Source organism: Epinephelus moara, chromosome 14, assembly GCF_006386435.1.
Source record: "Epinephelus moara isolate mb chromosome 14, YSFRI_EMoa_1.0, whole genome shotgun sequence".
NCBI classification, from domain to species: Eukaryota; Metazoa; Chordata; class Actinopteri; order Perciformes; family Serranidae; genus Epinephelus; species Epinephelus moara.
Genome location: NC_065519.1, coordinates 9,748,342 through 9,891,746, shown reverse-complemented (window position 1 = coordinate 9,891,746; position 143,405 = coordinate 9,748,342). Strand labels below are relative to the sequence as shown.

At 40.4% G+C, this 143,405-nt stretch overlaps 8 protein-coding genes and 1 non-coding gene across 18 annotated transcripts in view; 6 read left to right on the top strand and 3 right to left on the bottom strand.

Annotated features, from left to right (window-relative positions):
- The first annotated feature begins 4,130 nt into the window (after positions 1-4,130).
- LOC126401012 (syntaxin-11-like) lies at positions 4,131-6,611 on the top strand. The gene has a single exon (XM_050062047.1). The coding sequence runs from the start codon at positions 4,687-4,689 to the stop codon at positions 5,545-5,547; it is 861 nt and encodes a 286-aa protein (XP_049918004.1). The 5' UTR covers positions 4,131-4,686; the 3' UTR covers positions 5,548-6,611.
- A 237-nt stretch (positions 6,612-6,848) lies between these two features.
- stx11a (syntaxin 11a) lies at positions 6,849-11,386 on the top strand. Its single transcript, XM_050062676.1, has 2 exons — positions 6,849-7,036; positions 9,630-11,386. The coding sequence occupies exon 2, from the start codon at positions 9,635-9,637 to the stop codon at positions 10,511-10,513; it is 879 nt and encodes a 292-aa protein (XP_049918633.1). The 5' UTR covers positions 6,849-7,036; positions 9,630-9,634; the 3' UTR covers positions 10,514-11,386.
- Positions 11,387-11,936: 550 nt separating this feature from the next.
- trnal-uaa (transfer RNA leucine (anticodon UAA)) lies at positions 11,937-12,018 on the top strand. Its single transcript has one exon. It is a non-coding gene; the product is annotated as a tRNA-Leu (tRNA).
- A 3,320-nt stretch (positions 12,019-15,338) lies between these two features.
- Positions 15,339-23,031, bottom strand: fbxo30a (F-box protein 30a). The gene is made up of 3 exons (XM_050062004.1): positions 22,823-23,031; positions 18,858-20,924; positions 15,339-18,721 (listed from the first exon to the last, which is right to left on the bottom strand). Exons 2-3 carry the CDS (start codon positions 20,868-20,870, stop codon positions 18,518-18,520), a joined length of 2,217 nt encoding a protein of 738 aa, XP_049917961.1. The 5' UTR covers positions 20,871-20,924; positions 22,823-23,031; the 3' UTR covers positions 15,339-18,517.
- A 2,487-nt stretch (positions 23,032-25,518) lies between these two features.
- On the bottom strand, positions 25,519-36,895 carry si:dkeyp-110a12.4 (pancreatic secretory granule membrane major glycoprotein GP2). The gene is made up of 9 exons (XM_050061604.1): positions 36,471-36,895; positions 34,562-34,650; positions 34,340-34,444; positions 30,455-30,615; positions 30,218-30,353; positions 28,563-28,657; positions 26,321-26,489; positions 25,966-26,086; positions 25,519-25,853 (listed from the first exon to the last, which is right to left on the bottom strand). Exons 1-9 carry the CDS (start codon positions 36,559-36,561, stop codon positions 25,678-25,680), a joined length of 1,143 nt encoding a protein of 380 aa, XP_049917561.1. The 5' UTR covers positions 36,562-36,895; the 3' UTR covers positions 25,519-25,677.
- Positions 36,896-37,583: 688 nt separating this feature from the next.
- shprh (SNF2 histone linker PHD RING helicase) lies at positions 37,584-54,914 on the bottom strand. Of its 3 annotated transcripts, none has more exons than XM_050061600.1 (30): positions 54,765-54,914; positions 53,300-53,891; positions 52,685-52,814; positions 52,378-52,596; positions 51,748-51,826; positions 51,119-51,269; positions 50,789-50,891; positions 50,433-50,692; positions 49,701-50,339; positions 49,165-49,416; positions 48,807-48,885; positions 47,823-47,986; positions 47,412-47,668; positions 47,051-47,172; positions 46,716-46,804; positions 45,414-45,506; positions 45,206-45,313; positions 44,743-44,885; positions 44,480-44,653; positions 44,297-44,359; positions 43,989-44,214; positions 43,675-43,812; positions 42,547-42,648; positions 42,373-42,444; positions 41,612-41,800; positions 41,288-41,380; positions 41,101-41,187; positions 40,727-40,905; positions 38,210-38,290; positions 37,584-38,091 (listed from the first exon to the last, which is right to left on the bottom strand). In XM_050061600.1, the coding sequence occupies exons 2-30, from the start codon at positions 53,882-53,884 to the stop codon at positions 37,995-37,997; spliced, it is 4,974 nt and encodes a 1,657-aa protein (XP_049917557.1). In that variant the 5' UTR covers positions 53,885-53,891; positions 54,765-54,914; the 3' UTR covers positions 37,584-37,994. The 3 variants fall into 3 exon arrangements, with proteins under 3 accessions (XP_049917557.1, XP_049917558.1, XP_049917559.1); XM_050061601.1 differs by having other exon boundaries at positions 54,789-54,907; XM_050061602.1 differs by lacking the exons at positions 52,685-52,814; positions 54,765-54,914 and having other exon boundaries at positions 53,300-53,429.
- Positions 54,915-56,818: 1,904 nt separating this feature from the next.
- grm1b (glutamate receptor, metabotropic 1b) lies at positions 56,819-89,647 on the top strand. Its single transcript, XM_050061603.1, has 9 exons — positions 56,819-56,849; positions 57,796-58,626; positions 64,134-64,383; positions 73,443-73,678; positions 78,010-78,256; positions 80,535-80,703; positions 81,132-81,258; positions 84,616-85,543; positions 88,807-89,647. The coding sequence occupies exons 2-9, from the start codon at positions 57,912-57,914 to the stop codon at positions 89,645-89,647; spliced, it is 3,513 nt and encodes a 1,170-aa protein (XP_049917560.1). The 5' UTR covers positions 56,819-56,849; positions 57,796-57,911.
- A 2,636-nt stretch (positions 89,648-92,283) lies between these two features.
- Positions 92,284-97,507, top strand: rab32b (RAB32b, member RAS oncogene family). Its single transcript, XM_050062003.1, has 3 exons — positions 92,284-92,608; positions 94,974-95,251; positions 97,189-97,507. The coding sequence occupies exons 1-3, from the start codon at positions 92,395-92,397 to the stop codon at positions 97,351-97,353; spliced, it is 657 nt and encodes a 218-aa protein (XP_049917960.1). The 5' UTR covers positions 92,284-92,394; the 3' UTR covers positions 97,354-97,507.
- A 7,291-nt stretch (positions 97,508-104,798) lies between these two features.
- stxbp5b (syntaxin binding protein 5b (tomosyn)) overlaps positions 104,799-143,405 on the top strand; it is a 50,584-nt gene continuing 11,977 nt past the window's right edge. For 2 of the 8 annotated variants that reach the window (XR_007570988.1, XM_050061401.1), the window contains exons 1-21: positions 104,799-105,651; positions 107,743-107,840; positions 115,160-115,241; positions 116,012-116,112; positions 118,675-118,809; positions 123,065-123,128; positions 125,478-125,561; positions 128,658-128,781; positions 129,025-129,103; positions 129,757-129,911; positions 130,006-130,078; positions 131,892-132,039; positions 132,190-132,257; positions 132,358-132,398; positions 134,039-134,259; positions 134,529-134,713; positions 135,083-135,208; positions 136,714-136,865; positions 141,340-141,402; positions 141,499-141,555; positions 141,650-141,697. Coding sequence is in view for 7 of the 8 variants with exons in the window: in XM_050061401.1 (XP_049917358.1) it covers positions 105,508-105,651; positions 107,743-107,840; positions 115,160-115,241; positions 116,012-116,112; positions 118,675-118,809; positions 123,065-123,128; positions 125,478-125,561; positions 128,658-128,781; positions 129,025-129,103; positions 129,757-129,911; positions 130,006-130,078; positions 131,892-132,039; positions 132,190-132,257; positions 132,358-132,398; positions 134,039-134,259; positions 134,529-134,713; positions 135,083-135,208; positions 136,714-136,865; positions 141,340-141,402; positions 141,499-141,555; positions 141,650-141,697 (2,248 nt within the window). In the remaining variant the exon portion in view is untranslated. The remainder of the gene's footprint in view (positions 105,652-107,742; positions 107,841-115,159; positions 115,242-116,011; positions 116,113-118,674; positions 118,810-123,064; positions 123,129-125,477; positions 125,562-128,657; positions 128,782-129,024; positions 129,104-129,756; positions 129,912-130,005; positions 130,079-131,891; positions 132,040-132,189; positions 132,258-132,357; positions 132,399-134,038; positions 134,260-134,528; positions 134,714-135,082; positions 135,209-136,713; positions 136,866-141,339; positions 141,403-141,498; positions 141,556-141,649; positions 141,698-143,405) is intronic. The other 6 variants (XM_050061407.1, XM_050061406.1, XM_050061404.1 and 3 more) reach the window with 5 other exon arrangements.

The window sequence follows — 143,405 nt, the reverse complement described above, 5'->3', positions numbered from 1 at the left end:
ATTTTAAATTTATATCATGAATAACACACTAAATTTTAAAAAATAACAAACAATTTAATACATTTAATAATAATAATACATGTATTTATATAACACTTTTCAAAACATGTGACAAACACACAAGACAATAAAAACAGTTAAATTAAGCAGGAATACAAACAATGAATATCTGCAAATAGTAAAGTGATAAAAACAGATAAATGTAAATAACTGTGTATAAATATGTACATGCACAAATAGGCACATATATAAATATACCCATATACACACATGCTCTGTGCACAAGATTCAGCAGACATATGCACAAAACACATATATTTATATACAAACACTTAACATATTCGACCTTCCTAAAAAGACGTGTTTTTGAATGTTTTTTAAAAGTGGATACAGATGTAGATCGTATTTAGTTTAGTTTTCTTAGGAGAAATGATTGAAAGGCCGAGAGTAACTCTACTATATATATGTATATATATATATATACACACACACACACATTTTAGTTTTTTTTTTTAAACCCTTAAAATCAAGACGTTCTGGGGTCAGAACCCTCATGTTGGGAACCAGTGTATCAGTGCATATTGATTTATCTGAACTGAACTGAAGATATGTAGCCTTATGACTTTAATTCCTTTGTTTCATCACACTAACACCTGTGAATATCATGCAAACACAACCAAAGAGTTATTTCTCAATTACCAGGTGTTAAGACTTTTCCTCCTGAAAAACCTTCTTACCCGAGCTTAACTAGTGTGAACTAATACACAGACTAAAGTTGTTGGGATGATCATCCATTTGAGGATAGTTCCTGAACTCCATGGTATAGAGAGTACTATTGTGTTGCTGACATCTGCTGGACAAAATAAATACTGCGTTTTAAAGTTCACACTTGAAACTTTCAGACTAAACCATAGACGCATCCTCTGATTTACTGACGTACGAAAGAACTTTAACGTGGTTTAATATTGTGGACTGAGAGGTAAATCATGAATAAATATCTGTAGCGGAAAGTAGTAACCAGGTAAACTGCATGAGCAGGCCAAGTCTTAACCAGGTAACCCCCACAAGAGGGGGGATAAAAGAAACAGAAAGCCTACATTGTGTTATGTTGTGGTTTTGGGGGGATTTTACAGACTCATTCACTCTGTTCTCTGCTTTCTTCACCATCTAGTTTCATTTTCACACTGGAGGAGTGTGCATCTACAGCTTAGTGACACATCAACCAAAAAAAAAAACCTTTTGAGAAATAGAGCCAGTGTGACTCAAACTCATGGAGGCCAGTGGAAATTACTAATCACATACAAGCCACTGCTGGGAATGACTATCGCACAGCTTCCTACGCATCAACTGAAAAGTCCATTTTCCATATATATACTTCTATTTCTGGCTGCATGACTTATAATCATCTGACAGTTGGTTTCACAAGACTTTAGTGAGATTACATTTCATGACACCAAAAAGACAGGATATAAAATATTTGGCTGCACTGGCAGACCGACCTCTGCAAGACTTCATCATTTTGTTATCACATATGAAAGCTTCAGTCCCACCCCTTTTGGGAGATAACATATCTGAAGTACTTCCTCTTTATTTTTCTATCCACTGTCAGCGTGTGGTGACATCTGTCTATGATGATATCTCACATATTTGCTTTTATGTGCTATTTTTTTTTCTTGTCTTACCTTAACATTAGTCTCTTTTCACAACCCTTTCATGAAGAAAATCTATCAAAAACAAAAGTGCACGCAGGTGACAGATGCCCCGAGAATGTAGTGAAATGTTAACAAAATATATCAGTCGTCCTCTTCATGATGAATGCTGGAGAGGCCTCATGTCACTGTATGTGACGCCGTGCCTCCATGTCACACCACAGGAATGCAGAAAGTTTTGTTTCTAAAAAACCTTTCCTCTTCAAACCGGTGTATGAGCAGTGATGTTAACATTGTGAAAAAAATCGTTCACTGTGTCTTCAGTCATCTTGCTGCCTGTTGGACTGAACAACCATTTCTATGATCAGCTTAAAGAGACTGCAAATTGCATCTACAGATAAATAACTGCTCATACAAGTAAGATATATACATATTCTACATTTGTTAGGCTTGTCTGAGAGGGTATGTTAAGTTAAATCTTAGAAAATCTGACCTTAAAACACAAGAGCAGGCAAGAAAGCCTAAAATTTAGGCCTCTTTTCATTGACTATGTGGAGGAAGTGTGTAGAAGATAATAAGAAATGTTTATTAATCTTTGTGCAAATAAACAAACCAGACTTCCTTGTGCCACTGGTTTATGGCTGCGTTTTCTCAGGCTGTTCAGGATTACTGATTCTGTGTCCTTTGCTGTTTGTGTTGAGTTTCGCATTTACGTATCTCCACTTACTTAAAACCAGATTACATACAAGCTTAAATGCTTTTATACTATACTTTTCTGCTTAAAAACTTGTTTGGTGAGTCCTGAGGGTAGATTAAATGTCCTGGCAGATGAAGTGCATTCATTTGAGATCACATGATACTGAGGAGGTACAAAATGCTCACGGCCACTTTATATATCGATTACAAAAGTGTGTGATTGTTGTGTACTTGGCTGAGTCCAGGCCTGTTTGACGTCATCAGTCAGGAAGTATTTCTGACAAGTACAGGCTTGATGGTTGTAATGAGTCTTTTCCTCTTACCTGTGGTGCTCTTTATGAATCTAGATTGTTTTGGTGTGAGATGCAGAGTGTTGGAGATATCAGCTGTAGAGATGTCTGCCTTCTCGCCAATATAATGGAACTAGATGGCACTCAGCTTGTGGTGCTCAAAACTCAACAGCAATGTCTCTTTCCAGAAATCATGACCTGGTTACTCAAGATAATCCACAGACCTTGTTGTGAGCAGATATGTAGGAACTATTTTCTTGCTACCAAACTACACCCACCAACCGTATCACAGAAGGAAGTGTGCGTCTACTGCTCGCTCACCTAGCACCACTGAGCTAGCTAATGTTACAGCTCAGTCGAGGGGGAGGCCATTAATGTTTACATCTCATCCTGTCATGAGCACGAGCCTCTCGTCCATGAGTAGATGCACACTTCCTTCTGTGCAGTGATACAGCTTGGGGGTGTAGTTTAGTAGAAAGATAATATGCCTTACATGCCAATTTTTAATTCAGCTATAAATACAATCATAGTTATCAAAGTATGGACACAACATTGGCATCAGTGGAGTTTTCAAGACTGAACAAAAGAAAATAGAAATAGAAAATATTGCTAATAAATGTATCTAGGAAGTCGTTAAAGTGCTGATACAAGGAGCCCGGTCTCACGCCTAAGTCAGTGAAATCTGGCACTTGGGCGGTCACTTGTGGCGTCAGAAACCAAGAGAAAAAGGCATCGTTTGACGTCAGTGTGACAAGGACAAAAGCTAAGATGGCAAAAGTCCAACTGGGGTGGGTGGGAAGGGTGGTGGATGGGTCAAACAAACACTAACTTTCACTCAAGAGAGCAGTGATTGCACCCCATAAGATTGTAAAGCCAAACCCTGTTCTTTTTTCCTAAACCTAACCACGTGCATTTGTTGCCGAAGGACAAAAAATGTCAATATGCAGTGTTGTACTGATATAGTGTGTTTATTTTGAAAGAGACTGTATATAAACGGTAAATTTCCTGTGAAAATGGAAGCGTATTTTGAAAGAACACAATATATGTAACAGGCTTAACTTGACACGGTGTCCCAGAGTGTCAACAACTAACGCACCCAGGGTACCTTGCATGTCATATCTGAATGTGGAAACTCCATGACCAAACGTCAATATGTGACGAGGTCGAAGTGAGAATGTGTTGATACAAGACATATCAGCTGAATGTTTAGTGACGATGTATTTCAGTTGTTTTCCATCACAATAAGCAGTTTTGCTATCCACTATCCACTTGTAGTGACGGCAGCATTTTTTTCTTATCACCTTTTGTAACATTTAACTGAAATCAGGACCTTTCCCTAACCTTAACTAAAAGTATGTGCTGCTGACACAAGACAGGAGTCTAGACAAGAACCAGGGGTGGTGGTGTCAAGGTCCGGCACTTTGTACACCCATCATCCTGCCCAGCTGCTTCATTTTAAAGCCGATGTGGTACATGGATGAAACATTGTCTCTTAACATAATCCAGGCAGTAATTACACTGCCACAACAACGTAATTTAGAAAGCAATTAAGTGACATAAAAACATAATTTCTCCGAGACGGAGGGGTTGTGTCATGAGTCTCTCGTCCATGAGTAGATGCACGCTTCCTTCTGCAGAGTGATACGGTTGGTGGGTGTAGTTTGGTAGAGAGAAGATAGTTCCCATGTGAACCTGCTCACAACAAGGTCTGTGGATTAATTTAAGCAACCTGATCATGATTTCTGGAAAGAGACACTGCTGTTGAGTGCAAGCTGAGTGCCATCTAGTTGCATTTTATTGGAGAGAATTCAGACTTCTCTACGGCCGATATCTCCAACACTTGGAAACACACACCTAAACAATCTAAACTGATAAATAGCACTACAGGTAAAAGGAAAAATATGTATTTGGACTGTCCCTTTAGGACCTCCTGTAACAGTCCTAACTCCCAGCCTGGGAATCACTGCTTTATTTTACAAACATAAAGGAGAGATCTTTGCAGTCACTGTGTATCAAAAATCTCTTTGTCTTTTCTATCATTTTCTTCAGACATGAGAGACCGGCTGAAGCACCTCCATCAGGCGCAGATTGACTCTGATGGTTTCACCACAGTGGATCTGGACGATATCTCAGCACATGAGGGAGCAACAGCATCATCTACTGACCAGGACCTGGATGGTGTCCTGCAGAAGGCCCAGGAGATCCGACTGGAGATCCAGCAGATCCAGAACGACATCAGTGAGCTGAAAAATGTGAACTACCAGGCACTGAACAAGAGCTCATACCCTCTTGCTTCAAAGTGGGATTCAAATGCAATCGGGGCGGATATCAAACGCAGGGGAGAGGCTGTGCTGCAGCGGCTGCACATGATGAACGCTCTCACAAGGGAACTGGAAGACCAGCGTGGCAGCTCTGACCCCACAGCACGCATTGCTCGAACACAGTACCAGTGTCTCATCAGTGCCTTGCGGGAGGTGATGTTCAGCTACAATGACGCAGAGATGGCCCACAGGGATGCTTGTAAACGGCAAATCCAGAGGCAGATGGAGGTGGTGGGCAGGGAAGTCAGCGAGAAGGAGCTGGAGGATATGATGGAGAGCGGGGAGCTGAACGTGTTCACTGCCCAGGTGGAGGGCAAAACGGCACGCTCGGCTTTCCTGGAGATCAAGAGCCGACACAAGGAGCTGCTGGAGCTGGAGAAGAGGATCGAGGGGATCCAGCAGCTGTTCCTGGATGTGGCTGTGCTCACGGAGGAGCAGGGTTTAGCCTTGGAAAACATCCAGAAAAACGTCCAGAATACTGGAGTGATGGTTCAGCACGCTGTGTTTCAGCTGGACAGAGCCACTGCATCTGATAAAAACAACCCCTTTAAGAAGCTGTTTTGTGGCTGCTTTCCTTGTTATAACAGTTAAAACTTATTAGGACCCAGACCCAGTTAACTAGTCCATGTTGTAAAAACTAAAAGAACAATGCATTAAAATATCCTTGGAGGGTGGCACAGACCTCCATGTCCTCGTCAACAGTACCCTGCCTCCTGTTAGGTACCAGGATGAAATCCTCAGAGCGACTGTCAGACCTTACACTGGTGTAGCGGGCCCTGGGTTCCTCCTGGTGATGTGGGCCCTGGGTTCCTCCTGGTGATGTGGGCCCTGGGTTCGTTCCTCCTGGTGATGTGGGCCCTGGGTTCCTCCTGGTGATGTGGGCCCTGGGTTCCCGGCCTCATGTGGCCAGAGTGTGTCTGCAGTTCCTGGATGACAAAGGTATGATGCCATCCAACTGAGCAGCTATGGGACGTTATGTATCGTGCATCTGATGCTGCCAAGTACCTCCACAGACTGTCCAGGAGCTCACTGATGCCCTGATCCAGATCTGGGAGGAGATCCCCCAGGACACTATCCGTTGACTGATCAGGAGCATGCCCAGATGTTGTTGGGAGTGCATACAGGCACGTGGGGGCCGTACACACTACTGAGTCACATTATCAGCCTGTGATTTCAACTTTTTACTTTGATTTTCAGTGTGATTTTGAATCCAGCCCTCAGTGGGTTGATGATTTTGGTTTCCACTGACCATTGTTACGTCATTTTGTCCCCAAACAATTAGATATTGTACATTTTTCAACTTTAATAATTCATTCATTTCGATCTGATGTGTGATTTAAGTGTTCCTTTAATTTTTTGAGCAGTGTATTATGATATGTAGTAAAGCACTCATATGGTCATTTTGTAGTATTATGAGTACTTTTATTTTTGATACTTTGAGTACATTTTGCTGAAGATACACACTTGCACTTAAGTAATATTTTTAATACAGGACTTTTACGTGTAATGGAGTATTTTCACTGTCTGCTACTTTTCCTAACAGCCACCAACTGGACTTGATGGCGAGAATATTTTGTCCAAGTGCTGTTTTCTGCTGTTATTTTTATGTCATATTGTTTTTATGTTAGTGTTTCCCCCATGTTTTCATCCTGACAATAAACTGTTGGACCCCTCAGAAGTCTGAAAAGTATTTAAACGCCTTTTGCGCACATGCCAAACGTTCAAATCCACCTACGCGCTTTTGATATTCATAAACCACCATGCTCTCATGGTGGTTTATTATAGATCTTGTGAGTGTGATGGATGGATCGCCCTTATCCTGGACTCAACCCGGTGATGTGTGTGAACTGTGGGGAGGAGAAGGCGTGATCTTCCGCGTTAGTACCTGCTGCAGGCTGTATCAGTGTGTCAGTGTGACTGCGAGACGAGCTTAAAAACACTGACAGAGAGATGACTCCTGCACGTGTTGAAATGTAGGGCTATAACGGAGAGAAAAAAGAGGAAATGAGTCTTTCCGTGGTCACCTCTTCTGCTTTAGCGACTTTAATGGTGTAGGACCGCCGGAGGAGAACGCAGTAAGGTATGTGTGCTCTGTGTTTTATTATGTGCTTTGAGGTATATGGACTAAAATAATCGATTCATAGAGTCATAACTCGATTATTACTACGCCATTGTGGTTGTTTCAGCCAGTGGTGCTTTAAGGTTTGTTAACATGATTAATTTCCTCTTATAAAACTTGTTTTTAACATACATACATCGCACTAAAGTAACAGTAAGTCTTGATGGAAAATAACAGTATTGAGTCGAGGCTTTGTCATTAATTGACCATCTGAGATAAAAACGTCTCAGCTGAGGAAGTAACAGTTTCCTCCTCAAGAGTTTAACCAGATACTCATCTGTGTGTCTTCAGAAAGTACATCTAAACTACTAATGGATCTACAGGCTAAAATAAAATGTTTGCTGAAGCCTTAACCTTGGGTTTTAAAATAAAGAATAAAAAGGATCTTGATTTTCTCCAAGTTATATATATATATATAGAGAGAGAGAAAAAAGGGCCTCAGTATAGTGAGCAGAATATTTCTACCCTCTAAAAAAGAGCACAAGACACACAACACTATATTTAAAATGTAAAATAATAAACCATAGGAACTACAGCTGTCGATACAGCTCATTCACAAGATCTACTGTACATTCCCTGTGCAGAAGAGACCCCAAGGGGAAAATTTGACATAAAAAGTGTCCATATTTTCTCTTGTGGTAAACTAGATGTTCTCTAAATTAAACATGACATCTTTCAACCCTCTAGCATGATGGAGGGATATAATAGATATAATAAAACATGAAGTATTTACATCTTTTATTTAAAGAAAAGTACCAGTGGCTACAACACTGTAAAAAAATATGTGCTGCATTTAAAATGCACGTAGACGTAGAGAGGTATTATTAGTAAAATAAATGGAGCCTGTGACTGTCTATGTAATATAATGTTGTTGTCTTTTAGAGTAGTAGGTTGTTAATGCAGATGCATCATTGTAAAAGCAGCATTTGACTTGTAGCTGGCTCAAGATGGAGCAAGTTTTAACTACCTTGTAAACAGTTTAGTCCAGTGGTTCCCAGCCTAAGGGTGGGGCCCCTCCAACTAGTCATAAATAAATCTGAGGGGTTGTGAAACAGTGTATAGAATGAAAAACAAAGTTCTGCTAAATGTGTACTTATGTTTGGACATTTTGACAGTTTGCTGTTTGATAGAGGGGTACGTGGGAAAACCTGTTTAAAATAAGGGATAGACTCCGTTCCCACTGACAGTAGACCAGAGCTGTGTGTAGACGTGCCTTTCTGTTTTGTTTGTTTATTTCTCATGTGTCACATTTGACGTAAAAGGCGCGCCTGAACACAGGGTTAGTAAACAGTACAAAGCAGCATGGAGGGCAATTTAAATGTTACGGTGGTTACTTCTTTTTTTTTTATATATGTCTGTTACTTATTCCAACACATTCTCACTCCGACCTCGTCACATATTGGTCATGGTCATGGTCATTGGTCATGGACGTCCCACGTCCAGATATGACGTGCAAGGTACACTGGGTGCGTTGGTTGTTGATGTTCTGGGACGCCATGTCAAGTTCTGCCTGTTACATGCATACACTTCTTTCAAAATACACTTCTGTTTTCACAGGAAATTTACTGTTTACTTACAGTCTCTTTCAAAATAAATGCACTACGTCAGTACAACAATACAAATTGACATCCTCCAACAACTAACACACGTGGTTAGGTTTAGTTTAGTGAAAAACATCTGGGTTTGGCCGTGTAATCTTACAGGATGCAAATGCTGCTCTCCCTTGTGAAAGCTGATCTCTGTTGAACCTATCCACCACAACTCTCAGACTTTCGCCACCTTCACTTTTGTTCTTGTGCCGTTCTTTTTTCATCAGTGTCTGATGCCAAAAGTCACTGCCCAAGCACTGGACTGGGCTCAGTCTTTTCTTTCAAACAGTGCTGCCTAATTTTGAATGATGTACCAATGCACTGCTTGGTTGAAGATGGGCAGTATGTTGTGACACCACATCATAGTGTAATGCTGAAAAAGGGGCTAAATTAGTGCATCCACCGGGGTGTTGTATATCCCCCACTGCCGATCAGAGCTGGAGCCGATAAATACCTGTAACTACTGCAGCTTCATTTGACCTGGAAGTGAATGCCGAGTTAACCTTTCCATTTAAACACAAACCAAGATGCTGGTAGGTGTTAGTTCGTTTTTGTGCAGTGGGAAAGGGGCTTTAGTTGGACACAGTAACTTCCTGGAGTCACCACTGGTTCCCTTGCAACTGCTCAGAGCCATGAAATATTGTGGCTCGTATAACACTCTGTAAAATGGTGACTTGCTATTTTACACTCTGTTTTTTTGAGTGAATTGAACAAAAATGATGTAACATGTTATCTAATGAGCTTTAAAGGTGCTTGTAGGTAGATTTTGTTATGTTTGGACCCTGTTTCTAGCCTTTGTGCTAAGCTAAGCTAACCTGCTGCTGGCTAAAAGATATTAGAGTGATATCAGTTTTCTTATTCAACTCTCCATCAGAAAGCAAATAAACAGATTTCCTCAAATGTCTATTTCTCTCAAAACTATCTAGAGTTCAGAGGTCAATAAAAGCTCCTGACTCTTGTTGCAGGTGAGATGAGGGACCGACTGACTGAGCTGCAGGGCTTCACCTTCACGCCTGCAGTGGAGGAGAGCAGGCCTGAGGAGAACCACACTGCTGAGGATGTGGAACTGGTGCAACAAGCCATCGTGTTTGAGGGAGAGGACGTGATGGACGGCATCTACAAAGAGGCCCAGGCGCTAAGGAAGGAGATGATGCTGCTCAAGCTGGACGTGAAGCGTCTTGGGAAGCAGAACACCAGGTTCCTCACGTCTGTCCGGAGGATCAGCAGCATCAAACGGGACTCTAACGCGCTCGGACGGGACATCAAGGCCAGAGCGGAGGCCATTTACGCTCGGCTGGAGAAGCTGGGGAAGCTGAGCAAAGAGCTGGAGGAGGAACACGGGCCTACATCAGCTGTGGCTCGCATGGCACGCTCACAGTGTATTTCTCTAAACAACGCCTTCCACGAAGCCATGTCTGAGTACAACGAGGCTGAGATGGTCCAGAGGGAGAACTGCAAGACCCGCATCCAGAGGCAAGCAGAGATCATGGGCAAGGAGGTCACCAGGGAGCAGATTGACGAGATGATCGAGACGGGCAAGTGGAACGTCTTCTCGGACAATCTCCTCCTAGAGGGGAGGACTGCCAGATCCGCTCTCAACGAGATCGAGAACCGGCACAAAGAGCTGCTGGAGCTGGAGGGCCGCATCAGGGACATCCACGAGCTTTTCTTCCAGATGGCCCAGCTGGTGGAGGAGCAGGGCTGCATGCTGGATAACATCGAAGCAAACGTGGGTGCGACTCAGGACTATGTCGCCAAGGCCACGATTCAGATCAAGAAGGCTGTGAAATACAAGAAAAACAATCCATGCAAGAAACTCTTTTGTTGTTGCTTCCCTTGCTGCAACTGACGCAGCATCAGTGTTATTTTTATCTCAGTGTCACAAGTTTCTCAAGATTAGATTCAAATCCGCTTCCTATGCAAAGATTCCTGCAATATACTGCTTTAATTTGTGTATTTATTCAACTCAGATGAAGCACCGACTTCATTTTGATGCAACAGTAGTGTCCAAATTTCACACTCTAGTATCGTTTCAGCCGAGGAAAGGCCAACATTTCAAACCACACGCCCATATGCAAATGTATACAGTGAGATAGGGGTGTTATTTCCTGATTGTTACTGAGAGCAGCATGCATGATTGCTGCAAAGACACCGTAACATGTGAAACTGAAAATACAGACATTTACGCGACAAAATGATGCAGAAAAGGCACAAACTGGTGCATGTAAATCACCAGAATGCAGGAAATCAAGTGTTTGATGCTCTGAATTATCTGGCAGAGGACCAGCCAAACCTACAGTTTCATGTGTCCCCACCCCCAGTGTTGACACAAAACCAACACCCTTGCTTTGTAATGCTATATGAGATATTTAAGTAATGTAAATACATGCCTTATTATGGCTTTTTAATATATGGAGACTAGGTTTCACAGCTCCTCTGTAAACTGGAACTTTAAGTAGGTGTATTTCTTTGTACAGCTATTGCTTAACAAGTCTTTAGAAACACATTGCACACAGCAAAGCCTCCGACTGTGGTTAGCCGGGGAGGCTAGATAGATTTGTGTGGATTGTGCAACATGTCGGCCACCCCATGAAAAGTTATCAGCAGCATATAGGCCAGGGCTTGTCTTTCTCAAGTTTTTTTATGCTTTACATGACAGAAACTTGTGTAATGCCTCCACTTTTCACAGATTAAACAGTGTTGTCTTCAATCCCGTGTCCTCCTGTCGCTTCACTGACTGTGCCTATCACTGGCACGCAGTCAAAGGCAATCACATTTACACGATAGGGGAGGTTTTCTCAGATTGTCCCAAACAAAAGGGCTCCAGAATCAATGTGTACATGAGTGTTTGCTCAAGTCGTCAATACAGAATAGGAAACTAATCAGGTCGGAGTGCTCTGTGTTTGCACAGCAGGCCTGTGTCATTATCCTCTGAGTGCAATGATAGTAAAATGACAAAGACCTTTATTCTCCTGTGTGAGGCAGTGCATCACCCACTGGGGGATTCCCAGTTATCACCAGTGAGGCTCTGTGACTGAGACCATCATGACTCTTCTTACTGGTCATGAGAGACACCCGTGGGTGTTTTCAGAGTCCTCTTCTCTGTGTTGAAATGAGTTGCAGGGCTGCACTTCCTCAGCAGCATTGTGTGGTTTGCGGTGGGCACTTACCGGCAGCGTGACTTGGCACTGTGACGTCATATGCGTACTTAGGTAGACTCACCTGAGTGACTTCTTGGCGTCATACAGGTGATTATAATGGGAGCATATTGTACCAGGATGGCCGAGTGGTTAAGGCGTTGGACTTAAGATCCAATGGACGTAGTCCTCGTGGGTTCGAACCCCACTCCTGGTAGTAACTGGAAGTTTTAACCTGATCACGTGTGTGATTCATGGAGGATGGATTTAACTGCAAACATTATGTTATTGCACCAATATCTTCAGTAATCAAGCAGTAAATAAATACAGGAGTACACAAGTGAATTACGTGCAGGAATAGAGGAAGGAAAATACTCGCATAGATACACAAATATGCATATAATGATAAATAATAAATAAATACACCTGTTTAATTATATTTTTTTATTTATTTAGGCCTATGCATTTATTACCGTATTTATTGTAGCACTTTGGCTATTTCTGCTTTTATTTATTGATTTCTATACGTATGCATTTGTTATTTACGCACGTATTCCTGTATTTATTTACATACACATTTATTCATTTATTGATACATGCCTCATCTGTCCTTCTCCATATCACCCTGTCTATGAAGAGAGCTACCCACTGCCATCACGCAAAGTTTGTGTCAACACGCAGAACTTTCCATTGGCTGTATTTACGCTCTTATTTATATTATAATTACAGTTCACATCCCTGTGTTTTATTTACCTATGGCTGGGCCCTCACATGAACCACAGTAGTCACAGTACCCAGTTACTCTAACAGCAGCCAATTATAGGCTACCTGTGTTTGTCCTCTGAGGTCATTAAAGTAACACACCTGCAGACAATTAACGAACCACGGAGGCTGAGACACCGAGAGGGGAAACACCCTGACTCAGCTGAGAAACTGTGAGTAGGATATGAAAGTGTGTTTTCTTTTGTCAAGGGGATTTTAGGGGTAAATATGCAGCACACTTTAATGTGTACCTTGGCGTTTAATCAGTGTTTGAATGCGTTATCTGGTCCAAATGTGCGTAAAACGATAGCGTAACCTCAGATATTTAAAAAACCATTCCTCCTGTGTTGTCTGACATGGTGCCCTAACACAAGAAAATAGCAAAAAAAAATCTGACGCGGTAAAAATGTTTGTTTACAGCTGTGGTGTAAACAAACAAGAAGAATAGTGACACATAATTCCAATTTATATGGTTAGACACACTTTAAATTGTCTTTTTTTGTGCGTCACTCAGTTGCACGTGCTTTATCTTTTAGGTTCTGCTTAAAAACTGGACTAGCCTTTATCATAGTGATCGTGCACCGTGTATTTACATTAAAATAAGACAAACCTAAAGTCATGCTGATTCATCACAGTGAAGGGTGTGCACTAACGTTTCTGTATCAGAATCCTTTCCATCTGATGAGGTTAAAATGTGTGGATCTGGCGCCATCTAGCGTCATGTAGGTAGAACCCATAATTTTAAATTCCGGAAACAGTATGTATGCACACTGGATTGAAGTTCCAAAAACTTAAGACTTTTTTTAAAAATATTTTTTGCAACTATTTTTTTCTTTTTTCTTTACATTCAATAAGTATAGAAACAAAGGTATTTTGTACTGGCCTTTTTACTTGCTGTCAGCAGGATCTTTAGTAGATAGGTATCATCTTTACTTAGTCTATCAGGGATATGTCCAAGACAAAAGGATGTGAATGTTGTACTGATATTAAAACACAAAGTTTTTGATATGGTTGTTGCCACTTCCCTCCAGAAAATCTGAATAGAAGGACAAGACCATTAAATATGAGAATGGTCGACCATGATTTCTCCACATTCCCTCCTGCAGCAGAGCTGGTTGCCAGTTTGTTTAGACTTCTGTTTGGGCGTGATGAAAAAGCGAATCAGGTTTCTCCAGCAGAAGTCTCTCCAGGTCCAGTAGTTAATGGAGGGCGACTGTGTTTCCCAGGCATTCAACCATGTCGTCAGTTATTTCAATGCCCTGCTTTTTCACCATCGTTGTGTCACATAGTCTGTAGTGTCCTTATTCAGAGATGTGATGCCAGGGTATGCTTGCTGATTAAACCTTTCACAACTATTTTTGATTTTTGATAATTTATCCTGTTGGTCTTAATGTTATACATTGTTAAATATTTTGTATTGACAGAATCTGATGCATTTTGTTGCCATGCATACCTCGCATTTTGTCATATTGACCATTAGTAGGGTTGGATCGCTGCTTTTTTCTTGTCTCATAAGGTTTTAGGAACTTAAATCCAGTGCGCTAATACTTTCCACTTTTTTTCTTCAATCAATGTCTTATCCTGTACCAACTTAAAGGAATACTTCACCCACAAAATGACCTTTTGAGTATGTATTAGTCATGCCCTGTTACCTTGAAACTTTGAATTCATAAAGAAAACTTTATCTCACATGCCTTCACAGAAAAATACAACATATTGATTGATTGGGGGCTATGCCAAACAACAGCAAAGCTTTATCAAAACATCCGTTTAAAAACTCTCACACAACTCGTGCAGTTTAAACCAAGTCTCATTTATCTAGTTGTACACTCAGTACTTCCCACACACATGCATTTTCACTAAAATATATAAACTATTTAAAACTGGAATTCAAGTTAAACCTATTTATGCTCTCTCCAAACCAGACCCCAATACTTTTTTAGTGAAAATTTATGTGTTTGGGAAGTACTGAGCATACCGCTGGATTAATGATACTTGGATTATACTGCACGAGTTGTGAGAGAGTAAGTCAACAAATGTGTGATGTAGGTGGCGCAGCGATGCAGTGGTTAGCACTGTCGCCTCACAGCAAGAGGGTTCCTGGTTCAAAGCAAGGGTAGGGGAGCCCTTCTGTGCAGAGTCTGCATGTTCTCCCTGTGTCAGCGTGGGTTTCCTCCGGGTACTCCAGCTTCCTCCCACAGTCCAAAGACATGCCGGTTAACTGGTGACTCTAAATTGTCCGTAGGTGTGAATGTGAGTGTGAATGGTTGTCTGTCTCTATGTGTCAGCCCTGTGATAGTCTGGTGACCTGTCCAGGGTGTACCCTGCCTCTCACCCAGTGTCAGCTGGGATAGGCTCCAGCACCCCAACTACCTGTAACAGGATAATCGGTTACAGATAAAGAGTGAATGAGTGTTTTGATATAGTTTTGCTGTTGTAAAACATGATCCTCAATCAATCAATATGTTGTCGCATGGAGGCATATGAGGAAAACAGGTATTTCTTCACAAATTCAAGGTAACACGACATTAAACAAATGGTCATTTAATGGGTAAAGGATTCCTTTACACACAGGCCTAGATGTGCACACAATTACCTTCTTGCAATTTCTACTCTGTTAACACTTTGTCAGACGTAGACTAAACCTATTAGTGAATTACGCTGAAACAAAGCACCGTAAAGCAGGTGATCTGTCGTTGCGCAGCAGCGGAACATTTGGGCCTTGAATTCACGTGGTTGAGAGCTTCTTGCAATAAAAGGTAAAAGAAATCCACATTTAAAAACCAAGAGCCTCTTTATTAAAATGCTTCAAAGGTCAAACAAATGAAGCTGGCATATCGTGGTGAAAAACACACGTCAGCAGGAGTGAGAACAAAACTTAAAATGTCAAAAGTGTTGATACACTCCAGGTGCCTGTGAAGACTATATCACTGAAAACACAGAGGAAATACATTTATCTTAATGTTTATGAACCTCAATAGAGCAAAAGACTGATTTAATTAATTCAACTCCACCCACTAAACCTGAAGAATCAGGACATGTGATAAGTTCATTATGACACAAGCTTTAAATATGTAACAGGTTATAGAAAATCGATGTACTGTGCCTGAGAAATAATCTGTATGAATGAGTTTGCAACTGGACTGACCGAACATTTCCAAAAGACATCAAACTCACATGCAGAACGTGAGGGAATAAAAATTCCTGCTACTTGAGCAAAGACAGCCCCTCGGCATTATAATTCAGCTTTTACAGTACATGCCTTCATGTGCAAATCAATAATTCAAATACAAATCTAGACATTACAGAGGCAGATCCTTTTTTTTCTTCAAAATAAAAGTACCAGTACAAAAAAATAAGAAAAGAACCAAACATGGATTGGGACTTGTCAGAGTAAAAAGACAGCTTAGTTACGTTATCACTTGGGCTTTATATCAGAAAATATAAAAACAAAATCACACAAATTCCTCAAAGGAATTAGTTACTTTTCTGTGACATTTTCAACCAAAATCCACATTACACAACATTGTGACTTTCTCATATAAGTGAGTAAAATCTCATGTGCATGTGTTGCTAGACCTTATTTCTTAATCCAACCTAGAAATCTAATTCAAAAGGTGTCTGATCACTCCAAAGAACAATCAAGCAGCATTTGTGCCGACAGCCTATTTCAGTTACTCGGTTATAAACATGACACCATTGGGTGACAAACATGTAATTTATTAGTCCAGCACTGCAACACACACTGTTATGTTATTATAATACTGAGCGGTACACCAGTCAGTTTGTCTAAGACCCCACAATAATCAAGTTGCCGACAAGTCGTCATGTCGTTCTCAGCAATTTCGTCAACTACACACAACCTACTGTGACACAAAGCTTAATGCTACAACCCTGAGACGCCAACAACATCTGAACACAGTGGACATGTAGTGACAAAAACATGTGATAAATAATGCGTACGAATATAATTAGTGATGCTCATTACTGGAGGGAAGCGTGTGCCCGTTATATATCTGAACACCTGGCCTGCAGGGTTTTATGAGGTCTGACACTGAGGGAGGCAAACCGAGCTGACCACAGTCACTGATGGATTCTTATATTCGCTGAGTACATTCATCATTTTAGATGCTACATTTAGATCTTTTTATGAAACCTTTAAACAATTGCTGGTTAAAAGTAGCTGGTAGAACGGGCAAACCACAAGCCAACTGCAGCTGAGAACGTACTGCCATGTGGCCAGTGAACACTGTTACATCATCTCCCACCTGACTAACATGCCAGCGCATTAGTCAGAGGTGAGATAAAAGCAAGATGGACCACCTTTGTTACTGCTTTAACATGCCAACCCACACTACATTTAAACACTTAACATGATGATGGTGACATACTTATGCTGGTTAACAGAAACCCCACAGTGAATACAGTATGACCATCCTGTAAAGTGGCATACATTACCACCGATGTTTGGTCAGTCTTAAAATGTATAATTAAAGCCATGAAATCTATGAGCCTATTTACACCTGGGATTATCGTGCGTCTCTGTTGATCCTATCACATGTGTGAACAGCTCTGTCTGTCTATTCACACCTGGTATTACAATGTATCTCCACATGCACCCCGAGTGGCCGCTTGTGATTGGAGCTCTCTTCCCTGCTCTATATGCAAATAAACATGTGAATCATTTCCGCTTGCAAAGACTGAAAAGTGCTGTTCTTTTAAACCCATGGGAGGTTAGTCGTGCTAAACACACACTTACAGTCTCTACTATTTCAAATTAGTAAAATCTTATTTAATAGTGTTGACAGCCCTTGCTTTCTTCCCTTTCTCTGTTTCTCATGAGGCATGCGTAGCTAGCAGATTACTGCTGCAGTAGTTTGAGCTCCATGCTAGGGAAAGCTGAAAGGGTTCTGCATGACCACACATACAGTGACGTTACCCATCGGTTACTAACCAACTTGGTGACAGAGTTGAGCCTTTTTACTGTCAGTTTGAATTTGTTGGGACTGTTGAACAGCTGCTGCTGTTTGATTGCGCTAATAAGGAAGTGGAGTGGCTCCAGGGACGGTCCTTGAGTTCTGCGTCCGTGCAACTGCACCAACTAAAGCTTTCTTATCAGGTGCAGCGTGAGATAAGCAAGGATGTCAGCTGAGTAGGCAGTCGTTCAGTGTAACTGCGGACACGTTAGCATTTGCACTGCTGAGAGAATGTGGCCATATGCAGCCCAAACCACCTCTAGAGTGATCAAGATCAAGATGCAGTAAGGACGCATTTGGTGCATTCACACCTGTACTTGAAGCTGTCTACTTGTGATCCAGTCACCTAGGACGCATGTTAATACCAGGTGTAAAGCGGGTCTATGAGCTTTAAGCAGCACAAGTGGTCACTCTAGGTATCAGGATAAGATATAAAACCGTGCAAGATACCAGTAAACTGTTCCAGCTGGAAGCAGCAAAGAAATCTCACTGAGATGTTCTGAACAACCTCATGACTATAAAATCAAGTTCATCATAAGTTAAGGCTGTACTCTTACTTCCATTGTAGCACAGTACTGACTTTTTGATATAAAAATAAAAAAAAATCTACATCAAAACATCTGGTTATTTACACAATGTCAGAGTAGATACGGCTACAATGTCAGCACACTGGTATTCATAAATCCATCAGAGTGGAAGATACAAAGCAAACAATTTAATCTGCCGATCTGTAATTGCAGCACATCAGCATCCGCTGAAGGATAAATCGGCCCGCTACTGGCTTTGTCTTATTTAGGGGAGTGAAGATTATTTCCATTGTGAAGAAAACAACCAACAGTTTATAATGTTCAACCAGGAGTTATCATTTTGAGGCTGGAGGAGACTAATGTCTGTAAACACTGGAGGAAATACATGTGTATTTGAGTTCTAATGGTCTCAAAAAAAGTCCAAAAGATGACTTCATCTTTCAAAGTCACTTTATGCTACTGGTTTGAGAACTGAGCGTAAACACCTTCCCTCTTTTGTGAGCTCCCTGGTGAAACACATGCATGGCAGGGGGATTGCCTCTTCCCGACGAGAGATTGTATTGAACTTGCACTTCTTGAGGTGGTCGGCCATGCTGGCGATGTTGGCAAACTTCCACTCGTTCACTGTACCGAAAGCTGTGCTGAATCGCCACACCTGAATGGCAAACAACAGAAAAATCAATCAGTTACTTCTCATGTTGTGACGCTGTACAGCTGCACCATAGTTCCACAAAGAAAACGAGTTACATTGGTTAACAGATGTGTTTTTTAAAATGTGAAAAATGACTCACCTTGTCTGTGATCTGCCATGATGGAGACCCATCAGCACGCCGTTTCTTCTCCCACAGCAGGACGACCATGCCACGCATCTGGAGCAAACTAGCACACACATCCCTCATGGTGCGGGACACTCTGGACAGTTGGCACAAGCTAAAGCTGTCCAGGAAGCTTGCTACATGTTGCAACACCTCAAAAGGTAGGCTGCTGAACTGATCAGTCCTTGGGCCATAGCGGAAGTTTCTTCTTGGGTAGTTCTCCCCATTTCTTAAGGGCAAACCGGGCTGAACTCCAAACGAGCCAAGGTGTCTGTCATGGATGATTCTGAAGCCCTGTACAGACGGGCAGAATCGTCTTTGGGAGTAGGTGCAGCCATAGTAGGCCAGGGGGCAGCGCTGCTCCATCCAGCCGTTGAGTCCGGCATGAATATCTCCGTGAACGTTCTTGAAATGAGACGAGAACTCATCCCGCCGGAACAGCTGCCCGCACACAAATGTGAACATGGAGCGCTGCTTTGTTTGGTATCTAGCTACACATTCGAGCACCAGGTCCAGCCTGAGAGTGTGGAAGGGGCTTGGATTGGAGAGCTGTGGGCTGGCATGATCGCAGGCTGAGGCCGAAGCGATGTCTCCCACCATGGTGTTGGTTGCAAGAATGGCTGAAGGAAAGGAGAATGTCTGAGTACCAAAGTCGATGTGGTAGCCATCAACAAACCTGCTGTCTGAGATTCCTCTGCCTCCTGGAGAGTCGCCGAGGCAAAAGAGCAGAGCTGCAGTGATGAGATCAATGCCATGGAGGCCCATGGGGTCATCTGCTACTTCCAGGTCAGATGTGTCTACTGCCTTGTCCTCCATCTTTGCTCGAAACAAGTAAGGGTCTGACAGCAGAGCCCGACGTCCGTTAAATGTAAACATACTTATTCCTCTGAGCACTTCTACATTCTGTAGTTTACGCTCCAAACACCGATACCTGAGTTCAGTAGGTAAGTGTTGTAAGAAGTTATTTCTCACATGATCAGACAGCAGGAATGGCATTGGATGTGGAACTGGTGCTTGCTGAGGCACAGGAGGTTCCAGTGCTACAACAGGCATGTAATTCTGAGGCATCTCTGGCCAGACAAGGTTGGAATCATTTATTGGCTCCTCGATAATGTCTTCCTTCTCTTCAAAGAGCAGCTCTACAAAATCATTTTCTTCTGCCCAGCTAATACCATCTTCTTCTCCATCTGTCCCGACTGCACAGTCCACTCCACCGACCGCTCCAAGCTCACACTCTGAATCAGAGTCACTCTCCTGCATGTCCACATTCTTCCCACCTTCAGCAGCATAAACATTCTGACTATCACCATTTTCCCCATTGTGTAGTGCTCCATTCTTATCAGTCTTTTCCCCGTTTAAATTTCCAACAATTACATCGATATCCTTTGAATTAGTGAGGATGTCCAAAGCCGCTGCTAAACTTCTGCTCGTCTCAACTGAGGCTCTGTACAACCCATTATAGGGCTCCTCTTCCATTTCCACTGTTACATTACCCAACACTGTCTCTGGTAGACTTGAAGCTGTAGCCATTTTGTCACTTTCATCCGCTTCTTTATCTCCATTCTTTGACACTGTGGTCGTGACCTTCAGTGACTCTAACAACATCCTCTGATCCTGCAGGGCCAAAGCCATGTCTAGCTGCTCCACCTCATCAAAGTCTTTGCTCAAGTTTTCATAGGACTTGCGATCAGCGTAGCTCACAGGCCAGCGGTTCCACTCCATAGTGCAACATACGATACTTGCTGGGCAGATCTCAAGGTGTTGTGCCATCTTAATCCTTGCAATAGTGAATGGGCAGCCAAATCCACTGTTAAGGCATGGCAGCCGTTCATATGGACACAGTAAACGGTGTTCCTCTAGTTTGCATGAGTGAAAAACTGCCCCACAGACTAGAGGACAGCCGATGAGGTCACAGCAAACACCGGCCTCTGGTCTCACCATGCACCTTCTGTTGATGCATTTAAGGCAGTGGGAGTGCAGGCTCTCCATATTTGCTCCTTGCCCAACTGGTTCTGGCAGGGAAAAGGGGTGACGTGTTCAACCCTGAAACAAAATCAACAAAAGTAAATGTATCTTACAATTCTTATGAAACCAAATACACGTCACGGTAACAACATTTTTTTTAATAAGCACAAAAAGCAGTCAGCTCAAACCCCCATTCCTGAAAAAGCCCAGTGTGCTGTGATTGGTCAGTGTTTTTGGGTCTTCCACATCTGTGCTCTTGGCGTCTCTGCGCCATCATTGTAGCCAAAGGAATGACTGTAGCAGCACTAAAATGGCAGTTTTAAGCTTTATAGATTGTTTCACCGGAATTGCATCGCTAGGCAACAGTGTGGGTTCATATTTACTTCCTGTCAGCTGGTGTCATTTGCATACACTGCAATATATCTCAACAGGAAATACAAAGGGACCCATTTATAATTTTGATGTCACAATGCTTATTTAAAATCACTCTGCATCACGTACATAAAATCAAATTACACTTAGCAAGCTCTGCCTCAAATGTTTAGATAAGTGTGAGCTATATTTATAATATTTTCACCTTTTTACCTCGCCATCTGGGAAATTGAAACTGTTATATCAAAGCCACCAGACTCCATTGATAAAAACAGTAGTTGCAGAACACTGGAGTTGCTGGTTTATGTGAAAGGAAAAGTGCTGAAAATGTTGATATATAGTCTACACTTAGGCTGCTATTGATTTTCTTTTTTTTTTAAAAATGTGGCTAAAGGTGTTTTGCAGCAGCCACCTCCACAGCAGCACACTGCTTTGCTTCTGTGCCAGTAGATTTAGTTCATCAAACATGATAGCAAAGTCACACATTACATGAAATAAGCATGGCAGAAATGTCAGGTCGGACCATCGTGTTTTATGACATAGCTTTAAATATTACAGTTTCAGCTGAAAATAACGACAGAAATCAACAATGTTGCTGATTTAACATCTCTCCACGAGTGAAACCAATTGCCAATTGTCTACCTGGTGATTCAGTGATTCTGTCTGGAGCTAGAGCTGTGACATCACAATAACAAGGAAGCCCTGATGGCTTGTTTGAAGGCACAGTTTCTGAGTACAGCCTATTTGCCTTTATCTGTGAATTGAGCATTTGACACTATAACAATATTTTTACAGCACCTGCCTGATAATTAACAAAAAGACCTGGAAATCTAGGTCTTTATGATATGGGACCTTGAATGCAACCCTCCAACATGACACATGAGATCCCATGTCTTCACACTTTGTTGTCCCTTTGCATGTTTACTATATCTTAAGGCTGTTCCGTAACCTTTCACAACACCCCTCTTAGGTTTCATGGCGACACCGGTATTTCCATGACTTGTGGGCAAATCTGACCCCTCACCTTCAGTCTCTAAGAACTGCCCTTCACTTGGAGTTTGATGCATTTCAACATCATATGCAACGTTTTGTCTACCTGCCACAACAATCCCAGGAGGTAAACACCTGTGAATCATCAGTCTGGGGCTTATTTGGTAGTGTTACATGTGTGCACGATAATGGACGCAGGTTACAAACACACCAAACTACGACTTACAGAGCCACAATAGTGTTGCAAGTCCAAACCACAAAGCCACACAGGAGAGCTATTGTTCGAGTCTTTGCAGCCATCGACAGCAACAGCTAGTTAAATTACGCAAGCGTAGCTGGCAAGTTAGCAAACAGCTAAAAACACAAACAAACACAGCAACAACCGGCTTTAACAATTCTTAGCACTTATAATCCTGGCAGCAATAATATCGTAACAGTCAGTAAAACTATGAGATGTAGTTTTAATGATAACTGCGCATGGAAACCTGTTAGTCGATAAATCAAAAAACTTTAAACAAAAGAACATCAACAACATGGCCAGCCAGTTAGCATTAGCAGCTAAAGTTCGTTAGCATACTCAGCTAGCTAGCTAGTAGCTTCTGGAAACTGCTTACCCGAGTTACGGGGTTTTCCAGGTGAATGTTACCAGGACTTCTTTACTTAAATCAGCGCCGGCGACATGAGCAACTTGGAAACTACAGCTACATAATCATCTCACAGTATTTAATGTGTCTAAATCTTCTTATGATATGAACTGGCTGCAGCTGGTTCTCCGGCTCTGAGTCCTTCGCTGTTCTGAGTCAAGCGGCGTTTGTGTTGATCCTGGTGCTCTGTGGGACGTCCTGGCGCTACGTCATCACGCAAATGGACATGGTCATATTTAGGTTTATGGACGCAGACCTGTGAGAGGGCACTGAAATAGACAGACTGGGGAATACCCTGAGGACTGTTTTACACGGAATCACTCACGAAGCGTCTGTGCTGTTATTTCTGGATATTAATGGATGCAGATTCTCACCAGGCAACTGTCACTTTACCTTTACGCACTTTACTTACTGCTTTACAAACGGTTAACACCTCTGTGCACATGTGTTTATGCAGGTCTACATTCAGTTTACTCATTTGCAATTCTGTCTACACGAATCAATTCAGGTTTTGATTTTACTTAATTTGTTTTTCATAAATACTTAAATGAGCATTGTTGCGATGTTGATGATGATGATAATAAAGAAATTCAATTCATATTACTTAATATTAATTGAAAGAGTATATGAAAAAAAATGGGGCGTGATTATAGATAATAAACTATGATGGAAGCAACACATAGAACAAACTAATCTAAATCTATTGCTGTTCTTTATAAGACAAGGCAGCTGTTAAATAAGAAATGTTTGTATATGTTGTATTGTTCACTTGTCATATATGGCCTATTGTGCTGAAATTTGGGGAAATGCTCGCAAAACAAATATGGATCCTATAATTTAACTTCAGAAAAGAGCCCTTAGAACAGGGGTGTCAAACACATTTTAGTTCACGGGCCACATACAGTTCGATTTGATCGCAATTGGGCTGGACCTGTAAAACCATTGCATAATTTCCTATAAATGACAAACACTTTTTTTTTGTCTAAAGAAGTACATTTTAAAAACACTAATCCATTTACAAATCAGATGACAAACAGCATGTAATGTGATGTCTTCAGAAAAATAAATTTTATTTTAACAATATTTCTCAAGTTTCTCCAATATTCAGTCAGTCAACTACTCACTGTCATTACATGCACATTTTTCTGTACATTTGTGTAGTAATCCTGACATCTCCATGCCAAACTAAAGAGAAATAAAAGAACTGTATTCTGGTCAGAGTGGAAAAGCCTCTGAAGCAGCATTTTACGTGAAGAAAGCTACTCAACATTTAACTTGCTCCTGAAACCTGGCATTTCTTAGCCTTCACAAGTGCATCACTATTAGGTGTGCAAGGTCATCCAGTGGGCCGGATTGGACCCTTTGGGGGGGTCGGTCCTGGCCCCCGGGCCGTATGTTTGACACCCCTGCCTTAGAATAATACATAAAACACGTTATCGAGAATCTACTAATCAACTGTTTATAGCATCCTGCACCTTAAGATTTCCAGACATTGTGTATTTAACAACACTGGAAGTACATTTTCCAGTTGTCAGCAAAAACCTTCCTGTCTGTATTCAAAAAGTTTTTAAATTATGAGCCGGAAATTAAAATTTTTATTTATGAAACATGTAAAATGAGAACCAGCGTAAAATACAGACGTGTTTCAGTATTGGGAGTCAAGTTGTGGAATGGAGTCAGTGCTGATCTGAAACTGTGTTGCTCTCTAAGTTTTGAAATGTAAAATGATTGTGGATTATTTGTCATATGTGAAAGAATTTAGGATTATAATTTAGAGTTTAATGTATTTGAGTATTGTGAGAAAATTGTGTGGTGTAATCTTTCTTTCTCAAGATGTATGTAACCGAAATTAAAATGATTCATATATTCGTATATATACTTGCTCATATATAAAGAATGAAATAGTCAAGGTGCTAGGCACTTGATATAATTTGTTTCATGATGTCATAAAGATTAAAAGTCCAAAACCAACAATAATTGATTTGACTAAATTACCCACGTGCCCAAAGTCTGATAAATCATATTCCTCTGTGCCACAGGACTCTGATATTGTCCTAAAACGAATTGAAACACACAAATGAGCCAAACTGTTGCACTGGGTGACATGTACCTTCATCACCATCAGTTTTGTGTCAGTTCTACATACGCTATCCTGATGCTTTAAATATTAAGTAATGTATATTGTATATCCATGGCTAAAACAGTCCCCAACAAATTCATTATTTACTTCAGTTTGAGTAACATTTGCTAAAATATACAGTGCCCCTTTCTTTAAGGGAATTATTTAGCCTTTATTAAAAGCTTAAACTGTGTTTGTGACTACAGTTAGGATGAAAGAGCTTCAGACAGATTGTCACAGACAGGTTAGGGAAGTTTTAATGCCACGGAGTTGGTTTTGGTCTTTCAATGTGATTTCTTTGACAGTGATACCTTGTAAAGGGGATTTTGAATCTTAGTGGGAATCTTCCTGGTAAAATTAAGGTTAAGTAAAATAACTCAGGCCATCTGATAATTGTAGTGGAGTAAAAATAACATCTTCTCTGAAGTTCAGTCATAAGATGTTACATGGAAATGCTCAAGATAAGCACAAGTACGTCACTGTGTTAGGTCCAGTACTTGAGTAGGTGCGCTTTTTCACCACTGGGATAAGAAATCAGAGACAACACTTGAAGGCGACCTTTATTCAAGCTGCTATCATACAATTCAAGAAACTCATTCTACAAAGAGAAACACATGCAAGTCTTTCATTATTATCATAAATCACACCTGTACATTTGTAATGTACATGTTTATGTGTTTATGTGTCCATGTCTTTGCTCCCTGATTCATGAGGCCACCTCTGAGATGTGGTGAATGTTGGACAGGGTGAGCTGCGCCTCTCGTGCTGGGTAGAAACGTCTGGAGCGGAGCCACAGCCTCCCAAACACTCCTGTGATCAGCAGCAAGACGACCAGCAGCCCTCCGAGGACAAAGGTCTCCACGGGAGGGACTCCGCCTGCATCTGCATAGAAAAGGACTCAGGTAGAACCACGTTTTGCACATGAATTGTACACAGTTGTAAAGATTTAAAAGCTCTAAGATCCACATGAGTTAAAGAGCTGACATAAACATACTCAGACTGGGCTTTTCACTATTGGCTAGCAGTCGTCTGATTGGTCCGTAAGACACTGTATGGGACAGCGGGATGTCTCTCCGTATCCTGATTAACTCATCTTCACCTTCACTGGAACAGTTCTGTTTGGCAAATACATGAGTAAAACATGAAAGAAACAATTACACTACAAGTCTCAGTGTCAAGCAGTGCACATTCACATTAGGAAAGCTTAACTACAAGCTCATACGGCTGAACCACATTTCTAGACAGATGGGTCTATATTAAGGACGTAAGCTGCACATGTAGTAGGCTGCTTGTCTGAACTGGCCTCTGACTACCAGTTTGAGGAATGGGTGTTGCATGTGCTCACTCACAGGCTGGCACAGCCCCGCCGTGTTGTGGCAGATCTGGACGTTGCAGTGGAGGAAGACGTTGGTGTAAGAGCTGCCGACAAACTTGAACATTTGTATCCTGAACATGGCCTCAGGGCCCTGGCCGTTCTTCAGCACGCTCAGGGTCTGTTCATTCGATAACACTGGGCAGCTACGGGGAGGGAGACAAAGAAGTCAGGGAGGCCTGGTGGTAGTGAGATTTAAATCTGGAATGAATACTGTGCTTTAAAAATAGAGACAAGGAACAGATTTCAACTCGTGATGAACTGTAAAGATTAGAAAAGCACTATCAACATGATTCAACACAGGGAGAGATTTGTATTTTCTTCTCCCTCTGGCATTCTGAAATCAGTGTGCATTTCTTTGCCCTGCTGTTGCTAACAGTACCAAATACTGCCCGGTTGTCAAGGGCATGCACAGCTGTTGAACTCAAATGCACGAGGCCTCTCAGACAGGAGTCACATGACCCGGCTCTCAGAGTAGTTGTGGCCGGCTCTCTAAGCAACAAATTCTCTTATTTCAGATTTCAACAGCGCTCCTGTAAGAGGGCTTAGAGCTGTGTGGAAAGAGTGTTTGTGTGTGTGGAAATAGCACACGTGCCATAATCAGGTTTCAACACAACATCTATAAAGTATCTTTAACTATTTATTTGTGCTCTGTCAGCTGCAGGACAAGGCTTTGCCAGTGTATAGGTCCAGTGTCAGAGGTTTATTTTTTGTTTTGTTTTTTTGAAAAAAGAAACTTCATTTGTGTAAATGAGATTTTAAAAGACTGCTTTTGTTTAAAGGTCTTGTGTAGGATTTAGTGGCATCTAGCGGTGAGGCTGCAGAACTGAAACGAAGGCCAATGCAAAACCACTATAGGAACAACATGGCAGACTCTGTAAGGAAGTACCTGCTCTGTATTTAGATATAAATGGCTTAATCTAAGGGCCCTGACACACCAAGCCGACTGTCGGTCCAAGTCGGGCCATTGATGAGCGTTTCTGGCTTTAGTTTTTGCAGTGTGTCCTGCATCATTGGCACTAGTCAGCCATTGTTGCCTGTTTTTCTGCTGATTCTGCATGTTAAACTGGCATCAGAGACGGCTGAGCCCGTTGGTGAATGAAATCCCCCTATTTGGCAGTCATGTTCAGTGCATGAGAAGAGAGACGGAAGTAAATGGACTGCACTTTTCTAGTCTTCCAAACACTCAAAGCGCTTTTACACTACATTCACCCATTCACACGCACACATTCACATACTGGTAAACAAGGCTACCATGCATGGTGCCACCTGCTACTCAGTAACCATTCACACACACTCACACACTGCTGGAACAGCTATCAGGAGTAATTTGGGGTTGGATCAATGGCAGGAAAGCAAACAACTTAAGTCAAGAGGGTGTGAGATAAAAACAAGCTTGTTATATTAGGTACAATTATGATTCAGCAATTGAACTCTTCAGCAGAAACAATTTCGTAATTGTTTGTGTTTTTGTTTGGTACCACATGGTAAATATCCTTTGTTCTTTAAACATCGGATTGTGTTGTTCGTGTGCTGTGTGGCTAACTACCATCTACCAACAACATACAGACTACTGCCACCTGCTGGTATAGAGAGTTATTTCCTCTCACACAGGCGCAGTATGTACGTGCTAGATGGCCGTTGATTGTAGCCGAAACCATTGATAAAACAAGACAGCCCACTAAGGATTAATTTCCTGTGTCTGTGTCACATGGGTTTCGCCACTGCTTGCCCCTTTAATAGAATCACGGCAGTCCTGAGCTTATTCATACTGAGAAAGACAAATCAGGGAGAATTGTTCAAGACCAGTCTCTGTATCAGCAACACAGTCTAACAAGATCTGGCAACACAGAATCTCTGTGACGCTGAACCATCACTCTGGTCACTTTCAAACAAGATGGGGGGGATGAAGAGGAGAAGAGTGTAATACGTCATATTTGTTACAGAACATCTTTGGTTGTGGTCTTTGTGATGTGTTCAGTGACACTTTTTGGCCGACACAGGCATCGTAATGCAACGCAACAGCCAGCCTTCATCACCACTAGTTCTTTAATGTCGGTTTGATGTGTCTGAACCTTAAGGTAGTAATGAAAAACAATTCTTAATTTTTAGGTGATTATAAACTAATGAAAACAAAGTTATGGATATCATATGCCATCCCTGCTAATAGATGCCCCTAACTCCTTCACACTGGACCTTTAAACTGCTCTATGGTATACCTGTCTCGGATGAAGGTGTACTGAATATTACTATATGGATCACTGGTCGGTGTAGCCCAGCATCTCTCCATACGCAGCATCAGGTGAGCCGGTATCTGTGAGACGGACAGAGTTGGGTTACAGTCAGGTCTTCACACAGGGTTATTTCTTCTCCATATTGGCCCACAAATTGATGATTCATAGTGCGTAAACAACAGCTGTACCAAGAGGTTATAACAACATAGAAGAGAAGAAGAGGAGCAGTACTCAGGTTACTATCTGGTCATGGGTCGAGTGTTTGCTTTGCAGCTTTGCTTGGAACATCCTGTCGCACAACATATTGCTTAACATAACGTGCTAAACCGACTTCAAAAATAGCTGTCAATAGTAAGAATACTCCAAATGCTTTAATGTGTTTTCCAAAGCTCAGCATACACAGACTCTGTCTCTGTCTCTGTCATCAACACATATTTTACCGGTTTTATTACGTTAATGCCAAATTTCCACATTCATAGATGGCATATCATAAAATACTGCTTTAAATAGTGTTTTAATGTGCTTATAATGTCATCTTCAGGGCAATGTGAGATGTAGGTGTTAAAGGGATAATAATTTTGTGAAGTGGGGTTGTATGAGGTACTCCACTATAGTCAGTATTACCTACAGTAGATGGCAGTCTGCTTGCTCCCAGTTTGGAGACACAGGCAGAGTAACGGCCACAGAAGATAAGTAATGTACTGCTGTGGACAGAGGCTGCAGCAAAACATAAACAGCGAAAAGCCCACCTAAAGACATCAGTTCAAGGCCCTATTTGCAGGGGACTATTAAACCTGGGGACCTCTGGTAATGTGTAATAATAGCAGAGGTCATCTGTGTTAATCCTGTGCAAATCTGCCACGTAGGTTATTTGCAAAGTAAAAATTCCACTGCAAATTAGCTACCATAATACACCAGAAACAAAGGTCATGTGGTAATATTAGTCTTGTGTGAATAGGCATCCCGATGATTTGAGGTTGTATTTAGGTTGGATGTTACCGCATCTCATTACTGCCTCTTTCCTGGTTGGGAATAATGCAATCTGTGTTGGCATGTAAACCCTTTTGCAGGATGAGCAAGCTCAAATCCATGGAATGAAATCTCAGAAGATGATGAGATGGATGATATGTGAGGCTGTGCAGAAAAATTTCTAAATCACAAGGTCCCCTGATAATACTAGTCCCGTGCGAATAGCGCTTAAATGAATGCTATATTTAGAATATTTTCACTGCTTTACCTTGCTGTCAGACAGCTCGTTCCTTTGGCACTGCATTTTCGTAACTGTAGAACTTCCATATTTCTATGCATAAGCACAACTGTGCCACACACTGCATTATGTAGATCAGCTGTTTAGGTGGAAATATTCTCAATATAGAGTACACTTAAATGGATATTGATTTTATTTTAAGTGGCTAAAATATATTTTGCTGCAGCCCCTGTCCAAAGCAGTACATTACTTAGCTTCTGTAGGACTCCTGCCTGCTTCTCTAAACAGGGGCCATGCTGACTGTCATCTACTGTAGGTAATACACTCACTATGGATAAGTGCCTCATATAACCCACTTCAAACAACTAAACTATCCCTTTAATAAGTCAGTTTAAAAGTCTAGTAATGGACTTTGTCACTCAGGGTGATTTACCATGAAAACCTTGACAAAGATGTCATCATCCAGCGTCAGTGACGGCACAGTGGTCCATCTGTCCTCAAAGGCTTCATCTTTGTACAGTAACATCGACACCGAAAAGTTCCCATCCTCTGTGTTCAGAGTGATGGTTCTGCAGAGAAAAGAAGATCAAAAGAGTCTCACATGTTGAAACCAGCTCATGTTGGGATCAGTTCAGGAGTAATTTAGATTAAATGATGAATAAACACTTACTTGACATCAACTCTAATCATGTTTTCACCATTGGGTTGTTGGACCAGGTAGTTGATGGGGTAGCGGCACACAAATGTTATGTTGATATAGTTTCTGGTTATAACATCTGTGTCGTTGTTGTGTATGGTGTTTATGAACATGATGTGTGTGTCATCTGAGGCCTGAGGAGAGAGGGACAAATATAAAAGTCAATGGAAAAATTAAAGCTGCACACAACAATGAATGGACCCTCGCACCTTCCCGCATGTCGGGGGCACTGGTGGGACACCGAACTACAAACTATTTTTGTCACATAAGAGTGACTTCCTGTTGTCAGTTGGTGGCACTATGACTGAGTCAGTGTGGGCATGTAGATTCTTCAGGGCTCTTATCAACCATGTGAAATTTGGGGCAGACTTGACAACATAAAGTCAAGTTACAGCTTCCTGCGCCATGTCGAAACATTGAGATTAGCTGTATTGTAATGGCAACGCTGTTTGACAAGAACTCCGAAACCTTCACAGTAAACCATCATCAAGGTCTAGAGACTTTTCTGAGCAAACGTGAGGTGGATCTGGTCAACTCACTCTGAGTACATCAAAATATAACATTTCTTTAAGCTGGGACTCTTAAAAATAAAGAGTGGTGCAGAATTGACCATGTACATTGGAGTTACAAACCACCTGCTGTTTAGTTGTGAAAATTGGATATTTGCCTTGCCACAGCCACACCACCCAACAAAATCCCAAGCTGTTAACAACTTCTCATCTTGAGGGTCTCTAAATGGCACAGACTAAATTTGAAGTTTATCAGGTTCAGGAGGAGTTGTAAGAGCGACTGCAGAAATCTGGCGTGGATGTTAAGTAAAAGTCATGTTGAAGAGAGCAGGTATCTCGTATCAGGAGGGCGTCTCTTCTTACATGTTTCATTTAATTTGGTCGATGATCAGGCAGCTGAAACATCCTGGTGACCCACTGACCCTGATCTGCACTCGTCCACTGTGTGGCAGTTACACAGCAGTGACTTTGCAAAAAGGATTGCAACAAATTATAGTTGATTTTTAACTAATCTGTAGATTTTTGTTTTATTTATTATACATTGGATTTATGATATATATATTATACTTTAGAGCTGCAATGATTTATCAGTTAATTAATTAGTTGTCAACTATTAAATTACTTACCAACTAATTTGATAATGGTAATTTTTAAAGAAAAAATAGTCACAACTCTTTGATTGCAGCTTCTTAAATGTGGATATTTTCTGGTTTCTATCCTCCTCTAGGACAGTAAACTAAATATCTTTGGGTTTTGGACAAAACAAGACATTTGAGGACGTCATCTTAGGCTTTGGGAAACACTGATCAGACATTTCTTCACCATTTTCTGACATTTGATAAACCAAAAAATTAATCAATTAATTGAAAAAATAATCAACGGATAAATAAACATTGAAAATAATTGTTAGTTGTAGCCGTATATCACATAAGACCAAAAAAAGCAGTGAATTCTCACATTTGAAAACCCAGAACTGTCATTTTTTTTGACTTTATACACTTGGAAAAAATAGTTAAATTAATAATTGATAATTGAATTAAAAGTCAAATTTATATTTTGGGGGAGACAGTAGCTCAGTTAGTGAGGGAACTTGGCTTGGGAACTGGAGGGTCTTTGGCTCAAGTCCCCGTACGACCCAAGTATAGTGTGTTCACCTCCTGGGCCCTGCTGAGGTGCCCTTGACAAGGCAACAAACCTCCAAACTGCTCAAGAGGTGCTATTATATGGCCGACCCTGCTCTAACCCCCATAATTGCATATGCGTGGTGTTTCAAAAGAGGCATATGCAGAGGCTATATTTCAGCTGCCAGTTTGCCTGTGGAAAGTGTTGACTGACAAATAATGATTAAATTATATAGATATATATCTATATTATAAATTAAAATGGTGCCAATTAATTCTGTATTTTCCCACCAAATGTTTTAACTGCAAACAAGATAGTGAAATGATTTTTTTGCATTCTGATGTGTTTTTCAGTGAAAGTCTTCTAATTTTTTCTTCATGTCACACTCTGTTTCAGTGTCTTTGTTTTTTTCCCCAGGTTACCTCTCTGTCACTGTTTCGACGTAGCGGGGAAGAGTTTGAGAGAAGGTTCAAAGACAGTGTGATTTAAATTTAGCCTGCATTTCCACTGACACTCAAAAGGATGACATAACGAAAAAAACAGATTGTCACTGAAATACACATCAGAATGCAAAAAATCTATAAAATTACATAAAACACAGGTGTTTAAAAATAGTTTATGTTTCAGTGGATCCTTTTCTGTGCCAGTGTTTCCTTTTCCGATGCCAGGTTTTATTTTTGACGCTAGAACTTACTGTCCCTGTTTGAGCTCCACATTGACATAGCTGCACTTTTTGCTTTAAGAAACACATTAAACTTTAACAGGGGTCATTGAGGTTTCGTTATGTAACCTGTTTCTCAAGCTGTAACTCCTACAGTCATCATCCTTTCACACACTGTAAATGTGAGTGACACTGTTCAATATTCAACTGTAGGCAGCTGACGTAGGTGAAGCCATAAATGTGGACGGGTGAAAAGGTTGAGTTTTAGGTTTGTCTGGGCTCCTGCTGAGCGCAGACGGAGGGTGGCTTCTGTGGTCTCTGGGCAGGATGAATTGCCCTGAGCTCTAACATTGAGACATCTTTTACTACCTCTTGGTAAACACACAACCCCCCACAATGAGCACCAGTGACAGGTCTCTGCAGTGAGAAACAGGTCTTCACTACGCCACAACAGGCACCTGCACTGATCACTGGATAACATAAGGCTCTGTGACGATCACTGAAACATGAGCGAGGACGCTGTCATGATTCAATAAAAAATGTCTGACCTTTGAACCCAACTAATCAGTCATTTCTTCTCTGACGGCCGGTTTTAAAGGTTCTAAGTTCAAGGTGAAAGCAAGATTGACAGCTATGGCATTCCTCTCCTTTAGCAACAGCCATCTAATCTAGAGCGGGCTTACTCTCCTCAGCCGCTATGCGAAAACCTTGTAAAACTGCTGAGGTGGAGCACTGGGAGATTTCCTCCCCGTTGGAAGCTGTGTTAACCTTTTGCTTGCTTTACAAGAATGCATTCCAGCCAAGAGATTCAAGGACACTCGTGTGCTGAAGTAGGGATTTAAACCTCGCCAGAGTCTGAATCTATGAGAGTGGCTGGATTAAAATAATCAGGAGGCTAGTTGGACAATGATTTATGGCCTTCCTATTCAGTGAGCATCAACAAATAATCATCATTTCCATGTAAATCCTGATAATTTAGAACTACGAGGCCATTCAGGGTCCCCTCGCTGCTTTGAATAAGGCCCTGAGCTGTTGTAGAGAAAAGGAACAACGTCGCCCTTCTTTCTTGACATACACGCCACTCCCCCCCTTCTTCTTTTCTCCTCAGTCCTTTCTGTCTGGCCTCAGAGTTTGTGCCTTTCTCTGTCCATCCTATTATACTTGCTATGAGCTAATTCCATAGTGTCCATCTGAACACAGAGCCTCACAGTCCACATTTACGTCACAGCAGGAAAAAAAAGTGTCTTGTCCTATTCAAGTTATTTTTACTGTTATGTAAAGTGCAATAAATCGACTAAAGAAGCGCCTTTTTTTGGCAGCAAATAGATCCAGTTCCCACAACAACCGCAGACGTCGTAAAACAGATAATTTATTATGATGGGGATCTTATGGTGTCAATAATGGAGATGCTAAGTGTAGTTTGTCTTCATCTTTTGTTGAGGGTTGTTCTAAACGTCCGAGTTCACGTGCAACATTTGATTAGTTAGACTCCTGCAGACGCAGCCTGACTGAGGAGCTGTCACCCACTTTAGAGCTTAAATGTTGAGCAAAAGATTGACGTGATACCATTATTGTTCCACAGTCAGAGAGGTTCGTCTTTATGCTGAAAACGTAGTCATCTCCGATCTCCACACCGCGGCACTCTGGGTCGTTTAAATGCAAATCCCAAACCTAAGCAGAAAAACACACAATACAAAAAAATCTTTTCTTTAGCAAACAATTTAAGCTATCAGTACTGGGGGATGCCTATGGTGAGAGAAAGCTTGAGTTTTGTGGGTGCTCACTTACGTAAACTGGAGGCACTTTGTTGAGGAAGAAAGCACTGGGAATAACAACGTCCATATGGTCGTTGGTGCAAATGACAGTTTCATTGAGCTCTAATAGAAGGAAGATAGAAACAGATTATATTGCACATACAGAATATTCCTTTCAGATAATGTGACAAGATGTTTTTTAAAAGTTTAACCCCCTTTTGGGTTTACTAATGAGTGGAAGACAACACAAACACACACCACTTGCTTTATCCTCTATCTCAAATTTTGAAGAAAGAAGTGAATTCCTGCACACCCCTTCACATGTGTAATGAAATACTGTCAACATAATCACAAAAATGTGTTTTGGTGTGTGTTTCTGTGTACTTATATGGATGAATGTAGCATCATAAGACAGGTATTTGCGTATTGTAAATTTGGGCTATGTTTTCTGTGTATTTGCCATTAACTTGAGAAGTGCATCACCAGTGTTGTATGCTTGAATAGTGGAGGGATTCTTGAGTGGTTGTTTCTGTGTGATTATGGACACACCTCCAACACAGCTGTGACCTATCATGCATTGTAGGCCGTATTTAAGTACTGCTCCCCTTTATTATGTATTTAATATGTCTCAAAAAAAGTTTCTTATGACCGAAACATCCACAGTTTTTTAATACATCAATGCAGAGGTGTTAAGTATGTGCAGGAATTCACTTCTTTCTTTGTACTTTGGGTTTTCTACCATTCTGACGCTAAATATAGATATTTATTTTTACATGTGTATCATCACGTGTTAAATCTCATAGACAATCTGAATATTTTACACCCAAAGTCAAACCACTGATACCTAAAGGTCAGTGGTGCAATGTAACTCAGTACTGTAGTATTTCCATTTTCTGCTACTTTATACTTTTCACTCCACTACATTTATCTAACAGCTTAGAATCAGAAGAATACGACGGTTTATTGCAACATATAAAGATTTTCTTTGCTGTATTGGTGCATAAATTAAACCTAGTGAGAGACAATGAAATAAAAACAAGAACTGCAGAAATCAAGAATCATAAATACACAAGAATCTTTATAGATTAAACCACCCAATAGTATACAAAGTAATTCAAGTTAGCTCCACCTCGACAAGCTACATTAAATGCTGCTTACACGTAACTGCATCAATTATAATGATCAATAGTGTGTAAAATCTGCTGTCATTCTGCTGAATAATAAGTACTTTTATTCTTGATATTTCTGTACTGTAACGCTGGGCTTAAATTTGTGATTTAGTATTCAGAAGTATTCTGAATACTTGTGTCACCACTGCTAACCTCTTAATGCCAAATTATACTGCTGCCAGTGTGACAGATACTCGGGTAACACTTGGACAGTCCGCCCACAAAGAGTTTGTGGGTTTGTGAGTATTTGTAACATTTCAACAGCTAATTTGTTGAAAACAATTCTGCTTTATGCTGTGGATGTTTTACAGATTATCTATGGAGTATATGTGACAGTTAATAAACACACCTACATATTCTCAGAATAATTTAGTTGAACTATTAACTCAAATGATTCTACATAGGCTGAGTGAATAATTCAAGTTCAGCTGATTTATTTGGAGAATATGTAGTGAATTGTCACATATACTCTATACTCTATATAAACACCTACAGACACATGACAGTTGAATTTATGAATCTCAACAATACTCATTAAAATCTGTAGGTGGACTATCCAAATAAAATGTTACTAGAACCAGAAACACTATTTAAAAAAAAGGAAATTGTTACTTGTCTTGAAACATTAAATGGTCCATTGTGAAAACCAATAACTGTCAATGTGAAAAATGACTCTCTAAAAACTTCTTGAAGGAATAAGTTCTCCCTAAAAAAGCCATTTGTTTGACCCTTGACATTTCATTCCCGGGTGTGTGATGTGAGGTGTGAGCTCACCCTCCTCCTCCTCAGGCGTCAGATACTCTGCCGAGGTGACCATCCTCATGGTGAACAGTAACCAGACAAAAACCAAACTGGCAGGTGCCATCTTCCAAAGACTCTCCCTCTGGTTCCTCTCAGCTCAGCCACTCCGCTACCTTTTGGCCCTCTCCCCGCAACTCTGTGAATCTTCTGGTGGACTATTCACCACAGCTCGCTGTCACCACAAGATGTAGCACCCCTCTCTTACTCCAACCCTTGAAACACAGCTCTAATGAACTGGGAGCCTCCCTCTGGCCTTAAAACACCAGCTTGAATGATGTCCCCACCAACAATGAGATTCCGCACATGAATAGGGGGAACTGAGGGGAGTCCAAGGTAACACGTATGTTAACGCCTACTGCGGCCATGTCCTCTTAGTAAACATCTTACAACTGTGTCTTACTACAGGGAGCAACAAGAAGTCCGGTAACCATGTGAGGAGGAACAACAGTACTAGGCTGCCACTCTTTGTTGTCCACATCCTTTGTCTGGACATTTTAAAATCTTTACTGGTGCGGGAATCCCAGTCAGTCAGGCAAAAAGAAAGTCATTACGAGTCAAGGGCAATTCAGTCGCGATGCCAAAGACCTGTGAGTGTATGCGTGTGGTGGAGGAGACTGTAAAATACTTGAGCAAGCAAACACAAGACAGGAAAGATTATTTATCACATTCAAAAAAACCTTGAAATGGAGGAAATCTAAAAACAGCTGCATATCCTTTAAACTTGCTCAAACAATTTGCAAGTGATAACAGAAGAGAAAAAGATGAGATAATTGACGCTGAAAACTTCTTCACATTTTGCGACTTTTATGAGTTAAATTTACAAGATTAGTCTCCAAGACGCTGAATCTTGTGCTGTTTGTCTTGCAAATAAGACAGGCTGAATTGTCTGGCATTGTTTTAACAGACAAATAGCTTTAAGAAGATTGTCTGGCGGAAGAAAATCCCGCTACAATCTCTCACTTCAATGATAAAGGAGTTAAGGTGAAAGTGAGTTAAGGTCAATGGATTCCTTCCTGCTTCCATTTTTACTACACAGAAATGAACCGCAATAAAAGCGCTGGACAAAATGAGGCGGTCACAACAGGCTGACACCCTGCCATCCACACACATTTATTTCCTGAAAGATGTGAGAATACCTCAACTTTGTATACAACTTAGAGTGAAGTTGTATATAAATGCATATAGGTAATATTAGATTAAAACAAGCAACAGTACTGTACAGTCTAGTCAAATGTGATCATCAAACGAGTACTTGAACAGCAAGTGTAGTTACTAAATCAGTAAGTTACAGCTATGACAACAAGTGAGCCAAATACACAAATACTCCAAAGAGATTAAAAAGTTCAATACAATTAAGAGACATATTATAGTCTGCTGTCAGTGATCTGATAAAATATCATTTTTGGGAATGTATTTGATTACTTTAAGATGCTTATATAAAAAAAATGTGCAAAATCAGAGTACTTCAATCTCCACTGTGTATCCAGGTGTTCAGATTCACTCCAGATGTTCTGTGTCTTCAGTAAACAGATCCGCCAGGTCTGCTACTGTCAGTACAGACGCCTCCGAGTGCTTCATGGTTGTGCTGGTGTGACTAGGATTAAAAAAAGCTTTTATCAGTACTTTCATTTTGCTGTCACCTCCAACACTTGAATGTCAACCCAAAACACAAAAATGTCAAGAGTATAATTTACTATATTCTGTTCTTTTACCTTTTCTCTGCTGTCTTCATCATCGCTTGCATTCTCTCTTCGATGGTGGATTTAATAAGGAATCTGTGAACAAATGTCGGCCTGGTGGACAGAGAGAACAACTGAAATCACACACAATGTATAAAACAGTGGAGGCACATGTCATTAAGGGTAATATTAAAGGGACCGTTCACGCCCAAATTAAAAATATATATTTTTCCTCTTACCTGTAGTGCTATTTATCAGTCTAGATTGTTTTGGTGTGCTTTGCCAAGTGTTGGAGATATCAGCCGTAGAGATGTCTGTGTTCTCTCTAATATAATGGAACTGGATGGCACTCAGCTTGTGGTGCTCAAAGTGCCAAAAATACATTTTTAAAAACTCAACATCAGTGTCTCTTTCCAGAAATCATGACCTGGTTACTTAATATAATCCACAGACCTTGATGTGAGCAGTTTCATGTAGGAACTATTTTCTTTCTACCAAAATACACCCGCCAACGGCATCACTGCGCAGAAGGAAGTGTGCATCTACTCATGGACGAGGAGTGTGAGATGTAAACGTTAATGGCGTCCTCCTCCGTTGAGCTGTAACCAAGATTATAATTGACTAAAATTCAACTAAAAACTAAAACTAGATGAAAAAATATTTTAGGTAACTGAAATAAAAACTAACGTACACTGCGCAGAAAGAAGCGTGCATCTACTGCTAGCTCATCAGCTAGGTTGCAGCCAGCATTATCAGAGTTTTGTATTTTTCATTAGTTATTATTTTTATTTTGTTTTCAATTTAGTTTAGCTTCAGTTAGTTTCCAGAGAGCAGAGAGCTTGTTTCAGTTGAGTTTTTATTGTTTATGCTCAAGTTTTAGTGTCATTTTTTTTTAGTTTAGTTTAGTTTTTATTAGTTTTAGGTGTTTTTTGGGGATATTTGTCAGGGACAAGATTTTAAAATTTCATTGTAGGTATTACAATATAAACACAACATTTTCATGTAGACATCTTCGTGTAAATGAACATATCAGTGCCTCCTCTTGCTTGTGCTGACAGATTTGACCGAATTGACGAAGACTAAAACTTTATTTTAGTTAGTTGTGGAAGTACACAATATTGTTTTAGTTTTCATTTCTTTTTTGCTTTTATTTTAGTTACCTAAAATGTTCTTTCAAATCAAGTTTTAATTTTAAGTTTAGTTTTAGTTAACTATAATCTTGGTTACAGATCAACAGAGGAGGACACCATTAGGCCTGTCACGAAAACAAATTTTGCTGGGCGAATAATTGCGTCAGAAATTATTGCGATAAGCGATAATATTGCGTAATATTGTGCTTTTAAGACCATTTTTATTATTGTTGTAATTTTGCTGTTTTTAGACCATTTTTTAAACTTATATAATTATAATAAAAGCATATTGATGCAAGTACACCCTTTTAAAGAGAAAAAAACATTTATTTAACAGGAATATTTAGGAATGCAAAAAAAAGAAAATTTAAATATCTGAAACAAATAAATAAAGACCGGCATACCGGCTCGTCCAAATTACTGGGCTCCCCTCTGTCATTTGGTTTAAATCCAAAACACTCTCACACAGGGGCCGTGGCATTTGATTTAGGAACAAGTTCCCTGTCTTTCTCTTACGCTCAACTCTCTTTTTTTCTCCGCCTCGTCTCCCCCTCACGAAGGTCGCACTGTGTGTGTGTGTGTGTGTGTGTGTAGCCCATAGCCCCGCCTCCCCCACAGAGACAAAGACACTCGATGACAAGAGCTTTCCCTCCGTTCATTACGCTAATGAACCAACTCACCTGGCTGCCAGATGATGCACGGCAGTGAACGCTCTTGTCATCCAGCCTCTTTGGTGGAGAGACGAGGAAAACAAACACGCATGAATATGGCAATTAATTGCAGCCGGAAAAGTTACCGTCTCCCTTTTAGTTTACCGTGCAGTTAACCGACTTATCGCATATCGTGACAGGCCTAGATACCATTAATGTTTACATCTCACGCTGTCATGAGCCTCTCATCCATGAGTAGATGCACAATTCCTTCTGCACAGTGATACGGTTGGTGGGTGTAGTTCGGTAGAAAGAAAATAGTTCCTACATGAAACTGCTCACAACAAGGTCTGTGGATTATCTTGAGTAACCAGGTCATGATTTCTGGAAAGAGACGTTGCTGTTGAGTTTTTCAAGTGTACTTTTTGGCACTTTGAGCACCACAAGTTGAGTGCCATCTAGTTCCATTATATTGAGAGAAGACAGATGTCTCTACAGCTGATATGTCCAACACTCAGAAACTAAAACAATCTATATTGATAAATATAGTACAGATAACAGCCACGACTGCGGTCATAACCCTCCAAACTTCACACATATATACAAACAGCTATGATAAAAAAAGCCACAGCTATAATGCTCATCTCATGCAGGTGGTGCAGATTTAAAATCATACCAATCAGAACATCAACACATCTATATTTTGGGTAAACTAAACTGTTACTTTTTATTATTTTGTCCACTGACAGACTCAACTCCCTGCTTCTTACTTGGTTTGTCCAATCCGGTGCACTCTGCCGATGGCCTGGAGCTCGTGAGCTGGGTTGAGGATTGGCTCCACCAGTAACACGTGAGTCGCTTCGATGATGTTCAGACCATTGGAGCCAGTGTGAAGAGGAAGGAGAAGGATGTTGATCTTTTCTTCGTATTTGAAGGAGCACAGATTCTCCTGAAAAATTAAGGTCAGTGCGCTCATTACAATCACACCTGAGTCAACTGATTTCTGGCTTGTGCTTGTTTTCTTTGAGTTCAAAATGTGTGGAAGTTAGTAGGTGTAATAGATGTGTTGCACAGTGTGGGAAAAGCAATTGTGTGGTGAAGTGCGTAAAGCATATTTAGAAATGTTTACAGCAAAAATTCAAACCTGGAATTTGTGAATCCCGTTGATTTGAGAGAACTCCATGTTGTTGTCAAACAAGGCCTTAGCAATGATGTCCAGGACACTCAGCCACTGTGCAGGGGAGAGAAAAAGAAACCAACTGGGTCAGATCCAAACACGATATGGGCAAAATAAATCACTATCACACAGAGCAGGGATAGTTTACAGTTACCGTGGAGAAGACGAGACACTTGGCCCCCGGGTCGGTCACTTGAATCTTCTTCAGCGTTCTCACTACTGCCTCCACTTTGGTAGAGTGGCTTCCCTGACAAACACAGGGGGAGGAAAATAAAGGTATAGTGTCAAAGAAAGCTGTGTTAAATTACAATTATACACATTACAAGGCATGAATCAAAGTATAATCCCCTAATAAGTGCCACTACAAATACATCCGTCAACTTTTGGACAATTAAACCAGGTGGAACCAAATAAAAAAACAACACATCTGGATCCAGCCATAACTGACTTTATAAAAATCACGGTGTTGCTGACTGACCTTGACCGGTATGTCCTGGTCCTGACTGGACGACTGGGTGGTGAACACGTAGGATATTTCTGTGTGTGATGTGGTCTGCCTACAGATGGCACATTTGATGGCACGTCGCCTCGAGCCCACGCTGTACTGCTCCACAATGATAGCAATGCACTCGTTGCAGAAGCAGTGTCCGCAGGTCAGCACTGCCCACTGGAAAAGACAGAGTGAAATTACTTAACTGTAACCATCCCAAAGGTCCTGGAGGATTGATGGTGGCACCTATCATCAGCTGAGGTCTGTCATTTTGAAGGAAACAGACACAGACTTTCTCATGTGCTCTGTTGACAACCCTAGATACTGCTCTGAGATGATGCTTAAGGGCGTTTCTATATTAATTTATGATTAACTGTGGGAGTGGAAATGAGGATTGCGCACGTGTGCCCAGCTCCACGATGACAAATTTGTAAAACACAACGAGGAGTATGTACGGCTTTTTAAAGCTGATAAAAAAGAAAGCATATACATATTTCTGTCTTTGTATGTACACACAGGTTGTGCATCTACACACAGTTTATGCATCTGGTTGCTCGTGCAAGATGAATAAGCTTCAGGCGAGATGTAATTACAGTACCTGGCCAGTGTTGATGAGACAGATTGTCATCAACACTGGCCAGGAACAGATTGTAAAGTTCGCTTGCATAAAACACGGATACAAATAGATTCTGTGAGACATTTACAATCTTCTGTCAGCAAGTTCTTCCTTACAACTAAACCATGCTCACCTCCTGTCCCAGGGGCCGGGCACAGATGGGACATGGTTCTGGGTTCAGCCCACCAGTAGACTTATCCTGGGACTGGAAGAAAGGAATCAATGTTATTTGGAGTGAGATCAAATTTCACTGTTTGAGATAAAGTGGGGAAATAATTTCTGTCCTTTGTAGTTTCTATCAAATGACCTTCTCCAGATTTGTGAGATACAGATACTGGCCGAGCTTCTTTTGGAGCTGAGACTTGGCCACTGCCTGGTCGTTCAAAAGCTTCACTCTGTTCTGCTCCACCTGGAAGCAAAACAACCGAGGGCAGAGGTCAGGAATGCAATAAAAAAAGTTGAGGCAAATTATTACATCCCTGGAAACATTCACAGACAAAAACAACTGTACCCAACGCTGGGTCAGAGGCTGGACTTGAGCTTTGATTTCCTCTACGATAGCTCTACAGTGCCTCAACAGTTTATTAATTAGCACCAAACCACCCATATTACCTTCATGCTCATGCTGAATGCAAAATTTTAAATAAGGTAAACTTTTAAGTGATTAGTCAGCCAAATTTATAACATAAATTACACTGCATTTAGGTGAGAAACAATCATGCAAAACTAAAAAAAATCAAGATCAGTTTTGGAGGTCAAATGAGGTGGATAAACACAATATTCCTTTTTTGAATAGAGGAATCACTACTCTGTGGCTCTGTCTGAGGAGGATACAAAGATAATGGGAAGATTGAAATGCTGGGAAAGGGATTTAAGGTTTTGTGATTTATGTAATTACAATGTAATTTTGACAACCACTCGGTGAGATAAATATCATTTTTTGTTTTAATGTAAAAACACAAACATTGTTAAAGTTAAGAAGAAGTAAGTGCCAAAATAGTTTGTAAACCATCCGTCCATATTCAAATGTATATAATATTATTACAGCAGACAGATAAACTAGAGTCAATATGTAAAACAGGTGCTTTTTTGTTGATCTGCCCCTCTTTAAATGACTCAGTTTGTGCCAGAGGTCTATTGTGGTTGTTTACTTTTGTATTGCTGTCTTGTCTTAGGTTTGTAAGCCACTTGTGGTCTAGAGTACATCTGAATCTACGGTTTCTTCCACTTTTTAAAGGGATGTTTGGGGAGATTTGAGGGTAGAAGGAAAGAGGGTGCTATATGCTTTACAGACTGTAAAACTCCTTGAGGCGATTTTGTGATATTGGGCTGTATAAATAAAATTGAACTGACCCTTTCAAGCAGGATAGACTGACATTAACACATTGTTATAATGAACAATAACAAGATCTTTCATTGTCTTTCTTTCACTCACCTCATGTGGCTCGATGATGTGCAGCAGTTTCGGCTTCGGTTCATCGGGCAGACGCACACGTAGTCTCTCGGTGGCCATACCCAGCTCATCGATGGCCGACACGTGATTCCTCAGCACCATCCAGTACTCATGCAGCACCTGAGAAGAGACAGAGGTAGCGTTCACTGCAGTCTGTGGTGAGCTAGAGGTCGCCCCAATCCTGACCTTTTAAACATTTATTCAACAATTATCTCTTTATGTTTTTTGCTGGATTGACAGCTTAAGGTCTACTCCTGCATTAAGAATGAAGAGTGGTTGTAAGTGTTTGCACAAACCTTGTACTCTTTCTTCCAGTTCTCAAACAGCTCCATGAAAGTGTTGCCGTCCTCCACCAGCTCCGGGTCCATGCGTTTAGCTTTGGCAAAAGACAAGATGGCTTTGAGAGAGCGCTCAGTCTCACTGGCTGCCCACAGACCTCTGCTGGTGGTGGGGAGACGGTCGTCCATCAGCCCGTCTTCATCTTCAATCATTTCTTCAAAGATGGCCGTCTGACCCTTCACCCTGTCGGGATTATTTCTCTCATAATCAGAAATTTACAGTTTCATGCAACTTGACAGATTGTCTAAAATGTTGCTCTACTTACGTGTGAGAAAACAGCTTGGACTCATAATCGATGAAGAGTACATCTGCTTTGCAAAACACGCAACTAAAATATGACAAGACAGGAATATTAGTTATGATTAAAAAAAACAGGCACAGTCAACATTTGAAATTATTATGTATGTAAAATAAGGCTAAAACAAAGCTAAATATGGTGATGTCGTACTTATTGAGTGGTAGTCTCATTGGCCTGAGATGACAAATAGTGACCTCATCGATCACTTTCTGTGACGCCGGACCTTCGAGACTCTTCACTGCGTCTCGCACAGTCTTTTGGGATTTCACCAGATCTTCCATTTGTGTGGTGAGCAGGAACTGCAGACCACAGGCATCACGGAACCTGCAGGAGACCCCATTTTACTTTGATCACGTCTGTGTAAGGATAACTTTTAACTATCGTGTTACTATTTAAATGGATAAACACTTTACTTGTCTGCCATGGTGAGCTTGTTGGCTTGTTGTTTGTAGCTGGACGTCAACTCGTTCTTGATGCGGGATACAAGATCGTCGTCGGTGGAGCAGCGGATCGCCTTCTGGACAACATCCAGCCACCAGGGAGCGTTCAGGTTGACCTTGTGACAGAAAGTTTATTATATATAAATAAAACAAGCTTCTGGTTCTGCCTTAATTATGATAACATTATTAAAATACAAATCACTTTAATTTGCACTATTCTGTCTATATTGTATATTCTTGAATATTTTTACACTGTCTGCACTGGTACTGGAGCTGCTTTTAATCTCATTGTACATGCGTATAGAGACAATAAAGGCATTCTATTCTATTCTAAACAAAATGTTGTATACATCATGCTGTGTGTTCATTTAGCGGTGTTTATCTGTTATAATATGAAGCACAGTTTGCCTCAATGTAGACAGAAATGAGTTCTCACTTTGCGCTTCAGCTCTTTGATGTTCTGAAGCACCGGCTGCAGAGCCTGATGGGCGTCTGCTACCTCAGAGTCATATTTGGTCATGTAGTGCTGTCGCAGCTGCTCCGCCTACAGACACAGAGAGGACATAACAGATTTAGTTTTGAAAATTTACAGATTCTTTACTGGAATAAATTACTTCTGACAGAAAGAAATATTTATGCATTACCTCCTCACTTAGTCGGTCATCTCTCAGCGTGGGAGGTATCCCAGGATGCTTTGCGCTCAGCAGTTCCATCAAATTGTGGGTAGCGTGAAGCCTCTGTTTTACCACAATAGTAAAAAAAGATACAAGTAATCAGAATCTTTTATATAAACCTCTAACATATAAACTATCCATAATGGTTAGAAATAAGAATCAGGAATTCATGTCAGTAGAATCTAACACTTTAAGGACCTTATCTCAACGGTCAATGCTAATTTCAGATCGACACAGTTGTCATTTTCCCAGCCAGGACCCACACTGTATAAGTAGTAAATGTCCTTGTGTCCATCTGTGCACCCATGGGTGTTGTAAGAGTTGACATTGTAAAATCTAGTTGCGATTTCTTCAGACAGTGTCTCATTTCTAAGTTACTTGGGCGACACTCTACCTACGTTCAGATGCCTGTCGCTGAGCTCCTATTTCATGCTGCATCTCAACTGACACTTGGTTACATGTGGCCTCTATTTTGTTCATGTAGGATAAGATGGTAGTCATACCACCGGGCTTGGTAAGGTTGATGTGTACGTTAGTAATAAACAACAAACATTGTGGAAATTCCAGTACGAGTGTTGCTATGAATTTTTCTTCCATCGTCTACTTCCACACTCTTAAAGCTACCTCAACCAAAACACTAAAATGTGAGCATAGCAGAGCCGAGCAGAGCTGCCGTCCGACTCCACATTAAAAGAGACACTGTGTGCATTTACACACTAGGAGCAGCGTAGCTTCAATGATTATTTCAGAGGCTTTAAGTTTTCTTCTGCTTCCTCTGTCAAGTTTATAACTATAGTTTTTAGTTTTGGTGCTTAATTGTCCCACAATAGTTGCTGTAGGGACATCACTGCTCATCACTGCTCACCGTATTAATCCCAGCATAAAAACGCTCGCTTCTACAGTTTGCCAAATCCGCCATGTTAACAACAGAGCCCTAGGTGCAGGCACACCTGGCTGTTAAAGGGATTGAGAGATGACAGTCTGATTGTTCAAAATCATGTTGTGCCCAAAACACCTATGATTAATTAAGGGACTTAAAACAACCCCTCTGCCCTTTGTCTTACTTTGCGCCAAGGTTATGTGTCGTTTAACTCGCAAAAGTGTAGCTGGACATGCCCTAAATGCAACTGCACCATGTGTTCTAGACCATGCGCTATAGATAGTTTAAATAGAGCCCAAAGACTCTTGTCAGATGGTGTGATTTTAGAAATAAAACCTTTCATATGTTAATGACAGACGAGTAAAAGACATGAATGGGATGAGGCCACTTACCTGCAATGAATCTGTTTTCAGTCGGCCTTTGTGCTCCTCTGATGAACGAAGCACTTCTCTATACATCTCCACCGCCTCTACAAACTCATCTGCGGGGAGGCAAAGCAGACGGTGACACTCAGTATATGTCCGTCACATGTGGAGGTAATGAGGTGTGCTATACAAACCACCCCAGTGCACTCCAGCCACATTATACATATCTCCCTGCAGAGACGTGCTGCAACAAAACATCTCGGCACATAAAGAAACACAAGGATGAGATCATGGCTTGTGTTGTGTTTAAACTGATTCCCATGGGAAACTGAGAGCACAAGTACAGAAGTGGGGTTTTATACTTCTGATGATGTGGATTCCAGCCAGGCCGTTGAGTGCGCACACCAATTGTCTGTGGGCTTCTTCACACTCCACTCGACATTTCTTCTGCAGGGACTTCAGGAGCTCCTCCATCGTCATGGTGCTGGGGAGGCGCAGCACAGACAAACCCACTCAACAAACCCTCCAACGCAAATTACACAGAATGGGTCAACTTTAAATAAACACAACTACACATTGTATAATGGACAAAAAGGTTGCTGCGGTCTATTACCGTTACTAATGCAGTGAGACTCCATTTAGTCCAGCTAGACTGGTAATTAACCGTTGCAGCTGCCAGACCTCTCCTCTCGCTTTGAAAACATAATACCAAGTGTCATTTACCTTTTCTGCAGAGGCAGGAACTCCCCCCTCACAGCCTGGGGATGGCAGCAGGCCTGTCGCAGCCTCAGCAGCGGGCACAGGATGGTGTGGACGGTGCGGCGGTCGAGGCTGCCAAGTTTCAGGCTCCAGTCAGAGATCTTCCTGAGTTTGACCAGAGCGTCCTGGGAGCAGACCTCGTGCTGGCGGTGGTAGAAGTGACCCTCGACGGGGGAGAAGTGCAGCCAGTGCACCTCCTCTGTCTGAGGGGGAATCTGGATCTGGAAAACAGTGACAGATCATTAAACAAAGGTACTTGAACTACATTTTGTCATTATTAAAATCTATCTGATTGACTATTACAGATTCTTTAAACAAGTAAAATTTACATTTAAATTGAGGTGATTGAGAATCAAACTACTTTTGTCCCCCTACCTGATCAATGACGTCTTTTTTGGCTGATCGCCACAATAACTGAGCGATTACATGGTACAGCGGCTCAGTGTTTCCACGCTGATAAGGGCGATAGAGCAGCTGGTCCCACCAGTGTTTCACCCAGTATGGGTCGACTCCCAGGAATAGTACAAGGCCGTACAGATCTGCACAGAAAACACCATCAGTTTAGAGTTTAATGTTGTCATGTTAAGCAGGTTTTTAGTGATTTAAAACATTGTTAAGAGGCTTAAGAGACCAAACACAGAGGGCTCTATTTTAACGACCTACAGTGCACAGTCTGAAGAGCATGACATAAGTGCTTTTAGGGTATGTCCAACCACTTTGGTAGTGGCACGTAATCTGGGCACAAAGTAAGACACAAGGGGCAAACAGGTTCTATTTAGTCACTTTATTAGTCATAGGTGTGTTTTGGGTGTAATGTGAATTCAACCAATCAAGAGTGTCATCTTCCATTCCCATTAAAACTATGTAATTATAAACTTGACAGAGGAAACAGAACTTAACTTTCGGCATCTGAAATAATCATTAAAATTATGCTGCTCCTCATACGTAAATGCACTCAGTGTCCCTCTTCACTGGGAGTCGGACAGCAGCTGTGCTCTCTCCTGTGCTCACATTTTAGAGAATGTAATTAATATTTTCCGAACCCACCTATGTTGGTGCATCTTACTATCTAAATAATGCGTCCTTTAAATAGCAGAAAAATACTCTGCTACTGACTTAAGGGTTTTTGTTTGTCAGTGGTGCAACTGCTTTCTGTTACGCCAACAAGGAGCCTGACCACACCTCATTTTAAGACCTACACTCCCATGGGCGCACAGATGGGCACAAGGACATTTGCTGTTTACACAACATGGATGCTCGCCATGAGAATGACAACTAGCAATGACGGTTGCGCTGTGCTGTGTGCCAGGTGGAAGGTAGTACCCTAATTTTGTTGTGTAAAGCAGATTTTGGTTTTACCTTCTAGGCCTCTCTGCACAGGGGTGCCACTGACACACCAGCGGTTGACAGATGCGAGACGTAGAGCCATCTCTGCAGCCTGACGGTAAAATAGAAGTGAGTATAAACCAAGTTTCGATACACAAACTGAAATAAAACACTGCATTGAACACATAATAATCTTACATCTCTCACAAACCTATGAATAAACAAGATTTTAGTCACTCATAAACAACTCTGTGATCAGGATCAATATGATATTTTGATATAGAAATAAGGTTACAAACACAAAAACACCCATTTAATAAAACCCAGAATGTTTTAATATCCTCTAGTGTAACTAAGCAAACCACTGATTTCTGGATTCTGTTCAACTCACCTTCGCAGTGGGACATTCAACCATCTGAGCCTCGTCCAGACAGATGCGCCACCACTCCACCGCCACCAGAGGACTGGGTATGGCCATGTAGCGCTTCTGATTGCGAAAGCGGCGTCCGTCCTTGCTGTTACTGTGGGGAATGTCGACGTAGTTGAGCTCCGACCGTAGAACGTCGTAGGTGGTGATGACCACATCCTGCTCAGCGAGCATATGTGGCTGGATGAATCCATGCTTCTTCACACCCTGATAGACCTGAGACAAAAGAAGTCATATTGATTAGTACTTGAAAGTTAACAGTGTTTGTGTTAGTTGCGAGATAAGAGGGGAGAAGTACGACATTGCTTAGCTTCAGTGGCAGTACTCCTGCCTGCTTCTCCAAACGGGGGGCATGCAAAACATCTACTGTATAAATACACTGATTATGGATAAGCACCTCTTACAAACCCACTTCAACAAATCTGAACTACCCCTTTAAAATGTGACATTTCTAGCCTATAGAGAAAAAAAAAATCTCATATATCCATCTGCTTTCTCACCAGCACTCGCAGCGAGGAGGACCTGATGTGCCGGTTGATCTCCTCCACCCACTGGTGGCAGATGGAGCTCGGGGAGATGATGAGGGTAGCACCGGTGGAGACGGGTTTCATGGCAACCAGGCAGTGAGGGCAGTAGAAAGGTGTCGTTTCAAGGCTCTCTTCTTTGTAGTTTACGCAGTCTGCATGCTGCCAAAGCTGGCAGTTCATACACTGGACACGGGCCTTGTAGTCAATAATGCCCAGCTCACCACAGATGCACTCAAAGCGGTAGTCCTGGGTGTTGAACGGGATAACAGACGCTCTGGTGGGGGTTTCTATCTCCTGTAGGTCAGCTTCTCCTCTTTCTTCAGGTAGATCACCCATTCTGGGCATGTCCTGTGTATCTGACTCACTTTTATCCTGAGACATCTGTAAGGTTAATGTATCCAGCATGCTGTCGGACTGTTCTGCTTTCTCCCTCACACTTTCATCCCATTCCTTCTTTGCTGCTGTCTCCTCTGGTACCAGACACTCCATTGTAGGGGAGGACTGATCTCTTTGATCTTCTGTTAGAAGAGAGTTTTGCAGAGCTGCCTCTGCTTTCTCTTTGGCTCGTCTCTGAAACATTTTCCTGGGCGTGCTCTCTGTACTTTTGCAAGTCTGACAAAAAAAGAAATCAGATGAAAGTTAAATAATTCAACAAAGAAATATTTGTAGCATAAAAGATTTAAAGTTGAAGCTCTTTATTCTTACAAACTTGGATGCTCCTGCTAACATCTTCTTTGTTTCTTTGTAGTTCTTTCCCAGTTTGAATGACCCTGCCAGGCCGCGACCTTTGACCCGGTCCACCAGGCCTTCATCTATCAGCTTCGCCAGCGTCTTCCTGATGTGGTTGCGGTTTTTCAGGAGGTCATAGCCGTAAGTGGCACGGATGTAGGTGAAGATAGCGTTGACGGAGGCTCCTTTGCCAGATCTCATCTCCTTGATTGCAGTGAGGAGCATGATGCGCACAGCTGCACAGAAATAACAAGATTGATGTAAAAAATATCTAAATCAAACTGCAGTGGCTTTGAAAGCTGTGATGTCAGAGAGGATGATGAGCGACATACTTGGGTAGGACACTTTCATTTTAGGCTGAACTTCAGACTTGCAGCGGTTAACTTTCTTTCTTTCAAGGGGAGGAGGAGGTACGAAATAATTTACGGATTTTCCCTGCAAGATGAAAACAGAAACAATGTCACATTTTGCAGTGTAGCTAATATCATCTATACTGAGCGTATTAAAATACATAGAACAGTGGACAAAAATACCAAATTGCAGAACTGTGTATAATCATCCATGGCACTGATGGGGTGAGGGTAAAGAGAGAGAGAGAGAGAAAGAGGGGAAAAAAAAGTGAAAGTCTGCATTTTTAATTGTAGCTGCCTACTGGTGCTCACCACAGGCAGGGTGAGGGCTTCCTGCTCCAGGTCCTGTCGTGTGTGGAACAGGATGAGAGCCAGAACTTCCACTGTCTTTCCCAGCCCCATTTCATCGGCCAAGATCCCACCAGGCCACTCCACACCCGCCAGCGGAAACTCTCGGATTAAGCTGAAAAAGACAAGAAAACAAAACTGCTGAAAATCAAAAATACTTTAATGTATCACTAATGAACTCATCCTTGAAACTACAACAAAGGGAGGTGAGTGTGGATGTGGATAAGTTTTGGTTTTATGTGCTGATGTTATGAGATACCAGCTAATAACACCTCTGCTGCTGAGGTGGAAATTAATTTGTGCTGCTCAAAGGAACTAAGTATAAATATATTCAAAAATGTTTAAACTTTTTTTTTTTTTTTGCAAAAGATTATTAAAGAAATATGGACATTGTTTCTGGAAAGACACTTTGCTTTTTATTTTTTTCAAAGGGCATTTTTTATGTGGTTTGAGCAGCACAAAGAAATTCCATTCATCCCCTTTGCTCAGGAGCGGTAGCAGATGTGTAAGATCTGTCTGGGCAGATAGTACTGGTGGTAAGAAGGTGGTAAGGAAAATATGGATTTGTGACCTGTTAACATTCAAGTTCTTACCAGCCAGTAAAAGGGTTGTAGAACAACTTCTTGCCGCACAAGGTGATCAACTCCCGCCAGAGGAAATGCAGCGTTTGCTCTGCAAAGAAATTGGAAATATTGAGAATCTCAATTATGTACCTCTCTTAGTTCTAACGTAGGCCTTTTCCAACACAGGAGCTTAACAACCCATAACTTAAGAGAATACTTCAATCCCCCTCCTTTGAGGGTGAAACGTTTTCTCACATGAAGTGAAATAATTCTTTAAGTGTAGCAGTTGTCACAGTTGCTTACTCTTCCTACATTGGGGGCAAGTTCCTGAACATAATTTTTTAACACTGCTCATAAACTGCTACTAAATCCAATTTCCAGGCTTGAGGGGAAAGAAATGGCAAAAGCAGCGAGACAGTCTGCTCTCACATTCTACTGTGAAGTGTATGTTACACTTGGTTAACAGTGAAGTACATGCATGATCTGTAGCTAAGTGCAAACGCTGCACTAGTATAGCGCCCTTAAGCATAAATTTCAAAGTTTTACATCTCCTGAGACCAATGAACTGGAAAGATGAATATAGCCACCAGTCAAAACTCCCACTAAGGGAAAGTTTAAGAGTGCAGTAGTGTTCAGTTGTACCAGACAAGAAGTGAGTACCTTTGGGTGAAGTGTTCCTGTATTTCTCTCTCTGCAGCATCCAGTTGACGGCCTGGCTTTGATACCGTCTCAGCACAGGAATGAGAGCTTTGTGCTGGACGTCGTAGGTCACCTCCACACTCTCTCTCTGGTGCAGGTGCCTGACGTAATCATAAAGCTCCTCGACATTTTGCCTCTCCAGGTCGGTGTCACATTCCTCCTCATCATTCTCTACAACCTCTACATGGAAAATACAGCAAAGAAATTAAGTTTTCTTTGGGAGAGCTTGGATCACAGGATGCATTAGACATGAGGACCAGAGCCTTACCGGGGATAATAAAATCATAAAAGTACTCCATTAACTTCTGCATTAGTTGATTGGCTTTCTTCATCCGAGCGTTGCCCTCGCTGAGGAACTCTGGCTTCCCGAGCCCAGTTTCCATTAAGTAAATCCCGACCTGGCAGATGCAGACCAACAGCCGCTTGTAAGCAAGACTATGACAGTGGATGTGGCTGCTTGGGACAACATCGCAGAGGATAAACTAGGCAGTGAATAACCGTATGTTGTTGTGATTGGTGGCCTAAACCAGGTGGCCATGTATCATAACATCCTGGTTCAGATCATTCATTCCCCATCTTTCTATTTCCTTATTTCCTGCGAGTACCCTACTCTCAATTGTCTGAAAAAATTGAGATAAAATGCCCCAAAAATAAACACAGATAAACATTGAGATGAGTTGTATTTTTTAAATATTATGAAAGCATTTCAGGCAAAATTTGTTTTTAAAATGAAGTGTTAAAGACTGAAACCATGACAATATAGTACATATAAATATGGAGCTTTGTTTTTCATTATTGATGCAGGAACAACTTGCACAGACACACAGTATCACCATAAACACACTTGCAGTTCACCAGTAAAGCAATACTGGAGCCTTCATACCTTGACTGAGCGGTCTCTTTCCTGGTGGCAGAGCTGCACCACCCTCCTCTTCTGCATCCAGTCGAGGTCCTCCAGCGATATCACACTGAGGCTGCACTCTGCTGTGCAAGTGTCCTCATCAGGCCTCCACTGCAGTCCTGAGCTCTCATCACAGCTGCTGTAACTGAGGCAGAGCTGGTCACCCATCCTGTGGAGCACGAAAGCTCTCAGTTCACAGTCAGATGGGATCCAAGCCGGACGGACGCTGAACTCCCCGATGAGCGCCTTCCAGATGTGGCCCAGCTTCAAAGCTGGCACCACGGTGAGGGCCAGGGAGGCTGACGCAGAGGTGCTTTCTGATGATGTACCAGGAAGCTCCTCTGTAAACCGGACGGAGCTGGAACAGGCAGCCTCCACGACGTCCTCAGTGGTCGAGATAAAGGAGCTGCTGGGAGGAGGGTCGACAGGAAGAATGGAGCAGGTGGGTATCTGGTCATCCTCCTGGATCGCCTCGTTCTTGCGGTCGTCCAGCATGTTCCAGTTCAACCTCTTCTTGGCTTCTTCGTCCACCCTCACGGGAGGGGCCCTCTTCCTTCGGCTACTCATGATTTAACTATACGGAAAGCAAAGGAAGTGTTAATAACAAAAGTAATTATATCTTAAATGTATTTATAACTACATTAGTAGTATACTGTACGACAAATATTTATATTTGGGAGACAAAGTGAGCTCATTAATTTTCATTCTCAGATTATTTGATTAAATATATTTAGTAATTCACAAAACAAAAACGTTAAGATCACATCTGTCTATTTGAACTGCATTAACACACATCTTTACCACATACTCCTTAGATATTATCTTAGGATCCTTTGGAGGGCCAAGACCCCCAGGGTGGGGATCACTAATACAGAGACTGGTATAGATTTTCCAAAACCAGACAGGAACAAGTACAGCTGGTATGTACACTCATTCAACTGAGCTTTTAGCCCGTCTCCATAATAGGTACTTTATCATCTTGTGTATCAGAGGCTACTTCAGGTCTAGGACTAAGCTGTCAATGTGAATAGCAGATGACATCAAAGAAAGGCAATCAAACTATTTCAACATCATCTAATGTCACTACTTGTGTATTTAAAGGCACCCAGATGCCACCCAAATGTTTAAGTTAGCTCAGTTAGCTTAACTTCTGTCACTTCACCTATCAGGTAACGTCACAGCGTCTCATCCGTATCAGTGAACAGTCCTCTCATTAAAACAAACAGCTAGCAGGCTAATAAATATATAATCTAATTTACACGTTGGCTAGAAATTACTGTTTAAAAATGTGCGCCTCTTTTCGTTGAATGTTTTTGTTGTGTGCGGAAACAGGCAGCACAGCTCCTATGTAACAACACTGTTATACAATGAAAACACTCCGAGGCTGTGAGGCTGCGCATTTTATCATTTCACTGCAAACACGCAAATAAAAAATAAGTCGATTTACTTTTAAGGTCTCCCACAAACCGACCAGGTGTCTATCGCTGCATCAGAAGTCGTTTCAGCTCCCAGGAGCTCCGGATAATCGGGCAGACATGCATCAAAACACACTTCTTCCACCGACTCTGATGTTGGTGTCCGCCATTTTTAAATACCGGAAGTGAGGTAAACGCAGAGGGATATGCTTCGAGCAGCGGAGACTTCAGCTGACGCGATTAAAACTTTTATTTATTATTATATTTAGATATATTGTTTATTTTTTATTATTAAAAATATGTACTATTATATCAATGTATTTTAATTTTTGTTTTTTTGGCTTTAAAAATACTTTTAGCTTTTTGATGGATTTTTTCTTCCGATTTTAATCTTTTTTTTTTTTTTAAATACCCGGAAAAAAAATATTAAAATGATGTTCCAGTAATTAACTTTCTTAGATAAACTGTAACAATAAATTTTTTTAAAGATTTAAAAAAAAGAAGAAAAAAAAAGTTAAAATTAGGTTGCAGGAGAAAAAACGAGACGACAGACGAATTGCTTTAACTACGTATTTTTCTTATTTCTCCAGTTATCTTTTTATTTTATTCTTTATGACTTAAAGTTTATTGAATTTAATTTTTTCCAGCAACACTATACCACTTCAAAAGGGAAGAAAAAAGCACAATAACAAGCACCCTGTACAATACCAGACAGAAGAAAGAAAAATAATAATAGCCTAATTATAAATAGGCAAGGACTGACTCATAGTAATAGATAAAGTAAAAGTAAAATCATGGTAATATAAACAATGAACTCGGGTAAATAGAAATAACAGTATTAATATGACATGTAAGTAATTTTTTTTCGGATTCCAACTTATGTCCATGTCAAAATAGTGTCCATGTAATGGTGTCCACATAATGCCAACGCCACATCCACCCTCCCGCGTTTATTATAATCCCAACAAGAGCTGTAAGCACCACAGATAAAATGTCTGTGTGTATGTACAAATACATTTTGTAACAAACATATCAGTATAAGCACATCATGCATTTTATGAGTCTGCTACTTTGCAAAATCACTCCTCTATGCTCAGAAAAGTGTGTTCACTGGCTCCCCTGCTGTGGGTGGAACTGCAGAAACCTTCCCCAATCATTATTATTTCTACCTCATTTATAAGGCTGTAGGCTATTCTCTCAGAGACAGAGGCACACTTTGCCCATTTCTGAGATCCATTCTTGACATAATCGGCCTTCTACAGCTTCCCACTTTCTCATTATCATCTGTTTACCAATCAAAATACTTGCCTGAATCCAGTTTGCTAAGGGTTTTCATGTGATCAGTGGATTAAGGATTTCCAAGTAGGCCTATGTATACACCAGGACTAAGCTCATGATCTAACCCTGCAACCTCTGTGATGTTTAATATTTTTTTTCAAATAGGATGTAAACTTTGCCTTCAGCAGTTATTCTGTGAAATTTACTGTTATTATTATTATTTATTATTTTGCGGCCAAACACCGGTGTTGATTTCTATAACTGAATAAAGTTTTATTTTAAAACAATGGCGCAGACGCAGTACCGGCTAGCCGCCACACAGTGGCAGCAGAGTATGATCTTTTTACGGCTGCAGCGGCGATTTGCAAGTGCATCACATCTGTCAGTGACAGGCACGACGCAGCAGGACTAATTATGTGAAGTTTGACCGGTGTCTTCACACTTTTCATGAGGAGAGTAAACAGACTTCCGCTTCACAAATATGTTCACTTATCTTGGCTTCTCAGGTTGCCGTCTCTCCTCATCATTCCTACATTTCCCTCATGTGCTCTTGCACAAAAAATGTCATTAATCGATGTTACATTGTCTGAAACACTCTCCTGACGCGTATGAACTGTGCCTTCAAATCAGGGGCACTGCAGTGAGTGTGACCCGCTTTCAAGATGCAGTGAGGAAGAGGAGAGGATGGGGGCACCTCATGATCTGAGGAGAGAGGGAGAGGAAGAGAGAGAGAGAGAGTGTGTGTGTGTCAGTCCCACAGTGTTTTCTCTGGAGAAGAGTCCAGCCTGGCTGCTACAGAGGAGGCACACACCCGCTATGTCCCGAATTGCCTGCTGCAGGTATGTAAAGTAATGCCAGTGATTAGTTGCTGTGTAGACACAGACAGTCTCTTTAACATGGGAGCGTCAGTCTGCTTATTAATTAGGCGCCACCGTTTAATTGGGATGCACGGGCTTGTACTGTAGGTAGGTGACGATGTAGAAAATGTTGTCCTGTAAATGACACCGGCTGTGGAGCTGCAGACTGAGGAGCTCAAGTCAGCTGTCAGACGGTGGAGAAGAGGATTCAAACAGAGCACGGCGCAGTGTTTTTCTGCGATGCTTTCAGGGGTAAAAGTTTAAATAGATCAGCTTGGATGAAACAAATCAGCTGAGAGATGCAGGCAGCTGTCCGTGGTGCTGAAACTCAAAATGTTGCCCTATCACAGGGAGAAGTTTTTATCTCTCAGATCTAGGGTTTAGTGTCTTAAAAGGTTGTGATCTCTGCTGATATCAGTTGTTTGGGTCCCACCCTGTGGGTCACTGCATGTTTTGTAGCAACAGGACTCCAAGAACTTTGGCTTTTTACATGTTTTTGATGCAACTTTTATGTCTGTTTGTGTCTCCTTAGCATGATTTGTGATAGAAGAGGAGGCAGGTGTTACGTCTTTAAGCATTTCTAGGTTCATGTGATGGCCTAATGATTATTTTCATTATTTTCTCGACTACTCGATCAATTGTTTTGCAAGTAAATTGTAAATGGATGGAGAAACAAAGCTGTTTTCTGTGACCAGCAGTCCAAAACACAAAGATATTCAGTATATTATCATAGAGGATAAAGAAAAGCATCAAATCTAGATCAAACTGGAAGCTACAATTAGAGAAAGTTTGTTATGTATGCTTAAAAAATGATTAATGGATTATCAAAACAGCTGCTGATCGATTTATTCAATCAACTGCATGATTAATCGACTAATTTTTGCTTTGTGTGAAAAACAGGAATTAATTCTCCATGTCTGTCATACAGGTTGACAACGCTGAAGGAGAAGCAGCTGACTTAATTTCCATTTTATCCAAAACTGGATTGATGGACCTCCATTATGGCCAACTGGACATGATTCTGCACTCAGCACCTGTGGCACAATGTCGAATATGATTTACCTGACTGCCTTTAGCATTTTGTACCTGCCTGTTTTGCTGTTTGAGGCATTTGTCTTGTCTAAGGGCAAGTATGAGAGGTCAGTGGTGCCGAGCTCTGCCTCTCGCCTGGTGGCGAGGATGGACGGGGATGTTATAATCGGTGCCCTCTTCTCTGTCCACCACCAACCGTCAGCTGAGAAGGTGGCAGAGAGGAAGTGTGGAGAAGTCCGGGAGCAGTACGGCATCCAAAGGGTGGAGGCCATGTTCCACACTCTGGATCGGATTAACTCGGACCCAAACCTGCTGCCCAACATCACCCTGGGCTGTGAGATCAGGGACTCCTGCTGGCACTCCTCGGTGGCTCTGGAGCAGAGCATCGAGTTCATACGAGACTCTCTCATCTCCATCCGGGACGACAGGGACGGCTCCAGGTGGTGCATCGAGGGGGTGCCCTCCAGTCAGCCGCCGCCAACCAAGAAGCCCATCGCAGGGGTCATCGGGCCTGGGTCGAGCTCAGTCGCAATTCAAGTTCAAAATCTTCTGCAGCTGTTCAACATCCCACAGATCGCCTACTCTGCAACCAGTATCGACCTCAGTGACAAGACACTGTTTAAGTACTTCCTCAGGGTCGTGCCGTCAGACACTCTGCAGGCCAGGGCTCTCCTGGACATCGTCAAACGATACAACTGGACCTACGTGTCTGCAGTGCACACAGAAGGTAAGACATATTTATCTTAAAGGGTTTGTCATGTTGACCTTTAGATGTGGAGAAGTGAGGAGGCTCAGACAGATATCTTTGGGCTCTTGTGTGGGCATTTGTTGAAGCATCATGCACAGCAGTGTGACCAAAAAAAACAATTCAACACCTAGCCCAATCTCCCCTCAGATACCCTCCCACTGAGTAAACAGGCTGGTTTGGATTCCATAGCAGACTCTTTCAGTTCAGGAAAAAGACAATGATGAGCAACACTGGGAGAATGAACCACATTGCAGACAGTTGGCAATAGACAGACATGCTTTGTGTGGGATCAGCCCAGACACCAGAGGAAATGTTGCCATTGTATGTCTCTGCAAATCACGAATATGTTACATTTGTACGATTCATACATTTCATGATGGGTTTCTAAAGTGATGTAGTATATGAGCTGATTTGTCATTGGGACGTGGATGGCATGACACCTTCACAAGACGCCTTCCAAGGTTTAGACCACTGCAGACCACTGTTAGAGACCAACAAACAACAAAACCGATCGTTTTTCATGAGTTATTGCTCTGTTTCCAGTAAGTTTTAGCCAACAAATATGTTTAGAGCAAACTGTCACTGTTGGGATAGTTCAGCAAGAAGCGGTTGTGTTTTTACTGAGCCGCTGATGAATTTTTTGCTGGTATAATTCCACAAAAAACATTTTCTCCCCCTTTCTTTTAAACTGAGACATTGGGGATGGTGTGATGAAAAGTGGGTGTTTTCTTGAGACATCCCTGCATTTCCTGCAGGAACAGTGCCACCAAAAGTGGTTGTTTTTTACTGAGACGTTGCTGCCTTTCCACCAGGGAAAGTGCGACGAAAAGCTTTTTTTAAATTTTGTTTTTTTACTGAAACATCCATGCATTTTCCTGCCAGTGCCATGAAAAGCATTTTTTTTTTTCGCCAAGACATTCCTGTGTTTCCATTAGGGTTAGTGCCATGAAAAGCATCTGTTTTTTACTGAGATATCGCTGCATTTCCTGCCAAATAATACCACAAAAGGCAGTTGTTTTTTACCAACTCATCAGCAGCCTCTTCAGCCGTGCTTGTGCCACAAAAAACTTTTTTTAAAAGCCAAAACACGATCTATTTCTAACCATAACCACAGCGTTATTGAAACTCAAAGAAAATTTAAGTTTTAACATATCCACTATATAACCATGTACAGATGTAACATACCTGTGGTTTGCACAAACATATAATGCCAATATTTTTTCTGCCGACTGTTTTGGTAGGACTGACTTTCATGGCTGCCAAGATCTGCAGACCAATTAACCCTCCATGTTGGACAAGGACAAACCTTTATACACACATAGCATGGCTAACAAGAACATAGATCACAGGGGTGGTCTGCTGATTAACTGAACCTACACAAAGATTGGGGAGTCACAAGAGACAGATTCAAAAGAGAATTGTCGGAACTGGAGCAGCAAAAGAAGAAATATCTCAATATGTAGTCCCTAGTGTGGGCCAAGCTCCAAAAACACTGGCTCCTACATTTCCCATGATGCAGCTTCTTTCTTTAGAACCTGTCACCAGACACACCCAGTTTGATTCACAGACTTTGGAAAGCTCTCATCAGAACCACAGGAGACATAATGCAAATGTTTTCACAGGCTGAATAAAACACCTAAACTGAATTAATGTGTAAAATCAGTGGAGTGTCCCTTTAATAAATCAACTGTCCTGACTTTTGGTGTTTGTCTGTCTTGTTGAGGCAACAGGAAGGCAAACAGGAAATTAAAGAAAAGACATAAGAGATACCTTAGAAATTTATTGAGCACATAAGCATCTCTGTTAGCTCAGCACTGATTTAATCAATGTTGTGTTTTGCTGCAATTTTACAACTGCTATTTTATCTCATGAATGACATTAGCAGACTGCTACTCTAACAGCAGGTGGCTGCAGACAGTTGTGCTCTGTTTTGTGGAGCTCATCTACATGATATTAGTATGAATAGAGGATCGATCTCAGAGGAGGAGAGAGAAAACGATGTTCTCCGTGCCCTTTTATGGAGAATGTGGAGTTCATATTTATGCATCAAAGTCTATAAAGACTATTTTCATATTTTACCTTTTTCCTTTTCTTTCTTAGTTTTGCCAGCAGGAGTCACCTTGTTGCTCCTGCAGGTTTTAGCTGAAGTTTTTTAATCAATTAGTCGAGAGAAAGAAAATGAACTGGCAGCTATTTTAATAACCAGTTAACAGGTTGAGTAATGTTTCATGCATATATGAAATCAAACTAAAACTCTTTGGGTTTTGGTACCTCTGGTCGCACAGCAACAAACGATTTAAAAATGTTACCTTGAGTTTTGGGAAACTGTGATGGACCTCTTTCCCAGTTTTCGATGATGAATCAATTAATCAAGAAAATAATTACCAGATTAATTGATTTAAAAAAAATAATCAGCAGTTCCAGCCCTGGGAGAAACCTGCATTTGAGTTGCATACAATGATGTTCTATTTTGTGTTTAATTATCACTCCAGGGTGACTCACAAAAGTTTATTTTTTTTCCCACTCATCCCTCAGTCTCATCTTAAAAATCACGCTTTTGCATTACTTAACAGATCTTGCAAAACATTTACATCTGTCTTATAGAAAACTGCATTTTCTAAGCATGTAAAAGCATATAATTATAATACAGATTATCATAATTAGGATTCCTCCCATTGTTAAAAGTCCTCAGTAAGAAATCAGCTGAGATCACCTGACCCACCTGAGGCAGGGAGGATAAAGCAGCTGTCGACAAAGGATCCACGTCCCTCAGGTGCCATCACTTGCAGTTAATGCGGGGCTATATGTTGCCTCCCTGTCTTTATTTATTCTTTTGTGCAATAGCTGCGATATGTGTGTCCTGTAAGTTTATGTCAGTTAATACTTTGATTTATCTTATTATTGCACAATATTAGATGATCTCTCTCTCACACACACTCTCAACTACCCTGCCTTTAAAATAAAACTGCTTTTCTTTAAATGAAACCTGCTGACTGCCTCTCCATCCTTTCCCCTGTCAATTAAGTTAACACCAGTGTCTCCAGAACACCCACAGTGCTTGGCGACAGCAAAATGTGAGATGTATACCTGAAATACCCATAAAGCAGCTGTTGTAATCTCATTCATATTTTCACAGAGGGAATTTGTGACAAGTTGGCGATAAGCTGATAAAAATCCAATCAAAACCTGGCAAGCCTTGTTTGTTTACTGCGATGAAGATCTGTGTGTGCTCTTGGCAATAAAATAAACACCTGTCAGCCAAAATAGAAGCTTTTTAAATCATTTTTTGAGGTTTATTATTTGTGGTGTAACCTCAAAGTGTTGTCTTATACTCATGGATGGATTACTGAACAGGCCCAAAGCTGGGCCTGGCTCTCACCTGGGGCACGTTCAGTCTCAAAACATTGTGCACCATTTTGCTACGGTATGTCTCTTTAAAAAGTGGTGCAACAGGCTTTTGGGTATGTTTTCTCTCGTTTGGTGGGTATGTCAGAGGTGTTATCCAATCAGCATTGAAATATCTTAGATAAAAGTCTAGTAGATCTTAACTTGTACTAATGTTTTTTGCTTTTATCTCACACTTGCTTTGACAGTGTAAGCATATGTTTCCCTGGCCACTGAAGCCCCAATGAATTAAACCCCACCATACTAAGAGGTAGTGCACATGAGTTATACAACAGGGTGTTCAACGCACTGCTGTTTTCATTTGAGCAAATGTTTTGCATCGTTTTGTTGAGGCTGAATGCAGCCCTGCAAAGTGGGACTCAAAATGACCACAAAAAATGAAACAACTACAAAGATACACAAAATGACTAAAAGGCAACCCCAGAGAGATTTAAAATGACTACAAAGAGACTCAAAACTACCAGAAAAAGACACAAAATAACTACAAATAGACTCAAATGACAAGAAAGAGACTCAAAATGACCAGAAAGAGACATTAAATGATTACAAAAAAGACTCATAATGACCAGAAAGAGACATTAAATGACTCCAAAGAGACTCAAAACTACCAGAAAGAGACATAAAATGACTACAAAGAGACTCAAAATGACCAGAAAAAGACACCAAATGACTACAAAGAGACTCAAATGACAAGAGACATAAAATGACTCCAAAGAGACTCAAAACTACCAGAATGAGACATTAAATGACTACAAAGAGACTGAAAACTACCAGAAAGAGACATTAAATGGGTACAGAAGGATTCATGTGACCAGAAAGAGACATAACATGACTACAAAGAGACTCAAAACTACCAGAAAGAGACATAAAATGTGTACAAAGAGACTCAAAACTACCAGCCAGAAAGAGACATAAAATGTGTACAAAGAGACTCAAAACTACCAGAAAGAGACATAAAATGGGTACAAAGAGACTCAAAATTACCATAAAAAGACACTAAATGACTACAAATAGACTCAAATGACAAGAAAGAGACATAAAATGACAAGAAAGAGACACCAAATGACTACAAATAGACTCAAATGACAAGAAAGAGACATTAAATGACTACAAATAGACTCAAAACTACCAGAAAGAGACATTAAATGACTACAAATAGACTCAAAATGACCAGAAAAAGACACTAAATGACTACAAAGAGGCTCAAAACTACCAGAAAGAGACATTAAATGGGTACAGACTAGAGGGATTCATGTGACCAGAAAGAGACATAACATGACTACAAAGAAACTCAAAATGACTATAAAGAGACTCAAAATGACCAGAAAGAGACATTAAATGACTACAAAGAGACTCAAAATGACCAGAAAGAGACATAACATGACTACAAAGAAACTCAAAATGACTATAAAGAGACTCAAAATGACCAGAAAGAGACATTAAATGACCACAAAGAGACTCAAAATGACCAGAAAGAGACATAAAATGACAAGAAGGGGACTTAAATGACAAGAAAGAGACATTAAATGACTACAAAGAGACTCAAAATGACCAGAAAGAGACATTAAATGACAAGAAGGAAACTTAAATGACAAGAAAGAGACATTAAATGACTACAAAGAGACTCAAAATGACCAGAAAGAGACATTAAATGGGTACAAAGAGATGTAAGCCAACTCAAAAGAGACTCGAAATGAAAACAAAAGGGCGCAAAATAACCACAGACACAATACAACAAGAATCGAGACACAAAATGACCACAAACAGGAACAAAACCACAGAGAGGTGTGTAACGATTACAAAGAGACACAAAATAAAAACAAAAAGAGGCTCCTATGTTGGAGAAGTGGTGGGGCCTTCTCCATGTCTGTGCCCAGGGGCCCATTGTCTCATGATCTGCCCACACAGATACTGGTGTTGAGGTCACTTGAACCCTGTTTGCTCTTGTTGTACTGTTGTTGTGTTGTTGATTCCATTAAAAGAAGTTACTTATAAGCTAAAGTAAGAGGTGTTTTCTGTTCCCAACATATTGATTCTCTCCTGAATGAAACTTCCCTAACAGCTCCTCTCGTCTTTCTCAGGTAACTACGGTGAGAGTGGGATGGAGGTGTTCAAAGAGCTCGCCTCACAGGACGGCCTCTGCGTCGCCCACTCTGACAAGATCTACAGCAACGCCGGGGAGAAGCACTTTGACAGGCTGCTTAGGAAACTGCGAGAGCGTCTGCCTAAAGCCCGAGTGGTTGTCTGCTTCTGTGAAGGCATGACGGTCCGAGGGCTGCTCATGGCCATGAGACGACTCGGAGTAGCTGGAGAGTTTCTCCTAATTGGCAGGTTTGTTAGCGATTGTTTCCCCCACGGGAGTTTTTGTTTTCTCCGTCTGTTTCTTTTTTGTTTTGGATGAAAAGCTTTCAAACAAGAATGATGAAAAGAGTTCTCGCTTTCATGTTCGCTGTGGCTTTTTGGGGGATTTTAATGGCCGTGGAATTCAGTCAACACAGCCTAATAATGAGACAGTTAAAATAAGAAACAGGAACAGCTTCTCGTACCACATGGATTAATGACATTTGTGTCGGTAATGAAGATAATTGTAGATGACAATCACAGTTTCAATCTCAACAATCTCACCACAAGGTCCATTTAGTAGCTGCTCCAGAGCTTTCAGTTGAGTCATGTATCTTCTTCTGGAACTAACCCTTCGCTAAGCCCCTCCTAGAACGGCCACTGTCCAAGTCTTTGTTAGCAACCGTAACTAGGCATTGGAGGTCTATTAAGCTTTCAGAACAAGAGAAATGAGGAACCTGCAAGTCCAACAGCAGATATCCTGTTTAGAGACGGGTGTCGTATTGTTTTGCTTTTTCCAAAGCCAAACAGGCAACAGGAGGGATTTCTATATGGATTAAACCAGTGGTTTCCAACTGGCCTGGCCACAGGGTCCAGAATTTTAAGTTTGGAGGTTGGATACCAGTTTAGGCTTTTGTTTGCTTTAAACACATAGAAAAGCAGGATACTTAAGTTTTGCTAACATAGGCTAAAAGCTACATACTGTAGTTAAAGCTATATATAGTCATAACTAATGTTAAATGTTTGCTTAAAGGTCCAGTGAGTAAGATTTAGGAGGATTTAGAGTCATCTAGTGGTGAGGATTGCAGAATCCAAATAGCTGAAACTTCTCCCAGTTAGAATTCCATCAGTGTTTGAGCTTTTTACAGGGAGCCGAATTGTCCGCAGAGGTTTCTTCTCCCGGGCAAAATTTTGCAGTGAGTACTGGTTCACACAAAACTGATATGAGCTGAAATATTCTGTGTTCAAGTTTGTTCCAGATTGTTCTCCCACAGGGCTTTTAGGTTTATCCTTCATGTTTTTTTGGAGGAAACATGTTCAACTTTCCAACCAGGATGATGAAAAGAATTGTTTCTCTTAGTGCTGCTGTTTTTATTTAAGTTTACAGAGGGGTTTTCAAAAGGTATTAAAAAAATGAAAAGAAAGAGGAGAAAAGTTCTCAATGACCTTGAAAGGTCTATTTAGCAGCTGTTCTGGATGTTTCATTTGTTATTATATAACTCAAAGCTGTCAGTTTTTAATCATAACTTCAGCTATTTGTGCCTCATTTATTGACATGGCATTTGTGAATAGTGAAGATGAATTGTTGACCAGACCGGTCCTTTGAAGCTGGAGCTTTCAGTCGTATCACATGATCTTCCTCAGCAGGTGGAGTTGACATATCTATGTTAAGAACTTAAATGACTTTTTCTCCAGATTGGCTCTAAGATTTATATTAAAACTTCTTTTTTTGTAATTGCAATCTTTATCGCATTCTTAACATAAAAATCATCTGTCCCATTGTTCATTAAACTTCATTTTTGACCTTGGAAACAAAGGTTGACAAAACAAACATACTATAAGGAAGATTTAATAGCTGTTCTAGAGCTTTTGCTTGTATCATTTAAACCTGTAATTGTACATTATATTTATTACAGCAGCTACAGTTAGTTTTTATAAGTAGCTCTGTTTTCAGTCTTCTTATCTCGTGGAGAGCTGCCCCCTCGCAGCTCTCTGCTAGCTCATTTTCGGTGGTTGGCGTACCAGCATCCTGTGTCTTTTTTTACATTTATCAGGCATGTATATCTTTCCTAAAATTATTTCACATAGTCTTACTCAAACAGGGATTGTGAATAAGTGGCTGAAGAGCGGTTTCATTCAAGAAAAACTGTTGGCTTATTATTATTATTATTATCATGAAGACATAACATTAAATGTTGATAACTTCAGCTTACTTACCAAAATTACCATTACACAGCAACCAAATCTGTTAGTATTAGGCTTCCATGTAACCTAGGTGTATGAACGATACTAAAACAAATATTACTTTGGTTCACCATCATCATGTTACAGTTATTAATCCTACAAAGCCACATTACATACACATGCATTACCTCATTGCTATACATCCTGCAAACAGCTTTGTTTAAAAAAGGAAAAACAGTATTATAACAAAGTTGCGTCATTCTTTCAGTTGCTTCAAAACAAATGCGTGCAGCTAGATCAAATTCTTTTCAACACCTAGCAGAGGTGCTCATGGGAAATGAAGTCTTAATCCTGGGAAACGCTTCCACTTTTGTCAACAGGGCCCACCCAGATCATCACAAAATGAAAGTTCCTTGTAGTTGCTTTAAGGCCGGGGTCATCACCTTTACTATCCAAAGAGCCATTATTGACCAAAAATAATTTTTAAAAAATCTGCGTGGCGTCGCAAAACATATTTGAGGCTTTTTTGAGGGTAAAACAGCTCATTAAGTCTAAATTAGCCTACACTAATAATGTAAATGAGCATTCGTTCATGTTTTACCACAAGGCGGTGTCTCTGCAGGGCACTATTTATGATTATATAGGGTTTTAACTTTGCAGAGCTGGCCGTGAAAGCAACCAAGTCTGTCCACGCACTATGAAATTCTCTACTTTATTGCCAGACTGTAAGTTTTGGATTTGGCATCCAGCTAGGAAGACTCAAGACTAGCCTGCTATCGAGGTTCAAGGAAAAGGTGCCAGGCAGTAGATTTTTCATGCACATTTTAGTTGTTGAAATGTTACAACATGTTTTTATTTAGTATAGAGGCTTCACATTTTTACAACTGGAGAATGTAAAAAAATATTTAGGCTTGCAACATTGATATTTTAAACTCAAAATATTGACAAAATAATCAGTACTTATATCCAGATAATTCATTTTGTCAAAGCCACAGGGAGCCACTGGAGAGGAGCTAAAGAGCCTCATGTGGCTCTGGAGCCGCAGGGTGCCTACCCCTGCTTTAATGTTATTTGTCAAGAACATTTCATATACAGCAGCAGTTCAAAGTGCCTTACTAACTGTGTAATAGATAAATAGGGCAGGATAAAATATGAATAGTAATAATAATTGTAGTACATTAGAACATGAAACTGTACATCGTCCTGAAACATGATGCCATAATCCTGTGAGAGACATACAGATGTTATACTATTTCTCTCCGCTCAGTATGGATGGTATACACAAAGTTCATATGGAACCAAAATATTCTTTTCTTCCTACAGGGAGTAGAGTTCCTCTGAAAGCAGAAGACGCTTTGAGTCGGGCTCAGTAATGAATAATGCATCCACGCAGCGAGCTCTCCCTCTCCCTGTCAGATCACAGGCAGGATGGGCTAATATGGGACAGCACCTCCAGCATAAGCTGGGGAATGAGGAGTAGTGAACATCAAAGCCCATATCAGCACTTATACCAGACATTCCCTCTTTGTGGAGTCTCAGCTCACCTCAAGTCCTGTTAGGAGGAGCTCGTCGCAGCACCTGAAACGAGGCTGCGATAAAAGCTCGCCATGGTTAATTTACTGAGAGCGGCTCATTAATTGTGGCTATTTTATTCACAAAGGCTGATGAGAAGGAGTCGAAATCCCTTCTTCTCAACCCAAATGATGAAATACACGTGTGAAAAAAAGGGAGTTTAAACTCGCTCTCACCCCTTCCACTTGAATTTGCACTGCTGCTAAACTCTCCACGGAAGATAAGGAGGGCGTGAGTTTGGTAGAGCAGTGTGTGTGTGTGTGTGTGTGTGTGTGTGTGTGTTGTGTGTGTGTGTTTTCTGGGTCAAGGAGACTTCTGAAAAAGGAAAATGTTTTTTAGAGCAATGCAGTAAGTGAACACATGCAGCCCTGTGCAATGGGCCAATCGAGAATGCCCGAGGTGCTGGTCATCAGCCATCCATCTTCTGCTGTGTGGAGGATGAAAGAAATGGCTGCTCTCACACCACAGATCCCACACATCTCTAACAGCAGACAACTCATTTGATCGACTCTCAAGAGAAATAATAAAAGAATATGTCAGCTTTATGATCCTGTGCTTGACAAACATTTGACTCCTAATCTGTTTTGCTTTGAAAAAATCCTCTTTTATTTCGTAAATTCAGCTGACATAAATACACTCTGCTGCTACTTTCAATATGCAACAATGCCTCCTTGCCCCAAATTAAATGATTCATGGACGTGTGATATGATATTTGTGTTATGAATGTGTACGTGCGTGTGCTGGACGTCAGAGCTGTAGGATTTTGGCACTCAGAGTGTTGGACTGGAGGGAGTGTGATGCTGAGAAGCAGATGGCCAGGTACTGTTGATACTGTCACACTGGACAGCCATTGTCAGCTCATTTTTGAAGTGCCAGCCAAGCCAAACGTGCTATTGGCTTTAATTTTTTGCCAAATGTGGGCTTTTGTAGGCTGGTGACTGATATTTTTAGACTGTGGATGAGGTGTGTTTTGTGCAATATTGAGTCTCTTAGCATGATTCTGTTTTGAATACAAGGAGTCATTGTTTTGCACCAGATTTATTTCCGTCTTTGCAGCTTGAAAAAACATGTTGTGCAGCTTTAGAACAGCATCATTATGATATCAGTAGTTTCTTAACACAGTGTCATTCACTATAGGTATTGAGCCAACACATTCTCACTCCCAGCTTATAAAATACTGACGCTTGTTCAGTGGCCCTACATGTCAAGTTATGATGCTCTTGGTACCCCTCCAGCATTAGTTTTAGGAAGCGTAATGAGTTTTGGTTTCACACATTAAACAACCTCCAAGTCTCGAAGTTGAAAGTCTGGAGTCTGTTTGACCAGCCCACCCAGTGCAGACTTTCTTGCTCTTTACACTATGGCAGTTGCTCCGACCGTTAAAAATGCCACCGCCCGGTTCCACTCATACCACGCCGTGATGCGTCGACAACTGCTGCTGAGGGCCACTGACCTAGCATCAGTATTTGACAATGTTGATTCAACAGTCAAACTCTGAGATAAATGCCAACTGCCTTTCTCTTTTCCCATGGCCTGTCCCCAGATGCACTGGACTTTTAATCAACTCCAGTGTAAACACATCTGCATCGTTATTAGACGTTCAGAGCAAAGGATGTAGTATAAGGAGTGCCAAAGTCTGCTTAGGTGGGTGGGAGTTGAGGTAGATGAGTCCAACAAACACCAGACTTTGACCCAGGATACCAGTGTTTTTATTTTGTGTCAAAATAAAAGTTAGCGGGGCGTCGGTGGCTTAGTGGTAGAGCAGGCGCCACATGTGCAAGGCTGTTGCCGCAGTGGTCGGGGTTCAACTCCAGCCTGTGGCCCTTTGCTGCATGTCACTCCCTCAAGCTCATCTGTCCTATCAATTAAAGGCTTAAAAATGCCCCAAAAGATATCTTAAAAACAATAAAATAAAAGTTAGCGCTGAGTGGTTTTGTCATGTCAGTTGTTAGTCACTGGTTAGTCATGTGAGTTACATGGCTAAGCTCAACCACAATCTTTACTAACCCTGACCAAGTGATTTTGTCGCATGAACCTTAACTGCCAACCCGTTTGTAGTCTAATGAGTCAAGTTACCCCTTCTGTGTCAAGGTCCTCCAACCCACTGTGTCAGGGGGCAGCTGTGGCTCAGAGGGTCAGAGAGCAGGTCGTCCACTAATTGGAGGATTGGTGATTTGATCCTCGGCTCCTCCAGTCCACATATTGAAGTATTCTTGGGCAAGATACTGAACCCCAAATTGCTCCCAATGGCTGCTCTATCAGTGTATGCGAGTGTGTAAATGGTTACTGAGTAGCAGGTGGCACCCTGTATGGTAGCCTCAGTCACCAGGGTGTGATTGTGGTGCTATGCATTTTCCATTCAAGATACAATGCAAAAGCCTGCCCCACATCATGTTACAACCTCAAATGGGGCCACATGAAAAGTCAGGGGATCACCAAAGATATCATCGTCATTTCCTGGGGACCATTAAAGTTTGTGCAAAATTAGATAAAAATTAGCCTAAAACAGAATTGGACACTGCCATCCCTGGAGCCTCCCTGCTATCTTAAAACGAGATGCAAATGATGAATTGATTTGCAAAGCAAATTGGATCTTATTGTAGGTTTGACAGCCTTTTTCATGTAATTAATTTATTCATGTTGTCAGGCTTTGTCAGACTGAATCGAACTGTCAATAAGCAAAAACATAAATTAGTATAACTACTGGCCTAACTGTTGGCATTTGCTTTGAAGTCATTTCATACAGTTTTTGTGTCCATACGTTCCAGTTGTCATACCTTGTAAGAATATTACCTTTCTGCTCGTGAGGATTCGCATTTTGTGGCCAGGAAAATGATTTGTAATGTTTATTATATTCAGTTTGTTGTTGCATTCTAGGGAGTTGTTTTTGTGCCAAATCATCCTTAGAACGCTGCTATTTAAGACCCCTCCACATCCACTGTTCTCCCCCTTCATTTCTCACTCATGCAAGCACACTATCACATATATGCATCACAGATTTGATCCCACACTGCTTAGAAACACTCGAGCTGCATTTGCAACTGAAATGAGTTTTTTTTTTATTGATTCACATCTGAAGTGTCAAACAATAGCATTTGTCTCATTGGCATGGTCTTTTGTGAGAGGATTCAATGCAGGATTGATTTTCAAACAGGCGAGCATGTCAGCTATAAATACAAACTATGACCATTGGAGGGACAGAATCACACGTGAGAGTCTGTGTGGAGGCTCGTTTCTCTCCGGGGCAGATTGTACTGCTACACTACTAATCTGTGAATTCTCACCGGACTTGTGATTGTGTCTGTGGACTGGGAGACTTTTCTCTTTTTTTTTTTTGAGTTCTTTCAGCAAGTACAGAGAGCGCTCCACGCCCCGCAGTGGGAAGGCTGAAAGGGAAACAAAGTCAGAGCAACAAAAGGGAGGAGGTGTCTGCAGGATTCAGTGTGAGGCTTGTTAGTGAGGCTGCATGTAGCTTCAAACATAACACTGTCACAGACTTCTGGAGCTTCAGCTGCATCCTAAAACAACAGTTTCCCTTTTGCCAGGTGCAGAATACTGTTTGTTACTCATCATACTGAATTTCTTTCAGATTTTTTTTCTCAGCAAAAGGATTTCATTTTATTTGACTTCAAATAAGAAACAATAAGACAGCACGTTAGTCATCCTGAGGGGAAGTGTTGTGCAGCAGCTAAAGAACAAAGTGGGAAAGAGTGCAAATACAATGTGTGCAAATATCAATAAACAGATTTCCAAAATCTAAAATATACAGAATGCCAAAAATATAAACAAGGGGAATGGTAAGGATGTTGCTCACATCTCCAGTTGCTAATAGCTGTTAAAGCTGGAGGTTTGATAGTCCTTGTTGCAGACCTCTAAGCAAACACATAAGCTCGTAATCCTTCAGCTGCAACATTGTCTCTATAGACAGCGTTTGGTTTTTGGTTAATTCTCCTACATTCTTGGCACATGAGGGAAGTTTCAGCTGGTTGCTAAATCCACTAAATCCTGCACACTAGATCTTTAACAACACTTGAGCCTAATTTATGTTTGGGAGCTCAACACTTTTAAGGAGTGGCGCTTGACATGAATGACACTTGTGACAGAAAAAAGTGTCAGTAGTGTTACTGTCGTAGTTTTAAATCCACATCGACTCTGACTTGCATTCAGCGTCTCTGTCCGCAGAGGCAGCTTAAAGAACCACAGCTGGCCAAACTGCCGTCACCAGGCTGACAGACAGCAGATGTTTACTAAACAAAAAAAAAAAATCATGTCAGCACCAAAGGAGGAAATCAACATTGTTCATATTAATTGATTCACTGATTTTATGTCACCGCCCACCGAAGCAAGTGAGGGGAATCTGCTGCTCACAGGCAGACTGGGAGCTGATCAATCAATAAATATATGGTTAATAAGTTAGAAAACACATATACAGCAGGCTGTGTCTGTTATTTCAAACAGCTGTCTATGCAGATTATGCACTAAACACAACAGAAATAGATTCGGATGAAAACACAAGGGGTCTCTGGTTAATATGGAGACAACTGAAATATTATTCCGAAACATAAATTGAAAATGTCAAACTGTTCTTTAGTATCTGCCAAGCGACACTCTTCAAAAGTGTCAAGTGCCCTTAGGTACTGACATTATAAAGGTATTTCCAGAATCCTCAAAGACTCCTCTAACCATCGAGAAGAGAAATGATCTTACGTCCTGCTTGATAAAAAAGATTTTTCTGACTTGTTTTCTGTCCAGGTAACTGGAAATGATGTGTGCGTGTTTTGCAAAACACATGAAAAATATGTGTTATATCTGAGTGAAAATATGAAATAATAAAAAGTAACACCAATATAGACATTACAATTAATATTAAGACTTTTGAAATTTTGCCTTAGTTCATATAAATTGAGTGTTTTTAAAAATGATGGAGGCCAAATGTTCCTACAATGCTCAAGTTTGTCCTTGAAAGCAAACCTGCATCTTTTCAGGTGAAGGGTACCTGACAAATTATCCTGCCAGTGTACTGAAGCTTTTCCTTGTGCTTTCCAGTGTTACAGTGTAATATTATTTGCTGTTACAAGGCCATGAGAGCCATGAAAACTTCCCTTACGGTGGACAGTGTCTGTGCTGTGCCAGAAATGGGCATCAGTGGCTTTAGTTGCATTGCAGCACCAACCACCCTTGAACATAACTTTAAAAATGTCATCCTGGTACTTAACCAGCTTACAGGGCAGGGGATAAAGCTATAAATGAAAGTGACTCTGCAGAATTATACATAAGTCACATTATGTTGACACTTCAGGGAAAATGCAGTGACTTAATTTTGGTGTAACCTGTGTAACACCTTAAATTCATGTTGGATTAAGCACTGTCATTTACAGCTGCTATTAAGATGGTTGAAAAAGTCTTTAAAGGATTCTGTAAATTCCTTCAGAAAATAGTGCTGTAAATAACCTTCTGTTTTTTATTTTCAAACAGATGTTTAGCTCTGTGACTCTAATGTAATGTCAACAAATGAGAGGCACAGACTGGGGCTGGCTCCAGTGTTACTATATGCAGTGTGCTCCTCTCTGCAGTGATGGCTGGGCAGACCGAGTCGAGGTGGTGGAGGGGTATGAACAGGAGGCTGTGGGCGGCATCACCGTGAAGCTGCAGTCTGAAGAGGTCTCCTCCTTCGACGACTACTTCCTGAAGCTCAAGCTCAGCACCAACACCCGTAACCCGTGGTTCCCTGAGTTCTGGCAGTACCGCTTCCAGTGCCGCCTTCCCGGACACCCGCTGGAGAACCTGAATTATGCACGAAACTGCTCAGGTAGCTAAACAATTTGTCAGGCAATTATGATGTTTCCTGCAGTTTTTTTCCTGGTTTACATTTTTTACACCAGCGTGCACATCAGCTTGTCTTTTTGAACTGTTCTGATGTGTGCAATGCCCAGAGGACGATGCCAGAAGGCCCCGTAAACTGGAACACAGTCTTTAATAATGAATTAGACTGCCAGAGGGCGGAATTCTCTCTGAGTCAATCCAATAACACATATTTTTATATTGTTCATTTCTGTGACACGTGGCTTTACAGAGGATGATGAACTAGGTAAATTAAATCCTTTTCTTTTACAAAGGAACAGAATAAATTCATTAGCTTAAGTTCTTGGTTTCTCGAAACAATGCTCAGCAAGCATGTTTCCAAAACATATTTTTACATACTGCTCATACATGTTTCTTTTACAAATATTTCTACAGAATATATATTTACGTTTTCAATCTTAATTTATGAGGTTGCTGTTTCCATAAACATCCAGTAATCATTTTTAAATTATTTCAAATTCATCATATTGATAAACGTAAATATAAAATGATGCATGCAGCAAAAAAATAATAATTGTACTTTTCAGTTGGCAGCTCTTAAGGTTTTTTCAAGTGTATTTGTTTTTGCCATCGCACCTCACTTCCTGCAGTTGTTTTTAATCTTTTATTCCTTTGCAGCGTTTGCACATTATTTATGAGAATAGAGCCTCTCTTCTTTATTATGCACATACCTCAAGCTTTTATCCATTCCTACAAGGCATCACATTTTAATAGCACTTAATAGAGTATTTATTTATGCCTCATAAGTGGAGATAGAGTTATTGTTTGCTGTCCTGTCACTTCTGTTGTTTTTTTTTTATAATATTATTTATATTTTTTTGGTGTAGAGCTCCAGGACGGTGAGTGAATCCCTCTGAATGGAACCATAACGCTCCTCACTTTGGCAATATACATAGAGGTTGACTGATATTAAGGTTTAATCACAAGATGCGATCATTTAAGTAGTCAGTTTATGTTCTTATTTATCTCTAAACGTACTATTAATCTCAGTTAACCTCTAATATATGAAGCTATTGGGATGTTTTTATTTGTTTTTTGTCACACTGCAGTGAGAGCCCAATGATTTAACTGCTCTCACTCTGTGCTCTCACACCCTTTGTGGCCTTGAGTCGTACAAAACAGCCCAATAACATTTCAGTGAGATGGCTGATCCGGCTTGAGTTGCATGTAGCCACAGAACTAGTGAAGCCATATCACAACAGATAACTCCTACTTTCAGTTTTTGCAGTTTTGCTCATATTTGGAGAGAGAAGGTTCAGTTGTCTTGAAGCCGACTAATCCCGACGTGCAGCAGTACTAGGCCCTCTGCTTGCATGCTGACATCGTGACATCATTGCATCATGACTGAAGCTCACACAGCTCAGCGAGTGAGGCGAGCGTCAAAGCCAAGGAGCTGTTAAACTAGGTCATCACCAGCAGTTCCCATCGGACGCTCACCCAGCTGCTACCCAACTGAATTTACTGTTTATGTGTTTGTTTGCACAGGCAGCCGGTTTCCCAGCAGTCCCTTTTTTAACGATCATTACTTGATCTAACACAAGTGGTGAGAAACACCATCGATTGATGATGCGCCTAAAGCTTGTCAGCCTTGTGTTTCACACAGTTAAATGTTGGTTTGTGCAGTGTGTGAATCCTGTCTTACAGAGTTTAGAGAGAAGGGCAAATGCAGCGACTGACAATGTAAATGAAAAATTATGTAACGAGAGGGGAGAGTCAATATCTCTACCAAGCCTTCACAAACCTTTAAACAAGTTTTTTAAAATGGAATAGTAAATCTTTTTAAAGGTTTTAAATCCGCATCTAGAGTTGCTTCAACTAACATTGATTGATAGATGAAGATTAAACTATTATTATTATTAGAATAGAACACCAGTTTATCGTCCACATAGGTGGAAACCGGTCTTTGAGCACCACACACTAAGTGCCATCTAATTCCACATCTTTAAGGCCAATATCTTCGACACTCAGCAAATCACCCCGAAACAATCTGTAGATTGATAAATAATTCTACAGGTAAGATGAAAAATATGTATTTTTAGTTTTGAGGTGAACTGTCCAAGTAAAAGTACAAAAGCATTAACATCAAAATACATGTAAAGTGCCAAACGTGTGAGTGTTTATTATGCACAATTGGTTGTTTCAGAATAATGTATAATGTAAAAAAATGTTTTGTATTTTAATAATCAAAAAAAAGTCAGAATCAGATGAAAAATCTTTTTTTTTTGACATAGAGTAGAAAATCTTTTGCATCAACTAACATTGTGACAGAACAACATTACAAGAAAAAGTATAGAATACAATTTTATCGTCGACATAGGTAGAAAATTGTCTTTGGTCAAGTTTGTAAGGAAACACACACACCCACACACACACACACACACACACACACCACATACATGTCAGTATAATTGATATTTCATTACTTAAAAATTAAAAACAATATTAGATAAGATGCAACTTTATTGATTCTTGGGGGGGAATTTGGTCGTTGCAGCAGCACAATTAAAGATAGAAATACAGAAAGTATTAAAATTAACAGAAATAAATACTAAGCTTGACATAAACTAATGTAAAGAAAAAATGTAGAGACTATACAAGAGCATTTGGAGACAGAATGACATGATAGTATACAAAATTTAAGAAAACAGAAAAAAATAGATACTTTTGCCTCAACTCAATAGAATAAATATTGAGAAAATATTAAGGGGAAAAAAGACTTGTGTTGCAACAGTAAAAAAAATTACTTAATAGATATCTTGACTCTGTACCAAGAATTATTATAATTTTTTTTAAGACATTTAGTAAAAAAAAAAAAAAGAAAGAAGAAGAAAGGAACAAGAGAATTCATTATCTCCTGTTATCTCAAAGTATTATCCCCTAATAACTTTAGATCAAAAAGACCAGGTCAAAACATTAGCGTGTTTTGTTTTGTCCAAAGATTTGTGTATGTGCTAACTTTAACTTAAGGTACTCAACGTTGGAACTACAGTATATGACCTTTGGAAGGCAAAGATCTAACGACAGTATAAATATAATCTTTCAGGCACTATAATAAAAATTTGGGGTCCATATTAAAGTATCATCGCATTAACTTATCTTGAATATCTTAAACTGTAATCATAAAGAACACATGATGATTCCCATCTAGGGGGAAAGTTCAGTTACATTTTGGCGAGCTGTGTAATTCTCCATCAGATATTACATTATCAGTCGCTACATCACACTCCATTTCCTTTGCATAAAATATGAAACAGGGATTTTTGGACCAGATTCAGGTGACAGATACTGTAGGCTGAGGCATCATCTCCAGTGTGGACGATGTTTCACTTTTTATATATTAAAATTCATAGGCTCTGGTTGTGTAGTACAGAGTGCTACAGTGAAAATATGCTTCACCGTATGGTCTAAACGTACATGTGTGAACTCTACCAAAGACCCGCAGCTAAACAGGATGCAAGATTGTGAGTACAGTTATTTGGTTGACAGAAAGATTTAAAAAGTTTTACCTTCACTACAAAGTGCTGATTTTGCAAGAGTTGTCTGCTCTTCACTTAAGGATGGGATAAAATGATCATCTTCAACTCCAGGAGCTGCCAAACATACCTGTCTACTGTTTTACCTGAATGAACTGAATGCATGGTGCAGCTCTTTGCACTAACACTAGGTCTACATCCTCCTTTAACACAAAGCAACTTAAAAACCTGCTTACTCTGCTTCTAGCTTGCATTACACTGAACTGATAGGGTGTGTTTGACATCACACGCTGTTTGTCTCGTTCACTCATCGTGTTTGTCTGAGGAAAAACACAATGCGGACAGAATCCTGAACACGTGAGAATAGTTGGTTCATTTTTCTGCTTGAGGAGACACAATCTCAGCGGCACAGTATTTTAGACCAACTCTAATTGAATCCTGACTCATGAATGCAGAAACGGAGAGTCTTGCCATGGTAACAAGGTTTCTTTGAAGCCATTTTCTGAGGCTTCCAGTTCTTTTAAAGCAGTCTCCCACTGAGGCAAAGCGGCGTGTAGCTCGCTGCCTGTATTCAGAGAATAATTACAAGAATGCATCTGTGAGCACCCTATCACTCCTTTGTAATATGTTACATCATGCTAGAAACACCTGTACAGTACACCTGGGAGTATCCTACAGCATAACACATAACATGCTACTGCTTGCAGCAATCAGGCTCCTCCTGTAAGGCTTTCCCTTAAAAACAAAACAAAAATAAAGAGCTGTCCTGGAGATGAATCCTTACTGTTCTCTCATGTGTGGGCAGGTTATGAAAGTCTGGAGGACAACTACGTTCAAGACAGCAAGATGGGCTTTGTCATCAATGCCATCTATGCCATGGCCCACGGGCTGCATGACATGCACGCTATACTCTGCCCTGGTCATGTGGGACTCTGTGAGAACATGAAGCCCATTGATGGCAGCCATTTACTGGACTTCCTTCTCAAGACGTCCTTCGCGGGTGTGTCTGGAGAGGACATTTGGTTTGACGAGAACGGCGACTCACCTGGAAGGTAAAACACACGTCCCACATACTTGTAGAAATACTGCAAAGTGGAGGACATGCTCAGATTGTTGACTTCAGTAAAAATACAAATACCAGTTCAGAAATACTCTGTTACATGTAATGCATTTAAAACTTAAAACAAACTTTTTCCTCTTACCTGTAGTGCTGTTTATCAGTCTAGATTGATTTGGTGTGAGATGCAGAGTGTTGGAGATATCGGCTGTAGAGATGTCTGCCTTCACTCCAATATAATGGAACTAGATGGCACTCAGCTTGTGGCGCTCAAAGAGCCAAAAAAGTACATTTGAGGAACTCAACATCAATGTCTCTTTCCAGAAATCATGTCCTGGTTACTCAAGATAATCCACAGACCTTGTTGTGAGTAGTTTCATGTAGGAACTATTTTCTGTCTATTTTTCTTTCTACCAAACTACACTCGCTAACCGTATCACTGCGCCACAGTGTTAATTTTGACAGCTATTTTAAATTCAGTCTTAATATTGAAATTAAAATGCTTATTAATTTCAATCACATTTAAGTAATTTTTGTCCTTCATAGTTTTAGTCTCTTTCAGTTTTAGTCAACAAAAGGCAGGATTTGTACCCAGGTTCATTGTGAACTAACATTTACAATGAACGTACAATTAACATTGTAAACTGACTGATTGATCTGACTGTTAAGAAGCATAAAAATAATTAAAGTAAAGCATAAATTCTTTCTTAATCTGCAACATGTTAGTCTGGAGTTTTTATTATCAAGATCTATTTTTAGCTCGTCATCATCTTGTTTTCGTCATGGAAAAAACATTATTGACAAAACCTTGTCAATGACTTTAACAGTGCGGCACAGAAGGAAACGTGCATCTATTCAAGCACAAAAGGCTTGTGCTCCTGACAGAGCAAGATGTAAACTTTAATGGCGTCCTCCTCTGCTGAGCTGTAACAATAGCTAGCTCAGTGGTGCTAGGTGAGCTAGCAGTAGATGCACGCTTCCTTCTGCACGGTGATACGGCTGGTGGGTTGAGTAGAAAGAAAATAGTTCCTACATAAAGCTGCTCACAACAAGGTCTGTGGATTATCTTGAGTAACCAGGTCATGATCTCTGGAAAGAGACATTGATGCTGAGTTTTCCAAATGTATTTTTTGGCACTTTGAGCACCACAAGCTAGTGTCATCTAGTTCTATTATTAGAGGGAAAGGCAGACTTCTCTACGACCGATATCTCCAACACTCTGCAACTCACACCAAAACAATCTAGGCTGATAAACAGCACTGCAAGTAAGAGGAAAACATGTACTATAATTTAAATAATCATGAACTACTCAGAATCAGATGAAAAATAACATTTAAAAATCTGTTTTAAAAAGTTAATAGGTGTAATTTGAGGTGCTATGTTTGTTAATTTCATCAGATCTACTTAGCTAAATTAAAACATAATTAACACCATATTGTGTGCTTTAAACCTAGTGTAAAGTTTCTGCATCATTTAGTTTGTGTGAATTCAGTGATCAGCATATTCTTGTTGCAGGACAAGGATTAATTTGTTGGTGAAATGGACATTTGTTTTTCAAATCTGCCCCCCCATTTCTTTTGTTTTGCTGAAAACTAAAAATAACCATCATTATGTTACATTTATTCAGCAGCTGTTTGACCTTGGAATCCACCACTCCACCGGAGTGTAACGAGCCGACAATTCTGTCTGATTTCAGGCAAAAGCCGAATATTAATACACAGCACCCCACATTTATTATACAGCATCCCCCACATAACCTTTCAAGGGCAGAATATTTTGAATTTACATTTCAGGAGATGCTGAAACTCCCATCGGTGCACATGAAGAAGTTATTTTAGAGAACAATTAAGGCTACGTTTATGTCGACATTAATAATGCCTGTTGACTTTAAAATAATTTAATGGTTGCTGTTCGTTAGTCATATCAGGGTTTGAAGCACTTGTCTGGCCACTTCAATGATACATGTGCTAAAATCTCCCATTAATAATCCTGCTTGTTTCTAGTTAGAGCAACTAAAATTGCATTGTAAGGTTAGGAGTGTTTCTAAATTCCAGTGGGGAGTTTTTATTGAGAGACTGAAACATATCCGCACCTGGCAAAATCATCCCTGAGTCACAAGTATTGATCAGAGCCTGACTGGCCCCCTGCTGATACACTGTCCTGTATTTGTTCTAAGTGGCAGTAAAACTCGCATTACTTCCCCTTTAAGAATTGATCCAAAACCTTGTTAAGTCCTGTCTTCCTCTAACTCATGGCTTTCTGTCCACGATCAGGTACGAGATTATGAACTTTCAGCGTGTGGAGCCCGGTGTTTATGACTACATCAACATCGGCTCCTGGCATGAGGGCATTCTCAGTCTGGATGATGAAATGATGCAGATGAACCGCAGTGACATGGTTCGCTCTGTCTGCAGCGAGCCCTGCTCCAAAGGAGAGATCAAGGTGAGGGACAAATCCTTCAGATACTGTCCTGATTCATGTTGTAACTACACATGTCTGACCTTGCATTGCTTTGCACCATTATTAAGAACTTTTTGGGGTTCCCAGGTTGTAAAAGATCACATTGACTGATGTTTGCTCTTTCTATTTAGTAGGCTAATAATGAATTTCTAAATGTTTGAAATCCATTAATAAGCTCATGGGTTTCTCACTTTCTAATAAGCCATCACATCTGCAGCTATACATGTCAACTGGTCATTAATAAAGGCCTTTAATCATCCTGCCCGCAGCTTTAAGTATTAATAAGATGTTAATTAATAGATTTTGATCCAGATCATCTGCAGCCCTTTTACACTGAAACAAACTCAGGGTCAAGATACAGTGTAGGAACTTTTTTTTTTTTTTACATTTCTCCACGTTTTGTCGACCAGGTGATCAGAAAGGGAGAAGTGAGCTGCTGCTGGATCTGCACCGCCTGTAAGGACAACGAGTACGTTCAGGACGAGTTCACATGTAAGGCCTGTGAGCTGGGCTGGTGGCCAGATGAAGAACTGGAAGGTGGGCTTGCACTGATTACTCTCCACTTACCTCTTGCTGCAAACTGTCACCTGCCTGGGACACTGTACAGAGGACTTCACTTTTTTTCTTTTAGAGGAGTAGTTTGACATTTTGGGGAATTATCACATTACCTTCTCCCCCCAAGAGTTAGACGAGAAGATTGACACCACCTTTTCTAAGTTAGATATAAGACTCCAGCAAGCAGGCAGTTAGCTTATCTTAGAGACTGGAAACAAAAGGAAACTGCTCAGCATGGCTCTGTGCAAATTAATATTTAATACATCATATATCTTCTGTTTAATCCTTACTAAAACAAAGTGTTAAAACAACAATTTGTGGTTTTGCGGGGTGATGTGTCAGACTATTCTTTATACCATCTATATCTTTATTCTTTATTCTTTATTCTTGGATGGGAGCACCAGCTTCATAGAGTCTCCAGTGGTTGACCAACCCGGTCTCACTCGAAATCGGCAAAATGCGGCGTCAGACACTGAGGAAAAAAGTCACCCTTAATGTCGGCATGATACGTGGCCGGTCCCTGTTATAGTTTAACACTGCTCATGGCATCAGGGGGAAATGTGGTGGGACAAGAATGAAAGTTAAGGCGGCTAAAGTCCAAGTAGCACAGGTGGAAGGGGTGGTGGATGGGACTTTCACCCGTGAGAGTGGTGTTTGCGTCCCGTAAGATTATAAAGCCAAACCCTGCTCTTTTTTCCTAAACCTAACCACATGCTTTTGTTGCCTAAACCCAACCATGTGTTAGTTGTTGGAGGAAAAAAAAAGTCAATTTGCATTGTTGTACTGATGTAGCGCATTTATTTTAAAAGAGACAGAAGAAAACTGAAGTATATTTTGAAAGAGGATAATGTATGTAACAGAAAGAACTTGAAACGGCGTCCCAGAACATCATCTGGACATGGAAAGTCCATGACCAAACGTTGATATGTGACGAGGTCGAGAATGTGTTGGATCGACAGGCAATCTCGTGAAGATGACAGGACTTTGATAAGCCCCTGATTCCAGCCAAGAAATCGTTTGACACATAACCCTCTGTAAAATCCCAAGGGTTTTGTTGTTGTTGTTGTTGTTGTTGTTATTTGGACCAATCTCAGAAGCCATTAGCTATCGTTTGACGACAATAAAGCCTCTTGGGGCAACTGCTAATATTTTTGGAGCTCTGGCATAGTGGATATTTGGGCCAAGACTCCCTCTTCCAACCATCACTCGTTATTTACGGTTGAATTAGCAACTTGAGACAGGTACAGGTAACATTTTGGCTAATCTCTTTAAGCGGATACCTGCATATGAATGCAGAAAATAAATTCCAAGAAAACTTATAAAAACCTGAATCATCATCAGGCAATAGCTGATAGGTTCCAAGACTGCATTTCGGCCAACGTGTTTTGCCAGTTTTGCTCTCCACACTGACCGTTTACCTGCAGGCAACCAAAGCCCATGTGGACGTGATTGGTCAATACAGGAATGCAGCCATTATTACAGAAGTGAAGGGGACAGATTGTTCTGGAGTGAGACAGTTGTTTTGAAATATTTATTGAAATATTCTCCACTTCTCTGTAGTGGCTAAGGAACCAAACCAAATAATCAAAAACACCTGATGACTGTAAGAGATCATCTTTTAACATCAGCAAACTGTTATCAAAAACCGTGTAACTTAACTTACATGGTTTGATATAAAGATCGAATGCAGAGTTTTCTACCTCTTGCTGGCTTGTTTACTGTTCATTTGTGTTCAAACATACAGTACATCGTCCCCACTTGGCACTTAGAGAGGCAACAGAGGGCGCACACCTCTCTGCTGTGATCACAAAAGATGCAGCAAGTGTGCACCTAACCCGCCCACTCACGGTGCATCCAGGACACCGCTGGACAGCTGTCGAACTTGATTTCCAGTGTGGAAAAGTGCGGGGGACATAGGGGACAGATATGATGTACCCTACGTATCCTGCGTCCACTACGCCCCTGGGTCAGTACTACTCAGACTACAAACAGAAGCCGGAATGCTTCCGATACCGAAATCTTGTAGCGTTACCTACAGACTCTGCAAACGTATGCAGATATCCATTGCTAGAGCTCAGGTAGGGGTTAAACAAATTAGATTATTAGACAGAGTAAAGCTTTCTGTTTCCCCTGTTTCCAGTTTTAAAGCTAAAAGCTAAGCCAACGGGCCTCTGACTGTAGCTTCATATTTATCAGGCAGATAAGTGAGTGGTTTCAATCTCGTCATATAACTCTAGGCAAGAAAGTTAACAAATGTATTATCCAAAATTCCAAACTGTTGCTTTAAATAACCAGAATTTAATTTCCCTGCAAAACCCCCCTCAAGACAAAAAGCCCCATCTGAACTAGAACATAAGATTTTGCTGTTCTGCAATTTTCACTTTTAAATTTCAATGAATTTAGGTTGCTATAGTGGCCACAGGCTGAGTTCCTGTTGCATGATTGATGCTTTCAGAGACAAGAGGAGATTCTTTAGTCTTATTAGAGGCTCTGAAGAAAGTTAAGTTCCTCCAAGCTTTGATACTCCCCACCCCACCTGTTCTCCGAACAGTTTGTCCTGCTAAGATTTTTGCAGCGCTATTTCATAAACCTGGTCTGTCCTATTTTCATTGCTTTCCCATGACACCTGAGAGCCATTCATCATCTTCACCATTTCATCCGACAGCAGCCCTACTTCACTTACCACTCTTCTGGCCCACTTTCAAAGGCCTTCTGTGCTGTTCAAAGACAAGACACTTTCTTAATAGGATCATCCTGCCTCCATACTGTTTATTATTTTTTTTACCACAAGACCTTTAGGAACACACAGAAACGGGAAAATGTGGAGCACGGGGATGACATAAAAATTATTCATGTGCAGTTTTCTAACTTGAACCCTCCTGCTGTTATACAATAAATAAGTAAAACAACATAAATTAGATATTCAAAGTGTGTTCTCAGCATGGAGCAGAACGGAGATCGTACTTGGATCCATGAAAAACGCAGTGATTTACTTTGTCCTGCTGCATTAGCCCCCTCCTCCGCTGGCTGCAGCCCAGCCTGGCCGTGGCTGAGTAGAAAGGGGTTTATTTATAGTTGAGCTAAAAACCTACTTTGAGACTTACTGTATTTTCTCAGGCTAAAATGTATTTGATTAATTTTGAATGTGCCCCATACGCTAAACCTTTAAAAATCCCAAACTTTTTGCTTAATTCTTCCTCAAATTATTCTTTTATTTAGGTAGTTTTTCTCTAAATGATAAGGATAACCACCAAGCTGATGCTGCAGTGATAAAAGTTTCATGAGCTGCTTTTAGTGTATTTTGTGTTTATATTGTCATGTTTTTATTCTTTCTTTCAGGCTGTGAGCCAATTCCCCTGCGCTACCTGGAGTGGAGCAATCCAGAGTCCATTATCCAGGTGGTTTTCTCCTGCCTGGGCATCCTGGTCACGTCATTTGTTGCCTTCATCTTTGTTTTATATCGCGACACACCCGTGGTCAAATCCTCCAGCAGGGAGCTCTGCTACATCATCCTCGCAGGGATCTTTCTGGGCTATCTGTGTCCTTTCACCCTCATCGCCCGTCCCACCGTGGCCTCCTGCTACCTCCAGAGGCTGCTTGTCGGGCTCTCGGCTGCCATGTGCTACTCTGCTCTGGTAACCAAAACCAACCGCATTGCCCGTATTTTAGCGGGGAGCAAGAAGAAGATTTGCACGAGGAAACCAAGGTTCATGAGTGCTTGGGCTCAAGTGGTCATTGCTTTCATCCTGATCAGTGTCCAGCTCACCTTGGAGATCACCCTCATCATCATGGAGCCTCCTGAACCCATTAAATCCTACCCCAGCATCAGAGAAGTCTTCCTCATCTGCAACACCAGCAACGTTGGTGTTGTTGCCCCTCTGGGCTACAACGGCTTGCTTATCATGAGCTGCACATATTATGCCTTCAAGACCCGCAATGTCCCCGCAAATTTCAACGAAGCCAAATACATCGCCTTCACCATGTACACCACATGTATAATATGGCTGGCGTTTGTGCCAATCTACTTTGGCAGCAACTACAAGATCATCACCACATCCTTCTCTGTAAGCCTCAGTGTGACTGTAGCTTTGGGCTGTATGTTCACGCCAAAGATGTACATCATCATTGCCAAACCTGAGCGAAACGTGCGTAGCGCGTTCACCACCTCTGATGCAGTGCGCATGCACGTCGGCGATGGCAAAGTTGCCTGCCGAAGTAACAGCCTGCTGAATATGTTCAAAAGGAAGAAGAACACTGGAAACGGCAGGTAGGTTCATTAATTGAGTCTGTGAGTCCTGCTCCTGAGGCACCTCAGGGATGCTGGTTTTACTGTAATTCCCTCTCAGAGGGGACCTGATGTCTTACTGTATTTACTTTCATAGGGACACCTGTTGTAAAGTGTGACGGATGTAGGTCAGTGTTCAATTCACACAGCCATTCTAACCTTTGAACTCATAGTAAAATTAAAACAAGCATCTCTGTGTGCTGAGGGAGGACAAGTGGGATCATAAATACAGATTACAGGGTTTCTGCAGGTTTCACCAAAAAAATTTAAAACTCTTTCGGACCTTTTTAATACCACAAGAATTCAATTTAATGCCTGTTTTTGCAGTCAGTAGAGTAGTGCCTCTTCGGAAAGGGCCAATTGTTTGGCTGCTGCTTGCAGCTTTCTCAAGAACCGTTCATCTAAACAACTTCACACTTGACACTGCACTTCCTTGGATCCCAAGAATGCTTTTTTTTATGACATAGCTGTGTCCCCGTGAATATATTTGGGTAAAAAGCTCATGTGAACATTGTATGGTCACAATTTCTGGCAACAAAAGTGTTCATTCTGAAAGTCACATCACTGCTTGAAATGTTTGAGTTCACTACAGTGTAACATCTCCAGTCTCTCTTCCTTCATCTGCTCTTAAATGTGCTGTAGCAAGTGACGGAGTGCGAGCTGTACCCAGCATGCTGTTCAGTGGTGTAACAGTTAATATGGGTCCCCTCTCCTTACACTACACAGTGTGTACATAATCCACTGTACTATACAGATACACTATGGACACTATATACCAGTGGTTTTTAAACTTTTTGAGCCCAAGGCACACCAAAGGGCTAGCCAAAATCTCAAGGCACACCTGTAATTATATCACAAAAGCAGCACAATAGCTTCTATATTGTGTGTAAACACTCTTATCATGACATTAGATGATTGAAATAAGATAAAATAAGACAGGCAGCTTTCAGAATATTGTCTACTGACTTTTTTCTTTTCTTTCAGTTGTAGGTCGTCTTCGCTGGTGCTTTGTTATAATTTGCTCCGTATAATAAATCGATCCATTATCTCACTCACAGCCTTCTCCTTTTAAATGTTATCATCCCTCACACTGGCTGCCAATCAGGGCTTTTGATATGTCACACACTAATAATCCCCAGGGGCCAACAGTGACAAAAAGGTCCCCCATGAAGGTTTTTTAAATTAAATTAAATTAAATTAAATCAAATTGAATTGAATTGAACTGAATTAAATTAAACTGAATAATAATAATAATAATGCAATGCAATAATAATGTGTGGTTATCACAAAATCCCATGGCACACATGGACTGGCATCATGGTACACCAGTTTGAGAACCACTGCATGTACTATACATTATACAGATAATTTTGTTACATTTTTAACAATATACCTATACTGACCATTTCTTAAATGGTTATGTGACTTTTCTTTTTATTAAACAAAGAGATCATTACACTTAAGGAAAATCACACTCACACTTACTGACCATTAATATTAAAGCAGCTGTGCGGAACTTTACATTTTCGTTGATTATAGCGCCCCCTTTGGTCGAAGCGGTATGACACCCACAGCCTGGTGTCGTAAAGTTTCGACTGCAACCGGCAATTACCGCATGCATTTGTTTTGGAGAGCGAGAGGAAAATCATAAATGTTCTGGTGTAGCTCTGAATTTCACAGATAATTTTGTGGCGTTTGTTGTAACGTTACTAGACAAAAGCGGTTCACATCAGCTAACGTTCACATCAGCTAACGTTACATTTAGCTTGCTTATAACTTCCGTGTCATCATATATTGAAGTGAAATAACGTCTAACAAGTTGCAGTATATTCTCTAAATAAAAAGAAAAATTACATACCTGTCGATTAGGAAAAGGGCCAACTCGGGATCAGTTTTTAAACCTTTCAAATCTCTCAGCTCTCTCCACTTGGTGAATGCCCGACCGAGGTTTACGCCCGTTTGGGCTCGAGCCCTATCACTGTCCCGTTTAGCCTTCTTCTGTTCTTTTTCTTTTAGATGGTGCTCCTTCTTTATCCGCCATGACATTGAAAGTACAACCAAGTCCTTATAGATACATCTGGTAAAACTGTTATGTGTTCAGCAATGCCCGTTGTATACCGCTTACTCGCAGAACACTCTCTGTAAACACGTCTCCTTCTTCTTCTGTGGTTTAATGGCTGTGGGCCGCTGCGGGCGTGCAGACTTACTTCCGCCTCCGGGTGCCGTATTCTGGTTTGCTGACTTCCGCTGTATCCGACCCGACCGAGGCTACGCTAAATAGCCATATAGAGAAAGGCTTTTTTGTCGCTGTTGGGTTCAAATAAATATGCGGATCTTCAAGGGGGGGTGATACGGATTAGGGACAGTTTTATAAATGAATATAAATCAATATAAAAAGTTCCACACAGCTGCTTTAAATATATTACTAATGTATCATGGGCATCTTTTTTTTGTTTAGCTTTCTCATAACTTTCAAGGTGTGCTGTTTTTAAATGTTTAAATAGGTTACTCATGTTGCTGCTGTGTGGCACGTTCTTGTCACTAATAGTGCATCCTGCTGTATTTCTATCTAAAGGAGCTGTTCTGATGTCACAGGTTTCCACAATCATGTGTCATGTGCCAGCTAAATATCAGGGCTGCTTTGGCACAAACATGGGGCAAAAGTACTGACAACATTTGGAAGTGTTTTTGATTTATATGTTTTTATTATCAATATTTTTTTTAAAGGAATTAATACCAAAACCCACAGGATTGAACCGCCCATCTCTAATGGTTGTTGAGAAGACCGGAGGACATACAGACAGAGACTCTTTCCATTTTAGTTAGATACCGGCCAAAATATGGAAAACCAGCAGGGACAATATGGCCTAGAATTATTTATATCCTTCCTTTTTGGTACTTTCAAGCAAAATCTAACAATAATTCTTCATAATATAACTAATTAAATAATGTGACCTGGTCCCAGATAAGCAGGATAGAATGAATGCATGAATGAATTAGATGGAACGTTTGTGTATTTAAGTCCATTTAAGTTGTTGATAAATCAACACTTGCCCAGTGTGGGTTCATGAGCTTCAAGACCTGCAGATACCCTGGAATATTACATACAATATATTTTCTACATAAATATTTTTCATTTTTTAAGACTACTAGATCATTCTCTCTTGCATGAACCAGAAATGCTTTTTGTGTCTCCACTTTTCTCGGTTCCTGTGAAGTAACAGCCGTCTTTATTCTGTTCATAGTTCTAATGGAAAGTCTGTGTCATGGTCTGAACCAGGTGCAAGACATCCTCCAAAAGGGGATCACACGTGGCACAGACTGTCAGTGCATGTGAAGAGACAGGAAGCAGGTTCCAATCAGATGGCTGTCATCAAACCCTTAACTAATACCTACCAAAACAGAGGCCTGGAATTCTCAGACCTTAGCACTAAGACCTTGTACAATGTGGCCGAGGAGGACGAGAGTGACCCTATCAGATACAATCCCCCTGTCACTCCGCCCATGATGCCTCATGGGCAAATTCCCTGTGGGCTGACAAAAGACGTGGAGGAGGTGGAGCTCTATACACCTCATCATGTGCAGCCAAATTGCATTCTCCCCCAAAACATCATCATGGACCACCTACAGGAGAAGGCAATGGTTTGTAAATTCAACAGTGACATCCCTGAGCTCAATGATATGATCAGCATGCCTGAGGCCGTGAGCGGCGGCATGCCCGTATACCACCAGGCCCACCTCATCCAGCAGGACCCGGTCCTGCCGCTGCACCTGGACCCATTCAATGAGGAGCCCACCTCCCCTTTAGAGGAGGAGGAGATGGAGAACGAGCAGTTTGGCCTTCTCCACGGTTACATGTACAACAATGCCCAGATTCATGAAGAGGAGGACTTGGTCGCGGTCAAATTAGCCATGGAGGACTCTCTGGCTCTGATGCCTCCGTCCCCTTTTCGAGATTGCGCTGCTCCTCCAGTGAGCCCGTTCCCCAATTCACCGGTGTCCGAGTCGATTTTGTGCAGTCCTACAAATGTGACATACGCCTCTGTCATCCTCAGAGACTTCAAGCAAAGCTCCTCAACTCTGTGAGGGTGCACACTGAACATTACCAGTTGTACTGTTTTCAAGTTTCTAATGACTTGTGCTGTATATGATGATATATAAGGAAACAGTCATTCTGTGTGACGAGTCATTTTCACTCTATAACTGATAGCTGTTACATGATAAGGGTGAACAACAAGGCGCCACATTTTAAAACTCTTTTAGATGTTGTCTACAATAACAAAAGAATTTGCCAATTACAAACATATATTTATATGCTAACATAAGCTTTTAGGATAAAATAGATTTTGTGCTTATGAGACAAACAACTAAGATTGTCTATGTATGTAAATTAATTAATATAAATAGATTTATCTGAGAAACATAGGCGACATAAGCAGATGAGTTTGCTGATTTAAAACAGGGCGACTAAATGGTGAATATAGTTTGTATGTAATGCAAAACAATCCGATTTGTCAACAATATTTTTAGAAAATATGTTTTTTGTTACACATTGTGTGTTTTGTGCTCTACCAGGAATGAAAGAAAGTGAGAGTTTTAAAGGAATAGTTCAACATTTTGGAAAGAAAACTTGTTTGCAAGTCCAAAGACATACAGGATACATTAACTGGTGACTCTAAATTGTCCGGAGGTGTGAATGTGGGCTTGCATGTTGTCTGTCTCTATGTGTCAGCCCTGTGATAGTCTGCTGACCTGTCCAGGGTGTAACCTGCCTCTCGCCCAGTGTCAGCTGGGATAGGCCCTGTGATTCTGAACAGGATAAGCAGTTACAGATAAATAGTGAAAGGACACTTCTTTGCTTTCTTGAAGAGAGTTTGATGAGATGATCGATTCCATTCTAAGGGTACGGTTACACATACATTAAAATTAGCAGTGGTGAATATTCACCTCCCAATTAGTTCCATTCAATGCGAGTGAAGGCACAAATAAAACATTTGCTTCTGGTGGCAAGGAAAATTCACATCTTCAATAGCACTTCAACATACAGCAGCGTGCAACTATCTTCATTGACAAAAACCATATTTGGGAAAAATTTATTTGACGTGTATTTTGAGTTTTTAGTTTGACCCATGTCCTATTCGCTGACATGGACGGGGCAAGTTTATGACCTATACTGCAGCCAGCCACCAGGGGGCAATTGAGATGTTTTGGCTTCACTTTTGGGGAGCTGTCATGTCGTCTATCTTTATATACAGTCTATGTGATAAACCACCCAATACTGTGCGTTATTGGCCGTAAAATTGGAAAATGTACCAATAACGTCACATTTCCCGGTATTTATTTGCAAGCTAGCTAACATTAGCAAGCAAACTAGCTTTGCGTGTGAGTCACATCCAGCACTGCCCACATTCGGCGCCAATATCCCCTCAGCAGGTGATGGTCACTCGCCCGCAGTCACTCATGTGTGACTGTATCCCGACATCTGTCAGCTAAATACAGGTCTGCAGCTAGCAGCCATTAGCTTAGCTTAGCATAGAGACTGAAAAGGGGAACAACTTGGCTCTGTCTAAAGATGACAATTCATAAATTGTAATTTTTACACTTTTTATATGGATCAAACAAGGTATAAAGTGTTGGTCATTGACTTTAGAAGCAGGCAGATTTTGTGACATTTAGACAGAGCCAGGCTGTTTCTGTTTCCTCCCTTTTTCCATGTCTTTCTGCTCAGCTAAGTGAACTTCCTACTGATTATAGCCTAGTTGTGTATCAAGTGTACAGACATAGTGCTCTTTTCTAACTTTTGGCAAGAAAGCAAAATATTTTCCAAAATGTCAAACTTTTGTTGTAAGAAGGAAGAGCAGAGAAAAAATGTGTTAATTTAAAATGTGAAATGCCGACAAGATTTCTTGTTAAAAAAAAGAAGCAAAACAAAAACAACATTATTTGTGTATTATCTGTGATTTTTTTTTTTTTGATCGATACAGCACTGCCAAGCAAGTGCACTGACTGTGTCACGAATGTAGCAGAGGATAAGTTCAAGTGCCACATTTTAATTAAGATTTCTTTTTTTCCTTTTGTACATTTAGACCTGTCTCATTTCTATGGTCTCAAAATGCAAGTTGAGTTGAACGTTATGCTAGTTCCAAATTTGTATCTTTTATAATTAGATTACATCTGGTTTCATAATTGTATAGATGTATGTATAAGATAAATGACATATGTTTTGTGAATGTATGAATTGTGTATCATATTTTGATATTCAGATGATATCTATATGCATTACAGTATTAGAAGGAACTCATTAGCTGTGTTTCTGTTGTGTGATTGGTTGTGTACACCAATCAGTTTCTAAATATTAAGAGCCTATCAAACCTGTATATTGTGATGAAGTGCTACTGTTACCATTAGTAATACTCTGAATAAGCTATCTGCAGCCTGATATATACACAGTATAAATTAAGTCTGCCATTTAAGACAAGTATTTCCTGTAGAGCATTTAAAAGGACACTTGTTTGATTGGAGTAAATTAAATATTTTTTATGCTTCTCCTGTTTTTCATGGTGAAACATTAGCTGGTTTCTGTGTTTGCTTACTCCAACAACTCTTTTGAATCAAGGGTCAAAGATTTACAGCTTTGGTTTGAAGGAAGAAACTGGAAACAGGAACAGTAAAAGTAGTCATAAAGGGACGAGTGGTGTTGAGACATCTGAAGTAAACATTTAAAACCTTTGCAGCATGTTTACTCGACAAGAATCTGACCTAGTTTTGCAGTTGTTAAGGAAGTACAGTAGATAATTTAACCTGCCTGCATACCTGTGCAGGTCGACTACAACATGGCCCAGAGTTCAGGGACAGTATATACAGACAAGCTGTTTAAAGTTTTAGTCATTGGGGATCCAGGCGTTGGGAAAAGCAGCTTTGTACTGCGTTATGTTAGAAAACGCTTTGATGAAAATTACAGGTCAGATATTGGAGTTGACTTTGCTCTGAAAAGGATTGAATGGGATGCTAAGACAGTGGTGAGACTGCAGCTTTGGGATATTGCAGGTGAGTGTCAAGATTATAGAATCTCTGTTGAAGGTGCTTGGCCTGCAAAGACAAAGTGCAATAACATAGACTGCAATCTGACTTTCTGGCAACTATGTAAAATCATTGTAACAAAAAAATGTAAAATGTCCTTGAAAACTGTTTAAAATATTCAGTAGCTACCAAAAATGCTAAAAACAAAGAGCTGCTCTCAGATGGAATCGTGAGCTTGTGTATAACACCTGTAAAGTTGTGTACACAAAGCACAAAGTCATGAGCTCTAAGAAAATTTTCACTCGTGAGCTCATAGATACCACAACAGGGGGGCATTCATATTGACTCTTTTCATGAATGAGTCCTAAAACCCAGACATGAGTAATATTTTTGCACTCATGGCTCCCTTGTTTCAAAGTCAATGGGTTTTTGGTTAGATGCCTGAAATAAGGTCTGTGGTTAACACAAGCTTCAGAGGCTTTTACATTTTGTTCAACGACATAAATTACGTATGTAAATATCGCACTTGTGACTTTTGAAGCTTTAATGCGTCTTTAAAAGGCGGTAGCTGACAAGTGGCTAAATGAGACTACAGAACGTCATCACACTGAACATGGCTTTACAGCCTTGTTGTGGTGCTGACGTTTAATCTATGCGACCATAGTGTAGTTTGTTGATAGCCTAACATTAGCTTTTTACTTCTGGCAATTGCATTTAGGCTTCAAAAATCATAAAAGAGGTGTTCATTTATGAAGTTAATCTTGCTGAACAAAACATGTAAGTAGGCCTATCATAAACGTTCCTACAATAATCCAAAATCCAATAGAAAAACCTTGCAGGCTTTTGGATGAGGGACCCAGGGTGACTCTAACTTCCATGTCAGCCTACAGAAAAACATCATCTCTGGATCACTCTATCTGAAGTAAATGCTCTGGCTAGACAGCTAACGCAAGATGGCTGCATCAAGTGAAGCTAGCTTAGCTAGTGAGATCTTTCACCAGCTTTCGCTAAAGCTAACGGCAAATGTACTTATTTGTTTCCCCTTCGCTTGAAACAATTTTGATTAGTGATACTTTGGTAAATGTAATTGTTATTACACATAATTTAATGAGGTAGTTGACCGAAATCTGACTTTCCGGCATCTGTTAAACCATAAAATAAAATAAAAAATGCTATAAAAATGGTGACTTTTCGTTGAAAATAGTTTATAAAATGTGCAGCAACTACAGCCCAAAACTAAAACCAAAGGTAACCACACTGGCTAGACAGCTAAACCAAGATTTCTGCTTTAAATGAATGCTAGCTTAGCCAGTGATAGATTTGGCTAGCTTTCGCTAAAGCTAAAACAAGTAACTTTTTAATTTCACCCTAGCTGTTGGGGATATGTTTCTGTAAAGCTGATACTCACGTAAATTTATGTGTTAATCCATATAATTAAATGAGGTAATAGCTAAACCCACTCAAAAAGAATAGAGAATAAAAGCACAGCTAATGCTGAACTAGCTTGGCAGTTAGCAGCAACTGACATCCTATAGCTTTTGACTATATACTATAACTATGACTATAATTCGTGTGAATTAGTTATGAAACCTTTGAATCACATATTTCAATGTATTCCCTTTAAAATTAATGTGTTGTACTGATTTCGATGTATGTAGTAGTAGACTGACAGACAAACATCAGTAAAAAAAAAAGAGATACATCAATCCCTAAGATGGGGAATGCAAATAATCATGGAACAAAATTAACTTTCCTTAAATCAACTATACAAAATAGAAAAAGAAATCTGAAAGAAATAATTTTGTTGACAATTTCCGTTTTATGTAGATTTTACTGTATGGCAATAATTTTTGGAGGGAAAATAGCCTATGAAGCCAGAAAATTGAGGCATTACCTTTATAAGTGTTAGGTAATTGTTATTGATGAAAGTTTAAGTTTCTTACAAAATGACACAAATTCAATAGGAGATCCAATCTGCTAAAATTAGGCTACTTTCAAACTCTAATAAATGATGCTATTGTTTGACCATAACTGTTGGTGTGTTTTAAGTGACTTGAAACTTGCAGCCTCTTCTTCAGTGTTTTCTCAGGTCTAATTTTAATACCAGTGTCCATGGAAACATAGCTACCACTTTATTTTAGAAAATTATTGTTGTTAGTCCCTCACTCGTTACATAAGGTTTGGGCTAAATGTCAAATCACACATAAAAAAACAAACAGTAGCATTACTGACTGTGTGTCAACTTTAAATTCAGATCCAAAAACTGTAAGCCTTTTGCTCAATAATAACAGCCTATCCGTGAAAAATGAATTGATCTTTCCTCTTGGAGCAGATTTGAGCACAAGCTGTGGTGCAGCATAAATCAAACGGATTTATTTTCTCTTCCCTCAAGGCCAGGAGAGGTTTAAGAAGATGTCCAGAGTGTACTACAAAGGGGCGATGGGAGCAGTAGTGGTCTTTGACATTACAAACAGCTCCACCTTGGAGGCCGCCTCAGAGTGGAAACAGGACCTGGATAGTAAAGTCTGTCTCGACAGCGGATGCCCGATCCCTGCTGTCCTGCTGGCCAACAAATGTGACTTGACAGGAAGGGACAGAGACTTGGTGTCCTCCCTGGACAGCTTCTGTAAAGATAACAACTTCATGGGCTGGTTTGAGACCTCGGCAAAGGTGTGTGTTGTATTTCAGTTATTGTGAGAGAAGAAAATCTGTGCACAGTGGCAGTTAGAGATATTCAAACACATCTCAGAGGCATTATTGGCCAAGTTAAGCCTTAATGGGACAGGATGGACCAACTGTTCCCCTTTGATTAGTGCTTTTCTTCTTTTATCTTGTTAACTTTATATTTCAACATTAAGTCAAGACTCGATTACCAGCAACAATACAGGAAATTTTCCTGTAATCCCATACCAAGGGGCCCTGTTAAAAATCCAGATCCAATGTATTACTCGTCTTAACTAATTTGATTGATTGTAAATTTATCAGAGAATGTGTGTAGGCTTTATGGGCATCTAACTGTGAGGTTGCAGAACGACAACTTTTTCCATGTGCGAAGCATGTAGGAGAACTATGTGAAATGTGAAAACATGAATGGCCCTATCTACAGCCAGAGTTTGATTTGTCCATTCTGGGCTACTGTAGAAACAAGATGGCAGACGCTATGGAAGATGACCCGCTTCATATGTAGATAAAAACAGCTCATTTTAAAATACCGAAAAAACAAAGATTCTTATTTTCAGGTGATCATAGACAAATATAGATGAAAACATAGTTATGAATATAATATACCATTTCTGCCAGTAGATGTCCCTAAATCCTTCACACTGGACCTTTAAAATGAGACTATGTGACTTAAAAAGATTAAATAACACATTCTTTCTCTGACAAATTAAAACATTAAATTCATAGTGCTCAATATAATACCTTCAGAGGTTTTACTCCCACAGGCGGCTGGTATGACCATTAGCTTATGACAGCTAATGTTAGCAACATTTAACAGGGAGTCTGCATGCCCCTTTAAAGTCTTAAAATGTCTTTAATTCATTTTTTGAAATACATTTTATGCCTTAAAAGTCTATGAAATAGACCTAAATTTGATTCTGTGAGGTCTTAATTGCCATGGACATTTGAACTAATTTAATTTCTCCATCTTTTAGTTTCTTTCCGTCAAAATTATTTAAGCTTGTGTCCACATTTCTGATGTTACAAATTTTCAAATCTACCACTGAACTTGATACTGTCTATTTACTTTTTGCATGCTGTAGATTAATGTAATGTAACATATTAACAGACCACTTTCTTTATACTTAGCTGTAATGCTTGAATTAAAAAAAGATGTTTTGTCCAAAAATTTGTCTTAAATTTGGCTTCAAAGTATCTTGAAATGGTCTTAAAAGGCGTTCAATTTAAGTATCTAAAACCTGAGAACACCACCACCAACCAAAATGTCAGCTTTTCAAGAAAGATAACTCATTTTTCATGTCAGTTGAAATGCATGTTTTCAAATAAATCAATGGGTTTTTAATGGTTAATTTAACCTTGAGTGGATGTAACACATCCCCTTAACACTGAAAAATCAAAAATCACAAAATTCAGAGATACTATATAGTCTTTAGTGCATAGAGACATATTTATTTGTCACTACTGTTAAGCAAAAGGTCCATATTCCTGCTGTATGTGTCAGGAATTCTTTATCTATTGGCTGTTTGAAAAACTAGATTGTATTTTCATTTAGTACAACGGCTCAGTTTGATCATTTTGACTTCATGCTGCATTGCCTGACTGACTTACTGAATTATTTATGTAATTATTTGCTTCTTTGATGCTTTTTTGCATTTGACAAATGTTATCTTTCATTGCTGAAGCTCCTCTCTGCCTCAGTAAAGCCACCAGTGGATCTCGTGGCTCACAATTAGAATTGCATGAGGTTACACTATGCTGTATGTGTGAACTTTAACACTGCAGCTATATAGCCTGCTCATAAAACGTGTTCAAATATTAACACACAGGGACAATTTGCAGCCAAGGTTCGAACAGCGAGCCAAACACTTAACTCAATGCGTACATACACAATGTTCTAAATCATATTCCCCCCTCACCATTTATAGGACAATATAAATATTGATGAGGCAGGTGCCTCCCTTGTCAGACAAATGATGCTCTGCGACACCGGACTGTCCAATGAAGAGCACCGCTGGGATGGGATCAAAGTGAGCCAGGCTCCCGGGGAGAGTCAGAGCCAGTCATTGTGCTGCTGGAGACCACGGTTCTGAGGCAAAGAGCCAAACTACTGCAGCGACCGGTTAAACGCTCTCTTTTTGACACTACGATATGAATCCACAGCCACTGCGTACAAGCTATTTGAGCCTGTGTTACACATAATCAGTAAGTTTATATTCAGATTTCTGCCTTTCCATTTCCTCAGTAATGTGTAGACTGTGTGGGCTGCCTCATAAACACCTCTGTGGAGACGATTGAGCTCATTTCTCTGATAATCCACCAATACAGTCAGGCCAATAAAGAAATCAGCATGACACACATCCTGCTGGGAAAAGTCTGTGACACTCATCTTAGAACTCAGACTTACTGGTGATTGACCCGCCATAATGAGAGGCTAGAAACTGTGAAACAGTCACAACTGACATTTCCCAAACTACAAAATCAGCAAAAGAGAAAGTCTTAAAACATTTCTGTATCTGAAGCTGTTAAACATTCCTCATTAAATGACAACCTATTCAATCTCAGCTCCGAGTGTTACTTGTCTGTTATGCAACCCATGCATATAATTATCTGTTAATCACTTCACAGTGCGATGAGCTAAGACCCATGCATAAGCATCGCAGCCCCGCTTGATATGGCCAATAGCAGAGAACAGCTATCAGCGTGACCTGATTTCGGTGGAGGGAGGAAACATGCTACATACGGCCCAGAGAGCTGGAGGGAGCGGAGCACTTATGCTTTATCTAATCACTGATAGACAACACATATATATTCTGTTTTCTATAATAGGAAGTCAGCCATGACATATCAGATTGAGGCGTGTGTTAGTTCTTGATTTGTTGATGCAGAGAGGAAAAAGAGACAGAGAGGGAAAGACATTCTCAGACTCTTAAGTAGGAGTAGCAATACAATAAACATAGAGAACATAATCTATCTTAAAACTACAGTAGGATTGTTTACACACTATGTTCATTATGGGCAGTTTAATCCATTATAATGCATATATTTTATCATAGGTTTTGTATGTGTAATCTTAATCTGTAAACAGCAAGGCTCTATACAGTTTATTCATCGAGTAATATGAGGTGCAACAATGGCGGACCCCGCCAAATTCTTATGTGATTGAGACCTAGGCTATGTTTATGGGATTAATTTGTTTATGTGTGACAAGGCAGTGATTATAATATTCCATGCACTGCTGTTTGAAATAATCATTACCAAATGTAATCATAACCATTATTAATCTTAACAAATTTCCATTGTTATTGCCTGTTTTTTGGTAAAAATGGGTTGATTTGTAAATACTAATAAATCAATCATCACTAATGTTAGCTATCATAATTTACCTGGAGTTATAATTAGTTAGAATTCCAGTGGCCTTTTATGCAGAAGCAAATAAAAGACACATATATTTGAATTTTTTTTTTTTTTTACAGCCATTCATATTTAAACACTACTGAATTCATAGCAGTGAAATGTTTCAGTTTGAAAACCATATATGTGAATACATTTGTTCTGAATTTACCCTTTTGGAATGAAAATATAAAAGTTCCTAACCTTGAATTTGAATATACGTGTTCACAAATTCAGACTCAAGAATTCAAGTTTCAGAATTTAAAAAAAAAAAGATTCAGGTTGCTCAAATTCAATCAGTCAAATTCACATCTAAAGAATCAGTTTCAAAAATTTCATATAGCGACATCCAGGCTACCCGGTACAGGATAGGCAACTGAGCCTCAATGCAACTGAACTGACTAGTGTAATAAACACTCCATCGTTCTAATCTGAATTTGAGCAACCCAAATCTTTTTTTTTTAAATTCTGAATCTTGAATTTTTGGATTTGAATATGTGAACACTGAAAAAATGAATATTGAAATACAGCTCTATAAACTGAAAATGAATAAATTAATGACTTTATTTTGAAACAAAAAACACAATAAAAAACAAACAAGACAAAGATAACAGTGTCCGAAAAGGAGTAGGCAGAAGTAAAACCTGTATGTCCCCACCCCTTTCTTACATTTCTCCTTTTAACTCATATATTATTTCAACAGATTCCCAAATTAATTTACAACTCATATACAACTAGTCTATTTACCACCCAGTTGAATAAATAAGTAATAAACCCAGTTTATTTACAGTCCAAGTACCACCCAGTGTTACGAAATAAATGTGCACTCCTCTAACACAACCTGTCCTCCTCTATATGAATTCAGAACCTCTAAAATCAGATGCATGGTTTTCAAAGTAAAATGTTAAAATGCTATGAACTGACTGTTCAAATAATTATGTGACTTATTTGCTTCCATACTTACACTTGTACCTGAGCAAATGGCAAATTAATTGAATATTAAACAATGGTGCTCACGGGTGTATTCAATTAATGTTAATGTCTTTATCTTGATATATTTGTCAGATCGCCCAGGTAAAGTCTAAGAAAAGTGTCAGCCATTTATGTTGGATTGCATGTGTGGACAGTAGCGTTTATATATTGCATATTTGTATTGTATACTGTATAGATGTGCTTACACAGATTTGGACCCCCCCAGTGTTGACTCCATGGCTACAGCTTTGTTTTATGATGCACTATATCACCAAAAGGAGACACTTCTGTTCACATACATTAGGCAATGTAGTGTTCTTTTTATCCACAGCACCATTACTCGACTCTAATGAAGACTGGTGTGGGGTCAGTTTGTCTGTCAGTTCATCTGTCTTGTTCTTAATCATGTTGTTACTTCCTGTACTTTAATGACCCAGCGTCCTTTAGGTTTTAAAGTGGATCAATTTCAGGGGGATTCAGTTCCTTTTCTGTGAGTCAGAGTCGAGTTAATCTTCATTTTGGGAGCAATTAAATGCTTTAATGCTACTAATTTACTTGATATATTCTGAGTCAGTCTTGTAGGTATTTGGGGAGAGTGAAACCTTGTCCTTTATGCTCACTGACATGTTGTGTATTACACAGGTTATTTTTGCACACCAATCTGTTCTTTGCTGTCCTGTAGTTTTACTTTTCAGTGTCCTTGCTGTGCATCTGGGGATCTGTTCCACATCCTGCCTCCAGGTACCTAAACACTGTGTAGCTTTTGTCCAAATTCAGGCTCTGTGCAAGTATGTCGTGCATGTTTTTATTTAACCTTGCACTGTCATATGCGTGTAAAACCCCACACTGCTTTATTTTTATTACACCAGCATATACACTTTGCTGATCAAGTGAGTTGCAAACAGAAAAGCCAGGGAGGAAGTTTACCTCGTGTGGCAATTGTGCCCTGGGGAAAGTGAGCGAAGAAGTGAAACACAACTGCTAATTATGGATTTATGTCCCAGATACCAGAGACCTAAATTCAGGAGTCAAACAGGGATGGTGGCCCCGATACGTTCTCACATCGGACACAAAAGCGCAGCCTCTTAACTTGTTGTTTATAAATATGACAGTGTGAATGGGAGTCACACTCTCTGCATCAGATCCCATTACGTGTGCATTATTCATATTGCCCTATTTTATCTGCCCTCCAGTGAACATTTTCTCTGGCAGCTTCCTTCATATATTCATGATTGCATGAAAATTTCAATTTAGTCAAACTTGTGAATAGGTTGATGGAGTGTGCAAAGCCCTGCTGTGCTTCTGCCAGTCTCTTATTGTGTCTTGACTGACCCATTTTATGATGGCTTATGATAATTATCACTGTATGTAACATACTCTATGTGTTAAACCGACTTTTTGACATCCCTCTGGCACAAAAACGCCTCGTTCTCAGTGTGTGCAAAACAGTCTGAACCAGATTATTAAAACAGATCATATCCTGTACCAACCAGGCAGCCAATCAGGGACAGGAATCCATATGTTGCTGTCCATGGTGCTGAATTTTGGCTGTAAGCAGAGCCCACTACCTCAGCACAGTGCTGTCAGATTGCAGGGTGCTAGATTGTTGGTAGACTGCGCCATCTAGTGTACAAAATATGTATGTGCAGAGACAGTTGAAGACCCGGAGGAAAGCCTCAGGGTGCAGCTGAGTGAGGAAATATGAGTCATAACATATGGAGGCTGTAACAGGATGACATCTTGTTTGGAAACCTGTTCTTATATGTTTTAACGTATGTATCTGCTTAAAAATACACATTTAATCATCAACTTTGTTTATTAGCAGTAGTGGAACAAATACTGGAGCACAAGTTTCTGAAGTAAAGTAGTGACACCACAATGAAACAATACTGAGTTACAAATAAAAATCCTGCATTCAAAGCTTTATTTAAGAAGAAGATGGTTCTCCTTATACAGAGTGGCTCTATTCAGAGTATTAGGTTATATATATATATTAACATGTAAGCAGCATTTTGACACGGGCGCTAATTGAGGTTGATGTAAATACTTTATATAGGCCTACTTTTGAGTTGTGTCACAGTTTATTCTTTAATAACTACAGCTCTTTTTATTCCATTTAACAAAATAAGACAAACATACATACAGCAGTCACACTAAGTAACACCACAATTAACACAAATATGTACCATAATATTTTTATGCATTTTATCATTATTCTATCTTGTGCCTGTTTTTATCCTACCCTATTGTCTTTTAGTCTCTTAGTTTTTAGCTCCAGTGTGTCCTCATGGGGGGCATCCACACTGGGAGGTGTGTCCGGTCTGCCCATGGGGACGTCGTCCTGGAGATCCCTCAGGCGCAGTGGACTGGGGGGCTCTGCACCATGTGTGGAGTCCACCCCGGCCTATCTCTGGGGTGGTGTCTGTGGCGGCACTCCCTGCTGTGGTGCCTCTCGGTGTGGATGGCTCCCCATAGGTGTTTTTTTTCCTCACCTGGTGCCTCAGTGCCCTGCCATGTTACCATACTGACAATGAGTTGCAGTATGAGCACAGCTTGTGTATGTGCTTTGGATTGCACAGCATGAAATAAAAATACTTTTTTTATACAGTAAAAGTATTTTTTTTTTTTAAATTGTACTGAAGTCCTAAAAAGTCTAAACAAAGGGTTCAACATTTTCTTTCCCAAACTTTTTTCTATATTGATCTACATCTACCTACTAAAAATATTTTTAGTGACGTTACAAAAATACCTGAACAAGATTTAAAAACTAATTTACAATTTACATGTCAAATTGTAGACTAAACATTTCATCTCAAGACATTAAAACCTTCAAATGTTACTTTTATAACTACTCCTAAAAGAATTTGGACCTAGCATTAAGCAGATGTTTACTGCAGCAGGCTACAGTACAAATAATGTGTTCGGTTAACAGCATAGGGAATTTTACTCTTGAAATGTGACAAGTTACAGAGTAGTTACTGTGATAAAAATGTAATAACTAATGTAACTATTTTATTTATCAGGGTTATGTAACTTACCACATTTGATGACTTTTTGATTGTTTAAATGTTTTAAACTGAGCAATAAAGGTGAAAAATGTCCCAAAATAGGCACTGCCAACAGAGGGCGTTCCTGCATGGTGAAAAGATGTGAAGCAACAGAATAAATGTTATATTTTTCTCATAAACTTTTTACCATAAAGAATATATTCAGATGTAACCCCTTTGTAATCACCAAAATTTTGATTAGTAACGTTAATTCAATAACATTTTTTTGAGTAACTGCCTGATTACATTTACATTCATGCTTCAATTTAATTATATGCAACTGGTTACTCCCCAAAATTGTCATTTTATAAAGAGGAAATATTTTTATAGGTCATTCAAAAAATGTTTACACAATGGAATTTTAAGATTTAAAGAATTTAAGGATGCAAAAACAATGTTAAAAAAAGACATGTTTGTTCACTGGTGCCAAAACTCTGACAGAATAAATAATGTTGAATCATTTAAATGACATGCTTTACTTCATTACAAAACTCTGCTGGGATTAACCACATACTGTCTCACATCTCGTCCAAATGCCTTTGTCAGATGTATTATTTAAGGAGTGCTACTTAATTCCTGACAATGTTCCATTTCAATTACAAAATCAGCACAGAAATGTCAGCCAGTAGAAATATGGGCCTCCTGAGTGGCAGATCATGAAGGTGACCATTTAACAAGGTTTTCTGGTTTTCATCTAACCAGATTTTCTACTTTCCTAATTCTCTGTAGAGGTAAAATAACCTCGTTTTTCTTCCTTGGGGAGCAAGAGGAAGGAGGAAATACGGCCTATTTTCTAAGCACACACAATAGATTGGATCCTGAATTGGGAACTTAACCGTTCACAAAGGACAGCCCTCCTATCAGGTTTCTGTGGGAAAGATCTGCAGTGAAGAGGATCACACACAAGGAGATGTAAATGTGCAGTTTTAGTAGTTCCAAACAACAACTATGGCATGTTTTTCTCACTGCCTCTGCATTGTTATTTGATTTCCAGATTTTAAGGCTTTGACAGGTGTCACAGGGTTCAGCTTCTCCTGCTTTCTCAGCCTCAAGGCATGAATGGTGCACAGGAGCCCTCAGCCAGCAGGGGGCCACAGAACTAAATGAAAATGGAACTGTAGGTTTCTCTGACCCTTTTTTTTCTTACCCTGATTAAAATATTTTTCAACAGTTTTTGTTGCATTGTTGGAATTGTGACAACATACTTAGGTAGGGTGGCTATAATAAAATCAAGTGTATCTTAAAGTTAGAAAATGATACTGTTTTCATGTACTTATCATTATTTTATTTCTTTATTATTATTAATAATAATAATAATGTTGTTGCTGTGATCTTAGTTTTTAAATTGTTATTAATTATTATGTATTAATTATTCTGTTTTTTTTATTAGGGTTTTTTAATGTCACAAATTTGGATGTTGCAAGCTATGAGAGATGGGTATGAATTATGCATGAAAATACACAACTACAATAGTACTAATATTACCTTTGAGCTGTGTAATAATAATAATAATAATAATAATTTGTTTTAGTATTTTCTGGCAATATCAATTTAGTGAGGATACTTGTTGTCATTGTAATTATTATATATAATAGTTTTATTGTGCTATTGTATTATTATTGTTTCATCAATTATTATTTATTAATTATGTTTTTTATTAGGTTTTTACTGTCACAAATTTGACTGTTGCAAACTATAAGAGATGAAAATACACAGCTACAATAGTACGATTACCTTTCAGCTGTATAAAAAAAATAATTATAATAATAGTAATAATAATAATAATAATAATTTATTTCACTTTTTTTCTGGCAATATCGATATAGTGAGGGTACTTGTTGTCATTGTTTTAATTATTGACATGAATAATTTAATTGTGAATAATTTATTGGTTTTGTTTGTGTGTTTTAGTTTTGTTTTGTTGGCGGACTTGTTTATTTGATTATTGTTTTCTTGTTTTATTTTATACTTTTTGCCTTGTATTTTAAATTATAGATTAAACATAATTATAAATTAATTATAAATTTGCTTGTATGGACCCCAGGAAGAGTAGTTGCTACCTTGGTAGTGACTAATGTGGATCCAAATAAATAAAAAAATAAATACGGCTGTTAAGGTCCTTAAAAATAGAGGCACTAGTTAAATAACTATTCTGACAGACATGTTTCTTTTTCCCACTCGAGAGTTAGCATTATTTTTTTTAGCACATTTCAGTTATTTTGATAAATAGCCTGTTTACCACCTCACAGAATTGTGTACGTTAATTAAAAGTCCTTGAACTCGACTAGCAACGATTTATATCAAAATATGTGCCCTGTGAAGTCATATATTTAGTTAAAAGCTATCAAAAATACAGAAAACAGTTGTGGTTAAAACGTCCGTTAGCTTAAAACAATCCTATGGAGGTCACAGAATCTGACAGGTCACAAAAAAGCCCGTAACACCGGCCCCAGCATCCGGGTGACAGCAGAGCGCAGACTCAATCCCCGCTGCAGTTCACTGCGTTTCCGTAGCCAGTTTGCTACCCGCTGAGCCCTGACCGGGGAAACAGCTCACGGAAACGATTGATCCCGATCGAATAACGCCAAAGCTGGCAACACAAATGGCGGATTAACACTGGTGTCGGAAAGGACTAGCGAAATCAATGCTCGTGACTCGGGTGCTTTTGGAGAGTGCGCTGGCAACACCCTCCGTAACATGTGAGATGTATTCAGAAAGATATTAAGTGTGCGTTATTTCGGCTAACTAGCTAGCAGCTACCCCCCTCTCCTCTGTCCAATTTATGGTAGCTCGCTTCATCTGTTTTCTCAACCGTCGCGTCTGTACCGGAGGAAAATGAAGAAGTTCAACATTAGGAAGGTGCTGGACGGCTTGACAGCGGTTTCTTCGTCCTCCTCCGCGACTGCCCAGCCGGGTACTCCCAGGGAAAACGACGTTATCCAGGAGACTCTCCAGTCGGAGCATTTTCAGCTTTGCAAGGTGGGTTTCCGTCCACAGCGGCAGCAGCAGCTAACGTTAACGGACTGTTTTCGCACACTGACAGTCAGATGACAGCGGCGTGACCTAACACTGGCGTTGTTTTCATCCCCACCAGCTCTGTTCACTGGGATTAAAACCACACCAGTGTGCGCATATAGCACTAATAAACCAAATATATAGCCCAGATATTTAAAGTACAAGTTGAAGCTAATATTAACGGGGAATTGATTTTAATTGTTGACTGCCGTGCTGTGCTCGGCTGTGTCCCGGGGTTGTTTCCAGGCTGTCATAGCACCACGGCTGTTTGCATTGCACTGAATCGTCGCCTCAAGTCACTGTTTTACATCATTACTGCAAGTTAGCTAGCTAACCTCACCAGCTGCCTGCAGCTTCACTCAGAAAGGGACAGCATTTTGATTTAAAGAATAGGTTTTGCCTTCTGTAATAACTCCTCCTGAAGAGATCCCTTCATAAGGTGATTAAGAGATGGAGGACAAAATCCACAGTCCTCCTCCTGTGTTAAAATTAATTCAGTTTAGCACAAGATACTATGAGTTCAGTCTGAGTTTGGCAAACCAGCTGGATGTCTTTCATTGCTACAGTATTTTTAGTGTAACATTTATTTTTGTGTTTTAAGGGAAGAGGGAATTGGCTTGTATAAATTAACTTTATATGCATGTTAGTTCAGCAAACCTTTGCATTTATACACTGAATAGGAGTGTGTATTTGTCCTCTGTAACTTAAATCTCTTGAGGCACAGTGTAGACAGGAGGCAGGGTTACAGCTGGGATACTCTTGCTTCGCTCAGGGGCCACTTTTGCAAAATGACAGCAGGCAAAGGACCAGTTAGTCAGCAAACAGAAATATTTATCAGTTAATGAAGTGGGTGGTGCAGTGGTTAGCATTGTTGCAAGAGGGCTAGTGATTCAAACCTAGGGTGGGGGGTTCAAAGCCTGCATGCTCTCCCCGCGTCAGTGTGTCTTCTCTGGGTACTCCGGCTTCCTCCCACCGTCCAAAGACATGCAGTTTAGGTTAATTGGTGACACTAAATTGCCTGTAGGCGTGAATGGCTGTCTGTCTCTATGTGTCAGCTCTGCAATAGTCTGTACCCCACCTCCTGCCCAATGTCAGGATAAGCGCTTACGGAAAATGAATGAATGAAGTCGTTTTTCAGCCTTTAAGTGTTTGCTTTCCTCACTCATCTTTGCTAAGAGGCAAATCCAGTCGCAGCAGGTGTACACAGCAGTGTCTCTAGGATTTGAGGACATTCGGGGCATCTGTCTGGGGCTCCAAAGGATCCTCCCCTGGCACCACACTCTATTTTGGTGCTTTTTATGCACTCTAGTACCTTATTTACTCTCAAGGTACAAAAAAATCCTCAGTGTGTGTCAATTTATTTTAATTTTGAGTAAGTGTTGTTTTAAAACAGACATTTAAAAGTGTGACCTTATCCTTTCAACCCCAGCCTCACTGGTCAACACACACGATTCCCCCAAATTCATTTTTAATAACGCACATGTAATGATTTTCCTGCAAAGGTTTGTGCTGAGTGTCTCGGAGAGCCGGCCCACCAGCTCCCGCCCCAGCTGGGATCAGCATGGGTCAAGTCCCCAGGTCACAGGGCCATGGCATTACCTGTTACATAACACTGCTGCAAGCTGCACAGAGCTTATGGATGGCTGGGCAAGGTTTCCAACCCGAAACAATTGAGTTATAGATGCCTGATGATGATAACATTTTGGTGGCTGGCTGGGGGGACTGCAAGATCCTGGCAGCGAAGTGCACTCCAAGGCTGAAAATGTGAGCCTTAGGATGGATAAAATGAATTTATTACTGATGTTTTACAGGATTGAGCCTGCACACATGTCAGGCGGATATCAGGGAAAATATTCCAGTCCCCATTTGCACTAATGTTTATGCTTTATCTAATTTATTTTGATAATGAGACTAATTTTCCACATTGATGGATTACATTTCTAGGAGATTATGATAATGTTTTTTTTTTTTCCTCCAGTAAAGCCAGCTTGACTGTGTAGCAGATGATTGATTAGCTGACTGGAGGTCTAATATAAATTCTGCTCTTTCCTGCAGACTGTGCGTCATGGCTTCCCATATCAACCATCCTCAATGGCTTTTGACCCTGTGCAGAAAATCTTGGCCGTCGGGACTCAGAGTGGAGCTTTGAGGCTGTATCCTTTTTCTTTTTTCCACGGGAGAAGACGAGAGCCACACAAGGAAAGTAAAGCTTGGATGATTCCTGTGTATTTTCAACACACACACTGGGCACACACCAGACCTCACGTCTAACTTCCTGACATGCTTTCCGCAAACGTCACATGACCAGTCGCCTTTCAGCATTCCAAAAAGTCTGAGGAATTTACACAGTGAGTGACCTTACTTTGCCTCGCCACATCCGACATAACAGAAAGTCCAAACCACAGAGAGGGAAGTGCAGAGCTCAGAGGTAGGCGCTAGCTAGGATGTGTTTCTGTGCAGCCAGCAGCCTCCTTCTCCTGGAGCACCCAGGCTCATTAGTGGTATCTCTGCAGTAGCATGAACAGCTCCTCCGCCATATGCTGAGGAGCCAACCTCATCAACTGTGCTGCCCAGTCTGTTCCAGGATGCCACTTCATGTGTGCTGTAAACATCACTGGACTTGCACAACACACACACACACAATCAAGCTGCTTCGGTGCTGCGTGGCCCCTCGGCAAGTTGGGAGTCAGTTTCGTGTTTGTTTGTATTCAAGGATAAAATTTGTTTTTACAGCTAACTTCCATGAGTCACAGTAACAAAACCGCCCCTGGATTACAGACTGTTAAACTCTGCATGTGATAGTCTGGTCATATCCAGGTTATGCTGTTTACAACATGCCTCAGGGTTGGCCTATTCGTGTATAAACACAGGGTTTCCTTTTGTGCTCATATCGTGCACGTGAGGCCCATCTGCTTTATTTAGATTTTCATTAGAAGAGGCTCCATCCTCGTCTTTATCCACTCTCCAGATTAAGAGAGCGCTGTGTTTACAGGGTGACTCCCGCAGAACACACACTGCTTCCATGTTGTCCTAATGTGCGAGGTGGAGCTGATGGGATTACTGTCATTCAGGCAATAGGTCCATTTATCAAAAGACAGGCTGTATCGATCCACCTCATTGCCCCCGGAGTTTGGAAACGCTGCCACAGCTCAGTAGACATAAGCTCAATGAGGTGTCTACAAGCAATAAATGTCTGCTTTTACAAGATGTGTCTCTACTACAGTGTTTTAATCAGTGTGTTACTGTAGACAGCTCCTTTGAATACACATGCTCTTAAATTTTGGCCTGCTCTGTGTGTTTGTTGTTGGGGCTGAAGCAAAACAGCAATTAAAATTTATTTGACCCACATGGGAATGGAGGCCAGTGGTGGCAGCAGTAAGTGTTTTGAACTTTTAAAAAAAGGGAAAGTTCAAGTTTGTGCAAAGTGGATTAAATATTTCACAACACTGCATTTTAGTTCAACATGCTCCTGCAGCTGACTGGTCACGCTGGAAGTCAGAAGTTTGTTTTAATCAGCCTCCAATGCAGAAACACTGTGGAAATGATCAGGCTGCTGGCCTGCTCCTTCCTCTTCTTCTGGGATATTCAACTCAGACTTTAAGAAAGTCTGCAGAACACAGTTTCCCTTTTTTCATTCGTCAGCTAGCATGATTAAGATAACTTCCTGTCTCGATGGTTATCACTTGACTACACAAGAAAACCCGCTGATGCTGAAATGCTGTGGTGAACCACGTTGGTTTACCAAATGGGGAAGTGTTGATGTTTGTCTTTAACTTGCAGGAACACAGAGGAGATTCTCATAACGGCTCAGAGAGCAGCATGTTCAGTATCTGCTTCTGATGTGATATCAGAGTTGAAAAAAGTATTTTGTCCTTCAGTATGAAGAACTAAACACGAATCTAAATGGATAATAAATATTGCATCTGACACATGGTATGTAGGCAGAGTTAGTGCTGATCTTTGAAAGGACGTAAAGGGCATTGGTTTCATTAACCTAAAAATAAGGCCTTAATTGGTAGTAAAATGTCTTAAATCAAGACATTTTACAAAGAGATGAGACGAGAGGACATTTATTGAAACATCAGTTTTCAATTGTTGCACCCAAAATAGCGTGACAGTTAGCCGCTTTGTTAGCATGCACATTGCAATAACATTAGCCGTTATAGCTAGAAAAAAAGCTGTTACTTAGAGTTTTCAGGAGATTTGCAAAATGAATTATGTTAGATTACTATATCTCCTAATTCATGGGCTATTTGGGATTTTTGGGGGGAATTTTATAGAAAAACAGAACATTTGAATATTGATTTGGACATCGATTAGCATGGCAACGTTCGAAGCTTCAAAGCATTCAGGTCAGACCTAAGGCAATGCGTGAGAAGCTAGGTGTGCTTTCTGCAAAATGTTTTTCATACTCGGCATGATGGTAATCAAGTCAGTGGAATATCACATGAGGATTAAGAAACACAAAAACTAGGAAAACCCGTCAACAAACCTAAGGGATTTCCCAGTCCAGTTCTTCCTCATCTCCGACATGCCTGAATGGACAAAAGTAGGTCATGTTTTATGTTAGAATAATCATTTAGGTAAAATTGGCCCCAATCGGGCATAAAAAAGGTCTTAAAATCTTGAATCTAACTTTCCTCAAGCTGTAGAAACCCATGTAGCGCTGTTACTAAGACATCTTCATTTTATATAAATATGTAGATAATTTTTTTAAAGTATAAGTGTTCTGATCTAAAATTTGAAAAAAAAAAAAAATCCCAATATAATTTCCCCAAGTTAAAATATTCATATTGCTTGTTTTTCGGAAACCCAAATATATTCAATTAACTCTCCTTGTTAGGGATGGGAATTGTTAAGATTTAATTCAAACCAGTGCCATTATTGATTCTGCTTATTGGTCCGATTCTTTATCGATTCCGTTATTGATTTCCTATCAATTTTCTGTGTGAAAAAAAGGAGGCCTACACAGGTTTTCAGTGTCAACACAACTGCTTTATTGTCTCTGAGTCTGAACACAGTGTTGATGAAACGAGAGAGTATTTACCCTCTGTCAAATATATGGTGTTCCTGAAACTTAAGCCCATGTTGATGATGATCATTTTACAGATGTTACAAGCAGCACTGGTATCATTTTTCTTTGTGAAATGAAGCCAAGCTGTGGATCATTGTTTCCAGTAGCGTAGGAACGTGTGTTTGGCGTCATTGTTTTGTAATGAGCAACTGTCGGAAAAACATGCAGGCACTGGTAAAAGAAACTCGGAGGCATACGATTACGACCGATTGGCCAATTTGGAGCCAATTTTCGACTTCCACCCCTCATTGTTTCAGATGATAAGGAATGATTTAATTTGAATAGTGCAAATCTGTTTACGCTAATCACATGACCAAAATATCAAATATCACAATTTTTTTGATCGTATACCTCAATATGAATATTGCGACAATATTTTAGGGTTGACTGTTGGTGCTTTCACAAAATATTTATTTTATTAAATAATCATCAGTCATGTGGATACAATGAACAAGTTGGCTAAGACAAATAAAAGAACAGGAAATGACATCACTTTAGTGTAATGTAGCCTTTAAAACCAGGTAAAGACATCATTTGCAATATATCAAAACTCCAAGACAATACCTAGTCTCACGTCATAATATCAATATAATATGAAAATATTGTCCAGTTCTAATGTCAGGGCCTGTTATCTGAACTTTCTGTTTCCCCCACAGCAAGGCATGTTGTTATATTCAAAGTCACAGTTGACTAGTGTGACTCAGCTTTCTGTGCTGCACAATCCTAGAGTCACATTCCTACTAATGAAATAAAGTCATGAAGGGAAACAGGTAGTGTAGTCTAAAGCAGTCTCGGTTGGTGTACATGATCATCATAAAGGTTCTGATCATGAAGCGTAGAAGGAAGTACCAAACACACTGCTCTACTTGCTCACCACAGTGATAAAATCTTAGTAATTTCCTGCTAGCCTAGAAAGAAGCTTGTCTCAGCAGCACCATTAACCTACATTGCATCAGACTCTGAACACCTGTACATTTACATACAGTGATGAGTTAATGCACACGGAAAATAAGCAGCAGCTGGTTTTAACAATTATAAGAGAAGTGATTGTACTTGATGTCAGCAACATGAATCCACCGTGTTACATATTAACATTTTTGCTCTTTAGACTCCTGCATTGTTCTCCTTTATGCATGACCAGAGGCTATGAAGCAGACTTAATGACTCTTCCTCCTCCATTGTGGACCTGTAGAGACATGATATCCATTAATAATTCTGACAAAATGTTGTACAGAACTTGCGGGGCCAGGAGCTAAAACTGGACAGAAAGGTCACGGGTGAATGTGAGTTCAGTTGCCAAACAGCCTCCGACTGGCGCCGGCTTAAAGTCTGAGAGTCTGTGTTTGCCTCCATCCCCGTGCAGGAGTGATGCCCCACAGTTGAGCCTGTCCTGAAACTGTCTCCTGCTACAACCCCACCTTAGTTTGTTTAAGGCACTGAGGGATTGTTTGATCACAGCTTGGTTAATCCTGTTCGGACATAGTCTGCTGTGTCAGCTCAAAGTGGACTCTGATCGTGAACACAACCGAGTGTCTTTGGAGCTTGTCTTCAGCATGATCACATTAGGAGTGTGAGAAACAGCTTTTTGTCTTTGTGGCTGATTCGTCTGTCTTGAGATTCTCTCTGTGATTAGATCTCGTGCTGCTTCCTTCTTCTGTGCACAATTGGTGCACATACTATCTGTCTGTGGAAATGATTACAGGCTGGTTGAAAGAGACAAGCTTTTCCTCATTATGCGCCTCATTTCTGTGCTGTTTGTGAAAGTATTTGGAGGTTTTTGTGGGATTCATTACAGTCCTGGTGTCTATAGCGCTCCACTGAGGCCACGGTATTCGCTATACGTGCAGTCATTTCGCTTCCTCTTTTAGTTCACACACATGGTTCAAATTGAGGCCTGAGACATCTACTTTTGGGTGAGGTGGGCCGCCTGGCTGTTTCTGAATGCACAAATTTAGCAGGCAGGGATTCTCTGACCTGAACTCAGTAGTCCAATAGAGAGAGGTGAGAGTTAAGTTTATCATGCTGCCGTCATACTGTCTGACGCATGTGAATAAATAAGGCAGACGGGGCCCACTGATTTTATTTTTAACTCACTAGTTACCTCCGCCAAGGAGGTTATGTTTTCGGTGCGATACATCTGTTTGTCAGCAGGATTATAGAAAAACTGCCGTCCTGATTTACATGAAACTTGGTGGAAAGGTGACGCATGGGCCAAGGAGGAAGCCATTAAATTTTGCAGCAAATCTGAATCATGAGGCGGGTTTAAGAATAATTTTTACTTTCATTAACATTGCAAGATAAGGCATTTGGCCTTGGCGTAGGTCTGCACTCTCAAAATGAAGCACTTAAGAAACTTTTGGTTTATTTGTGATGAGGTCATTACAGAACATTTATACATGAAGGAATAAAATGAGGTGATTAAGTCCTGGTGCAGTTAAATAGCAAATAACAGGGTTGTCACAGTCATGAAATTCCTGGAAAAGTTATACAATTAGGAAAAGCAGTTTTCAGGTCTGGAAAGGATTTGGAATTAACAGAATGTTTTGGCTGTTGTTTAAAATATATTTCAATCAGGAGAGACAGAAGAATGAAGTAAAGATAATATTTAATACAGAATATGAGTGTACAGATTAACAGATGATTTGTGCTGATTAATATTTAGTGGAAATCAGGGAGATATTTTGTGATCGAGGGACATCTGAGCGGCAGCAGGATAAATCCCTCCATAGAGTCCAGACACTGGTGATGGTGGTGGTGGCTGATGACTCTGAGGCTGATGAGGCATATGAGGCTGATGAATCCGTGAAGAGTAGGTGGTGATGGGGAGGTTGAGGTTGCAAACAACTGCAGCAAGAAAGAACTACGGCAGAGGAAGAACCATGTTTAAAATGAGGAACAGTAAAATGATAGGCTGACAGAGAAGGTGTGTCGCTGTGCTATTGGTTGATTGTGAATCAGCTGATGACTCTATTGACCCACCCACACAATGACACCTAGAGATAGTGAGTGAGCATGTGAGCAAGGAGTGAATGGCAGGGTGAGAAATAAACTTCTAGCCTGAGCATAAAAAGTATTGTCTTCCTGACTGAACTTTCACTAGAGCTTCATTTAAAAATAGTTTAGTGAATATTCACTGTCAGTGTGGTAGATGGCTGATTGATGCTGGTGACAGTTCCTACTGATGGAGAACGATACCTTGAGTGGGAGGCTGCTGCAGTAACAGTCATACAGTATAGCAGCATCAGACTGTCGTCTCCAATCTCAGCTAAAGCTTAGATATTATATCAGCCTTGATCAAACAGTTGGTTATTTACAGACAACACTACTTATTTGATTGAATCACCAGGTATGGTGATCCGGACATCTACATATGCACAGATGTTCAGATAATCAGTATCTGGGTCATTGATTCACTCGGGCAGGTGAAGACAGAATGGGCCTGGCAGCAGACTGATCAAACTTAATTTATTAAGGTATTGTGGACACTCAGGCTCAGATAAGGGTGTAAAACAATTATTAGGCACGTCTATGAAACAAAAGTTTGTTTAACAAGAAAGAAACACACAAACTTCAGTCCAAACATGTCAAATTGTATTGACATCTGTGTGATCTTTGGGTTTCTGTCCCTGAACAAGGAAACTGGCGGCAGGAATGTTTAACAAGCGAGTACAGTAATCAGTAGCAATCAGTAGCAGTTTGGTCATTACCAACTGCCTGGGAAGCACTTGTTTAATAATGTATGGCTTTTTAGGACCTCCCAATTATAAACTACTTAAATAAAGCAATGGAAATGGGGTTAAATGTTAGGAAAAAGTTTCAAAAATCAATTCGTAAAGTGTGTAGGAACCCTGAAATAATAAAACCAAGAACAGAAGCACATAATAAAACAGCCGATTAAAAGAATTAATATAATAATCATAAAAAAATATGTGAATATATGTAAAGAGTGAGACGAGTGTGATTTAAAGAATAAAAAATGGGAGGTCTAAAAGATAAACTAGGTGATGGAGGGGCCTCATAGTGCAGTTATGTCCTGAAAACAGTCTTATAATAATAATAGTGGCAGCAGTGTTCAGTTAGCAGGATTGATCAGTTTCACAGCGTCAGGGAAGAAGCTGTTCCTCAGCCAGGTGGCCGTGGTCCTGATGCTGTGTAGCCTCCTGCCAGATGGGAGGGGGGCAAACGGTTAATTTGCAGGGTGGGTGGAATCCCTCATGATGCAGGAGGCCTCTTTTATATATATGAAAACACCTACAGTCGGCTGGACGTGATTTTAGAAAGTGATTAGTGGTAATTCAAACACGGATTGTTCAGTGTTAATGTATCAGATAATATACATCCTCACATGTCTGCATGAACTTCAACTGTCCAGTTTTCCTTGACTGAGTTGACTTTTAGCTTCGGCCGTGCGGGCGTGGAGTGCTACTGTCAGCATGAGAGCGGTGCGGCTGTCATCCAGCTCCAGTTCCTGATCAACGAGGTTTGTTGTCTTGTTCCTTGTTTGGCTTTCTCTCCACCTTCTCCTCCTCACCTCTCCTCACCCCTTCACTACACTTCACTGTCCCCTGTCTCCTGCTTTTGTCTGTCCATGTTCTTAATAGTCGTCACTGTAGACACTGGCACGTTATCCTTTAAGATTATGTGCAGCTTCCCCACTTGAAACGGATTGATCCATCCAGCCGAAGGTTTTTAACAGGATTCTGCTCGATGCCCAAACAGCTCTTCCTTTTTTCTCCTTTTGTTTTTGAAGGTTCAGCAGTTTAGTTTAATAGTTAAGTTAAATTGTTCCATTAACGCCATTAGTCATTAGCTGAGAAACCTTTAAATAGAAAACACAGAACAGAGAAAATATATATTTACATATATACTGTTACAAAATGCAAATAAATGTAAATTACACCAGAAAATGTACACATTTGTAAATACTGCAAAACCTGTTCAGCCTCAGCTCCTTATTACACTGAACTCATACATTTTTCATCATTAAATGCAAATAAAGCTTTGCATTTTATAATTGTAATTATTTTAAGTAATATTTAATTATGCAGTCCTGGTGCTAATTCAGTGTTTTTCCTCTCGTTGTGTGAGCTTTTATCGAACATATTGATCAAACAGTTATGCTATTTTTGTTACCCACATGCTTCTGTAATGCCCCCATAGTTGTGTGTTCATGATACAAGCATATAAAACAGCACACACGAGGTGTTCTGTGCATCCTAACAACCCGCCTGTTTCTGACCCTTTCCACAGGGGGCGCTGGTGAGTGCCTTAGCTGATGACAGCATCCACCTGTGGAACCTGAGGCAAAAAATCCCTGCAATCCTGCATTCTCTCAAGTTCAACAGGGAGAGGTACGGTAATTTCTCTCTGCGTCTCTGTTTGCAGTGACGATGCATCTGTTGCTTTGTGAAGTGTGACACTATCTGGAAACAGTCCTCACAGCTGGCCACATGCTACACTGTGGATAGTTAACAGTGTTGTTGCCCTTATGTTTTAAAAAACATATTGCATCAGTGTCGTCTTGTTCTGTAAAAGAAAACTTGTATTTCCCTCTCACGCCCAATTCACAAGGACAGAAACAGAGGGCTTGGAGCACCTGCCACCGCAAGAGAACACACTGTGACTTGACCAGCAGACTTCACTACAAGCTGATTGGTTGATTGGCTGAGTTGCAGGCGGCACCATCAGCCAACTTTAGTCGAGCTCAGTCCGGCCAGTTCACACCGCTGCAACTTTTCTCTCCAATGTTCTAAAACGGTTTTGTCTCATTGCGAATCTTTGGTCTGAACTGGGCTTTAAACCAAACATCCAACATGAATTCATGAGGTCAAAGTTAAATACTGGTGCCTTCCAGCCAATGAGAACAATATTACTTTTCTGGGAATATAATCTACATGTATGGCTTAAAATTTTTTTTTTACTCATTAATCCATCGACCATCATTTGAAGGCTATTTTCTTTTCAAAGTTTAAAAGTATAGTGTTTGTCAAGACAACATTCAAACTTGGCTTTGGCCCTCCTTCAGTACTTGTACATCTACGGCAAGCTACAAGTGTGCTTTACATTTGTGGTGATAAAAAGGCCGATATTTTATCAAGCTAAGGAAGCAAGCAGCAACAGAGAACAGGCTAATCTTCTCCTACAGTGCTCTCCAGTAAAATTAACAATGAAAGCCAATACAGGAGTCAGTCTTGTTTTGGAATGAGCTTTGTCCACTTGGCATTTCGCCTCGCTATATTTGCATTTTTCCAGCGCTGTGTCCGCAATTTTCATGTTGCTACTGCCGGGGCGCTACCTTTATGTTAAGTCTTGACCTCACCTGTGTGCTTTTATCAGCTGAGAGCTATACACGCCCATGAATGTCCTGATCAAAGCAAAAATAGGAAGAAAATACAGGCAGAGGGCAGAGTCTCTGCAGATTAATACATAACCACACCACAAGAGTGGGTCATAAGTGATGATTTAAAGGGGTTACTTTTATAGTTTATTAGTCCATACATTTTTTTTTTAGGAAAATCCTGCATTGTATCCCTTTAAAATTCCAAATTTTAAAGCAGCACTAAAAGATGAATCAATGATTATGATAAGTGCTTTACAAAAAGAAAACAATTAAATAAAAAAAGGGTAAATAAAATGTCAGTATACAACCTATTAATACACCAGTATAATCTTGTAGTGTGCTACCTGTCCATCAGAGTTCTCAACTAGCTACCCTATGTATGTGTTTTTCAGGAGTTGGTAGAGACCAAAAACAGAGCTAAAACGAGAGTGGATATCGTACTTTTATTCGTCAAGAGGCTGAAAATATGACAGCATGGTGTTGCAGTGGTTAGCATTGTTGCCTCACAGCACTAGGGTTCCTGGTTCGAACCTCAGAGTGGGGGAGAACCTCTGTGCAGAGTTTGTATGTTCTCCCTGTGGCAGCGTGGGTTTTCTCCTGGTACTCCAGCTTCCTCCCACAGTCCAAAAACATGCAGGTTGATTGGTGACTCTAAATTGCTCATAGGTGTCAATGTGAGTGTGAATGGTTGTCTGTCTCTATGTGTCAGCCCTGTGATAGTCTGGTGACCTGTCCAGGGTGTACCCTGCCTCTCGCCCAGTGTCAGCTGGGATAGGCTCCAGCACACCCACAATCCCTTACAGGATAAGCGGGTATGGAAAATGAATGAATGAATGAACGGAGGTAAACAAAAAAGTATACAGACTAATAATACACCAGTATAAACTTGTTGTGTGCTACCTGTACAGCATCAAACAGCACACAGATTTTGCACCTAGCTGCCCCACATATGTGTTTTTCAGGAGTTGGTAGAGACCAAAAACAGAGCTTTAAAGAGAGTCAATATAGAACTTTATCAGGTGGCTGAAAATATGACTTAAATTGAATGCTTATGATATTCATGTTATTCACCATAACAACTTTGTAAGGTAAATGTTATGTTTTCAGCTTGTGTCTTTGCCTCCATGTGGCCAACAGATTCAGTTAATTAAGCTTTAATTGATGCTAACATTTAGTAAATATAGAGAGACAAAGTAAATCATCCAAGTGTCCGTGTTCACTCAAAATCTGATGCAATATCACCTGTGAGATGACATATGATGTGTGGGCAGATCAACAGTCAAACACACTTGACAGGGAACATCCGCCCTGTCCATCTGACACCGTAAATGTGGTGTTTGACTGGATGTTTCTTCCTACCAGTTGAGAAAAGACAGCAGTGTTTACTCCGCTGTTCCTCCCCACTGATCTATATATAGTCTGGCTTCATTAGTGTGACACAGAGCAAGGCCTTTGTAATTAAATCTTAGTCACTCTCTACTCCTTCCAGTTGGAGCAGTGTGATTAGGGACAAGGGTGACTCTTTGACGGGATTGAGTCATGAGATAATGAAAAGCCTGATCTCCTCTTGCAGAATCACATACTGCCACCTGCCCTTCCAGAGCAAATGGCTTTACATCGGCACAGAAAGAGGAAACATCCACATTGTCAACGTGGAGTCCTTCACTCTCTCAGGCTACGTCATCATGTGGAACAAAGCCATCGAACTGTGAGTCTCTGTTGCACAACTTGTCTTTTTTTTCTCATTCACTTTCTGTCCATTTGCATATCTTCTTTATGCACTTGTGTGAGTTGACACTCGACCAGGAAACTCTGAAATGCAGAGGAATGTGCTAGCAGATACAGTGTGTCCTGTTTGCTGAGAATACTGTAGCTCTGATCAGTGTGAGGGCGGAACGGAGGTGGTGATTGTGCCATGCCAGAACTTGCTGTTGAGACTTCTGGAGGTGTTTGCTGCCTGATTTAACGGAACATCTGTGATAGGAAGTGCCCACTTGATAACCCCAGTGACTTATCCTGTGTCACCCACTCCCCCGTGTAAACACCCACTTTAAGGATCACAGGGATTTTACATCACATCCTGTGTATCGGTTAATGTACTGCATTTCCTGCAGGGTTCAGATGTAACTTGGCAGGCGCCACATGCAGGTAGAATTCAGTATTGGTGGAGAAAGTCGAGGGCCTGTCACAATAATTATGATATTGACTTATAGTCCAATATATGGACATGACCTTGATCATTTTGCTGACCTCGATATTGCCTGTGGTGAATACACGTGTTTGTTTACATAGGAAAGTTGCCAACATGTTGCCAGAATTAACAGCAGGGTTCCCCAACCATTATAAAACCTGGGCGCAGCGATTCTCCCTTTTTTTCTCTCTCCACCCCCGGCTACTTGCGTGTGTAGGTAGGGATGGATAACACAACACACACAGCGAAGTTTACCGGTAGCCTGCAACTGTACTTTTGGAGTATAAGAGGCACAGTCCTGACAGTAGTTAGTTTGCCAACTCCTATAACCTGCCAAAAAGTCAGTTGTTTGTAGTTCTACTCTCCAACAACTTCATCCTCCACTCTGTAAATCCACCAGCAGACTGCCCAGCTCCCAGGCTGTCTGTTCCCTGGCAGCCAAGTGCAACGCATCGTCCAGTGTATGGAGGCAACTACGGTGTTCCTTGAGCGCCAGGTCAAATCATGCCATGCCAGTTTGCGTTTGCATTGTTAGTTTTAACATGCTGAGCTGTGCCTGAGATGGACCACGTCTGGAGTCAGGCCAAAAGTGGCCTTACTGCCTCTAAGCGGGTAGTGGTGACATCTTGCGGACTGCCACCAACCTCTGGCAACCCACCCCTCCTCCCTCTGAAACGAGCGTGTGTTGCAAGACTTGCATCTGTCTGTGCCGGAGACCAGATAGAAGATCACATAGAAGTTTCTCTCCTGGACTCTGTTTGTACTTCAGATATCTGCTTTACTTTACTGTTTGATGTTCCCTTTCAGCTGTGTTGAGTTGCGTTAAGTTACTGCTGATGAAAACCCAACAATTTCTTGTTTTGCTGCTTCACAATAAAAGCTTTTACACCACAATGTAATGGCGGACTTTTATTGAGAAGAATCTACAGGAAATGAAATATGTTTATCACCGAATTAGGTGATAAACACATTTCATTGCCTGTAGATTCTTCTCAATACCTCAATCTGATTGGCAGTTCACCTCTAGCCTGGTAAGACCATCCTGATGACGTGAGCTCAACCCTCTGTTACGCTCCATGTATCAATCTGGACTCGCTGCCGCCCCAAACACTTTCAGTGGGCGGGAGTACTCACCATGATGGACAAACTCCTTCAGCTAATCACTTTAACAGAACACCAGGGAACAGTATCTCCATCACCAAATGAGCCAGCTGACAAATCAAGCTGTTGATGCAAATGCAGTGAGAAGAACTGCTAAAAACATCTTTTCCTCCGAGAAACTCTGCGAGTGCAAACTCTTGTCCTTGTTTAATTGTTGTTATTGGTTCTATTTCTGCAGTAACTTCACTTATAGCTGTGTTTACTCTACTAGGGAGTGTGGGCTGCCATTACTGATCTGCAAGCTGCAGCCTGCATTTTACATTATCAACTACAACATAGTCCCTGATTGGCTGCTTATATTGTCAACTATGGAGCAGATCTCTCATTGGCCCTGATTTTAATTTCTGGAAAGCGTTTGGGGCGGCAGCGAGTTCAGATTGATACAGAGAGCGAAAGAGAATGTCTAGCTCACGTCATCAGGATGGTCTTACCAGGCTAGTTAAGCTCAGTACATGAGGAGAGAAACGGAAGTGAGGAAAGTAAACAAATGTCTAATGTCAAGAGGGTGTGAGAAAACAAACAAACAAACTTGTTATGTTAGGTAAAATTATGTTAATAGCCACTGAGCAAAGACCTCAGTGGCACACAATGAATATCATTTGGTCTTTTAACCTCGAGTTGTCTTGTTAATGTGCTAGCTGGCTAACTAACATCTTGAATCCATCCTGTCGGTCTTCTGGGTTCCCTTTTTGAATGGTGAATATAGACTACCTCCACCTGTTGGTATGGAGAGTTATTTCCTCTTGCAGGTGCAGAATGTACGTACTAGTTGGCTGCTTTGTGTAATCTTTGCGGTGTGTTCAAGTGCAACTTTTTGGCCAAGACACTGGAAATGTGAGGCGACGCATCAGTTGACCTTCATTGCCACTAGTTCTTTGTTGTAGGTTTGGTGTGTCTGGTGGGTCTTTAGTCAAAAGAGGCATCACTTTGTTTTGTTGTTGTATTAAGTCTCCAGCTGAGTAATTTTGGACTACTCCTGTAAAGTTAACACTGTGTTGTGTATATTAAGTGTTAATTATTTAAAAAGAAAAAGGTTTTTTTTTGTTTGTTTTTATCATATTCCAATGTCTGAATATTCTTAAGAATTGAAGTTCTCTGCTCTTTGAAAGGGTGTACTTGCATTTTTACACTGCAATATTGTCATTATATCAGTGGCATAAAATGGTCTCAAAATGAGAGTAATATTTTTTATCACAGTTATTTCTGGGACAATGTATCATCCAGCAGAAGTCGTTTCAGTGACAGACCTACTGGGTAGTAACTTTTAAATGTCTTGGTTATAATAGTATTGATGGGCCTGAGTCTGTGCATGATAAAGCGCTGAAAGTGAATAGTGTGACTATTATTTCAGGAAAAATGAGACACTTAAGCCAGCAGAAGTTGCTCTTTCCAGGTAATTTTTCTAGCGCACCCACAAGTGAGCTAAAGAAAAATTAATTTCAGACAGTGACTGGCAGCTAAAATTGGAAGTAGAGTATAAACGTGTGTGTGTGTGTGTGTGTGTGTGTGCATGAGGCTGCTGGTGAAATGTGATAAATTGGTGTTCTGACACTTTCAACTCCCAGATCTAAAACAGCAAAGTATGCCATCAGCTCAGATAAATGTCTCAGAAACAGACAGCGGAGGCGCAGAGAAATGATTTTTGGCTGTGAGACTGTGAAAAATGATTAAAGAAAAGAGCTCCTGGCTGCAGTGTGAAATTTAAAACATAATATTCAGTCGTTTCCTTGTTGAAGAGTTGTCCGATATCTGATAGAAATGTCTTTGCGACACACTTCCTGCTTCTTAGTTTGTTGTCTCGGCAAACTTGTGGATTCACAGTCGAGGTCTCCTGCAGTGGCCGGAAACAGGCTGTGTTCTCAGTGATCATAGTTAGTGTTATAGTGGAACATGAGCCCACTTAGACTTATTATTGTTGCTTTAAAATGGTGTCCACCTCCTCTTCCAGTCCGTTAATCTATGCAGGGGAAATGACATGTACATAATTATTTTTAAGACTGTAAAACATACAGTATACATTAATATATACTGTGCTTATTATATATTAAAACAGTCCTTGGTGGTGTATCGTGCGGTGATTACAGACTGGAGTTCATATTCCAGTCCATCCCTCTCCTTTTATTCACTGCTACATCTCTGACTGTATCGACTCATCAGCAGCAATGAGATCATTAGCCACTGGAGCCAGACCACATTCACAGGCAGCAACACTTTCTTTAGGCCAGACCTTCACTTCCTCCATGCCCCTTGCTCTGTTGCCACGGTGATGCTGTCTCCACACACCATAATCTCTCATAGACCCTCATGTGACCCTGCTCTCTCTCTCTGTTTGTCTCCCTCATATGTCATGTCTCTCTCTGGTGCACAGATGCACAGTTTCATCCTATATTCTCGCTGTTTTTCTTCGTGCACAAGCAGAGATTCTGGCTTTTATTCTTTTTTTGTTCGCCTTTTGTACGTCTTTCCTAATTGCCTCCCTATCTTTCTCTCCCTCTAAAAGCTACACAGTATGTATCAGACAACATTTATCAGATACATTGTTCTTGTCAAGTGTACAACATGTCAGTCTAACACACTTCCTTGTTTCTCTTCTGTCTTAAAACTCGCACAGATCCACCAAGACACACCCAGGGCCTGTGGTGCACATCAGTGATAACCCCATGGATGAAGGAAAGGTAACTGACAGTTGACCACCACATAGCCCTGTGGAGCAGAGATAAATGTATACCCTAAAGCCTAAAACAAAACTGCACATTCTTTTGTTATCTGGTGGCGGTGGTACACTTTCCTATTTCACCGTGGATAACTGCTTCGCTGCAGACGACTCAACGTCGATACAGCTCGTGCAGCTACAATGGAGAATGATAGCAGAACATTTTCAGCTAATTAAAATGTCAATGGTAAACAGCAGGTTTCAGTGTCAAAATCAAAGAGAAAAGGTTTCCTCCGAGACTGATCGTTTACAGAAAGCTTTCACGATGCTACACAGTGAAAATCATGGCAGAACAAGTGGAGATACTGATTTTGTTTTTTAGAAACAGCTGCCTCAATGGACCAGAATGCATTGCACCTGTTAAGTCTGATAAGTGAGGGATGTGATGCACGCCTACTATCAATACTTACCTAACTTGACAAATGTTTATGCCTGTATACCTCTCTTTTATTGAATGCAACAGGTTCATGCTGCTTATTTTAAAGGGACAGTTCACCCCAGAATCACACACATTTTTCCTCATACCTGTAGCGCTGTTTATCAGTCTAGATTGTTTTTGTGTGGAACTGTTTTCTTTCTACCAAACTTGCCAGCTGTTTCACTGCGCAGAAGGAAGAGTGCATCTACTCATAGACGAGAGGCTGGTGCTCCTAACAGTGGCGTCTTCCTCAGCTGGACTGTAATGTTAGTTAGCTCAGTGGTGCTAGGTGAGCTAGCAGCAGATGCTTGCCTCCTTTGGCATGGTGAGCACCACGAGCTGAGTGCCATCTTGTTCCATTGTATTCAAGAGAAGGCAGACATCTCTACAGTCATTATCTCTAATACTTGGCAACTCACACTGAAACAATCTAGACTGATAAATAGCACTACAGGTAAGAGGGAAACCATGTATTTTTTGGTCTGGGGTTGAACTTTACCTTTAAGGTTTTTGAAAGATTTTTGTTTTTTCTAATGTATTTTGTCGAGCTTCTGCATTTAACCCTTTAAAACCTGAGCCAATTGGCTTGATTTCTTTTAAAAACATGGAGAGAAGGCAATGATAAGATAAGATAATGAGCAACAAAAAAAGAAATGACCTGAAAACTTAATTAGTAGAAAGATAAAATAAAAAAAACAAGAAAATTAGTTAAAAAAAAGAAAGAAAGATACAAACAAATGACCTGGAAAGAGTGCTTTGAAATTATAATAATTCTGTAACATGATTTTAAAATGTATTAATCATTATAATTATAAATCTCCCTAGCTTTTTTTCTCTTTTCCGAATTTTTAAAAAAATATTTTCCTAAATTATTTACTTTTTTGCACTTTGTGGGGCATTTCTTATCAAGTTGCTCATTTCCCCCTTGTTTTTGAAAAAAAGAAATCACTCCAACTTTCTCAGGGTTAAAAGGTTTAAACACTTAAAAGGTGAAAGGCGCCTGAAAGCATCACAAGAAAAGTGATGTTGCTCCAGGTTTCAAATTAATATCACAAAGTGTTAATTAATCAATAATGGTGAAGGGATGGGGACAGCCTCTAAACCATCAATTATACAATAAATGAAAATGCCATAAGAATAATAAAAATGGTTTCGGAGCAAGGTTGGAAATTAGTACCAGCCACCAGCCAAATGCTGGTGAAATATGCAAGTGGCTGCTAGATTTGCTTCACTCACCACCCGCAAAAACAATGGTACTCTTGGCATCCACCAGCCACAGTGGCAGGTAGACAAAAAAAATTCCAACCTTGTTTCAGAGTATTAGGTTCTTCTGTTGTCAGTGTATTCGGTAACACTTTGATTTGGCATAACTTATTAGAAAGGAACGTGTATGTTGATGCACATTCATAAAATAAATTTGGTAAAATAGACTTGTTAGTTGGTTCTCCACGGGAAAGCTTACAATTCATCAAATATGGAACACAGTTAATCACTTTCAATAATATTTTCTTGGGTTTTAAATGGATCTCACTTGAATCACTCGGAGTTTTCAATTTAATTAAACAGTTTTTTCAAGTAAATTCCTCTAGAAATCCACTGCTGTCTGTAAACTCACACAATTATACAACTGCAATAGGATTTATTTTGTATATGTAATTAGTCATTAATGAGTTGGTGCTTACTCTGTGTTAGGAATGTGCCTGTTAGAAAAACCTTTGAAGAAAAAGTTGAGAAATTATGAGGAAAAAAAAGTTTTGTATGTTAAAGATGGCCGATCCTTTGAACATCTCAGTCAGTGATGTTACAGTTGTGTAAACTCCAGGCTGAGTTATATGTGCAGTCTGTGGTTTAACAGCAGTCAGCTGAGCTCTGCTTTGCTTCGTGTTGTTGCAGCTCCTGATTGGATTTGAGTGCGGGGTTGTGGTGTTGTGGGATTTGAAGTCCAAAAAGGCTGACTACCGCTACAATTATGATGAGGTAAGGCTTTATTTTCTTTGCATTCAATTCTTGTGAGGTTCCTGGTTAGTTTGTTCACAGTTCTCTCGCTGTAGTTTCCCAGCAACATGTTTGGTCTTGTGAGGTTTTGCATGATCTGTCACTTCATCAACATGTGACTGAACAGAGGCTCTCATTGGGCCACTGTGTGATTGTGTCTCACGAGCTTATATACTGTGTGACCTTTGGTGATAACTGAGTGTGACACAGAGAAGAAAAAATGTTTGTTATTCACATGCTATACAGACTGAAATTATGATATCCAGTGGATCAAATACTTAATGAAAATATGACAGTTTTCTAGATTATTCAGGTCATACTTAAGTTAATTTTGCATTTTAAGAAGATGAGAAGAAGTATTAAAGCACACGTCTGGTGATGTTTTATATTCTTCTAATTTTCATCCCTTGAATCAAGTCATGGTGTTAATCTTGGCGGTCGCTCAAAAAGAAATAAGCATGCTGCTGTGAATCTATAGGTAATATTTGATGCTAACCTCTCTTCTGATGATCAAGTCAAACATGTAGGAGCCAGAATATGTATTTAACATCTGTTGTGTATTATTTGTTCAGGCTGCACATGTTCTTTTGGTCACTATCACTTCTGGTAGTTGTAATTAGCACAGGGTGTGGTTTCATACTATTTTATCTGTTCATTTACTGGCATGGCTTCTTTTACACCAACAGGGTGAGTTTTTGGGTCTGATCTTTCCTGTTGACCGTACACAAAATGCATCTTTGGACTTAAGCATGAATATCATTGAAGGAGTCACAGTTACAGTACGAGCCTCTTGGTAGCTTTTTTCATTGATGGTAGTCGCTACACATGTTGTTCAGTCCTGTTTCTTCCAGCTCAAGATAATCTCTAAAATTAGGTCATTTTTATCATCCACAATAAGTTGCACATGGTTTTATCTTGTACCGGCTTGATAATTGTAACACACTTTCTTCGGGTATGAGCCAGGGCTCCCTCCACTGTTTCCAGTTGGCATGATCACATCACCCCTGTGCTTGCCTCCTTACACTGGCTCCCTGTTAGATTCCAAATTGATTTTAAATTTTTTATTGCTTACTTAAGTCCTTAAACGACCTTACTCCTAAATACATATGTGATTTATGGACCTGGCATGTGCCCTCTCAGCCATTAAGATCTGTGTATGGAGCCCTGCTGGTTACTCTCAGATCACAGTTTGCGACAAAGGGAGTCCTCACACTAACTCTGCCTTCTGAACTCAGACACACTGAGTCTCTTGCTCTTCTTCAGACTTTGCCTGAGGGCCACTTTTGCAAAATGATGGAAGCAAGGGGCCACTTCATAAACTTTTCAATTTTTCCACATTTGCTGTCCTCACTCATCTTTGTCAGAGGGACATTCAGTCACATCAGCCCCTCACAAGTCAGGTGTATGGGTGCCCACTAGCTCACCTAGTTGAGCAGATGCCACATGTACAAAGACTTTTCTCCCTCTTTCACTCTGGATCTTTCCTGTCTCATAAACACAAAATGCCAAAAAATAATCTTTAATAAAAAGGCAGGTGTATGCAGGGGTGTGTCTAGGATTTAAGGACATTTGGGGTCAGCCCTGATCTCTGTCAGGTGGGTCTGGGGGATCCTCCCCTGGCCCTTTATTTATTTATTTTTGCCAAACAAGCTATATTTTGATTCTTTTTTTTGCACACTGGTTCCTTTATTATATTCAAAATACAAAAAAAATAATTTATTTCTATTGTGGATTAGAAAATGGTTAGTCGGCCATCTGGCACCCTTTTGTGGGCCACAATTGGCCCATGGGCCGTAAGTTCAGTATCACTGCTCTGTGCTCCTGACTTTTGGCCTTAATCTTATTTTATCTGTCTTGTCAAGTTAAAAAAATGAATAAATTTGAATTTCCCCCGGTGGATTAATAAAGTATATAAAATTAAATTAAATTAAATTAAATTAAATTAAATTAAATTAAATTAAATTAAATTATTTCCTTTTGTTAAAAAAAACTTTGTAACACAAAATAAAGTTTATTTTTATTTATTTTTTTTTATTATTATTTTTTTTTACTGAGACAAATAACATATAGCAACACACAGCATGGTACACGTCACGTATACATATCTGGGGGTCACGTAGTCATGGCTAAGCCTCCCTCTGGCCACCAATTTAGACTTTCTATTGACACCAAGGACCATGCTGGAAATAAATATTTTACTTTAGCATGTCATCCTTTGGATTACTGTCTTACCGTCTTCCAGAAATAAATCAATCAATCAAAAAATGTTAACTGATTCCCCCAAAACAAGCACCATAACATATATAATATAAACTGACACACATCTCCACAAATGATGTAATACATAAAACAGGCAAAAATATATTCTTCTGCTTCTTCTTCTTCTTCTTATTATTATTATTATCATTTTGATTAGAAACAAAGTTGTTTATATTGTTATCATTATTATTATGAAAAGATCAAAACCAACAGATTCTACAAACAGGCACTGCCACTGTAGCCAAAGCCTGATCTATCCTCTTCCTCTGTGCCACAAAGCCCCATTGTTGTCCAAAAACAATTAAAAACAGGTCAGCGTGCCACACTGTTACACTGAGCAACATTTTCCTTTATTTGATTAACACATGTAGTTTATTTTTGAGCCAGTCCCACAAACATCGCCCTGCTGCCAAAGAGACTTGTTTGTTAGCGCAGCAAATGTTTATAATCTGCATGTGAATGTAGTCCCCAACAAATACAGTATTTACCTAAAATCTACAGTGTGCAGCTTTTGTAGGTGAAAGTATATAATTAAGACCAATTTTCAAAGACTTTTGTCTTCAGTAGGAATGAATGGTCGAGGTGTGCCTCAGACAGGCTGGGCAAGTTAAAGGTTTTACAGTCGGACTAATGCACTGTTGGTTTTGGTCTTGTCATGGGATTAGTTGGCAATAAGAAAAGCATACAATAATCCAGCTTTATCCTTTAAATAGGTTGCTCACAGAGCTTCTACAGATCTTATTTGTTGTTGCACAGCTGTAAAATGTGCATGCACTTCATTTATCACGCTCTAACGATGGGCTGCTGCGTGTCTTTCAGGCGATCCACTCAGTCGCCTGGCACCATGAGGGTAAACAGTTTGTCTGCAGCCACTCTGATGGCACTCTGACCACATGGAATGTACGAGCCCCGGCCAAGCCTGCACAGATCATCACGCCACATGGTACGAACTCTTGCATACACACAGGTGTATTGTTTATATGCGCTCACATACTGAATAGGAGCCATCTATGCCTTAAACCACATATAACAGCTCAAAGTCACTCCAATCTAAGAGGTGTGACTCGTACAGAGACAGATGGATGGTGGCAGATTGTCCATATGTGAACATGAGCGTATTTACTTTATGTGCAGTGTATTTCTGTAAACGAAACTAAAAGCATTTTTGCCATTTGACCTCCACCAGGAAAGCAGCCGAAGGATGGAAAAAAGCCCGAACCGTGCAAGCCTATCCTGAAGGTGGAGTACAAAACAACAAGGGCTGGGTAAGTGCAATGGTAGCAAGTCCCCACCCATCCTGTGCTTTAACCGACTCCGGTTTGAATCCATATCCTGTACTGAAAGTGGCCTTTCCTGTTATTCTGTCACAACAGACCGGTCATGTTGACAGTATCATTCTGCTGGTGGAGAGCTGGGAAGGCCTTTGTCTTACTATTCTTTTGTTCTCACAGGTTGTTGTGACTGTTAAATAAATTATTTGTGATCATGGCAAATGATTTGTCGCTCCAGTGAGGTCACATGTTAATTATATTGTGATCACTATTAACACAGTTATCATTACGTGAAGAGAACAAGCTTGTTACGTCAAGGTCACACAGTAAAAAGACAAAACTTTCTGTAAAAACATGTCATAAAAAATTAACTGTTTCACTGAAGCTGATCTAATTATCCCTCACTTTTTTTCTCAGGACAGGGATTAATATAGTTGTCATTATAATTAAAAAGTAGGCTCCTCCCATCATAAATGCTCTTGAAATTGGGGCAAAGTATCTCCAGAGGAAGCACATCAGTAAAATATCGGTGTCCCTCCTCGCCAATATACCACTGATTGAACCTTGTAGCTTTTTCCCAACAAACTAAAAAAATATTGAATAAGCAATTAAAATGTTTGTGTGTGTGTGTGTGTTTCTGACCTCAGGGACCCATTCATGGTGCTGTCCGGAGGTCTGTCTTACGATACAGTGGGGAGGAGAGCCTGTCTGACTGTGATGCATGGAAAGAGCACTGCCGTCCTGGAGATGGACTACCCCATCGTAGATTTCCTAACGCTGTGTGAAACTCCGTATCCAAATGGTGAGCTGCAGCACTCCACTCCGGAGAGGATCTGTATCGGCTCCCTGGCATTACGTCATTGTTAATTTTGTGCTGTTTTGGTTCTTTTTGCCAGACTTTCAGGAGCCTTATGCCGTGGTGGTCCTCCTCGAGAAGGATTTAGTTTTAATAGACCTCGGACAGATTGGGTAATTATTCTGCTTTCTAAATATAGTCTGGTTAGAGCATTTTTGGTGTGCATGGAGGAATATGGGTATTGTAGATCAAGCTTATTATATTGAAGCGCAGCATACAAGAGATACCACTGAATTTTTAATTATATTGTCGGAAATGTGTGAATCAAACCTTTCAGACTTAAATGAACAGAAGAAAAAGGACACTAAGTCATGATCCATCTCTGACATGTATGATAAGTATAATGAGTTTATAGAATACAGAACAGCTGTCACAGTCATGTCTATTTTTGACCTACTCCTATTCTATAAAGCAGTGGTTCCCAACTGGTGGGTCACAGTCCCAAAGTGGGTCGTGGGTCCACTCTGAAAGGACCGCAAGTGACTCGCAACATGTCAAATTTGTAAAAAAAAAAAAAAAACCTTTATTTTGAAGTACATTGAATTTACAGCACAGAGTTTTTATTTTGAAGTGCTGTTTCCTGCTGTAGAGTGGGTGACTAACCGACAGCTACTTAACAGAAACAGCAAACTAGCTCAGCGTCATGGCCAAACTTATTTTTACATTCATGATTTAAAGTCTTTTTACTTTATTCTTAATGTTTATTACCTTTTCCCTGTGTGTATTGCACCTGTGTTTCCAATGTTATGCAAATTAAATGGTTAAAAAAACATTTTTTGATTCTAAATCCCATCTTTGTCCTGTTCTTGAAAAGTCTTTATTGCTAGCTTCTACTGTCGGTGGGTGTATAAAAAAATTCACCCAGTTAATTTGATGAATTGAGGGCAACCAAGCCAACATGAATGATGAAGGTTCAGTCCTCAATTTTGTTATAGCTCCCAGTAGTTCTTCCAAATCCCCAAATTCCACCCAACTCACCATGGGTGTTCTGAAAATCACAGTTCACCATCAGCTGACTTTCAGTAGCAGCAGTAACGCAAGTTAAAGGGACAGTACACCCCAAAATCGAACATACATATAGTAGTGCTGTCTATCAATCTAGATTGTTTTTGTGTGAGTTGCAGAGTGTTGGAGATATCGGCTGTCGAGATGTCTGTTTTTTCTTGAATATAATGCAACTAGATGGCACTCAGCTCATGGTGCTCAAAGCAAAAAAAAAAAAAAAAAGGTTTTTGAAAAACTAGACGGCAATATCTCTTTCCAAACATCATTACCCAGTTACTCAAGATAATCCACAGACCTTGTTGTGAGCAGTCTTATGTAGGAGCTTTTTTCTTTCTACCAAACTACACCTGCCAACTGTATCACAGTGCAGAAGGAAGTGTGCATTTATTGCTAGCTCACCTAGCACCACTGAGCTAGCTAATGTTACAGCTCAGTTGAGGAGGACGCCATCAGAGTTTACATCTCCCTCTGTCAGAAGTACAAGCTTGTCGTCCACGAGTAGATGCACGCATCCTCCTACATGGTGGTCCGGTTAGCGAGTGTAGTTCTGTAGAAACAAAAAAGATCCTACATGCTCACAGCTGTGGATTATCTTTAGTAACCAGGTCATGATTTGCAGTCTAGTTCCATTATATTAAAGAGAGGGCAGACATCTCTACAGCTGATACCTCCAACACTCTGCAACTCACACCAAAACAGTCTAGACTGATAAACAGCACTACATGTAAGAGGAAAAATATGTGTCTTTGATTTTGGGGTGAACTGTCCCTTTAAGTATACTGCATATTTGAGTGTCAGAGTGCAGTGCTTGCATTCCAAGTGGTCCAAGTTGTCATCTATAAGTCAATTTGACAGAGAAGTGCAGATACTGTGAAGATGGAGCTGTTTTAATATCTCACCTGTGGCCCGTTGTCTCAACAGGTACCCGATATTTGAGAATCCATATCCTCTGACTATCCATGAGTCACCAGTGACCTGCTGCGAGTACTTTGTCGACTGCCCTGCTGAACTTATTCCTGCACTTTACTCTGTCGGCAGCCGGCAAAAGAGACAAGGTTACAGCAAGAAGGTAAATGACTCCTCTGTGTAATCTGTGGTTAAAATGCACTGAACACTGGAATTTATTTTTGGAGACACGTATGCTGTTAAAGTGGTACCATGCTGAAAGAAGCCTGCAAAAATCAAAGTAAAGTTAACATTTGTTTTGGTCTTTTCACAGGAGTGGCCCATTAGTGGAGGAAACTGGGGTCAAGGCACTCAGAGTTACCCAGAGATCATAATCACTGGGTTAGTGACTAATTATTAATGAATCAATGTGAAAAGTGAACAAATTATCCCATATTCTTTTATTTTCTTTTATTTACATTTTCTTTTTCAATGTTTTTAGACATGCTGACGGGTCGATCAAATTTTGGGATGCTTCTGCATGTGAGTAGTTTTATTTACTTTGTTAAATTTAATTGTAGGATGCTTTAATACAGGTTTTGTGCCTTAATTCGTTTCCACCAGAGGTCATGTCGCAGGTTACAGTTAAAAGCTTACATATGTACAATCAAAGCAGTGATAATACACGTCCATATCATCAAGTGAGATAAACACATTTTTCTGTTCGGACAAATCCATGTCCTGGAGAATTGTTAAATTGTTGTTAAACTAGGTAACATTTTGAATATTAGACACAATCATAGACTATGGTGCAGTGATGATATTGATTAGGATTCGTATGACTTGTTGAAATGTTGGATTTGCAGATAAAATGGCCATGTAGGCACCTTCATTCAAAGTTAGTACACAGGAAAGAATCATTTTATGCATTGACATTTTGGCACCAATTGAGGAAAGTTTTTGTTTTGCCTTTAATTTACAAAGATGTATTTGATATATTTCTAAACCTTCTTAAACGTAAGTCACTCTTTCTTCTTAATGTGAATGCTAGCTTTAAGTGGTCCTCTGATTTTAAAGAGGTACACCCAGTGTTTTTCTGACATGTAGGATAAAACATAATTGATCAAGCTTACTATTGGGCATGTCACGATTTTATTATTATTTCCCAATGATCCGCCTTCAACACAAAGTACTTGTCTGTGTGGTTTCATGAGATTTTGTGGGTAAGGAAACATATATTAACATATAGCCTACAGTATATTAACATATTTCTCCTTCATTGTTGTTGTTGCTCAGCACTTGTACATGTGAGATGTGATGGTTGCCGTTTGTGGTAAGCTGTTTGTCCTGACCCTGCTCTGCTGTGATTGGACGGCTGGGTAAAAAGTGACACTAACGAGTACAGCGTTTTACCCAAAGTTGTTACCCAAATTTTTCAACACTCGGCAACCAGAACAAAAAAAAAAAGGGCAAATCCGCATCTCACAGTGCAAAATAGATGCTCAGCGCCTCGAAAAACTGCTGGTGTTAGTTGCTTAGTGTAAATACACAGCACTTCCACTACAAAGAATTAAAAGAAAACACCAGCAATGCCTCAGGAAAAAAAAAAAACACTTTTCTTTTTTGTCGAGTCAAGGTGGAGCTGTCACTGCAGCTCCGCTTTTTGCAATCTTCTACATGTGCTTGTTGTTGTTCTTCCATGCTGGTAGGCATTCTCTTCCTTCCTTTGGCATTTAACGGCAGACTGGAACAATTGTCGACGTATGTGCTCCATCAGACTCATAAAAATTGCATTCCCGGTACATGCGACACTGGATAAAAACAAGAACTGTCATGTTGTCTAAACCTCTGCAACAACTTACTACCAAAGTTTCAGTTCTTGTGACATTCCGACTTTCTATCACCAAGTCCATAGTAAGCTTTGAAGCAGCTCACTATGCTGTTTAAGCCTGTGTATACACAACAGTGTCATCTGCATAAATGAATATTTCAACTCCATGTCACTGTTTTTAAAAATAACTTATGCATAATTCACAAGAAGTAATATAGGTGGTGCTGGAACTACTCTGTGTTATTGACTTTAACACAAAACATTATATGCTATTGAGTCAATGCACCATGAGTACGTTAACTGAAGTTAGTGTATCACCATATCTCTCTAACTTCTTTCATTCTTCTCAAAGTAATGCTCCAAGTGCTGTACAAGCTGAAGACTGCCAAGGTTTTTGAGAGGGCTCGCAGTAAGGAGGAGAAGGCAAATACAGATATAGTAGAGGAGGACCCGTTTGCCATCCAGACCTTGTCCTGGTGCCCTGAGAGCAGGATGCTGTGTGTGGCCGGGGTGTCCGCCCACGTCATCATCTATAGGTTCAGCAAGCAAGAAATCACCACTGAAGTTGTGCAGGTGGGTAAAAAATCACTGTCTGTTGCAGTGTATCGTCAGAAACATGCAGAATTATAGTTGGGGACAAATGTTAATCATGATTTTAAGTCTTGAAACTTATCTGACAGCAGACAGATGATTATGCTTTGTATTTTTTCATTTATGGAAAGGAGATTGTGGCATAATTTTATCCTATGCCAGAAGAGATGTATGCAAAGGTGGTTTGAGAGGTGACGGTCAAATACATACAAGAACGAGCCTTGTTGTGACGCATCATCTGTTGTGTTTAGCTTCTGGAGGTGCGGATGCAGTGTGAGTTTAGCGATGGAGACTCCCCTGATCCAGGAGGGGACCAAACCCCCACCCTGCCCACCTCAGGAGCTTCCTCCAGCCCTCAGGAGAGCGAGCCCCCCACCCAGCCCTCCACAGGCAGCAACTCCTCTGACGGACCCCGGGACAACATCCCATGCCTGCAGTATGGACAATTACGTTTTCTTGTTCTGTTTTTGCTAAACGGTTAAAATGGGCTCAGCTGATTAGGTCTTTGTGAAGCAGGTTGTCAGTGAACACACCAACTTCAGTAAGTGATGTAGTCATCCATTCACTCCTTCCAGTCAGCCGCTCAATTCTTCACAACATTTCTACGTCAGTGCACCGGGGGGAAATAATCCTCTTTTATAAAAATATTAAAAATGATGAAAATGTTTTGACAGTAAAAGGGGAGAAGGGGGAATAACAATAATAAAAAAGGATGATATTGTCAGTGTGGCTTACCCAAAGGGTGATAATTCATTCCAGTGTAGAGCGTAGCCTGCTGTCTCATCCTGCTGTGTGTTCAATGCAGGGTGCGGAGCTCCCCGCTGAAGCAGTCTCCGGGCTACCAGGTGGAGCTGGTGATCCAGCTGGTGTGGGTGAGCGGGGAGCCACCTCAGCAGATCACCAGCCTGGCTATCAACTCCTCCTACGGCCTGTAAGTCTGTGCAGCCAGCACACTTGATATTATGACATGACATGACATCACTTTTTCACACTTGTCTTGATAGTGGGTGGTTATCCCTTTCCAGTTGCTGTATTTGTGCATCCTGTCACACACACAGAAGACAACGAACCATTTAGTGCAACTGTAAATAAAGTCTCTCTGTATTGTAGCTAAGAGTTAAAGCTGGGGTAGGCAGTTTTATTTTTTATGTCATTGGGCAAAAGTCCCATAATAGTCTTTTAAACATTGTAATTTAAGTGGACTGAGAGAAAACAAGTTTTCTGCACCTCCTCTTGGCTCTGTTTTCAGGCATTAGGGAATCAAACACTTGCCAGGAGAATGTGGCCAATCGCAGGTCATTTCAGAGTGATGGCGTCCCTGTTGGCAGATACACGTGCACATCCGTGAAAGCTTGATTTAGTGGCGGAGAATCTGGCGGAGAAAATTGCTATTCCAGCATTGGCAGCAACTGTACACTGCAAAGCAACCCAAAAACAGAAAAAAGAGAGTCTTAAGCCCCTTTTCCACTGCACAAAAAACCAACAACACCTGCTAACATCTGGCTTTGTATTTAATGGGAAAGGTTACAATCAGCATTCAGTCATGAGACAAATGACTCTGCAGTAGTCGCTTGTAGATATTGGCTCCAGCTCTGACCGGCTCCGATCGGCAGTGATGGAGATCCGACACCTGGCTGGATGCTCTAATTTTAGCCTCTTTGCTAGCGTGATGCAATGACAGGCAGCCACAAACCAACCAAGCAGTGCTCTAACATTGATCTTAATTGAGTCGGCATTGAGTTTGAGAGAGTGAATAAATAACAGGTATAAAAAATAAGTAACCACAGTAACATGTTCACTAGCCTCCATGCTGCTTTCAACTGTTTACTAACCTGATTTCCAGCCCGTCAATGATGTTGAACATGACACACCAGTAAAAACGAACAAAAAGGCATACTTTAGTCTACTGCAGAGCCGTGCACACAGCTCTAGTAGGGTCTAATGGGTTTTCCCTTGTTTAAAAAAGAGACATACACACTCTTATTTTGATGGAAAAGGGATATTGATCTTATTATCTTACAATAAAGGAAACAAAAAACGTATCTATCGGCAAAGTGTTTTCAAGATAGAAAGAAAATGTCGCTAGTAGTTCAGCCTTTTATTAAATGTAGCCATAGGCTTACAGCTATAGCTTATTTAAGTTCATGTTTACATAGCCAACATTAGCTAGAGCCTTGAATCACAGTATAGAATTGCCGCTATATAATGGCATCAGGATCACAGTCACAATCCCAATGAGTGAAATGAATAATAAGTACTCATTCAGGTCACTGTAAATGAATGTATGTGGTTGAAGTGGGGAGAGCGTGGGAGGAGGGCTGTACTTTCAGATTCTGGCAATTTTTTTTTGCCCTTTCCGCAAATCTACCCACCCCGGCTATGAAACCAAAAATAGCATCTGAATCCTAATTCCACTGTGTCCCTGCTGTGTTTCAGTGTGGTGTTTGGAAACAGTAATGGTCTGGCTGTGGTCGACTACCTCCAGAAAACTCTGCTCCTCAACATGGGCACGTCGGAGCTCTACAGCCCATCCGACCCCTACCAGAGGCAGCCTCGCTCCCCACGCAAAGCACGGCAGCCCTCTGGAGGTGAGCTGCACTCCAGCAATTTTATCTGTCTCATGTTTCTATTGATCACTCTCCATAGTTTAGCACCTGCACTGGCTTTCCCTTACTAACATTATTGACCCTGGAATTAATGTTTATATGTTGGTTACTTACTTCATATTTCTTTGTGTTGCTAAAGCAATCCAAACAATTAGTTGAGCAGCTCTGGCTCTGGCTGTTAGAGGTGGGTTAGCGAGGCAGGGCTGACACTTGGCAGCAGCCTCAACTTCGCACCACGAGCACCGCCCCCTGCAGTAGCTCCTGTCCCTCAACAGGGGGCATCACTGACAGATTCTCCATCTGTTCAGTTGGACAGACCAAAGACAGAGTGAATATCAGTGCTGTAGAAGCACTTCCTTTTTGATTCCTGTTTATGATAATGTTCATTGCTTGTTGTAGCCTGGCTGTTTCTATCATGTCTTTTTATGTGTTTTTGTCATTCACTGTTTGTATTCATTCTTTTAAGTCTCAGTGGCCTGCTGTTACATTCAAGATTCTTTTATATTGCATTTTCTGCCATGAAAAGCACATTTTAAAAGGGACCTATTATGTTTTTCATTATTTTCTGTCATAAATATGATGTTACAATGAAGGATTTTTGTATTAAATGTGGCCAAAGTTTCAGATAATCAGGTAAACGTATGTTAAAAAACCCAAAGCGGGATTTATACTTGTGCGTCAGCTCTATGCAGACCCTACACTGGAACCTACACATGTGGCCTACACAGTTGTGAGCATTCATACCTGTGTGGTGGTGTGTCTGTGTCACACTGCAGTTACACCTTCAAAACATTAGTCGGTAGCAGGGTTTCTGTGAAGTGCTGTAAAGTTTAGTTGATCCAAAACACACATTAAACACACATTAAACATGGCTTAATAGAGACAATTTCAAACACAAGTACACACAGCAGCTTCACTATAACTCACAGCATTCACAGACAGAGCACTTGTCTTTATCTGGACACATTTCCCCCACAAATACAACATGCTAATGTTTTTAGCACAAGCCTATGGCATTTTACATTATATAAATTAGCTAAGCGGCTAGTGGACTTTTCCTCTTCTCATATGAAGCCAGAGACAACAGCAACATTTAACAACGATAACGTTACAAAATGCGGCTCCATTACAACTCACAAGGTTCACTGACAAAATAAATAATAAAAATAAAAATAGACAGGAGGTTTGCGTCGCCGTGACATGTAGTTAAATTTCTAGGGAGGTGCACGTCAGGCTATGGTGTAGAGTAGGGCGTAGGCTCTACATTGACACATCAACGGTATTGACTTGACATAGAAGTATAAATCCTGCACAAGGCGTCAGATCATTCTAAATACTCTTAGCAACAACCTGACATCAGATCATGACAGATTTCTTTATGGTCATCTGCTCCAGGCACGTCACTGCAAATGTTTACATTTAGTAGCCCACATTGGTTTATGTAGCTACATCCACATTGGTTTATGTAGCTACATGCTAACATCAGGGAAATATGAAATCTTGGTTGCTGATGTTGAAAATTTCTCCCCGATTTTAAATCATGCTGGAATCTGTCCAGCCATATTTAGAAGCTTTAATCGTGATGTTTTTCACGGTTGAAAGTACTTCTATTTTATTACGGTCAATCCCCAGCTGCAAGCACATTGCTACATGTAGCTACATGCTAACATCAGGGAAACATGTAATTCTTTGGGCTGCTGATGTTCATTTTTCCTCAGTTTTGGATCATATTTTTGCTTGAGCAAGTGCTGCTATTCACCGAGATACTCATTTCCCAGCTACAATAGTGGCGCAGGCTTTTTCTCAGAAGGGGGGTGGCCTTAAAGAGACTGGCGCTGAAACAGAGTGTTTCAGACAGAACGTGTAAATCGGTTGTTCCAGCACAGACAGGATGAGGAAAATGTTGTTTTTAAACATTAAAGCATGTAAAGCATAACAGATCCTCTTTAATTTATGCACAGCGCAAGAATCTTATCTTATTGATATATCGTAATTGTAAATTATTATTAGAAATCCAGCAGCAAGCCTCTGAGACTCTGTCTTTTCTTTTGCACTTACCACTGTTTTTACTGTTGGTCTCTCTCTGTGATTTGGTAAAGACATTCCAACTGTGACGTCTTGCATGTCCAGACTTTCTAACTTGTATTCTGAGTCTGTGAAAAAACTGCGCACATCTCACTTCAGTAAGTCATGTTGTGTCAGATTTTCTCCTCCCCCGCTACAGTATCACTTCTCTCCTCTAAGCCTTCCCTTCTCCTTACAAAGATACACTCCCTGATTTTGATGTAGCACCCCCAAATCCCCAAAGCTCACTATTGACTTTTTGAAAACATCAGCAGTGAGCTGGGAGGAAATTTAGAGACTTGAGGGCACTTAAACAAAATCAGGTTGTGTATCTTTAAACCCTGCCATGTATTTTACTAGACAAACAACACTGACTCCCTGAGTCAACAGATTTGTACTAGACTTGTGAAGTGAACTCAAGTGTGGCTTACACTGTACGGGTAGCTGTCCCCACCTTTGTTCTAATAGGTGACCCTGTAGTATTTTCACTCCATGTACTAGGGCTGGGCAATATATCGATATTATATTGATATCACAAGGGATGCACCGATTTATCTGCCGAATATCAGCATTGGCCAATATTTGCCTTGTTGACTTATTGGCAGATAAGATGACATTGACTGTTGGCAGTGGCCGATGTTCTTCTGTTGTGTCGCATCAATTTTCTCCAGAGTAAAGGCATCTCAGGGACAATAGAAAACCTGTTTGGGATGAACAGAGATCTTCCCTGTGACGCTTTTGGAAGGAAGGACAGAGTAAACTCACTATGAGTGTGTCAGAGGACACACCCGATTGTTTCCCTAACAATGGTTCATTGTGAGCAACAGGTCTGTGGTGACATCTGCAGAAGGAGAGCTACTTAACATAGCTGTTAGCAGCCAGTGCTTAGAGCAGACACAGGTTGCACCGAGTTACATTATGATGCATTCAAGCTCTATTCAGTAAAAAATAGTATTAATTTATTTGTTTTAATGGGGAATTTGTGGATGTTTTGACAGCACTATAAAATAGATGTTAGAGAGGGAATTATGATATATATTATAACATGAAAGGACTTTTTAAGCTTTTTTTTCCCCCCAAATTTCATGTGAAAGAAGGTTATTGTAAAGGTTGTTTCACAAATTTGTACGATTTAGTGTGTTTTCATTGATAAATAGTGTAATGGAGTGAATGACTTTAAAAGAGGTCTTCTAAAATGAAGATTTCTTTATCTCCCTAGCGCAAAAGGGAGAATAAATAACCGCACAAACAACATAAACAACAAAGTACCATATGAGCTGTAAGCCAAATTGTTACTTTAATCATCAGCTTTGGCCAAGAATTTGACAATCGGTGCATCCTGAGATATCATCATGTTAGACTAGATATCAACTTAGATTTTGGATATCATAATATCGTAAGTGTGGTCTTTTCCTGGTTTTTAAGGCTGCATTACAGTGAAGTGATGTAATTTCTGAACTTACTGGACGGTTTTTTGCTGTTCTATTATTTGTTTTTACCCACTTAGGCCTTGATCACACAGAAAGCGTTTTAGCAGCTGGAGGCGGCTTTTTGTAATTGTTTTAAATGAGAACAAAGCTTTTCACATGCGTTTTTTGTGTTGCGACGTGCCTAGCGTTTTTGCACTACGCTCTGAACTCCTCGAGTTGAAAAAACTTCAACTCAAAGCCCCGTGTCATCTCTTTTTCCATCATCTTTTTTCCCATTGTCCAATCAGATGATTTGAGAGGCAGGCCTTCTGTGGTGGTCACGACAACAAGTTTACAGTTGGTAGACAATGGAGGAGAAACTGGTGGTAGCAGTTGCTGGATACCCAGAGCTATACAGCCCGACGATAGACAGCAGGTTGTCAAACTGCCCCTGAGTCATCCTAAAATATGCCTCGAAACAGCCTTCATCGTGGTGAAGCTCCTGGACCAACTGGTGGTACTCCCCATGATCCACCCTCTTTTTTAGGGTCTCATGTACCCACACAGATCTCTGTTTCCCTGTGCCCAACAAACTATTTACTGACAGCCTCTCACCCTCAACCAGAGCTACAGCAAGTACCCTCTGCCTGAACAATATAAAGGTGCCGCAAGCGTATTTTTTCACTAGTGGCATTTAAGTGGCGCACCTCTCTGTGTGATCGGGGCTTTAATCATTATATCCACATTACTAATGACTATTTATCAAAAAAAAAATCACTGCAAATATTTTGTGACAGCACCAACAGTCAACTCTGCAGTATCGTCACATTATCAGTATCGAGGTATTAGATTGAAATGATTGTCATATTAGAATTCCTCCATATCGCCCAGCCCTACTGTGTACAGCAGGAATTCACTGTATGAGATGAATCCAGGAGGACTAATTCTGTCTTGTTTAATTACAACCTCTGTGGCTCCCACAGCAACCTGTGATTCCAACGATGGGTCCAACACCTCAGAGGACCGCTGCAAATCACCTACTTCAGGTAAGCCTCCCTGAAGTCTCAGTGCTTCATACAAAAACAGATCCTTTTATTATTTTTGAATAGCGTCTTTTACAAATGCTGACATTTGTCACGTAGGATCTACCTCACCTTGCAATTCAGACGAAGAGCGAAAACAGAAGTTCATAGATAAGGGTATTGTACTGTTAAATGCTGCACGACCCCTTAAATTTAAGTATTTCTAAATGGCTGCCGTTGTCTGATTTGTCTTTTTGAACCTTATTTCCAGTGAAGTTCAAAAGCAGACGTTTTTCCAAGACGGTTGCCAATGACTTTGGTACTGTATCACCCAGATGTGTTCCCTCTGATTACTCACTCTTTTCTCTGTGAATGACAGCGTTCTAACCACACTGTGCCTTAATCCCACGTCAATCTGTGCGTCTTGTGCCAATGAAAGAAAGAATTGCATTCAATGAATGTATTTTTACTAATCATGAGGTTTTGGGGGTTTCAGAGCTGATTTATGAAATGATTCACGATTCTTTGTTGCATGACAGGACATCTTTTGAATTTCAGGCCTCAGATTTTCTATGCAGATTTTTGTCAAAATGCTGAAGGCTGTTGCTAGTACACAACCTTTGATTGAAAATATGATGCCAAACTGGCAAACAATGCTTTTTAACTAAACCAAAAGCATAGAAAATCTGCTTCATGCCTTATTCTGTACAGTACTAATGTCTAACCGTGTCACTTAAAAGTTTAAGTGAATTATTTATTCGATTGTCGACACTGTGTGTTTCTGATTCCAGGGCTTCAGTTCAGTGTTAACTGTTTGGCTACCCACTGATTTTTCCTCCTCCTACTCTCTTTGCATAACTTTGTTCACTGAATTGCAATTACCTCACTTCTTGACTGCCTCTTGCTTTGTTTGACATTGCAGGCCCTTTGGTTGTCTGTGATGCTGCTCAGCCTCATTTGTATTCTCAGGGTTTCTCTGAGGGTGGTTATAAACTCAGGCAACTTTTGGCATTTTGTACTTTATGTTGGCAACACTCCTGGTAGCAAGCAACAAAGTTAAAAAGCGCCAACTGAAATCAGTTGAAAAGTTTTTTTGGAATCAGAATGTTCCTCTTGAAGAAATGCAGACACTTGTTGAACACAGTAGAGCCTGATTTATGGTAGGGTGCTGGACACTTATGTATTTCAACATACAACGTATTTTCAATGGAAAAACCATGTCGTTTGACACTTAACTTTCATGTTGAGCACCTGGAGAATTTAGTAACTTGGTGGACATCGTCATATTTTGTTGCACTGTTTCATTAGGCGGTCATGCATTTACTCGTCCATGTCTTGCATTTGTTGCACCAAAACATGTCAACCCTGACCACCTCCTTTTCTTGCACTCCCATTGTCGTCTCAGTAGAAGTAGGTTCAAACAGTCATGAAATTTGTGGAAAATAATATGAGGAAAAACTGTTTCCTGGCTTGGAGATGGTTTGGAATTAACAGGAGATTTTGGAAAAGTTTTGAATTTGCAATGCTTTGACTATTGTCTAAAATACAATAAATACTAAAATACATTTCTTGTATTACTCATTTAAAATCTAGTGCTGCCCTGCATTATCGAAACTAGTGTCAATACACATGGACCAGACAGGCAAAGCATCATCGCCAAGGCTGCGGGAAAGAATCTTGCTGTCCCATGAAACACTAGTAGTTTACCTATCTCCAGTTACCTGGGAACTGCCTGTGAAATAAAATATGTCTGTATCACTATACATTTTAAGCTACTTAAATAAAGTCAGGGAAATGGGGTAAAATCCCATGGAAAAGTTTTGCAAAAGTTTTAAAAATTCATTGGTAGAAAGGTACGGGAGCACTTTTTAAACTGTCTGCCTCTTCAAACTCACTGAATTCATCAAGCCGTCCATTATCAAAATGCAAAAGGTGATAAAGTAGCATAAATCTATTATCCTGCTTGAACACAGACAGCTAAATTCTTTCAACAATGTGACTCAAAATAATGATAAAATAGATTTTAT

Bases quoted from the DNA above. Each gene is read 5' to 3' on its own strand.
- LOC126401012 (XM_050062047.1), top strand. From the start codon at position 4,687: ATGAGAGACCGGCTGAAGCACCTCCATCAGGCGCAGATTGACTCTGAT.
- stx11a (XM_050062676.1), top strand. From the start codon at position 9,635: ATGAGGGACCGACTGACTGAGCTGCAGGGCTTCACCTTCACGCCTGCA.
- fbxo30a (XM_050062004.1), bottom strand. From the start codon at position 20,870: ATGGAGAGCCTGCACTCCCACTGCCTTAAATGCATCAACAGAAGGTGC. The intron at 18,722-18,857 runs GTGAGTCATTTT...TTTGCCATTCAG, and splicing joins CATGGCAGATCACAGACAAG to GTGTGGCGATTCAGCACAGC.
- si:dkeyp-110a12.4 (XM_050061604.1), bottom strand. From the start codon at position 36,561: ATGGCACCTGCCAGTTTGGTTTTTGTCTGGTTACTGTTCACCATGAGG. The intron at 34,651-36,470 runs GTGAGCTCACAC...TCCTTCTATTAG, and splicing joins GACGCCTGAGGAGGAGGAGG to AGCTCAATGAAACTGTCATT. The intron at 26,087-26,320 runs GTGAGTGAGCAC...TTTGCCAAACAG, and splicing joins CGGCGGGGCTGTGCCAGCCT to AACTGTTCCAGTGAAGGTGA.
- shprh (XM_050061600.1), bottom strand. From the start codon at position 53,884: ATGAGTAGCCGAAGGAAGAGGGCCCCTCCCGTGAGGGTGGACGAAGAA. The intron at 44,886-45,205 runs GTGAGAACTCAT...TTCTGTCACAAG, and splicing joins TCAAAGAGCTGAAGCGCAAA to GTCAACCTGAACGCTCCCTG. The intron at 44,215-44,296 runs GTAAGTAGAGCA...TAATCCCGACAG, and splicing joins TCCAAGCTGTTTTCTCACAC to GGTGAAGGGTCAGACGGCCA.
- grm1b (XM_050061603.1), top strand. From the start codon at position 57,912: ATGTCGAATATGATTTACCTGACTGCCTTTAGCATTTTGTACCTGCCT. The intron at 80,704-81,131 runs GTGAGGGACAAA...TTTGTCGACCAG, and splicing joins GCTCCAAAGGAGAGATCAAG to GTGATCAGAAAGGGAGAAGT. The intron at 85,544-88,806 runs GTAGGTTCATTA...TTCTGTTCATAG, and splicing joins AAGAACACTGGAAACGGCAG to TTCTAATGGAAAGTCTGTGT.
- rab32b (XM_050062003.1), top strand. From the start codon at position 92,395: ATGGCCCAGAGTTCAGGGACAGTATATACAGACAAGCTGTTTAAAGTT. The intron at 92,609-94,973 runs GTGAGTGTCAAG...TCTTCCCTCAAG, and splicing joins GCAGCTTTGGGATATTGCAG to GCCAGGAGAGGTTTAAGAAG. The intron at 95,252-97,188 runs GTGTGTGTTGTA...CACCATTTATAG, and splicing joins GGTTTGAGACCTCGGCAAAG to GACAATATAAATATTGATGA.